Source organism: Crinia signifera, chromosome 5 (assembly GCF_055691185.1).
Source record: "Crinia signifera chromosome 5, ASM5569118v1, whole genome shotgun sequence".
Taxonomy (NCBI): Eukaryota; Metazoa; Chordata; class Amphibia; order Anura; family Myobatrachidae; genus Crinia; species Crinia signifera.
The window spans coordinates 168,121,334-168,265,512 of NC_139221.1; the positions used below are offsets into that span (position 1 = coordinate 168,121,334).

The window sequence follows — 144,179 nt, forward strand, 5'->3', positions numbered from 1 at the left end:
CCTGACAAAGTCTGTGATGAAACACGTTGGGCGTGACTTATTCAAGGTGTTACTTTAGTGTCGTTTATTGACTACATATTCGTATATTCTATAAGAGAGGGATCCCCATGCAACTTCCAATTACCTCAAATGGGCAGTAAGAATGCACAGTCTGAACACGTAAGCAAAGTGACTAAGTAATTAGTATCCTTTTTACACTTTGGGGTAGTTTAGAATATTTTTACATTTTAGAAATTCGTCTTTGTATGGTTGGTATATTTTACTAAACCACTGTAGAAGAGCCTTATGATATATAAATCTTACTTCATATCTGCAGTTTTATGTGATCCAGCTGTAAAGTTGCACCAAGAAAGTTTCAATATTCTAAAAAACACTATATACAGTAGATATTTCCAAATTACATGATTTTTAAGTTCATTTTATAAACTATATTGTTTGCAGTCTTGGCACGTTTAATAATTGCATAATCACCCACTATTCCAACCTGAACCTTCTGCGTATGCAAATCTCAAATCACTACAAGAATAATCTGTTACATGACAAGTGGTGTTCCGCCATAACTTTACAAACATGTTAAGCACAAAAGAGAGCAAAAAATGTCCATATACTGTATTCTCTGTCAAATCCAAAGGCTAGTAATGCAGCCTTATGGCGTTCCCATAAGGAGATAAAAGGTCAATGCAACAATCAGTAAAAGGCAGAAAGGAGAGGAGAATGTTTGATAGGCTGCTGAAGGCATGAAAATATCTTCATATCTGTAAATGCTTACTACATTCTCTGACACTGGAGGTGAGTCAATATCATGTCGCGTTATAGAGCCTGGAAGATGACAAAAAGTACAACATACAATTATAATATGTCTGTACAGCAACAGTAAACTGCGTGAAGTCCATCCAATTATACTGGCATGTACTGTATATTATGTATTCTATAACAATGCAGAAATAAGGTCTGAATTTACTGTATCAAGCAGCAGCTTAAGGATATGGTTTGCAAACCACCATATTTTGAGTGTGGTAGTTAAAAACCCAAACTACAGAATATATAAAGATGTGGTTTTCTTCTGATAAGTGATAGTTAAAAAAAAAAAAACATGCATTTTAATTATAATATATATATATATATATATATATATATATATATATGTAGAAGAAGTAGGTGAATCCGCGCTTGTTTAAAAGTCACCAACCAGAACCAAATTGGAGGCAATAAAAGCCTCAGGATAACAAACACTAAGTCCGTGAAATGAGGACTGCAGCTTTCTCCAAATACCCAGGACTCGTGGGTCAGCAAAGGATCTGTTTCAAAAAGGAATAGAGAAGCGCTCCATAGTGTAAAACTGTATTTATTCAGCACAAACAATGCCACAGTACAAAAAATCAGCTAGGACTCGTACCGTATAGGTAACCGCTGTGGGCTGGTTACCACAAGATATAAGTATAAGCCACTGGCACAACTCCAACCTCCGTCTCAGTCTCAGCAGGGTCACGGAAACACGCTGGGCACACACTGTGTATGGACAGCGCGCCGAAAGCTCCAAGCAGGATAAGACGCGATGGGGTAGCCGGGGCACAGGTAGAGCTGACGTCACCAACCCCGCCCTAACGCGTTTCGTATCAAACTTCGTCAGAGGGCGTGGTTGGTGACCGGCAGCTGACAGGCTAATAAGTGAACAGTGACCAATCGTAATACGAGTTTGCCGGAGGCGTGTTTTAAGCCACGGCATAACCGATACACAAAATGACAGGAGACATTTAGACAATATAACGAATACAAAGCATTGGAAAATTCACATATTACATACAATTTCATAAAAAAATATATAAATATATAAAATGCATAAAAAATGTGTATAAATATTCCACATCGTTTAACATAAAAAAGCTTGTGCCGGAGTGCAATACAAAGACACATATATTGCTGATAGATAAATTTAAGTACATACAAAATTGGAGCAAGACAAAAAAGCGGACATAGCGAAAAAGGGAAGAATACCAAAACAAAAGTATATATCAGCATTCATCAGACATCAAAAAATTCATATATTACAGATATCATATATATCAACTATCAATATCACACAATCATGATGAAAACATCTAAGGGAGCATTTGTAAAAATAATCACCGATTAATGAAAGGTGTGATTTCGTACCCCTCATTGAGGCCGTGCGGTGTAAGACTGCCCAGAGTAAGAATCCAATAGGTCTCGCGTCTCAAGAGTGCGCGATCCCTATCTCCTCCTCTCTTGCCGATGGGGACCAATTCAAGACCCCTGATTTTGGTACCATCGGGATTGCTGTTATGACAGTTTTTATAATGTCGGGGGACACTGTGATTTGTCACACCATGCTTGATGTTCCTTAGGTGTTCCAGCATGCGAACCTTCAATGGGCGCTTAGTTTTTCCTATATAAATAGACCCACAAGGACATGTTAATTGATATATAACATAGGTTGAATTACAATTAATAAAATGGTCCACTTGGAAATTAGTACCATCAAGAGCAGAGAAAGAGGAGCCTTTCTTGACCAAAGGACAAATCTTACATCTGCCACAGGGAAAACAGCCTTTAAGTGTAAGAAAAGAGGATGGAGTATTAGGCGGTGGGGCAGGTACAACTCCTAGTTGACTCTTGGAAGTCCATGCGCTAATGGTTTTAGCCCTGGAAAAGACTATCTTAGGAGTTTCATCTAAATGTTCCCCCAATATAGGATCGCATTTAACAATATGCCAATGTTTATTTAATATATTGGAGATCTGTTTTTCTCCTTCATTATATTTGGTTATAAACAAACATTCATTCTTTTTGTCATCACTGTTTTTGATTTTATACTGGAGGACCTCCTCCCGATCTGACCCCCTAGCCTTCACAAGTGCCGATTCCACAATATTTGTGGGATAACCCCTTTCTCTAAACCTCTGGGTGTAAATAAGTGCCTGCTCATCAAATGTTTGCAAATCAGTACAGTTTCTGCGCAACCGCAGAAACTGTGAGAAGGGTATATTATTCTTCCATGGTTTTGCATGACAGCTCTCGTATTCAAGGTAACTATTGCTGTCTACACTCTTAAAAAATGTGCAGGTCTCCACGTATGGTATTTGTGGGAAGTTCTCCACACTCAGTAGTAAATCGAGAAACTCAATTTTGACACTTTGGAAATTTGATGTAAATTTAAGGTTAAATTCATTAACGTTAATTTCTTGCATACATTGATTGAATTCATTCTCATCCCCCTTCCAAACCATAATAATGTCATCGATATAACGATAAAAAAAAATTATTTTAGATGCCCATGTACCTTTAAGGAGATCACATTCCCATTCCCCCATGTATAAATTAGCGAGGCTTGGGGCGCAAATCGTCCCCATAGCCGTGCCCCACAGCTGTAGGTACCACTCGTCTAGAAATTCAAAATAATTGTGGGTAAGCACAAACCTAAGACAGTCACACACAAAATCTGAAGCAGCCACAGAGATAGACATATCACGAGAAAGGACAGCTCTAACCGCTGCTATTCCTCCCTCATGCGGGATAGCAGTGTAGAGAGACTGGACATCAATAGATGCCCAGTTGAGATCTTTCTCCCAAGATATATTTTTAACCAGTTGGAGCATGTGCGTAGAATCCCTTACATACGTGGTTAGAGCAGGCACATAATGTTTAATTACCGAGTCCACGTATTCAGAGACTCTGGATGTTAAGGAGCCCACACCGGCCACAATCGGACGGCCGGGGGGCTTATCCAGCCCTTTATGTATCTTGGGCAGATGGTAAAAAGTGGCCAGGTTCGGATTAGGGTTAAGAAGATATTTAAATTCATCAACCGACAAAACTTTTTTCTGGATGCCAGTTCTCAACAAGGTCTCCAGCTCTAAAATGAACTGGGAGGTGGGATCGGAGTCCAGTTTACGGTAAGAGATGTTATCATTGAGTAGTCTGTGGGCTTCACCCACATAGTACTCCCGATCCAGGACTACGACTCCACCCCCCTTGTCCGCACTCTTAATAACGATGTCAGTATCGATTGAGAGACTCTTAAGTGCCTCAAATTCATTTCTAGACATATTCTTTTTATTTGAGCTCTTAATTTTAATATTTCCTATGTCTTTCTTAACTAAATCTGAGAACAACTCCAAATGAGCGCCCCTAGATTCCACAGGATAATAAACAGATTTTGGTTTCAACTTAGTAAGTGGCTTAATATTATCAAGGCATTGGGAATTATCCCAATTTCTGAGGGGAGCATCTGATTTTTTAAGAAAATGTCTTTTTAAAGTAAGTTTCCTTATATAAAGATTTAAATCGATATAAAGATCAAATTTGGTAGGGCCCACAGATGGAGCAAATGACAACCCTTTTTGTAGTACACTAGTCTGTATGGGTGTCAAATTTTTTTTAGAAAGGTTAAATACACCATTGGGTACAGTTTGTACTAGAGGGCCCTGATTTTGGGTTCCCTTCCTATTGGCTCCTGATCCTCTTTTTCCCCTCTTTGTCTTTTTAAACTGAGTGGGGTGTAGGGGCGTTTTTGCGGTCTGTGGTCGTTGGGGGCGGGTCCTTGACCTAAAAAATTATTAGTGTCTAAATTATCACTGAAGGAGGCAAGTCTTTCATATCGGTTTTGATGTATAAAACCTCTATTATCTCTATCAGGCTGTTTATAATTATAACGATTGTCTTTCCTATAAGCATTATGTCTGTTTTTATATGGTACTTCTCTCCAATCATTGGATTCATTTCTATATGGGCGCCTAGGGGAATTGAATCTCCTGTGGGCATTAACCCTATCCTGATTAGGCTGACGTCTGTAATTTTGAGAAGGTTCTCTTTTATTATAGTCTTTTCTATCTACATGCCACGTTCTAACTTTGTTAAGCTCGTAATCCATTTTGTCCCTTTGATATTTCTTATGTTTAGTCTCTATTACTTTGGTTTCTATGGGGACGATTTGCGCCCCAAGCCTCGCTAATTTATACATGGGGGAATGGGAATGTGATCTCCTTAAAGGTACATGGGCATCTAAAATAATTTTTTTTTATCGTTATATCGATGACATTATTATGGTTTGGAAGGGGGATGAGAATGAATTCAATCAATTTATGCAAGAAATTAACGTTAATGAATTTAACCTTAAATTTACATCAAATTTCCAAAGTGTCAAAATTGAGTTTCTCGATTTACTACTGAGTGTGGAGAACTTCCCACAAATACCATACGTGGAGACCTGCACATTTTTTAAGAGTGTAGACAGCAATAGTTACCTTGAATACGAGAGCTGTCATGCAAAACCATGGAAGAATAATATACCCTTCTCACAGTTTCTGCGGTTGCGCAGAAACTGTACTGATTTGCAAACATTTGATGAGCAGGCACTTATTTACACCCAGAGGTTTAGAGAAAGGGGTTATCCCACAAATATTGTGGAATCGGCACTTGTGAAGGCTAGGGGGTCAGATCAGGAGGAGGTCCTCCAGTATAAAATCAAAAACAGTGATGACAAAAAGAATGAATGTTTGTTTATAACCAAATATAATGAAGGAGAAAAACAGATCTCCAATATATTAAATAAACATTGGCATATTGTTAAATGCGATCCTATATTGGGGGAACATTTAGATGAAACTCCTAAGATAGTCTTTTCCAGGGCTAAAACCATTAGCGCATGGACTTCCAAGAGTCAACTAGGAGTTGTACCTGCCCCACCGCCTAATACTCCATCCTCTTTTCTTACACTTAAAGGCTGTTTTCCCTGTGGCAGATGTAAGATTTGTCCTTTGGTCAAGAAAGGCTCCTCTTTCTCTGCTCTTGATGGTACTAATTTCCAAGTGGACCATTTTATTAATTGTAATTCAACCTATGTTATATATCAATTAACATGTCCTTGTGGGTCTATTTATATAGGAAAAACTAAGCGCCCATTGAAGGTTCGCATGCTGGAACACCTAAGGAACATCAAGCATGGTGTGACAAATCACAGTGTCCCCCGACATTATAAAAACTGTCATAACAGCAATCCCGATGGTACCAAAATCAGGGGTCTTGAATTGGTCCCCATCGGCAAGAGAGGAGGAGATAGGGATCGCGCACTCTTGAGACGCGAGACCTATTGGATTCTTACTCTGGGCAGTCTTACACCGCACGGCCTCAATGAGGGGTACGAAATCACACCTTTCATTAATCGGTGATTATTTTTACAAATGCTCCCTTAGATGTTTTCATCATGATTGTGTGATATTGATAGTTGATATATATGATATCTGTAATATATGAATTTTTTGATGTCTGATGAATGCTGATATATACTTTTGTTTTGGTATTCTTCCCTTTTTCGCTATGTCCGCTTTTTTGTCTTGCTCCAATTTTGTATGTACTTAAATTTATCTATCAGCAATATATGTGTCTTTGTATTGCACTCCGGCACAAGCTTTTTTATGTTAAACGATGTGGAATATTTATACACATTTTTTATGCATTTTATATATTTATATATTTTTTTATGAAATTGTATGTAATATGTGAATTTTCCAATGCTTTGTATTCGTTATATTGTCTAAATGTCTCCTGTCATTTTGTGTATCGGTTATGCCGTGGCTTAAAACACGCCTCCGGCAAACTCGTATTACGATTGGTCACTGTTCACTTATTAGCCTGTCAGCTGCCGGTCACCAACCACGCCCTCTGACGAAGTTTGATACGAAACGCGTTAGGGCGGGGTTGGTGACGTCAGCTCTACCTGTGCCCCGGCTACCCCATCGCGTCTTATCCTGCTTGGAGCTTTCGGCGCGCTGTCCATACACAGTGTGTGCCCAGCGTGTTTCCGTGACCCTGCTGAGACTGAGACGGAGGTTGGAGTTGTGCCAGTGGCTTATACTTATATCTTGTGGTAACCAGCCCACAGCGGTTACCTATACGGTACGAGTCCTAGCTGATTTTTTGTACTGTGGCATTGTTTGTGCTGAATAAATACAGTTTTACACTATGGAGCGCTTCTCTATTCCTTTTTGAAATATATATATATATATATATATATATATATATATATATATATAGTACAACAAGGGCTCCACAATGCCTAGCAATACATAAATTAGCAAAAAAAACAAGAAAATTAAAATTACAGTACAAGGCAATTTGTGTGGTATAGCTCACAGACATTGGGGGAAATTTACTTACAGCCGAATGGCTACGAATAGGCAAATTCATAGCCGTTACTGGCCATAAATTTGTATTTCCGAATTTACAAACGCCGGTACTGTATATGGCCATTCGTATTCCTATTCAAAAAGAATATGCCATCGAAAGAATATAAATAGGAATCACCATTCATTCGAGCGGTGATTCCAAATTTACTAACCGGCTGAATGTAACATACAGCTGGTATTTGACCCTAAAATATGGCTGGAAAATACTCATTTTCCAGCTGCATTTGGCTGAAGCCTGCATGGATTAGCCAGATCCGTGCAGGCTTCTAAGTGTAAAAATAAACAGGATAAAGTATTAATTTAAAAAACCTGACGTGTGGTACCCCTAGCCGGCAATTACCAACCCCGGACTCAAAGAGCCGATGCTGGTTTTAGAAATTCAGGGGCCAAAAAGAATAAGGTTCCCCCTTATTTCTCAAACCTGCACAGGGCTTAGTCCTGCCCCCCAGCCAATCAGGAGCGGCCTCTGGGAAAACTCTGCTCCTAATTGATTGGGAGGCGGCACTAAGCTCTAGTTCAGGGGAGGAGCTGAGAATGTACAGTAAGCAAAACATTCTTGGTTCCCTCCATTTATGGGTACGCATGTCTCGATTTCTTTTTTTAACTCATCGTTATGCCTACTTCGGAACAAAGAGGACGCAATCTTCACCCAACGCTTCGGTATGTATAACTTCCTTCCACAGATACCCGCACCTGCATCTCTACTGGAAAAGAGGATTGGCCAACGTTGGAAGGCCTAAGTGAGTATAGTTTGATTGATTGTAGAATGTATTAAAGTTTTATTTTTATGTGTGTTTGTGTTTTGTTTAACTTTTTGTTCTGTGGTAGAACTACAAGTCCCAACTGGCATTTTAATGCCCCGCATTCTGACACTTGTGGATCTCCAAGTCCCTGCATGTAGTGCATGTCTTGTAGTCCTATGAGAGAACACAATAGTATTTGATCTATTTTTTACACTTTAAGATCAGCCTGGTTCCCACCGCCCTGAGGCACCGGGGACAGCCTGGGCAAGGGGTATCCTGCAGGGGAGGGACCCCTTTATTTGGGGGTCCCCACTCCCCAGGGTCCCTGCCTGGGCAGAACAGTCAGGGGTATAATGCTTTGGCAGAGGGAACTAGTGTAAATAGGTACCCCTGGCTGTGGCATTACCCTGCTGGCTGTTTGAGCACGGTGCTGGTTGCCAAAATACAGGGGGACCCCTAGTTATTTTGTCCCCTGTATTTTGTGAACTAGGACTGGGCCTTGAGCCTGGTGCTGGTTTCAGAAATAAGGGGGCACCCCATTCTTTTTGGCTACTGAATTTCTAAAACCAGTACCGGCTCTTTGGGCCCGGGGATGGTAATTGCTGGGTGGGGGGAACCGCACGTCGGGTTTTTAAATTATTTATTTTATTTTGACACAGTGAAGCCTGCACGGAGCTGCCCTTTCTTATTTGTATTTGGTGACTGTATATACAGCCGCTGAATATTAATACGAACGGATATCACTGGCTACGCCATCGGAAATTATGAATCCCGTAAATACGGCAGATTAATAAATTTGCCCTATTTACAAGACATATTTTCCCCGAATTATGGCAGATGCCGGTTGTATCCATTCGTATCTGGCATCGCCCGTATTCGTAAATCTTAGTAAACTTCCCCCAATGTCTAGTCAGACAGTCAGTTGGTCGACACCAAAAGTTAAGGCCCCCATACACATGTCCGATTTGGGCTGTTTTCATCCGATTCCGGCGGTTCGGATGAAAACAGGCCAAATCAGATGTGTTTTGACATCGAGGCCCTGTGAGCATCGGATGGGATCTAGAGATCATATGTGCTGTGGACCTGCCTGGTACTTGTGTATTATTACGGTGCCCATGGCCGTGGAGCGCATGCCATATCGCATACGATATTGCATATGATTTGTATACGACTTGCCTACGATGCAATTTAGCACATTACCACTATCCACGTCAACCCTAAGCATGGCCCCAGTATCCATGTCGGCTTGGTGTTGATTGTATAAAGTGTGGCGAGCGCAGCGAGCCACCGTGCCCAAAGCATGGCGAACGGACGCGGATTACTTTACATGTATTCCACGTGCACTCTCCAAGCTTCGGGCTCGTTTTGCGCGTCCCCTTGCGCTCGCCATACTTTATAAAATCAACTCCACGCCGATAGTGGATAGTGGGGGTATGAACGTGTCGGGAGGATGCAATATTTGCATAAAATTTGCATACAATGCGATCCGTGGGTATGGGCGCCGTGATAATACACAAGTACCATCTGCCCCCTCCCGGCGAGGGAGGTCTTCCACCCAAGAAGGTCACAGGTGGCTCAAGTGGGATCAGATGGACATACACTGCAGTGAGACATCGCAGCAGTGTATGGCCACCTTTAAGGCCCCCATACATTAGGCCGACTTGTCCTAAGGACAAGTCGGACCCAATTCTACTCCGAGCCGCCCGGCAGCTCCCCGGGAGGCTCACATACAATTTAGGACTTAATGTGCCATTTTTTACAGGAAGCAGTGTGGCCGCGGTGATAATCAGAACAGTGGGGCGGATGGGCGGCGGTAATCAGAACAGTGGGGCGGCCGGTGGTGATCATCAGTGTCCAGCGCCACAGCGGGCGGGCAGCGGCGGCTATTATAATTTTAAAATAATGTGGCAAATGACTCTCCAGCTTTTGATTGGCTGAGATAGAGCACTCTCAGCCAATCAGCGGCCAAGGAGGGAGGCTGCTGATTGGTTGAGAGTGCTCTATCTCAGCCAATCATTAACCGGGCAATCATTTGACACATTATTTAAAAGTTGTAATTGCCGCTGCTGCTTGCCCTCTGCACACAGTGACAGTACACTGATGATCACCGCCGCGGCCGCACTGCTTCCTCACGGGTACACCCGCTCACTCATTTAAGAGCCGCCGCTGCCCACCTGCTGCAGGAGATCGGACGTGATCGTATATGCTGCATGTCCGACCTCCTGATCTGGTCCGATGCGCACGGGACCGCACATCGGATCAAATGTCAAACATGCGATTTTGGCCCGATTTCACACGATTTATCGGCCCAAGTGCCGAAATCGTGTGGAATCGGTCCAAAATCGCATAGTGTATGGGGGCCTTTAGACATGCTTTAGATAGACATTGAAAAAAGTAAGACATGCATTAGTTAGACAATGACAAAAGTAAGACATGCATTAGTTAGACATTAACAAAATGTAGGCATGCATTAGTTACACATTAAAAAGGTTAGATATGCGTTAGACATAAACAAAAGTTAGAAATGCATTAGTCCGAGAGAGTTACAAAAGTAATACCAGGAAGTTTGTTTACATTCTGTGGCACCTCCCCTCGAATGGCGCTACTGGCGGCCAATAGCTCTATTTGGGGGGAGGAGATGCAGAATTTAAACAAACTATCTGCGGCTTCTCTCAGTGTCTGCTGGCATCACGTACTGGCATTTTCTTTTTTTGGCAAATACGTTGATACCTACAGGGAAAGAAGAGGTTGCAACCCACGCCTAGGAAGTGGTAGGTATGGTTTCCTTCCCCATATACCCACAACTTGGAGAAAGGGACTGATACCTATGTGTCAAGATAGGTAAGTAGGTATATGTGGGCTCTGGATGAAATAACGTTTTATTTTTCTTGTGTGTATGTGTGTTTATTTGCCTATTGGTTCTGCTGTGGAACAAAGAGTCCCATCAAGCCCGTTAATGGTCTGACTTGGGACTTGTGGTTCTCCAAGTCCCAATATGCGGCCCAGGCTTGCTGGGACTCATAGTTCCACAGCAGAACCCAATAGGTTTATCTTACACTAACATCAGTCTGATTCCCAGGGGCACCGGGCTTCAGCCCAGGCGAGGGTTAACTCTGGAGGGGGTACCCCTTCTTTGAGGGGTCCCCAAGGTCCCGGCTGGGGGGATTTATATAAAAAGTCTCCCCCCGGCTGTGGAATTACCCTGTGACTGATGCTGGTTGCCAAAATCCTGGGGACCCCTACTCATTTTGTCCTTGTATTTTGGGGCCCAGGACCGGCCCTTGAGCCTGGTGCTGGTTGTAGAAATTCCAGGGGACCCCTCTTTGAGCCCAGGTCTGTAGATTGGCATCTATCAGTGCCTCAGGCACACAAAGCAGAATCTACAATAAGCAGCTCTGTTTTTTGGACAATAACACAAAAGATTGGGAACTTATACCTGATCCCAGGTGCATACTGTATTATCACCTGATAACGGATCATTTACTGCACCGTAAAAAAAAGGGCTGTAATTGGATAGCCCAATAGTCAGGGTAAAAAGACTAAAAATGTAATATGATGTCCCCCTTTGTATGTTCTGTAAATCACATAAATATCAATTGGATAATTGACCTAATAAGTACCATGTATGCTTTTGTGCAATGTAGTGTTTGGATTACAGTATACTAGGGTTTATTTTTAAAATATTCCATACAGTATAGTGCTCTTCTCTGTATAGTGCTGCGGAATATGGCCCTTATTCTGGTTCACTCGCAAAGGCAAATTCCTTCACTAATCTAATTCTCTCTGCACATGTTACATCTGCCTCCCCACTCCACCTTCTGCAGTGCACATGGTTTTGTCCATTTGAGAAGGAACTTGCTTTTGTGAGTGATCCAGTATGAGGGCCTATGATATAGGAAACTGTTAATAAATAATACTAAATAGATACTAAATGACATTGACAAGAAGTAAAGGTGGATGATACTGTTCAAAAGTCTGTGTTTGTCATGTAATAATCTACAGACAATGATAAAGAGCATATTTAAAACTAAATCAGCTGCAGGAAACAAGAATCATACTGTACTTATATTTTTATATATATATGGTAACTTAGGACCTACATTAAGAGTTGCACACAGGAGCGTGTGTTAGTGGTAGCTCATCTGCTTGTTTATACTGTTGCTGCTACAAATTCCTTCCCTTGTGTACATCCATGTGGCTGAATGTGCATGAACTGAGATGTCCACTTTTAGCGCATATGCATACTGTAATACCGATTGGTTTATCCTTTTACAACACCATCGGTCGCACCATGAAAACTTGAACCAGCCTTCTGCTAGATGCAGTTTCTTGGTCTGACCATGGCTTCCTATGCTAATGGTTGTGCGTATGTGAAGGCAGCCAATTTTTAATGACTTAGCTGCTACACTCCCATAATATGTCCGCTAACTGTTTTGCTTACACTGTTAGCCACCTCCCAGCCCATCACTTTTCTATCACATTTCTGATACCATCTGACCCGATCACAACAGAACCTTTTTACATACAATCTTTGTAATGTACAGTATGTGATGTTAGGATTTTCAGAGCTTGTCATGAATGAGCAGTTGGAAACAATCGCATGCACTACTTGCAGCTCTAAATCAGGCCCTTAGTATATAATACCTTTTACTGTTGGAATAAATATAGCTATATTTCTCACCTTGGATTGCTGGGCCCCAGGCAAATAGGTAATACCAGCTTAAGTGCAAATCCACTATTGTCTCATCTCTTGGAACATATACAGGACGTTTGAACCGGCAAGTTACACGATTGTTTTCAAACACACCTTCCTCATCTCTTGCAGGATTCCGCTGAATCTCTTTGGCCCATTGACCAACATTATAAAAGTGTTGTATGCGTACCCTTCCATTATCATCATGTACGCAGGCCATAACATCATCACCCCCCTGAAACATAACACTTTATTTATTAATATATAACATATAACTGTATATAATGTTCCAACATTTTTAATAGAGATGTTAAAATCTGTGTGTACAGTAACTTGTTAATTATTCCGAAACCTATGTAAGGAACACAGTAGCAGAGGAACGCACAGTGTTTATGCACGTCCCCATAAAAACGTTGGGCATTCCCCTGCAGATGCAGGGGTGGCGAAGCCTGCTTGGGGCGGGCTGCTGATGTCACATGATGTCATCGCCCGCCCTGAATTCGGCGATCTGTCTAGACTGACTTTTATTAATTTTGGACTTACTGAAATATGGGACATCTATTGAATAGTCCTAATCGGAGTTTTGTTTTTGGACGCTGTTGTGTATTTGAAGTGCACAATGGGGGGGGGGGGGGGGGGGGGCGGGGGGCTGTGCTTCGCGCTAAGTGGATTAAATACCAATAATTACAAATACTAAGAATTTTAATGAACAACTAATACCATTAAAATGATTGTTAGTGCATTTAGAATAAAATGTATTTAAATATTTATTCTAAATGCACTAACAATCATTTTAATGGTATTAGTTGTTCATTAAAATTCTATTTTATACAGTGTATCTAAAATATCACATTATAATTTGTAATTATTGGTATTTAATCCACTTAGGGGGGTATTCAATGTCAGGGGCACGGCTGTCGAGCTAGCGTGACAGTCGTGCCCCTGTCCCGTTCTCGATTTGCTCGCCTGGAGCTCAGCAGTCGGGATTCAATGTTCCGGCCGCCGAGCGGCGAGAAGGGGGCGTGGCCGCGAGCTGAGGACGGAAATAGACGAGCTCTGGCCGGGAGCTCGCCTATTTCCGGCTTTTCTCGGCAGAATGAGCCCGACAGCTTGTGATGTCGGGCTCGTTCTGCTGAGAACCCCTGTTCAATGCTGTCAGGGAAGACAGCATTGAATAGGGCCCCGCAGCCATCTCCCCTGTCGGGAGATGGCTGCGGGAGCACGACTACCATTGAATACCCCCCTTAGGGAGGAGCACAAAACCCACCTTTGTATACTTTGTACGGGTGTGACAACTCTTTCAAGTGCACCGCAGCTTGACGAAGCACCACTAAACCAGCGGCCCTTTTTCTGATAACTTGTTATCAGATCCTGTGTATTTTAAGTGCCCTGAGGTATTCATTCTCACTTGTAACCCATCTCATGGGTTATTTGGCAGTTTGAAGCAGCTGAGAGATCACACAAGTCAGTGGTTTGATGCAATTGTCCACAGACATTTTTATTGTGCAGAAACAGAAAATAAATAACAAAATATGGGGCAGATGTTTGAAGGGTCGTTATGGGGGAGAAGGGGTATCAGCACATGTTATGTGCACTGATACTGCTTCTCCCCCATGTATGAAGCAGCCAGCGTGCGGTACAGGACAGAGGCGCTATGCACCCCTGTCCATATCGGCGCTGCTATCTAAATGATAGCAGGCCGAATGTATGAATGGTCAGCATCGCTGACCGTTCCGCCCGCTGCTGGTTTTGGCTTCGCCAGCATCAGGCTGGCGAAGCCCTATCTAAACAGCAGGGACAGCGCTGTCCCTGCTGTCAGCTGTGGGCTGCACTGGGGATCTCGCGTGAGTAGCGAGATCCCGCGCATGCCCAGTGCAGCCGGCCGGGGGACAGGAGACAGCGCATCAGTGTAAACTGATGCGCTATCTCCAGGAGGGGACATCGCCGGAGGGGGGAGTTAGCGCACCCCCGCTTCGGCAGACAAGATGTTAATACATCTTGTCGGTCTCCCCTCCTGCTTCGCCTCGCTAATGAGGCGATGCAGGAAGTATTATAGCGGCGCGATAAGCGTTGCTATAATACATCTGCCCCGATATTCCTTGCCTTCTGTTGCTAACAAAGGGGCAGATGGGTATCGCTATCTCACCACCTAAATCGGCCAACCCACCCCCCCCCCCTCTCCTGATGCAGCAGCGAAGGTGGGCACTTGTAATAGCTGACATGCCGCCATCACTCCTCCACCATGATATGTCAGTGTGCGCTCTCCCTTACACATGAAGCACAGGCTGACCTGTCTCCCCAAGGGCTGTGAATTATGCTAATACAGTGGCTGTGTGTCCTGCTCTCTTCGAGCTCCGGGACCTCCTATCACACACCAGCACAATTCAGCAGGCACACACCTGATACGACCGATCAGCCCCCTGGGTGAATGTAACCCCACACAAGCTACCTATAAATGAGTGTGGCACACCGCACCGGCGCTGAGCTATGTGTGGGATGCTGGGCAGGCTGGGGTGGAGGCGTGCAGGGCCATAACATGGGGTCAGACTGTAAAAGATATGGATAACAAAGTCCTGGTAGTGTGGCAGGTGGTGGGGGGAAGGGGGACCTGGAAGAGCTGATATGTGCCCTCAGTCTGCAGCTAAATATAATGGTGCATACTTCGCTTCTTTCAATAGTGATGATAAGCACAAATTTGCATATAGTTTTAAATATGCTGAAATAAAATTGAGATCTCTGCCAATCTAATCTAGTGTTCCCTGTAAATATTTGGTTCAGGAGAGAAATAGTAAATGTTGTCTTTCTGGTTTTGCCTTATACGGTAGATCAGGGGTTCCCAAAGTTTTTGAATGACGGCACCCCAATGCATCAGAAATGTTTTCGCGGCACCCTTAGGCTAAAAGTTTCTCATTTAGAAAGTCAGAAACAAATATTAAGTTAAATAAATCGTGTTAATATCTCATCCTTAGGATCAGTTATGTGGTAATGGCCAGGATTCCCTTGTGTTTTTCCACAATTTGACTATTATAATGGACATAAGAAAACTTGAATTGCTCCTGGACCACCAATCCAGGGCACCCCTGCAAGTCTCCCAAGGCACCCCAGGGTGCCATGGCACACAGTTTGGGAACCACTGCGGTAGATAGATGATTGCTGCACAAAAGTCCTGCATCTCTGGAGAGATTATTTCATTAAGCCCCTGGTACATATTTGCAGTTGGGTTACAAAGTTACAAAACAAAGTGCTTGCAATGGATTGTATTGTGGATACATAGGGGGAAATTTACTAACAAAAATACGTATAAAATAGGCGTATTCGTATCCAAAAATACGCCTATTTTATACGTACAGTATTCATATTTTCAGGATGAACTATCCCAAAAATATGTAAATTCCTATTCGTATTGATGGCACATTCGTATTTACAAATATGAATGTATACACCATCGAAAGAATACGATTCCTAAAATATGGCCGGTAATTACCGGCAATTAGCGGGATACGGCCACTAATTGACGGTAAAATACTCCTGGAAAATACTGAACACTTAATTTTCCAGGCGTATTTGGCAGAAGCCTGCACAGATCAGTCAGATCCGTGCAGGCTTCAGTGTAAAAAAAAAAAAGAGCTAGTCCTGGTTTAAAAAATTAGGAAACTATTGAAATAGGGGTCCCCTTATTTTTAAAACCAGCATCAGGCCCAAGGGCCAGCTCTGGTTACCAAAATATGGGGGACAATATGAGTAGGGGTCCAATAGCGCTATTGGCCACATAGGGACTCCTGATTGGCTGCTAGGCAGCCAATAGCGCTGTTCCGGGGAGGAACCGCAGGATGTAAACACGTCCTTCGTCTCCTTCTGTCAGTTTGTGCTGGTACCGGGTTTTGCATTTTTTTTGTTTTACCAAGTTCCCTGTATGCCTACTTTGGAACCAATAGGACCGATCTATGCCGGAGGAGCTTTGTAAGTATAATTTTCTTCCATAGGTACCCTATGGATTTCTTCAGGACCACGGACGGATGGACGGAGACCTACCTACGGGGTCAAGATAGGTAAGTATCAATATGAAAGGGCAGTGTATGTAATAAAGTTTTATTTTTCAGGTGTGTGTGTGTTTAATTTAATGGTACTTATGTATTATCTGGGCTCCCATGTTAAATGCATCCCATTTTTTCATACCCCTACTATCCAACTACGCATGGAGTTGATTTTATATAGTGTGGCGAGCGCAGCGAGCCACCGTGCCCGAAGCGTGGCGAGCGCAGCGAGCCCCGCAAGGGGACGCGGTCTCATAAGAAAAACGGGAGCCCAGATATTACATAAGTACCAATTTAATTATTGGTTCTGCTGTGTAACTAGAGTCCCACTTTGAGTTAAACTTTGATGCACATAAGTCCTATAATACATCCTTTGAAGAGTATATGCACAAAAAATTGATTTATGATTGATTCAGATGGTATTACAAAGTTGGCAGAAAATGTATGGGCATTCATGGCCAGTGAATGGGAGGTACCCACAAAAATGGGCCTATAAATGGACATTTCCCTGGCATGTCAAAGCAAGCAACCAGCAGACGCATAGAACTCTATGGCCAGACATAGGAACTGCACCATGGGCTACCGCATTTTTTAACGGTGTGAACAATGATGGGGTATAAGAATGCATCAATTGATATTACTAGAGATGTGCGGCGGCCACTTTTTCGGGTTTTGGTTTTGGATCTGGATCTCCCTTCGTGTTTTGGATCTGGATTGGTTTTGGCAAAACCACCCTTGCGGGTTTTGGTTTTGGTTTTGGATCTGGATTTATTTGGAAAAATGCTAAAAATTGCTAAAATAATAGTTTTCAGGCCTGTTTTTGCCCCTAAAGTGTTATTGAGCTCAATAACATTAGTTTCCACTAATTTCTAGACAATTTTGATCACTTCACAGCTCACAAAATCGTTTTCATTTACTGTAGTAGGGCCATAAGGTTATCCCGATGTAGCTGGATGACTAAGCTAGGCGACAGCAGTGGGCATCACATACATGTGGACCTTACACTTCCAACCTGGCACATGTCGGAAGCAGAGCAGCACTACAGGGGCAGACATTGTGGCAGTTTAATAACCCCCCCCCCCTTGTAGCTGCACTCCTCTTTTAGAACCTCCACACCATTAGCAAGAGAAGAGAACATTTGATTAGTTTAATATCTAACAAGACCCCTATCTGGCGTGAGGTCACGTGGTTTGTGAAGATACCTCCTTATCAAACTTGATCAGACAGGCTAGGCGTACGTTTTCCATTTCCTCCCTCACCACTTCACCACATTACATGTGTTCCTCCCGAAGGCACGCACTTGGTCTAGTACACTGACCATCAGCAGCTGTTGGGACTACTTCTTCCCAAACATTTATCAATCCATCCATACTATCCCAAAAGGAGGATATACTCTGGATGTCACTGATGACATCTATTCTTCCCCAATAGAGAAGGACCGATCTTCGTTCAAAGCTATACTAGTAGCTGCGCTCCTCTGGTAGAAGATCAAGTACCAAAACCCCTGTTTGGCTTGATTGAGCACTCTTCCTCATGTTCAGCCAAGGAGCAGTGGGCGTTTCGTGCAGCACTTATTTAGTCTGCAAGGTAGTATCTGATTATATCAGTTTAATATCTAACAAGACCCCTATCTGGCGTGAGGTCACGTGGTTTGTGAAGATACCTCCTTATCAAACTTGATCAGACAGGCTAGGCGTACGTTTTCCATTTCCTCCCTCACCACTTCACCACATTACATGTGTTCCTCCCGAAGGCACGCACTTGGTCTAGTACACTGACCATCAGCAGCTGTTGGGACTACTTCTTCCCAAACATTTATCAATCCATCCATACTATCCCAAAAGGACGATATACTCTGGATGTCACTGATGACATCTATTCTTCCCCAATAGAGAAGGACCGATCTTCGTTCAAAGCTATACTAGTAGCTGCGCTCCTCTGGTAGAAGATCCAATCAAGTACCAAAACCCCTGTTTGGCTTGATTGAGCACTCTTCCTCATGTTCAGCCAAGGAGCAGTGGGCATTTCGTGCAGCACTTATTTAGTCTGCAAGGTAGTATCTGATTATATCAGTTTAATATCTAACAAGACCCCTATCTGGCGTGAGGTCACGTGGTTTCTGAACGCTGGGAGCATTACCAGTTGCCTCCTCATCCATCACCTAATGGGTGGAGGGGGGTGGGGTAATTGGTGGCAGGGGTGGGGTAATTGGTGGCCTCCACCTCTCTAGGACCCCAGGTTAGGAGATCCCTATATAGGTCTACCCTTATAGACCGCTATCTATGTAGTAGGGTCAATTAGTCTGCTACATCTGTCACCCAATTCACCGCTAAGGTTAATTTGTTTGAGCTGGCTGGCTAGGTGTGTTTTCCCTTACCTCCCTCACCACTTCACCAAATCACGTGTGTTCCTCCCGAAGCCACGCACTCGGTCTAGGAATGAATAAGACCATGGATGTCCCTGAGGACATGTTTTCATCCATTATGGATGGGGTGGAGAGCGAATCACCCATCTCCCCACCATTCATCCATCAAAGATTTAAAAATTTATGACGCTACAAAGAGCCAACAAATGACGCAGAAAGAGGTGCAAGAAAAAGATTTGCTGGGGCCCTGCCACCCAGCCATCCATCCATCCGGGACATCCTATCCAAAAAGTACGATAGGAAGGGATAAGACCATGGATGTCCATGAGGACATATTTTCATCCATAATAGATGATGTGGAGAAAGACACCACCCATCTCCCCACCATTCATCCATCAAAGATTTAAAAATTTAGGACGCTACAAAGAGCCAACAAATGACGCAGAAAGAGGTGCAAGAAAAAGATTTGCTGGGGCCCTGCCACCCAGCCATCCATCCATCCGGGACATCCTATCCAAAAAGAAGTACGATAGGAAGGGATAAGACCATGGATGTCCATGAGGACATATTTTCATCCATAATAGATGATGTGGAGAAAGACACCACCCATCTCCCCACCATTCATCCATCAAAGATTTAAAAATTTAGGACGCTACAAAGAGCCAACAAATGACGCAGAAAGAGGTGCAAGAAAAAGATTTGCTGGGGCCCTGCCACCCAGCCATCCATCCATCACATCCCATCCAAAAAGTATGATAGGAAGGGATAAAACCATGGATGTCCATGAGGACATATTTTCATCCATAATGGATGATGTGGAGAGAGAAACCACCCACCTCCCCACCATTCATCCATCAAAGATTTAAAAATTTAGGACGCTACAAAGAGCCAACAAATGACGCAGAAAGAGGTGCAAGAAAAAGATTTGCTGGGGCCCTGCCACCCACCCAGCCATCCATCCATCCGGGACATCCTATCCAAAAAGAAGTACGATAGGAAGGGATAAGACCATGGATGTCCATGAGGACATATTTTCATCCATAATAGATGATGTGGAGAAAGACACCACCCATCTCCCCACCATTCATCCATCAAAGATTTAAAAATTTACGACGCTACAAAGAGCCAACAAATGACACAGAAAGAGGTGCAAGAAAAAGATTTGCTGGGGCCCTGCCACCCAGCCATCCATCCGGGACATCCCATCCAAAAAAGAAGTACGATAGGAATGGATGAGACCATGGATGTCCATGAGGACATATTTTCATCCATAATAGATGATGTGGAGAGAGAAATCACCCATCTCCCCAACATTCATCCACCAAAGAGGTAAAAAAATTAGGACGCTACAACAGCCAACAAAACGACGCAGAAAGAGGTGCAAGATGACATTGTCCTTGGGCCCTCCCACCCACCCTTATGTTGAATACAGGACATGCACAGTTTAACAAACCAATCATTTCAGCGACAGGGACTGCAGCGGGAGGGACTGTCAACTGTGGCTGAAATGATTGGTTTGTTTGGGCCCCCACGAAAAATAAAAGGCAATGGGCATTGAACAAACTGGCTTTACAAGAGGTCATCCTCAGCGTCAGATTCCTCAGCCTCATCCTCTTCTTGACACACAATTAATTCGTCATCGCTGGAATAAACCAATACAGGAGGACTGTGTGCAGTAGGAGGACGTAAGTGTTGGCGAAGGAGGTCCAGTTCGTGGAATTTGAAATTAATTTTTATGAAGAGCATCTTCTCCACGTTTTGTGGAAGTAACCTCCTACGCCAATCGCTAACAAGGTTCCCAGCTGCGCTGAAGACTCTCTCAGAATAGACACTGGAGGGTGGACAACTTAAATAAAGCAAAGCCAGTTTGTGCAAAGGATGCCACATTGCCTTTTTTTCCTGCCAGTAATGGAATGGACAGTCTGACATACCTATATTGATGCTATCAGCAAAGTAGTCATCCACCATTCTTTCAATGGTGATAGCATCATAGTCTGTGGCAGTCGACGTGTCCATGATGCTAGGAAGCTCCTTCAGTCCGGACCAGATGTCAAATAGATTTCCGGACTGAATAGCAGTCGGTCTTTTAGGAAAATTGAGCTTTTTCCTCGCAACCCCTGTGGTAGAAATTGAAGGAGAAGTTGTGCGCCTGCCACGTTCCGCTTCAGCTGACAATTTTTGGACCAAGAGGTCTTTGCACCTCTGCAGATTTGTTCCCATTGGTAACAAAGACACGATGTAAGACTTAAACCTAGGATCCAGCATTGTCCCCAAAATGTAAAGATCTGATTGTAAGACATCCGCGACCCTTGGATCGTTGCAAAGGGAACTAATGGCGTGATCCACTAGCCCAACATATCTAGCAGAATCAGTGTACTTCAACTCCTCCTTCAATTTCTCCAACTGCTTCTGCAAAAGACCTATCAAGGGAATGACCTGGCTCAAGCTGGCAGTGTCAGAACTAACTTCGCGTGTAGCAGCCTCAAAGGGCTGCAGAATCTTGCACACCACGGAAATTATTCTCCACTGAGCTTGGCTCAGGTGCATTCCCGTTCCTCTCCCTATGTCATAGGTCGAGGTGTAGCTTTGGATGGCCTTTTGCTGCTCCTCCATCCGCTGAAGCATATAGAGGGTGGAATTCCACCTCGTGACCACCTCTTGCTTCAGCTGATGGCAGGGCAAATTTAGCTTTTCTTGCAAGTCTTGCAATCTCCTGCACGCACTTGCAGAATGGCGAAAATGTCCACAAATTTTCCGAACAACGGACAACATCTCTTGAACACCCCTGTCCTTTTTCAAGAAATGGTGCACCTCCAAATTTACTGTGTGAGCAAAACATGGGACATGTTGGAATTCGCCCACATGTAATGCACTCACAATATTGGTGGCATTGTCGGATACCACAAATCCCGAGGAGAGTCCAAGTGGGGTAAGCCATTGCGCAATGACTTCCCGTAGTTTTTCTAGGAGGTTTTCCGCTGTGTGCCTTTTACTGAAACCGGTGATACACAGTGTAGCCTGCCTCTGAATAGCAATGGGAGATGATGTTGCTGCTGCTGCTGTTGGTGCTGCTGCTGAAGGCAATACATCCACCCAGTGAGCAGTCACAGACATGTAGTCTTTTGTTTGCCCTGTTCCGCTTGTCCACATATCCGTGGTTAAGTGGACAGTGGGTACAGAGGCATTTTTAAGGACAGTAACAACGCTTTTTTTAATGTCCGTGTACAGCCTGGGTATTGCCTTCCTGGAGAAGTGGAACCTAGATGGAATTTGGTAACGGGGACACAGGATCTCTAGCAACTGGGTAAAACCCACAGAATTAATTGCGGATACTGGACGCACGTCTATTACCAACATAGTTGTTATGGCGTCAGTAATACGCTGTGCAACGGGGTGACTGCTGGCATACTTCATCCCCCTTTCAAAGGATTGACTTACAGTCAGTTGCTTGGCTAAGTGATCAGGACTAGCATTCCTGGTCCCTTTCCTTGAAGCAGCAGCAGCAGCACCAGCAGCAGCAGAAGCAACAGGTGTACCTGATAAGGATGCTTCTGAGGAATCCAGGATAGGAGAGGATTCAGTCAGGATCATGACATTGGGTGCAGGACTACTTCCCAATCCCATAATCTCTGAGGATGGGGATGATGCAGTTGTTTGAGGAGATTGCAGGACCTTGGATTTAACAGAGAAAGGGGAGCAGGACGGTGACGCTGGGCGGGCTGCTACATGTTTGTTCACAGTTTCTTTTGACAAAAACTTCTGATGGATGCGCTGCAAATGCCGTAACAGTGAGGAGGTCCCAAGGTGCTGCACGTCATTACCTCTACTTACAATAGCTTTGCAAACGCTACACACGGCTTGACAGTTGTTGTCCGGATTTGGGTAGAAATAATTCCATACATACGAGGTGGATTTTTTGGTCTTTTGCCCTGGCATGACAATGGGCTTTTCCACACCCCGGACAACAACTGTCTCCGTCGGTGCCTTAAAACAAACAACATCATCCCCAACATCGTCATCATCCGCATCCCTCTGTGTGCCAGCTTCACCAACAGAATCCACATCCAATTCCTTAGAAGCATCCTCAATAACCAGGTCAAAATCTTGACTGGGGATGCTCTTGCACACACTTGCAGAGGGCATGCAAATGGTGGAATGAACCTCCTCTTCACAAACAGTATTTGAAAGGTCCGGCTCACATATGGCATCCACGGACACACTTAGACTCTCCTCTGGGATTTGTGACATTTGTGAACTCGCCTTTGTCTTAAAAACTTTCATTCTTTTTTTTGTAGTAGCAGAAGGGCTACCATCATTCTTCTGAGACGCTGTACCATTAGTCAGAAACAAAGGCCAAGGCCGTAGCCTTTCCTTCCCACTGCGTGTGGTGAACGGCATATTGCCAATTTTATTTTTCTCCGCACGTGACTTAATTTTTTTTTTATGGACCATTGTAAAATTTGATTTCTGCTTTGCTTTTACATGGCCTCTAGGCCTTTGACCATCGGCCTTGCCATCATGAATCTGACTGGTGGTAGCAGCTTCAGAAGTTCTATCAGGTTGCTAATCTCCCACTATTTCCTCCTCCATCATCCTCCCCCCAAAAAAAATTTTTAATACTTTTTTTTATTTTTCTGATTTTTTACACTGGACACAGCCTGTGACACTGGACACTGCCCCTGGTCACTGGACACTGCAGCACGACACAGCCCGTTACACAGGATATATGTCTTCACACTGGACACAGGATATATGTCGTCACACTGGACACAGGATATATGTCGTCACACTGGACACAGGATATATGTCGTCACACTGGACACTGGATATATGTCGTCACACTGGACACTGGATATATGTCGTCACACTGGACACAGGATATATGTCGTCACACTGGACACAGGATATATGTCGTCACACTGGACACAGGATATATGTCGTCACACTGGACACAGGATATATGTCGTCACACTGGACACAGGATATATGTCGTCACACTGGACACTGGATATATGTCGTCACACTGGACACTGGATATATGTCGTCACACTGGACACAGGATATATGTCGTCACACTGGACACAGGATATATGTCGTCACACTGGACACAGGATATATGTCGTCACACTGGACACAGGATATATGTCGTCACACTGGACACAGGATATATGTCACGCTGGACACAGGATATATGTCGTCACACTGGACACTGGATATATGTCGTCACACTGGATACAGGATATACGTCGTCACACTGGACACAGGATATATGTCGTCACACTGGACACTGGATATATGTCGTCACACTGGACACAGGATATATGTCGTCACACTGGACACAGGATATATGTCGTCACACTGGACAATGGATATATGTCACGCTGGACACAGGATATATGTCGTCACACTGGACACAGGATATATGTCGTCACACTGGACAATGGATATATGTCGTCACAGTGGACACAGGATATATGTTGTCACACTGGACACAGGATATGTCGTCACACTGGACACAGGATATATGTCGTCACACTGGACACAGGATATATGTCGTCACACTGGACACAGGATATATGTCGTCACACTGGACACAGGATATATGTCGTCACACTGGACACAGGATATATGTCACGCTGGACACAGGATATATGTCGTCACACTGGACACTGAAAATATGTCGTCACACTGGATACAGGATATATGTCGTCACACTGGACACAGGATATATGTCGTCACACTGGACACTGGATATATGTCGTCACACTGGACACAGGATATATGTCGTCACACTGGACACAGGATATATGTCGTCACACTGGACAATGGATATATGTCACGCTGGACACAGGATATATGTCGTCACACTGGACACAGGATATATGTCGTCACACTGGACAATGGATATATGTCGTCACAGTGGACACAGGATATATGTTGTCACACTGGACACAGGATATGTCGTCACACTGGACACAGGATATGTCGTCAGTCGTCACACAGGACAGGACACAGGATATATGTCGTTAGTGACTTGTGACACTGGATAAGATATAGGCCGTCACACTGGACACAGCCCCTTGTATTAATGCTGCCCCTGTACACAGTGTACTACTCAGCAGCACTGCAGCCCCTGCGTGTGAGCACTGCAGCACGACACAGGATATATGTCGTCACACTGGACACAGGATATATGTCGTCACACTGGACACTGGATATATGTCGTCACACTGGATACAGGATATATGTCGTCACACTGGACAATGGATATATGTCACGCTGGACACAGGATATATGTCGTCACACTGGACACAGGATATATGTCGTCACACTGGACAATGGATATATGTCACGCTGGACACAGGATATATGTCGTCACACTGGATATATGTCGTCACACTGGATACAGGATATATGTCGTCACACTGGACAATGGATATATGTCACGCTGGACACAGGATATATGTCGTCACACTGGACACAGGATATATGTCGTCACACTGGACAATGGATATATGTCACGCTGGACACAGGATATATGTCGTCACACTGGACACAGGATATATGTCGTCACACTGGACACAGGATATATGTCGTCACACTGGACACAGGATATATGTCGTCACACTGGACAAAGGATATATGTCGTCACACTGGACACTGGATATATGTCGTCACACTGGACACAGGATATATGTCGTCACACTGGACAATGGATATATGTCACGCTGGACACAGGATATATGTCGTCACACTGGACACAGGATATATGTCGTCACACTGGACACAGGATATATGTCGTCACACTGGACACAGGATATATGTCGTCACACTGGACACAGGATATATGTCGTCACACTGGACAATGGATATATGTCACGCTGGACACAGGATATATGTCGTCACACTGGACACAGGATATATGTCGTCACACTGGACAATGGATATATGTCGTCACAGTGGACACAGGATATATGTCGTCACACTGGACACAGGATATGTCGTCACACTGGACACAGGATATGTCGTCAGTCGTCACACAGGACAGGACACAGGATATATGTCGTGAGTGACTTGTGACACTGGATAAGATATAGGCCGTCACACTGGACACAGCCCCTTGTATTAATGCTGCCCCTGTACACAGTGTACTACTCAGCAGCACTGCAGCCCCTGCGTGTAAGCACTGCAGCACGACACAGGATATATGTCGTCACACTGGACACAGGATATGTCGTCAGTCGTCACACAGGACAGGACACAGGATATATGTCGTGAGTGACTTGTGACACTGGACAATGGATAAGATATAGGCCGTCACACTGGACACAGCCCCTTGTATTAATGCTGCCCCTGTACACAGTGTACTACTCAGCAGCACTGCAGCCCCTGTGTGTGAGCACTGCAGCACGACACAGGATATATGTCGTCACACTGGACACAGGATATGTCGTCAGTCGTCACACAGGACAGGACACAGGATATATGTCGTGAGTGACTTGTGACACTGGACAATGGATAAGATATAGGCCGTCACACTGGACACAGCCCCTTGTATTAATGCTGCCCCTGTACACAGTGTACTACTCAGCAGCACTGCAGCCCCTGTGTGTGAGCACTGCAGCACTGAGTTAGTTAGTTAAATCACAAAAAAAAACAAAGGGTTCAGGGCTAAACACAGGGCTTAGGGCTAAATAAATCACATCAGGGCACGGGCCACAGGACAGCCCCTGGACAGTGGACACTGCAGCCCCTGCGTGTGAGCACTGCAGCACGACACAGGATATATGTCTTCACACTGGACACAGGATATATGTCGTCACACTGGACACAGGATATGTCGTCAGTCGTCACACAGGACAGGACACAGGATATATGTCGTGAGTGACTTGTGACACTGGATAAGATATAGGCCGTCACACTGGACACAGCCCCTTGTATTAATGCTGCCCCTGTACACAGTGTACTACTCAGCAGCACTGCAGCCCCTGCGTGTGAGCACTGCAGCACGACACAGGATATATGTCGTCACACTGGACACAGGATATGTCATCAGTCGTCACACAGGACAGGACACAGGATATATGTCGTGAGTGACTTGTGACACTGGACAATGGATAAGATATAGGCCGTCACACTGGACACAGCCCCTTGTATTAATGCTGCCCCTGTACACAGTGTACTACTCAGCAGCACTGCAGCCCCTGTGTGTGAGCACTGCAGCACTGAGTTAGTTAAATCACAAAAAAAAACACAGGGTTCAGGGCTACATAAAATAAATCACAACACAGGGCTTAGGGCTAAATAAATCACATCAGGGCACGGGCCACAGGACAGCCCCTGGACAGTGGACACTGCAGCCCCTGCGTGTGAGCACTGCAGCACCTAGTTAGTTAAATCACACTACAGGGCTCAGGCCACAAGTCTACAACACAGGGCACAGCACAGCACGGAGCACATGGCACGGAGCACAGCACAGGGCAGTGAGGGCAGGTCACGGAGCACAGCACGGAGCACATGGCACGGAGCACAGCACAGGGCAGTGAGGGCACAGGTCAGGTCACGGAGCACATGGCACAGAGCACAGCACGGAGCACACGGAGCTTCCCAACCACCCTCTTCCCTCTCCAAGATTGGAGTGAAGATGGCGGGCGCGCGTGCGTCTTTTATAAGATCCCGCTCCCGCGAGAATCCGACAGCGCGATGATGACGTTCGGCCTCGTTATTGGTCCGGAATTCAGGCGGGAACACCCGAGCCGGCTCGGATCTGGCCCGGATCCCCGATATTCTGATCTGTCGGATCTCGGGGATCCGGACCCGCTCATCTCTAGATATTACATAGACGCCAAAAGTTGGTGTCTTAGTCATTGCACATTTGGAAGCAGGGATTTAAACAAGGGAAGGGGTTTGTATGTCACTTGCAGAAATTTGCAGATGGCTGACTGCTAATACACATTATTGTGCTTGGTTTGCTCTTGAGTGCAAGTCAGAACTAGACCCTAAAACTAGAATTGAGCTACTATGGGTGAAGTATCTTCTCTAGGACCTTTGTATAATATTCTACACCTGTCAAATGTTGAAAACAGATTAAGGATTGAGGACAAAAAAAAACATTTAAGGAACACTAGACTTTTTACATTTCTTACCATTTTCTTGTCAGATGAAAATCCAACAGCTACCCATCCATCAGTGTCAGCACTCAGCTCAAACTCAACATCAGCGCCAATACGACGATAACTTAAAAAGTAATCACAGGTCTCTGCATTACACCCAGGTTTTCCATACCTAAAAATTCAAGAACATTGCTATTGAATGGTATTATAGTTTATATATTGCACAATGGCAGCATGTAAAGAGATGTACATACAATATTCTGATGAAATGTTAGAATGTTCCAAATACTTTCCCACTTTTTCTGGAGGGCAGGGATGTCAATTAAACATTAATAAACATGAGAATAAATAATATATCTTAGGGGTGCCTATTTATCACTAGCTGCAATGTTGTACCATACAAAAATTAGCAGAGTTGAATGAGACCTTGCAGCTCACCCATGGTAGGCACCTTGAGCAGTACGAATAGTGTAATGCTTGAATTACTTCTTCACAACACTGATGTCATGGGTTTGATTCCTATGAGGGGGTATGCGGAGTCTGTAATATCTCTGTGTGCTTGTGTAGTTTTCCTCCAGGTACTCCAGTTTCTTGCCACAATACAGGTGGTGAATTGGGGCCTGACAAACATTAGTATGTGCAGATTGTGTATAAGGCAGACTAAGTGGAGCAAGTGGTTCTGCTGTTGAAATGTAATATAATCTAGCAATAATCTAGCACTGTGCAGCGTGTTGCAACTAAATTGTCACCCTATGAAGTCTCAAGCCTGAGTTGAACCATAATTCATCTCTCTCCATTGGTGAGTTCTGCTTGCGCTGCACTTCGAGCAAGATGAGCGAGGGAACAATGTCCATGCAGTCCCTGCACAGCGAGTTAGTCATGCTGGGGAGGATCCTGTGCTTGACCCTCTGCTCTGTTAATTAATAATAATGAATGCCACAATTCCCTCCAAAACACAAGCAAGGGCGCTGGTGTCAGCCAATCCGGACACTCCTTCTAACCAGCTGACCACAGCTCCCAATCAGCTTCCGTACTGCGTTATCAAAGCGACTTCCTGCTAGTGCCAAGAAGCCAGTACAACTTTGCTACTGTTGTAGTCATTACCTAGTGCTATGCTCCCTTATACTGGATATCCCTATCGGTCTGTTCCGATGCTTCCAATATTATTCTTAACTTTGTCCCAGTACTCTCTAGCCTTCCAGTATACTCAAGTAATTTAAGACTTCATCCTCACTCCATTCTGATTCCAACTGCATACCAGTGCAATTCCAGCTGCATTCCTCTCCTGGGTAAACTGGTCCAGTCTGAATTAAGTTGTATTCTTCTCCAGTACAGATCCAAGTTATATTCCAGGCAAATTGTAATCTGTGTCCAGTCCGGTTTAAGCCTTTGAGTGCCAACATCTCTGTGAGATGTTCAAAAAATCTGCTGAAAATTCCAGTATGGCTCACAATTATTATATACATTTTTTTTACAAATGTGTAAAAAAGATTGAGGGTGAAATGTAATAGTATGAGATATTCAGAAGAGATTTGGTAAGAAATCCTCAGGGTTTTTTTTAAAAGCGGCAATCATCTACACTGGTTTGATTGCCCCTTTAAAAAAACTGGAGATCTCTTACCAAATCTCTCACTTTTTGAATCTCTCATCCCATTTATGCTGCTTTCACACCGCAAAACCTGCTTAGACCAGGTATTTAAAACCTGTTTTAAAATGGTTCAGAGCAAGTTTAACCCATTTCACCTCGCATGTAAATACCTGGTCTAAAGCAGGTTTGCGGTGTGAAAACAGCATGAGACATCCCAGAGATGCGCTGGGCAGTGACCTCTTGGAGGTATAGAGAGAGGGGATCAGGATCAGGCACCAGAGCCCGCACCTAGACTGCCAGCAGGAGCTCCCGCACTGCTGGCAGGGAGGAGAGCTGCAGGACTCTGGAAGGGTAAGGGTAGGTGGTCCACTCTGGGCCAGCGCAGTGCATATTTAATGAGCCCATCACTCATTACAAATGTGCATATGTAATGAGCGGCTAATTACATATGTGCATATGTAATGAGCGGCCGGCTAATTAAATATGAACTGCGTTGGGGACCAATAGTGCTCACTGCTGCCTGGGTACCGTTTCAGACAGCAAATAAAAATAGGGTCTGAAACGGGTAAAAACGTTTTTTTTTTAAACGGTAAAATCACTCTGCACCATTCAGACCGCACATATTACCGTTTTAAAACTGTTAAAACTCGGCAAAATACCGTTTTTTTTTGTGCGGTGTGAAAGGGGCATAAATTCCCCCCATATATTTCCTATATAAAGGTAAACATTACAGATTGTTGTGATGAATAAAAATGTTTGCTTGGCAATTTTAACACCTATTTTGCCAAATTCACTTAGCAGTCAAAGTGTTAAAAAGTGGTAAAAGTTAAAAATGTATTATGATTATTATTTTAAGGCATATATTTCACTATTGTCTAATTTTAAGAAGGCAGTGTTCTTTATTAAATATATTAAAGCTTAAGAATGCCATCATTATAAGTGTATTTCGATATCTCTCCTGATTGGTTACATATAGGCAGAGGTTCTATAGCAGTTTGGGTCACAACCTCAGTTAATGAACACGATAAACCCCCATAAAAAAGAGGAATAGTAAGTATGAATGGTGCTTCAATTTGCAAAGGATTCCAAACTTTAAAACATGTCACTTTTACCACAATTCAACCCTACGCTTGACAATCCATGCCTTCAGGACTCATAGCACTTTTTTTTACACAATTTTTCTCTATTATATTGTATGTGGTGTCAATATGTTCAGTTCAATATGCACACTTCCCAACGCCATCATTGTCCCAATCAGGACTCCTTCAAAAAGGGTGCGTGGCCTTGGCAAATAAGGGCCTGGCTTTGCGTGATGCCACTCCTATTTGCTATCACTGTGGGAGCATGTCCATTTCTTGGTAAGCTGCTGGCATGCTCCAGTCCCTCTGTCTCCCATGAATAGACACAGCATCTATTCACTGCTGCTCTGCTAAGCAGAGTGCAAATGACAGGGGGACTCTTAACTGCCCCCACCACAGGACACTACAGCCCTTGGGTGGGACAGCAGGATAGTCAATCAAAAAAGGCTAAAATAATATTAGGCGCATTTATGAGGCAAAGCAGGATGTGTTATAGCGATGCAATAGGTGCTGCTATTATAAATATACCCCTCAGTAACCAGCCAACTTGCTGCAGCCTTTTGCCCTAAACTGTATGAAAACAATATTGTGAGCTCTGGGGTTGTGAAAATTGGTTGGAAATGACTCCAAAATGAATGTTATTGTAGGATCAAAAAATGATTTTAGTTCTTGGAAAAAAAAAATAAACCACGATGTTGCAAAACCAAACCCAAAAACTCAGACGATAAACTAGAACCAAAACCAGCATGGGCTAATCGCTAATTAAAGATATTTTGGACAAATTTGTTTTTTTCCTGCAAAAAAACAGTTTTTCATAAAATTTGTGTTTCATGAGTTTTAAATAGATGTCCTTAATCTAATTCAATCATATAAGAACAACAATTTCTGTGCAATTTTTGGAAAAAATGATTAGCCAGCTAAGGGGGTTACTCAATTAGTCTATTTTTCTCGGCTAGCCGAAAAATATACTTTAGTATTCAATTGGTCTGGTTTCAGTTCAATGGTTTTTAGTAATTTTTCGCCTAATTTTTTTGCTGTTTCACCTTATTTGAAATCAAAACTGCAACAGCAAAAAATTACTAAAAAAACTGTAAAAAGTCTGGATCAGTGAGTAATTTGCCGATCCACGTGTTTTTCTATCATGCCGGATATTTTGACAACTTGAAAATTTGTTACTTTGAATACATAGACTCTAAATTCGACCTAAAAATGTTGAAAAGTGCAGGTTTTTTTGAGTAGTCAAGAAAATAATACTTAATTGAATAGCTATGGAATTAAGGTTATGGCGTGGAGGGTGTAAAGGTGGTAAATCATTCAATGTAAGTACTGTAGCATAGGACTAAATTGCTAACAGATGTAAAATTCTATTCTGCAAGAGGCATTTCTGTGGGGTGTGTCACGGTCAGCAACTGCGTTGGAGCACACAGTTGCACTAGCACATGCAAAATCTGCTCAATGCTGTGACTATTTGCACATGGAAACAAATTAGAACTGCAGCAGGTGGGTGTCTCAGTATACAGCATTTTGGCTGTGGCACTAGTACAATAATTACAGCGGCAGCTACAGTAACTGTTCAGATCATGCAAGTTTGTATGCCAAAGAATAATTCAATAGAGGGCGATTAAGGTTCAAGTTAGTATGCCATACAGTTTTAGTCTTATCTCTTGACATGGCTCCAAAAGGCTCTCTTGTGGCATGGCGGCCAGAACTAATGATCAGAAACCACAAAAGGGCATATATGTTATAGGGTCGGAGTTTGCTGGAGGTGCGGGTTGCTGACCAATGTCAGGCTTCTTTTTTATTTATTTGCAAGGCAAAACCAGGTGAGTAGTGGGCCCTTGTGAAAAATGCACAGCAGTAGCAGATTGCTTTGAATATTACATTTGCATTTGTCACTTGGTAGAGTACTTAAGCGTTTCTGTTACAGTGCATAATATAACAACCATACAAATGTATGCGGAATGATACATATGATTTAGCTTTATACTTCCAGTTTGTTTCCAAACTATTAATAAAGCAACAGAAGAGTACAATACTATCATACTGACCTAAAGCATCCTTTAGTTTTGCCACAATCATCTACACGTATCCTTGCAAATGGATCAACTGTAGGAGCTGTGGGGAAAGGATACCCTGCAAAATACAAATAATTGTACATTGATATTGTGCACGATTAAGGCTTTCACGTGATGAGAGCAGTATCTCCAACAATTTGTAACTGCTTTCAAGGCCCTTATACACTAGTGCAGGGGTGGCCAAACCTGTCCTCAAGATCTACCAACAGTGCATGTTTTCCAGGCAACCTGTGGATCTATAGTAGGAATGAATGCAGCATGGTTTAAAATGTGACAGTTAGTAATGACTACAGCTGTGCACCAGCTAGGTAACCGGGAAAATGTGGACCGTTGGTAGATCTCGAGGACCGGTTTGGCCACCCCTGCACTAGTGCGATTTGAAGCTTAGAACAGGAATTTGAACAGCGCAATAGCTTTGAGAATCGATATGAAAATTTATTAATCACAATGAATAAAAAGAATAAACAACGGTACAGTTAAAAAATACTGTGATAATGAAAAACAACAATGGAAGACGGGTATAAAATGTGGGGGTCCCCCTGCATAGGGATGGGGTAGGAGAGTCCGTTCCTATAATTCCCTTGGAATGAATGAAAACTGAGTATAGTTACCACCCTAGAAGGGTATAGATTGTCCTCGTCCGAGTGTCCACTTTATCGGTCCAAGATGGCACAAATCACCGATGGTGGGATATGAATTGTTTGCTCGGATGCTCCAAGGGTGGGTATTCAGTAGATGTGTTACCAGCACTGGTCTTTTTGATGGAGACACAATGAGAACAGTGTCCCAGGTGGTATTTTATATATCCAAGGGATGGTTCGGATTGCAATCCAGGGTAGCAGGGGGTGCAGGTGGGTACCCCAGTAGCTCCCTGACGCGTTTCGCCACTCCAGGTGGCTTTATTTGACGTTAGCCGCCCCCCCCCCCCCCCCCCACATCCCAGGTGAATTGCTATGGGAATCCCATGGGCACGACCCCTCGCCACAGCCCCAAGCCCCCCCCACCCCGACCGCACTGCTAGGTGCGAATGGGTTGGCAAATAAGTAATTTGTCACGTCATGCCAAGCGGCTGCACATGCCCACAAATTTTTATGCGCATGTGTAGTCACAAATCAGTGCTCCCCTGTGTGAGCGCAGAGGAGCATGTGATTCAGAATAAGGTCCTACAACCAAGAATTGATTTGCAGACTGAGCATGAAGTGTCTTGGAGAGTTCACACAGAAGGCAGCCTGTCAGAGTGCAGCCTGTCAGCAGCTCTCACTTCCAGACTGTGAATTCAGCACACAGAGAACACGCAGCCTTGCGAGTCCCTCAAACCCTGCCCCCCCTCGCAGCAACGGTTCCTCCACACTGGCTGCGAATGGATGTTTAACACAAAAATCCATTCGCAGGCTAGGAGGAACCACCCCCATCATTTCATGGTCACCGATGGCGAAGGTGCGTATATATCTAAGTGACTCGCAGGTCACTTAGACATGCGTGCATCCTCAGGAAAAAGCTGACGGGCAGCTCACATCCGGTGATGTCAGCTACCCGTACCACCCCTGCCTCACCGGGCGATTTGCATGCTCATGGGAATGCCCATGAAACCCTGCCACCACACGACCCCCTCCCGCAAACCTGGGTGCGTGTTCCCGGCGAACACCCTGTTTGCGCAGATGCAAAACAAGGGACCTGAATAAGGTCCTAAAATTTCAGGATAGATGACAGAGGTAAACCACCAACTGCTATGAATTTATGCAGGATCCTGACAGACAGGCAACCTGGAAGTTGCAGCTCCTGATGGACAATCTCAGACCATGCTAAATATCAGATCTCCTGTACTATGCCACAGTGGACTCCTACTTTGTGGCTGGCAGAGGAGTGTATACTGTGGTTTAGCAACTGACAGACTGCTCCAGAGAAATGGTAAATATACCTCCTACAGTATATATATATATATATATATATATATATATATATATATATATATATATATATATATATATATATATATAGCAGTATAGTCTCGTTTGGATCTCCATGCAGAGAACTATCCTCACTGTTATACTTGTATTCATATACATGTGTAGGTACAGTAAATAAAAATAAAAGGTAATTTTGCATATTTTCAGTTGTTTTTTGCATCAGTGGTTCCAAACTCACACATTACCAAGTATCCTTATCTGTAGCTTTCTTGGGGTGGGGGGGGGGGGCGGCGGAGCTTGACATCTTTAAGCTCTGCCCCATTACAGTAAATGCAGTGATTCATCACTCTTCAGGAAAGGCTAAAGGTGTTATTTGCCGCAGTCTCGCTGCGCCCACTCCCTGAAGAGCTGTGAATGCCGGGATTTTGCTGGCAGAGGGGGGGCCAATGCGGCTTGCCAGGAATGAGGGAAGCTTGCCCACCTTCCAGGGATCCAAGCCGTTCTGGGAGGGTAGGTATGTATGTCTGCAGCTTTATCAGACCAGCTAGGCTGAATGGATAAAAGCACATGCAAGCAGCTAAGTTTCCTCACACATAGGTCCAGCACAAAGAAAAAATCATTGCAAAACTTTATTTATTAATAATAAATGAGTTAAAGAAAAGAGCCTAAAAGTCTATATGCATAATGTCAGAGTTCCTTGAGTATCAAGTGTCTAAGCCTTTTCTCATTGCTTAGTATTGAACAAGTACTAAAATGTTTTAGAGGTCTATTTACTATAGATAATGACATTTCATTAATTATTGCATTATACAGAATGATTATACTGACATTATTTATCATGTCATACTTTTCTGTGAGCCACAGGAAAAAAAAAACATCCTTTGTGATATTTTCCATGTCACTGTCATCCTAATACTGCCAGCGAAAGTAAGGAATGATATGTGCATGCCCAATTAAGGCCTCCACATGAACATAGTTAATTAACCCAGCATTGAACTAGCAAAGTCTCTTCACGGTTGTCCACTAATGGGAAAATATATCTCCCAACTGTCCTGATTTTTGCTGGACACTATCATTTTTGTGGAGCTGACCTGCTGTCCCACCCGCCAGCAACAGTGTCCTATAGTGAGGGGGCCTTTGGGAGCCCCTCTGTCACTCACTCCTCGGCTCAGCAAAGCAGAGGCGAAGGGAAGCTGTATCGATTCACAGGAGAAAGAGGGACTCTGGGCATGGCCAGAGCAGCTCAATGAGCACTGGTCAGATACATAGAGTTAATAATCTTCAAAGTATGACCCTTGAGCATTGATACACCATTGCCAGCATGTCTGTCAAGCTTGGTACGCCTCTTCTTCCTGATCTACATCTGGTAAAATTAATTTAACATTATATTTCTTGATATGTTTCATTATTATATCTTTTCTCTTTCAACACAATACAATTGCCTCTCAGATATATAGATATTATATTTCACCCCTTGCTTTGTGTACCAAGCACAATTTTATTCTTTTTTCTCTAACGCCTCTTGAAAACATTAACCGGAACGTCCTTGAGTGCCCTTGTCCCAGCGGCTTCCACTTTCTCTACGGTCTAAAAATGGTGTCCTTTCAGGCCACATTTGATCTGGAGGAATAAACAAATAAAAGTCAGCTGGGGCCAGATCCAGACTGTAGGGTGGTTGAGACAGCGTTGTCACGTTATGCTTGGCCAAAAACTCTCACTTGCAGCGATGTGTGACTTGGCACATTGTCGTGATGGAAGACCCAGGTAGTGGTAATCTCCTTGCAGACGTGGAGGACCCTGTTTCCCAAGAGATTGAGCACTCCCATATAAAATGCATTGTTGACAGTTTGGTCTGTAGTGCGCCACACCCTTCAAGTCGAAAAAGACAATAAGCATGGATTTGGTCTTTGATTTGCTCATTCTGCCCTCTTTGGGACGAGGCAAAGATGGTGTGCCACTGTATTCTTTGCCTTTTGGTATCCAGATTGTACTCAAAGGTTCAACTTTTGTCACCTTTTATCACTCTGTCAATCTGTGCACACGCTTCAAAAGTTTGCAGGAAATTGCCACACGCTTGTCTTTTTTTGATCATGAGTCAAAACCGTGGAAATCATGCGGGCACACACCTTTGGGATCACTAAATAATTACTCCCAATCTCTTGCATGGTAGTTTTTGGAACTCTCAACCTTTCTGCTACCATTCTAACACTCAACTGATGATCAGTGTTTAACCCCTTACCGCCGCAGCCTGTTTTATCCTTCCTGACAGAGCCCTTTTTTTCAAATCTGACATGTATCACTTTATGTGGGGATAACGTTTTATTGCTTTTACTTATCCCAGTGATTTTGAGATTGTTTTCTCGTGACACATTGTACTTTAAGTTAGTGGTAAATTTTGGTCGATACAGTCTGTTTTTTTTTGTGAAAAATACCAAAATGTCGTAAAAAAATTGAACATTTTGCAATTTGCAAAATGTTAAATTTTCTGCTTGTGAGACAAATAATCATACCACTCAAAATAGTTAATAACTAACATAGACCATATGTATACTTTATGTTTCAATCATTATTTCAACCTCCTTTTATTTTTTTTGGACACTAGGGGGCAGCAGAGTCAAAATTATACACATAACACAGAAAACGCTGCAATTGGCTGTTCACATTTGAACAGCCAATCGCAGTGATCGCCGATGGGGGGGGGCATCGCTGCCCCCCCTGGGCAATGAGGGAAGATGTCTGCTGTCAGGGACAGCAGACATCGTCCCTCTGTCACCGCGTCTATAGACGCGGTGACAGTTTAAAGTCATGACGTACATTTATGCCATGTGTCGGGAAGTACATCCCGACCATGACGTAAATGTACGTCAAATGTCGGGAAGGGGTTAAAACATTGCGTACTTTGTCCACATTTTGCTCATTTCGGCTTGTTAAAGGACATCCAGAGCGTGGTTTGTCCTTGACGTCTTCTCTGTCCTCCTCGATGAATTTAAACCCGCGGTGAACTTGTGTCTTGGAAAATGATTGCTCCTCAAAGGCCTCTTGAAGCATGGGAAGTAAAAAGGGACACTTTATTTGCAGCTCAATCCGTACACTGTAAAGGCTCACAGGCAACTGCCACTGACTGGAATGTGTAGCTGAGACACTCCTCCACCCTTCCCACTCTACAGCGCTACCATGCACCTGTTCTGTGTGGTCAAGTTTTAATGTCTGTTTTATATTAATCTTCATTTACTTGTGTTTTGTTTTTCTCCATAGTAGTTATTTACATAAGCCACTCCCTGGGTACTTAGGGAAGCTGCCTAGTCAGAACAAAAAGTCTCTTGAGCTTACTGCACCTCTGAGGGCTGCCTACTCTAGTGCCTTTGCTATGGGCAGAACACGGCTACCCTGGCAGCTGGCAGCTGACCGAGTTTGACCTGGTCTACTCCAGCTGGTCCAGTCCAGACAATACCTTTCGGGCCCATTACGATTCCTCCAAATCCCATTCAACTTCAGTTTTCTCCCCTCTACCATATTGGATCCAATTGCCCTCTTCTACAGTCACAGTCTCTCCATTTCCCACCGTCAGCTTACTCAAACCCCCACGCAAGAACTTATTGCTTCATATTATTTACCCCACGCAAGAACTTATTGCTTCATATTTAATTTATCCTCACATCTTCCTCAAAGAAATATTTGAGTGCTTTTCAGTTTGTCTCCATTGATGAAAAAGTAATAGATTAAACCTGGCCGTTTTAACCTCACTTCTCGTCTGCTGTTCCTGTAACCCACACGATTCCATCACCTGCTGCGACATGTGGGAAGGAGGTGTCTAGAGTATATATATATATATATATATATATATATATATATATATATATATATATATAGTACTCCAATATGCTGGCACTCAGGTAAATCCAGTGAAATAGGTACCTTCCCAAAAGTATAATACAGATTCCAGCTGGGGGGGGCGGCACTCAAATAAAGAAGTCAATGCAGTCAAATAGACATGAAAAAACAAAGTGGATTAGCGCCCATACACTTTGTTTTTTCATGTCTATTTGACTGCATTGACTTCTTTATTTGAGTGCCGCCCCCCCAGCTGGAATCTATATATATATACATATATATATATATATATATATATATACATATATATATATATATATATATATATATATATATATATATATATATATATATATATAGCAGGGTATTGCCCGGCACAGCCTCCTTCTGGAACAGCTTGTAGGGTGCCCGCACTAAACGTATGTACAGGATCCCAGTGAGAGCGCGGCACTCCAAAATAAATATGATGTCGGTGGGTAGCAATTAAGCACTTTTTAATGCAACGTTTCGATGCTACGCAGGCCTGATGACGATGCCTGCGTTGCATCGAAACGTTGCATTAAAAAGTGCTTAATTGCTACCCACCGACATCATATTTATTACCCACCGCGCTCTCACTGGGATCCTATCTTCTCTATATAATAAGTTGAAGAATCTGTGTGCGTGTGTGTGTGTGTGTGTGTGCGTGTCCGGCGCATTGCGGACACACCGTGGCACTCAGAGACACCAAATTCAGCAACAAGATACCTCTGGACCCGGTGGTGTGCACCTCGAAGCCGTTTTTGGGAAATTTCACTTAGAAATTTAAAAAACACCAAGTTGTAATTTACCTTCATTGATGTTCTGGGGAAAAGATCGATGATCTGGGAAACCGTTTGCAAAGGAACAACTCCACACCTGATTTCATTGCTGTCATTGAGTATGAATGACACATTCTAACATTATGGTGAAGGCTTTTAACAATTAGGAAATAATTGAGGATATACATAGACCACACAACACACACACATACACATTGTACACGCACACACACACACACAGTACCCCACATACGCACACATAGCACACAACACACACATTTATACGTAGAGCACCTTACACACTTACACATTGGACAGATACACACACACACACAACACACCACATGCAGTACAATACAAATCCATACACAGTACAACACAAACACACAGAACACACACACTTAAACATTGCCAGGATACGCAAAGCACACTACACACACATATATACGTAGCACAGATCACAAACTTACACATTCGGCAGATACACACAACACTCACAGTACAACACACACCCACATTCACTACAACACACACCCAAAAACAGTACAATACACAAAACACACACTTAAACATTGCAAAGATACACACAGCACACTACACACACACACAGATTTATACATAGCACACCTTACGCACTTACACATAGGGCAGATACACACAACACACACACATAACATACCTCTAACAGCACAACACACACACACATTCACCACACACACCCAAAAAACAGTACGACACACACTTAAACATTGCACAGATACACAAAGACACAACAAACACATACTGTAGCACGTAGCACACCTCACACACTTACGCATTGGACAGATACATACAATACAACACACACAACCACATACACTACAACACACACACAAAAACAGTACAACACACACAAGCACACAGAACACATAAAAAATAATTTGCCGTTTATTTAACCGTCTGTACCGGCAAATAAAAACTGTACCTAATGTACCGTTTCTACTTTGTTCCCCATATCCGTCTCTCCAGTCCTCCAGCCTGTCACTGCGCTCCCCGGCCAGTTGCACTGAGAAATCTTTGTCCTGGCCAATGCACCCATTGATCAATACAAAGTGGGTACACTGCACTCACCCTGTTAGTCAGTTGGATATCAGGCACAGCTCTGCCTTAAGGGTTTCTCAGACTCTTTTGGTTCATAGATAATGTTTGGTCGATGGGCATGAGCGCTGCATGCATTTGTTTGAATGTTATGAGTGTAAGAAGTTGAAGAATAAGACTGAGATGAAGATTTGTCACGTTATAGTGTACAATTTACTCAATAAATCGTGAAAAAAATATGTGTACATAGAAGTACAGTACAATCAAGAAATGAAAGTAGGATTAAAAAATGAATTCTGATTCAAACTGATAATTATTTGGATGGTAGTGGGTTGCGAAACAAATCTATAGGTGGAGGGGGTATGGAGATTGTGGGCATAATTGGTGTTTGGTACACCTACAGGGGGTCCCCAGTTGATGAGAAATTCTCACTACAGTGTCACCGTAGGGGGATTTCCAATTGGGGTTCAGGTGGTCTTTTAGGGACCCCTTTACAATCCCGTTGGTCTCTTCTCCTGGAGCCTACAGTCTCCCTCAGTGATTGACTATCATTAAGGGAGACTGTAAGCTCAAGGAGAAAAGACCTACAGGATTGTAAAGGGTCCCAAAAGACCACCTGGACCCCAATTGGGAATCCCCCTATGGTGACACTGTGACCGTGACACTGTAGTGAAAATCCCATCAATTGAGGGCCCCCTGTAGGTGTAACAAACACCAATTATGCCCACAATATCCATACCCTCACCTATAGATTTGTTTCACAACCCAACCCATCCAAACAATTATCAGTTTGAATCAGAACTTATTTTTTAATCCTACTTTCATTTCTTGATTGTACTTCTATGTACACTTACATTTTTTTCACGATTTATTGAGTAAATTGTACACTTTGTAACATGGCAATTCTTTTTCTCAGTGTTATTCTTCAACTTCTTAAACTCCAAACCTTATCAATGCATCCATTGATGATTGTGATGGCTGGATCAGTGGATTGGCCCGGTGGGTGTAGGGAAGAATTTTGCCCATTGCACCCATTCCCAGTGGTGCATTACAGTGGTGCGGATAGTGTGCATCGCGTCATGACATCATTTGGCCAGGCCCGCAGACCTGCTCCCACACTCAGGGGCTGCCCCACTGTTTGGTAGAGATGCTCGGTGCATGTGCTTTACAGATCCCCAGACCTCAGAGACTGCTGCAGGCAGGTTCGGTGAGTGGCAGGGAGCAGTGAATTTTTAATTAATTATGGCGCGGTAAGTAACGCCCACCCCGGACCCCACGCACTCAGCGCCTGTAATTACACACCCTAGAAACTGTACCATTGAAAGTATAGAAATTGAGGTGTGGACATGTCCCTTTCTGATTTTGTACCGATTTCTGACCCTCAGAAGGTAGGTGCTAAATCTCAGGAGTGGATGTGGATGTGGGTGCTAAATCTCAGGAGTGGATGTGGAATTCATCAACACATACAAGTTTTCAACTCAGGAGCGTTGTGTTTCAAACAACAACACCACACCTGATTTCATTGCCATCATTGAGTATCAATGCAAACACATTCTAACATTATGGTGGAATCTATAACAAATTACAATCTTAGGTCTTTGTCACAGCATACTGTAAGATGACATTTTTCAGCAATTTTGGAAATAAAGAAACCCCAAGGTTTTCCCGGGCAACGCCGGGCGGGTCAGCTAGTATCTAGTATATATATATATATATATATATATATATATATATATAAAGGGAGTTTTGTAAGAACTTACCGTTCGAATCCCTTTCTCTGATATGGTCCTGGTGACACAGCTCAACACTGGGATGTAGGAGGGTCCGAAGGAGCCAGGCACCTATCCTAAAGCTTTTAGAGGGTAGGCTCCTACCCTACTGCATCCCGGACTCTTCAGTTCAATCTTTCAAAGCCACTGGAATACATTAACTCAGTACAAACGCCTGCACATATTATATGCACATTTTTCAACAATAACTTTTAACCAAATAACATGAAACATCATGAACCTGGCATACTTACTGAGCGTAAGGGAGGGATCGCTGTGTCACCAGGACCATATCAGAGAAAGGGATTCGAACGGTAAGTTCTTACAAAAATCCCTTTTTCTCTTTCAATGGTCCTGGTGACACAGCTCAACACTGGGGCCCTTATTCTGATCGGTGCGGATATTCCCGCATTCTTACGGAGCGGTCCGCACGCCACGGTGTTCTGCCGCGTGCGGCCATCGTCCGTAGAAACGCCCACGTGTCCTCCGCATTCGGACGGACTCACTCTTTAAGAACAGGGCGTGTTTACGGACGACATATAAACCATGCGTGTGCGGGGGAATCACTCCGATTCTGCACGGTATTACAGAGTATTACAGAGTATGCACGGGAATACCGCATCCGAACGGGAGCCAAGCGGTGCTACCGCCCGTAAGCGGAGTATTTACGCCAAACAACCCACTATTATGTATATTCTGCAATACATCACATGACCCACTTATTCAATTACCTATCCTCATAAAAAAATGCTTATTTGGAATTGGAATCAATTAGATGCCAATATATCCTTACAAGCATGCCTAACACATGCATTGCACACATTAACCCTTACAGCAATTGAAGTGCAATGGTTTGTATTAGACCCTGTGTAAAAGATTATAAACAATCTACACATATACTGTTTAATGTGCAAAGAAAACCAACAACTTTGAACTTGCATAAATTATTTATTACGAGGAACAATTAACAATTAAATATCAAAAAAAAAAAAAAAAATTAAAGAAGTAAATCGCGCAGGTCCTGCAGATCCGCGATTAATAATCGTAAATGGTGTTCCGCACGCAGGAGGGCCCCACGAACCCCCTCATCTGCCGGTGTTGTGTCATCTGTGGGCATGTCAAAGGGGCAAAAATTAGTCATGATATTCATGCATACATTTCACATACTGCTACATAAATTGCAGAAATGCTAGGTGACATGTGTATATATATATATATATATATATATATATATATGTAGAGAGATAGAGACACACATAGATAAATAGATATGACACACACATATATACATACATGCAAACTTATTTACTACATACTGTGTTTTTTTCCCTCTACCCTTTACTCTGCAGAAGACATAACAGTCATAGTGTTTCTTCTCATTTACAACCCACCCATGACTAACCAATGACAAGCATGTCATGGCCTCCGTCAATAAGAACTTGTCACAATCTCCTCAGTCTAAGTTCAGTGATGGTTCGTGGCATGGGAGTTATGCAAATGTCAGGAATGCACAGTACACATCCTCAAAATCATAATTCAGTCTAAACCAACCTACAATTCTGTGAGGCCCAAAAAACAATCTGAACTACAGGGGGTGTTTAGGTAGAGGAGGCTCCTGGGACACTGGCAACTTGTGACTCCATTCCAAGGTAGGCCGGCCCATACTCCATTTATAGCATACATCCTATAGTTTATAAATAACATTCAACAACAATATAGATTCCACTATATGATGGGTCAGAATCGAGGCTTGCAGCAGGTGAATTTAATCCACAAATGATCCACTCATCCCTTTACTCCAGGATCCTGTTTAACTGCAACGGTTATGTGGCAGTCAAAATGGAGCTCCAAGCCATCCCACAAACCTGTGTAATTCAGAGGTGTCCTGGATGAAAGGGATGCCTTGGACACCCCATCTAACCCGTCCCAGTATCTGTAGCTACCCACTTTGGGGTCTGTATTAATAGTATTGTACCAAAATTTTTAATCACCAGTGCTACATAACAAATACCAGTCCAACTACTTCATGAATGATGCATTATGTAAACATACCGATCTGATGGGACTCCGGGGCCTCACACGCCTCCTCCCCCTCGGATTCGGACACCTCTGGGGCAACCGTGGCCTCCTCAGCCCCCTCCTCCGCCAGCTCCTCCGTCACCATCACCTCCTCCACCTCCTCCGCCACAACCACCTCCTCCACCACCACCACCTCCTCCACCACCTCCTCCACCACCACCACCTCCTCCACCTCCTCCTCCGCCACCAACACCTCCTCCACCTCCTCCTCTGCCACCAACTCCTCTTCCACCACCTCCTCAGGCACCTCCTCCTCCTCCACCACCTCCTCCACCATCTCCTCCACCTCCTCCACCATCTCCTCCACCATCTCCTCCACCTCCTCCACTTGCTCCTCCACCATTTCCTCCTCCTCCTCCACTTGCTCCTCCTCCACCCTCGCCGCCACCTCCTCATCACGCTCTTGCGCCTGCTCCTCCGCCAGGGCTGCCTCGGCCTGCTCCCGTGCCTGTCGTGCTCGGGCTCGTGCTGTGTGGTAGAAAACAAAATCATGGTCAATGTCGGGTCATTGGGGCACATGTAGTAATCCATAACAAGACATACATGGAAGGGTGATAATGTTGGCAAACGATGCTTGAAAGTAGCTCCTTACTGTTAATGGACTCCAAAATGTGACATTTAAGTTATTATGTGATTGTTAGTAATTTGTTCAATCATTACAACCCAGGCATTTATCAATGTTGAACACATATTAGATCTGGCACATTGTATGCATCTGAATCATGAATGCTATGTCATTACATATAAAAGCCACATGACTGCATGTTAACCAGGAAGAAGCACACATAACAGTCTATGGACTTGTAAACCCATGGACACCCACTTATCATGAGACACATTTTATTGTTTATAGATGGTATGATGTAAGTGCGAAATTTCATAGCTAAAATACTCACAATCAGCTATCTCGCCCCTAATTTGCTGGAGAAGCTGGGGCTGGCGCCTGCGGAGGTCCGACCACCGCCTCTCGAGCTGGCCGATGCTCCTCCGCACCCGGGTGCGGGCGTAAATCCGGCGCCCTGCCGCAGCATATGCCCGCCGCTTCTGCCCGCCGCTTCTGCCCATTTGTGATAAAGGGCCCCGCACGGCCCAGCCTTGTCTCCATGACGGAGACCAGAGCCCTCAGCTCCGCAGGCGAAAATGGCTCTGCCCTGCGTGTCTCCGCCATGTTAACAATGGCATCAATCAACCAATCAGGTGGTGTCATTGGTTTATCACAGTTATTTGTGTTAATAACTTTATTGTTCATCTTTACATGAACAGCGTCTCTGCGCCAACACAAATGGTGACAAATTCGCATGCCTTAAAAACAGTAGTGCTGATGTATGGGAATGAGCAAATCTGATATATATATAAAACACAGTGTGTATGCACTTAGCAAATCCAATAAGGCCTCGCTCCGCCAAGCAACGCGTGCTATAGCTTAGCAACGCATAGCTGTACTTAGCATTACTTACTCTATGCATCTATGTGTATGCGTACATTTATGTTTAAAAGACACATACACATACTTGCAGGCAATGTTCCCTCTAATTTTACGAAGGCTGTGTGCGGCAAAAGATTTTGGCTGTGCAACTTTTGAAGGAAATTTTTATTTTTGTGCGTCACTTAAATATAACTGGAAAATGATGTTCAGCATTTGTGTTAACTTTACTTCAAAATTATATTAAACATTTAAACATTCAAAACACAGCACATGATGTAGTTAATGGGTGAAACACACATTAATTGAGTGCACAACTGCAAAAAGGGTCCACTTCTGCTTTGTGCGCTCTGTTGTCATGTCTGTGCGCACACTCGTCGAGTTGTGTGCGCACGCACGAGCGCACAGCTTAGAGGGAACACTGCTTGCAGGTATCCTGAGTCCAGCATTATACACCAGCGCTGCCTGCCTGGCTGCCTGCCTGGCTGCCTGCCTGGCTGCCTGCCTGCCTGCTCCTTGAAATGTTTAAACATGTTAATAAATTGAAATATCATATATATATATATATATCTGCAAACAAATCATACATCAACACAGGAAAAAATCCCCAACACATTAGAGAATAAATCAATGTACTCACCAGTCATCAGGGATAGTATCAACTACAATAATGAAGATATAACAAACACATAAGATCCCTTGTACAAGGTATAATAATGAGCACCTATATTGTACTTCCCCCAAAACTAAGCACATATGATAAATATCTACTATTTCTTTGCCATTAGGAGGGCAGGCTGGCTAATTGTCATTTTGTAACACTGACAACTACCACACTGTACTTATTTGAAGGGGTGATTTTTACAACAATTGGTGTGTTCTGGTCCACTAGATAAAATGTACCTGAAGTATCTTTGCGCCACAGAGTCCCGCAGCTGGTATCCCCTCCGGCATTCAGGGGCGCGGGATGGGCGCATGGGCGGATCTTGCGGCTCAGATGGTACCTCCCACTCATCAAAGGGTATCTCACGCCGCACAGCAATGTTGTGGAAAAATATACACAGGCCCACGATCCTCGACACCATTTGAGGCGCATACTGTAAGTCACCACCAGTGCGGTGGAGCACTCTAAATCGACCCTTTAAAAGGCCAATTGAGCGCTCCACCACTTGCCTGGTGGCAACATGCGCCCTATTGAATGCCTCCTGTGGGCCCGGTGCTGGGTAGCTGTACGGCGTAAGTAGCCAGGGCGTACATGGGTAACCGGAGTCACCCAGAACCCACGCATCACGGCCTTCCAGCTCTTGTAGTCTTTGCCATATCCCGGTTTGTCGGATGACATGAGAGTCATGGGCACTTCCGGGAAACTTCGAGTTGAAGGCGAGAATCTCCATGGATGGGCCACATACCACCATCACGTTCAGTGAGTGGAACAATTTGCGGTTCCTATATATCTTCTCACTTCGAGATGGAGGCACAAATGGTACATGGGTGCCATCCACAGCCCCTATCACATTAGGGAAGCCAGCAATTTGATGGAAGGCCTGCTGGCTTCTGCGCAGGGTCTCGGTGGCAAATGTCATGGCCATGAAGTGCCCCTTGCGCCTGAACATGGCCGACGTCACACGCCTCAGGATTCGGCAGAAGGCCGGCTGAGATATTCCAGCAAGTACTGCCACTACTTGTTGGAATGATCCTGAGGCGCAGAAATGCAACACCGCCAGCAGCTGTGTGTGAGGCGGAATTGCTGTCGTGATCCCGTGTAGAGGTTCCAGATCACTCTCAATTAACGAGAGCAGATCCAGAATTACATGTGGCGGTAACCGGTACCTAGTAAGTACCTCATCATCGGGCATAGCAAACAGAGTCACCCGTGTGCGATAGATTCTAGCACGTCCTGGCCTCCTTGGGCGACGAGTGGGGAGAGCCGCAAGTGCCCTTAGCCTCCTTTCCATGTCCCGCATCATTGCTTCAGCAACCTATAAAGAAATGAACATAAATACTGATGCACCTATGCACATAATGGCCATATCCCACTAGGCTTCAATACGTACAATAGATGGCCGCCCTGTAAAATCCCGAAGATCCATTTGACTCTATAATGATGTAACAATAATATGAACTCAATACACACCGTCCTAAACACACAGATGCTTACAACATCGAACTACTAAACACTACTTGAGTATCAAACGTGTCTGCATTTGTTGCCGACATCATGTACTATGAGACATTCCAGCTATTGCTGGGACATGTTGTCCTGCAATAGATGAACACACACAGGTTTAAGACCTGTGAGTGAAATAGTGAACATGTGACATGTTGCAATAATGCTACAAAGACTTTGCTGGCCCAACAATCTGTAGTCAGTGAGGCAATGGTGCATACATTCATACACTTACATTGTTAATGGATATCATATCTACAAGGACCATGGAAGAGCTTACCTTAGACCCTGACAAGTCCAGATCTGGAGACAAATGATTCTAGCAGCAACTCACTATTTATAGGCCTGTCACATGTGTGGTCTATAACAGTAGTGATGAGTATTGCATGACTTGTGGCCTGGAATTTCTAAGGGATTGGGCTACTTTTAGCTTGCAATCAAACGCCACAATACCACAGTAGTCATGAACCAAATGTCATGTCATGCTAGCAAATAGCATGTGTATTGTGCGATAGTCACAGGTGTATCAGAAGATTCTATGCAATGTTAGAATTGGTGACCAGTATTTCATGTAGAAGTTTCGCCAGGTTTTACACAATGGAATTTCCGCCACCGTATGCGGCGCGAAAAAACAGCGACGTACGCTCGTGCACGGAACGCAGCTGCCGCTGATGTCCGCCAAACAGGATACACAAACAGTATATAAAGGTGTATTAGAATGTGACAATGTTGTTGCTAACATGTCTGGATCACAACCAGAGGTGGACCAGGAGCTGCAGCAACTATTTGACCAGGTGGACTCCAGCACCACCTATGTGCCACTGCACATGCGGCCAGTGGGAAATGAGGAGGCTGCTGGCCCTTCTACAGCAGGGCAACCTGCACCTGACCATTCTACAGCAGGGCAACCTGCACCTGGCCCTTCTGCAGCAGGGCAACCTGCAGCTGTCTCATATGCACCATCAGAAGAATCTTTTGGAACACAACCGGGGACTTCACAAGATAGTACCATGGCCAGCACTTCAAGTGCAGCGACACGTGCCAGGGGGCGTGGCCATGGACGTGGCAAGGGGAGAAAGAGGGCAACAGAGGAACCAACTACAAGAAATAAGGCATATGAAGCACAGGAGCTTGCCATCCTGGTTCCCCGAGCACGTGATTTGATTGAGTGTCCATCAGAGAGGCTGACACACACACGCAGATGGAAGATTTGGGAAGAGATAACGGCAGAGATTAATGAAGTTGCGCCACAAGTTCGTGAGGCCGACCATGTCAAGAAGAGGCAAGTTGTTTTGTGATACATGTGCCCAGTAATAGACAAGTAATGATTGAATTCATGCTTAGATGGATTTTGCAAATGGCCGGTGAGGTTGTTACCATACACAGACATTATTGACATGTTATTTGGTTGAGAGTTAGAGTAGGGTGATTGTGAATGTGTATTGTAACGGTTGATATCATAGTTGCATGTAATGTTATCTTTTGGACATTAAGCACATGTCGTAATATGTAGCACAGAGCAATGGCAGCAACAGCAAACATCTGGAGTGACATGTATTAATATGTCAACTTACATTGCAGGTGGCAGGACTTCAAAACCAACCTGAAGAGGAAGATGACCAAGCGGTGGGAACACAGCCAGACATCTGGGGCCGGGCCCATGCCATCAGGGCTAGAGTTCACCCCCCTGGAGTTGATGGCCGAGAGCTGTGTATCACTTGAGGAGGTCAGGGGGGTGAGCACGATGGATAGCGAGGCCCCAGCTGAAGTGTTTGCGTCTTTTATTGAAGGTAAATATTTGTCATGCCATAAACTTGTGCAAGTAATTATCTTAGAATGTGTCCTAATTGTGTTTATCATTTTCCACAGACACCCCACTGCTTGGTGACGACTCTGCTCAGGAGGTGGAGGAGTCCGTGCCACCTGGCCCCAGTGGTAGGCCTGTGCAGCAGCAGCCATCGGCCCAAGCCGATTTGGCCAGGTTGGCCCAGATGCTTGGGGACATAAACCAGCAGGGAGAGTTGGCATCAGAACGGATGCATAGGACCGAGGAGATCATGGCGAGCTTGGTCAGCACCCAGCAGGCCATCGCTGGGAGCCTGCAGGCCATGGCTGAGGCGCATCAGGCCATGGCTGCAAGTGCTCAGGTGCTGGCCGAGCAAGCCACCCGCCAAAATGATCTCCTCCTCCACCATAATGAGCTTATGGTGGAGCTAGTTACCAGCAACAGGGTCCTAATGTCATCCGTTTCTGGTGCATTACCACCAGCAACACTCCCTGCTGGCAGGAGGGGTAGACCAGCCAACCCCTCACCAGCATCTGCTCCACCTGCCCCAGCATCTGGCCGTGCCCGAAGAGCTGCTGCACAGGCCAAGGAGCCTACCAAGGCCAAACGTGGTCGAAAATGAACTTGTGGCTGCATTAATCTCCACCGTTATCTCATCCCAAATCTTCCATTGTACTGTGTGTGTCAGCTTCTTGTGTCCAATCACGTGCTGAGGGTAACCAGATGAGCCCTTGCTTCAAATGTCCTTTTTGGTTCCCCTGTTGCCCTCTTTTGCCTGCCATTACTGTCAGCTGCACTTGATGTGATGTTGCTAAGTCCCCGGTTGTGTTCCAAATGATTCTGCTGATGGTGCATATGAGCCAGCTGCAGGTTGGCCTGCTGCAGAAGGGCCAGGTGTAGGTTGCCCTGCTGTAGAATGGTCAGGTGCAGGTTGGCCTGCTGTAGAAGGGCCAGCAGCCTCCTCATTTCCCACTGGCTGCATGTGCAGTGGCACATAGGAGGTGCTGGAGTCCATCTGTGTGCAATTATATTTGTTTTGTATTATAATTTATTTTGGGACATTCCTGCCATGGTTTGTATTTTTTGGTATCTTCATTTTTTTGTCATTGCATCACAGTGGCATTGACTGTGAAATGTATATAAATAAATTTCTTTACTTTACAACAATTGTGTGGTTTAATTAGTACATGTCGCATACACATGTGTATTGCTAGTATTAATATTCAGTCATGTCCATTGTTAGCAGGTTTAAAGTGTGTCCGAAGTACAGCATATGTGGGTGATTAGTAAGGTTTCCTTGAAGCAGCAATGGTTTCAATTAAAGCACTGACAAGCGTCCTATTAGTGAGTAATGAGTAAAGGAGTCGATTTTATTGGGTTCAGGTGTTAATGCTTGTAGTCATTAGGCGGTCCGTTCGCCTCCCGCAGGAACGAGTGGTGTCCGCAAAGCAATAGTGGCCTTTTGGACACCGCACATTTCTTCCCTTTTTGTTCGCGTGCATTCGGAGTGGTATCCGAATGCACGCCCCCCAACATCAGTGTACTCCCCCGTGTCCGCCCATGTTTCCGCCCCGTTTTGCCCACTTTGAAACTACGCCCATGTGTCATTCCGCATGACGCCCATAATACGCCCATATTTCCCGAATGATTGCGGTGACCAGTTTTGTACGGGATTTGCCCGAACAGGTACGGAGTCAAGGCGTGGCACATGCGCGTTGCGTTCTCCACGCATGCGCAGACGCCGTAAAGACGCGATCCGAAAGTATGCGGTAAAGTACGCGTCAATCAGAATAAGGGCCTGGGACGTTCCAGAGCCGGTCCTTTGGGTGGGTACGCTCAGGTCTGCAGTTCTCATTACTGCACGCCCGAATGATGCGTCCTCCGACGCGAACTCATGGAACCTATAGAATTTGGCAAATGTATGAACAGATGACCAAGTGGCAGCCCTGCAAACCTGCTCAGCTGTTGCCCCATGTCGAACCGCCCAAGAGGAAGCAACCAAACTGGTGGTATGCGCATTAATCCTGGCCGGAACAGGCCTACCAACTTTTGTATATGCAAACGCTATAACAGAGCGCAACCACCTAGCAATGGTCTGCTTAGAAGCAGGCCATCCAATTTTGTGTATGTCATACAACACTAACAAGGTATCAGTCTTTCTGACACTCTTAACTCTGTCCACATAAATGCGTAAGGCACGCACAACATCCAAACTCCTCAATTTGTCCCTTTTCCTTGAACCCTCTGGGGGTTGAAACACAGGCAGAACTATCTCCTGATTTATATGAAATGCAGAGACTACTTTCGGTAAAAATTGGGGTACTGTCCGAAGAACAGCCCTATCATCATGAAATATCAGGAAGGGAGACTTGCAGGACAAAGCTCCCAACTCCGATACTCTTTTTGCTGACGCCACTGCCAACAAAAATACCAGCTTCCATGTAAGGAATTTAAGGTCAGCCGACCTTAATGGTTCAAAAGGTGCCTTCTGAAGGCACTCCAAAACCAGCGATAAGTCCCATGGTGCTACTGGTTGTTTGTAGGGAGGTTTCGACCGAGACACCCCCTGTAGGAAGGTCTGTACTTCCGGCAATAATGCAATCCTTTTCTGGAAGTAAATGGACAAGGCCGAGATCTGCACCCTTAGAGACTGAAGGCTTAACCCAGAGGAAAAACCATCCTGCAAGAATTCCAACATTTTTGTCAATTTAAATCGTGACTTATGAGACTTCTGTCTCTCACACCAACGAATATAGGTCTTCCAGACCCTATAATAATTTGCCGAAGACACCGACTTTCTGGCTTTTATCATGGTGTTAACCACTGCCTCTGAGAATCCCTTATTCCTTAAAATGGCGGTTTCAACAGCCAGGCCGTCAAAATTAATCGAGCTGAATCCAGATGATTGAACGGCCTTTGTCTTAGAAGATCTGACCTCAGAGGTAGACGCCACGAGTCCACAGACAATTTCTGAAACCTCGAGTACCAGGACCTCCTTGGCCAATCCGGGGCCACTAAAATCACTGGGATTTCTTGGGCCTGTATTCTCTTCAACACTCTCGCCAGCATTGGGACTGGCGGAAAAACATAAAGAAGATTCCCCTCCCAGGGGATAGTCATGGCATCCACTGCTTCTGCCAGTGGGTCCCTTGTCCTGGCATAAAACCTGGGCACCTGATGGTTGAACCTGGATGCCATCAGGTCCACGTCCGGGGTTCCCCACTTCAAAGTAATTTGATGAAATATCTGAGGATTCAGGCTCCATTCCCCTTCCTTCAGCTCCTCCCTGCTCAGGAAGTCGGCCTCTATATTCTCCACTCCTGGGCCCTTATTCTGATCGGTGCGGCCGGAGCCGCATATGCGGCTCTGACCGCACCAGGCGAATCCCCGCCTTCCATACGGATCGCCACGGCCGTCCGTACGCGGCCATGTGGCGATCCGCATGAATGTGTACGGGGATACGCCTCCTCCATGGTGGGAGCAGCCCCTGCATTCGATGGTCGCCGAACATCGAATGCAGGGCCGCACGCTCCACCAGGTCCCGCAACACAAGACCACACGGACACTTGTCCGTGTGAAATCTTGTATTGGGGCGGGCAGCTGACATCCGGCGATGTCAGATGCCCGCCCTGTACCCACGCGTCATAGCCTCATTAGCATGCGTACGCCCCGCGTTTGCATGGGAACGCCCATGAAACGCGGGGCGTATGCATATGCAAATGAGGCTTCGTAGCCCCTCACGCCCCTATCCACCCCCTTTGCGGCGGACAAAATACGTGTACGGCGATTTCGGCTGCACATGCGCAGAGTGGCCTCTGCACATGCGCAGACCGAAAACATCGGCGGAACGGCCGCATGCGGCCGTTACCGCTTCAATCAGAATAAGGGCCCTGGTATGAATATAGCTGATAAAGCTGGAACATTCTGTTCCGCCCACAAGAGGATTCTGGACACCTCCCACATGGCCAGTTTGCTGCGTGTGCCTCCCTGGTGATTCAGATACGCCACAGCTGTGGCGTTGTCGGTCTGAATCCTTAAAGGGAGCCTCTGTAACCTGTCTCCCGCCAGAGAAATCACTTTCCACACAGCTCTCAGTTCCAAGATGTTGATCGGTAAGGTAGATTCCTCTGGAGTCCACAAGCCCTGCAGACGCAGGTCCAAGACTACTGACCCCCAGCCCCTGAGACTGGCATCGGTAGTGACTACCAGCCAGCTCCAGGACTGCAGTGACCGACCCCACTGAATGGAATCCACATCTGTCCACCATTTCAGGGAGGCTCGATTTTCCGAAGACAGCACAATCTGTTCTGACTTCATGGTCTGTGTGTTTCCTGACCAAGCCGTCAAAATGTTCCACTGGAACCCCCGAGAGTGGAACCTGGCAAATAGCACATTTTTTAGCACATCAATACGACTACGAATTGCCGTATTTTCGGGATAGTAAATGTCAAAAATAAGTGTATGTCTAAATACAAATACACCTATTTTTTTTACAAATTTCCTTTAGTAAATTTCCCCCTTAGTGACTTTAAATTCAGTATTGGTCTGAAAGACCCGTCTGGTTTGGGTACCAGAAACAGAGTGGAATAAAAGCCTTTCTTCCATTCTGCCCTGGGAACCGGGATTACCACCCCCTTCTCTAACAGAGAGTGAGCTGCTCTTAAGAGAGCTGTACGGAGCCGAGCTTCCTTTGGTAAAACTGTGGGAATGAATCTTCTCGGAGGAAGACCTTTGAAGGGAATTCTGTATCCCTGGGCTATAATGTCTAACACCCAGGAATCCTGGTCTAGTAACGCCCAGGCATCCTTGAACAGTGATAGACGACCGCCACCTTTACCACTGCCGGGCAAATCCCCTGACAGTCATGCGGAGGGTTTGTCCTCTCCTTTGGTGACAGGTTTCTTGTGGAAAGAACCAAATTTTGATTTTGGGCCTTACCCCTGGAGGACTGAAACTTTCCCCTAAATGACTGTCCCGCACCACCTCTAGGGGAGGGCCGAAAGGACGGCCTAAAAGCAGAAAATCTTGATGTCTGCTTGGCTGCAGGGGCAGGCAGGAAGGTACTCTTGCCACCCGTGGCCTGCTTAATAATCTCTTCTAATTCAGATCCAAATAATAACTTTCCTTTGAAAGCTAATGTTTCTAATGCCTTCTTAGACTCATTATCTGCCTCCCAGGCCTTAAGCCAGAGTACTCTCCTGGCATTGATAGACACTGTGGAAACTCTGGTCGCCATTTTGAGAGCTTCCTCTTCGGCTTCCAACACATATTCTGCAGCTGCATTAAGCTTCTCCGCTAGCAACAACACACCAGGATCAGCATGTAAAATGGTGCATAAATCATTGGCCCACTCAATCATGGCCTTAGAGACCCAGGCTGAAGCAATAAGGGGACGCACCCCTTCAAATATAGCTTTGAGATTACCCTCCAGCTTTTTGTCCACCGGGTCCTTAAAAGCTGCGCCCCCTTGCACTGGTAATACAGTAGCTTTTGACAGACGTGCCACAGAAGCATCAACTACTGGCACTTTTTCCCAGAGCTCCGCATGAGACTTCGGCATGGGGTACAGACTTAAGAATCTCTTTGGCATCTATCTGCAGCCTTTTATCAGGAGTTTTCCAAGCTCCTTCCAACAATTCTTGTAAACCTTCATCTGAAGGAAAAGTAACAGCTTCCTTACGCTGCCGTTTAAATACACCTTTAGCAGGAGTTTTATCCTCCACTGAAAGTTTTAAAGCCTGTTTAACAGCTATAATCAAATCCTCCACCCCTGCGGCTGAGGAATCTTCAGAATCATCACCCTGCTCCCAGGGAATGTCTGCATATGCTCCCTCCTCTTCATCTACCAATAAAGGCACCGAGTAAGACCTTTTAGGGGTCCCTACAACATCAACATCAATTTTGTCTAGTAAATCACTAAACCTGTTGATCCCCTTTGCAGTATCCTGCATCACCTGTATGAAGGCAGGATCTGCCTGGGTAAGAGGCAAGGAGCCAGAGGACTGCTGAGATGATGACATAGGTCTCTGAGATTCTACCAAGGCATCACTCTGTCTGTCCAGCAATTGCACTAAAGCGTTAACAGACCTGCCCAGGGCACTAGCCCACGCGGGTTCAATTTGCTCTGCCCTCTGGGGTTCACTCCCCATGGGTCTCACAGCAGCGCAAGCAATACACAAACCCCCCTTGGCCTTCTGCTCAGGTACAAATTTTTGTGTGCACACATTACAAGCGCTCATAGTATTAAGGGCTCCCTCCCCCAAAACCACAGCTTGTTGCTCAGACATGATGTAAAGTAACCACACAGTGCATATAATGTACAACAGCGCTTATACAGAGTCAATGCACCCAGCTACTTATCTGTCTGTCGGTTTCAGATGCGGGGAAACGATGCCCAGGAAATCCAAACACTCTGTCAGGATCTGTAAGCCAGCTCAGCTCCGCTGCAAGCGTTCTGAAAGGCGCCAAAACAGAGTAAGGGAAGAGACCAAGTCCCTGCTGCTGCGGGGTCGGTGACTTTTTGGCGCCAACCACCCCCAGTCAGCCGCTCCCTTAGTAGGATCTCCTATTTCCAGTATCTCCCCCTCGACTGGGGACCACTTGGAACATGCCTGTAACACACTGCTGTCCTCTCATAACAGGAGCTCAGTGTGTAAGCTCCGCAGAAAATGGCCGCCGCCATCACGGAGCGCCTGTCCCCTATGATCCCCACCTGCGTGAAGCCGGTTTCAGAGCGCTCCGGAGCCCAGGCAGCTTCTTAAAAGAAGCTGTAAGCGCTGCACAGGGAGGCCAGACAGCGTCTCCCCTGTGCACAGTGAGCTGACAGGACGCGCTTCTGTCAGCTCCTGCTGCGCTAGCAGAGTGAAGATTCACTAATGAGAATCCTCACTCTGTGCCTACCTAGCTAGAGTGAAAGTTAATAAAATAATAAAAATTCCCTAACTACTCTAATTCTTCGGCTGCTCCTGCAGCCCTTTAGAATAGCACCCACTCCAGTGGGCACCTAACACAAACTGAAGAGTCCGGGATGCAGTAGGGGAGGAGCCTACCCTCTAAAAGCTTTAGGATAGGTGCCTGGCTCCTTCAGACCCTCCTACATCCCAGTGTTGAGCTGTGTCACCAGGACCATTGAAAGAGAAATATATATTATATATACACAAACACACACCCAGAGGGATCGGATCAGCACTCACCCCAACTCCATACACTGACCTTCATGTCCTTGTAGAAATAAATGCAGATACTTCAATATCCAATCACCGAAGGAGTTTTTTAATGGATTCTTAATTATGCTCAACATATCCATCATCAGGAGGGAAAAGACATACAAGCATACAACAGCTCACCTTATGTAGGAGACCATCAGGCTGCATCTGCCACACACCACGCCCGAAAGCCGGTCTTTGGATTCATTTACCTCCGGATTGGATATTGAATTCTCTTTCTTTCACATTAACTTTATTCCATTTTCAAACATGTTTTGGGTGAACACACCCTGACAACAAGACATATTGGAAATTACATATTGGAAATGGAATAAAGTTAACCTGCACTGATCGTCTCTAGAGTACCACGTTTTCTGCTTGTTATATTCAGCCATGAGAGGGCTGCTGGCGGGCACTGGAGCACTACACGAAAGGTTTGAAGTGTGACGAGCATCCTGCTTCGAGCAGGCTTACTAGTATATATATATAAAATTGACCACAAGCGGCGGCACTTACATTAAGACAATCTCAGGCAGCAGATGAGTCTTCAACATTTCAAAGCATTCCGAAAGCACCCCCTCAGTGACATCATCGTAAAAAGCAACAGTGTCATATGCGGACGCCCGCATGCATCGAACCACGGCAACATAACCACAGCAATAAAGATAAACCGAGGTGAGTAGCCCCTCAGGTTGATGCAGTACCAAGTTCCCATAGCAACGTACATAACAAAAACAGTTTTTGTCCTATTTTCACATTTTATATAATAATGTGTATCCAGTTACAGTGACAAATTAATCTATTCATATATATTGTCATTATACTATGGAAACACTGATGATTGTTTCTTGTGATATATGTGAAACCTATTCTATTTACAAAATAAAAATAAAGAATGAATTAAAACAAACAAACAGATTAATCGGCAACACAATAAATAACATCATAGTACAATATAATTTATCAAAACTAATGATGCAAATCATAACTCATATAGCAATATGCAGATGTGAGCAGTTATAGAAAGATGATCCATATACGACTGCTCTATAACTTAGTGTATCCTGAAATAAAGATGCAGCCGGCGTGTGCCTGGCCTGTGGTTATTTGTGGGCAAATATAAAAGGGGCAGATGTATTAAACCTTAATAAGAGATAAATGCAAGGTTGATAAAGAGAGATAAACGCCCAGCCAATCACCTGCTAACTGCCATGTTACAGGCTGTGTGTGAAAAAAGTCAGTAAGGAGCTGATTGGCTGGACGTTTATCTCTCACTGGGGCAGATGTATTAAGCCTTAACAAGAGATAGATGCAAGGGTGATAAGGAGAGATAAACGTCCAGCCAATCAGCTCCTTACTGACTTTTTTCAAACACAGGCTGTAACATGGCAGTTAGCAGGTGATTGGCTGGACGTTTATCTCTCCTTATCACCCTTGGATTTATCTCTTGTTAAAGCTTAATACATCTGCCCCTTTATCACCCTTGTATTTATCTCTTGGTAAGGCATCTGCCCCAATATGTGGTACTTTTCATTATGGCCCTTATTCATAAATCTAAATTGCAGTGTAAAATAATGCAGACAGTATTTAGCCTGCACAGAAACAAATCTAACTCTCTCTACACATGTTACATCTGCCCCACCTGCAGTGAACATGGTTTTGCCCATTTTCCAAACAAATCTGTAATGCGATCTGATCTGAATAAAGGCCTATCTGTATGTTGTGTCCTGAAGAAGTCAGAATAAACGCTTCAAAACATGGAAGACTCTGCCTGAGATTGTCTTATTGTGATTGCTGCCACTTGTGGTCTTCATGTGTGATGGCACTCAACCTATTTATTTATTGAGGAGTGCTGCTCCGTTCTGGATGATACATTATCCAAAGCCTTATGCCTAGGAGGAACTCTGCCTATTATTTCAGTCCCATGACCACAAGAAGCATATTACCTGCAACAACGAACATGGTAACTGAGGAGAAATGCAAGGGTGTTCACTCTAGCACAGTACAGTAACTAGAAGCACAAGCAGTTATTATTGGCAGATGAACACATCTTTTAAATGAGCAGTAATCAAGTCCTGTGAAACCATTCAATATTTCAATGTGCTATAAAATGAATAAAGGAGCTTTTATAACACCAAAGTATGTATTCTATATGCCAGTATCAGATTACTATTACAAAATGGCACCTAACACCGATAAGTGCCATTAATGATGGGGCGACAAACCCCATGTGAAAAACCCCATGTCGACCTTTTTACTGTCGACCTATCCCAGGTCGACCTAACGCTAGTGTCAACCTAATGTCATGTCAACCTAGATCCAGGTCGACCTTGACCCATGTCGACCTTAACCCATGTCGACATTGCTGCATGTCGACCTAGTGGTGTCGACCCAATGCTTGTGGACCTAGTTATGGTCGACTAAACGATCCCAACCCTTTAAAATGTAGTATTTATTTTCTGACCTTCTTCTGACAGATATCTTAAGTCATAAAACTCAGATGCAAAGGTGCCGTAAGTGTCTTCATGTTTCTCATCCAGAGCTGAATCTCCTTGATCCTTACGGCTTCCCCTTGCGGCACTTTCATCTGCTGGACTAGCATTCATGGATGATATAAAGAGTAGCCAACCCCCAACATGTAGACACGGTAGAATCATGGCACTAAAGAAAAGAAACTGTATATATGAAAGTGTCCAAAAGAGAGTTAATATGAGCAATTACAACATTAAGAATAACATTTTATCATGACATGTAAACTAATATTGCTACAGTAGTTTATACGACTCATACCAGAATCTGCTTCTACAAGATCTACAAAACCATGACAGCCTTAAGGTGCCCATACACTACTGCTGTGTATTGCAGCAGTGTATTGGCCATCCAACTCCCTGAGCCGCCCGGCAAGATCGCATGCGATACATCACGTGCGCTCCTTTCACATGTGATGTATCACATGCGACCCAGCTTCCTGCCGCCGGGAGGGGGGCAGAATTGGAGGTCAGATGGACAGCAGGAGGGCCTGATGCACACGGGACTGCGGGTCTGATGCACACGGGGCTGAGGGGGACATCAAACACATAGGATTTGGATCGGCTGAAATCAGCCCAAATCGTACTAATCATGTATGGGCTCCATTACATATTTAAGTACACACAATAATTGAATAACAACTTATTGGAAGATAATCATACAATGACATCTATGTTCACCTATTGGACTGGATTGCTCATCTGCAAAGTTGCATATAACTAGGAATAGTTAGCTGCCACCCAGAGAGAAAGAGGAAACGTAATTTGAAAGTCTGTAACTAAATTGCTAATGGATCTATATTCGCTATCCACCAACAATGCCATACACAATTCACAAGCCACCGACTGATTTTTCTTTAAGGTGCATACACACGGAATGATGCCGGAAGTGATCCAACATCATTCACGAGTGTATCAAGTAATTCATTGTGTGTACACATGAAATGATTTGATACATTTCAAAAAAGATTAGTATATGATCTTCCTGCATGCATGGAAGATCATAGACCAATGAAGGTACGCGCATCGTTAACAATGCACGGAACAATTTAAATGATTGGTCTGTTTGATCGATTGGGAATGCCCACATTTTCCTTCAAATCGTTCCATGTGTAGGCACCTTAACCCTACCACTACCCTGTGGCAGAGACAGGCTGATCAAGGCCAAGGCTGAGATCACAGACCCTCCCTTAAAATCCCTGGGCACGAATGCATTTTTTTCTGACACTCACAGAAAACGGCAAGACGACACCCCCAAATGCTGACTTCCTGTCAGTCAAATTGCGAGGGGATTGTGATTAGATCCATACATATTTTTGTCCCTATTTTGGCTAGTGCATGCATTTCTACGATCTCTATGCATGCGCAGTCATTTGATAATCGATTGGATTGCGAATTCGCACAATAGCAATCAACTCTAAATCAGGCTCATTGTCAGATATGCCCTTTGACCAAAAATGTTAAAGGGCAAAGTAAATATACAAACTTCCCTGCCATTCTGACACCATGGCCCTTATTCTGATTGAGTCGGACGGCTCCGTATGTGGTTGAATGTCCAATGTTTGGTATTTGCGCATGTGCGAACGCCTCACAGGTCCGAACAAGGAGTGAGGTCCGTGCAGAAACCGAGCAGGGGGTGGAGAGGGGCGTGAAGGACTGTTTGGGCTCATTACCATATGCGCACGCCCCACGTTTCATGGGCGTTCCCATGAAAACGCTGGCCGTACGTATGGTAATACGGCCGTGACGCACGTGTGGGGGCGGACAACTGACATAGCCGGATGTCAGCTGCCTGCCCATATCCCTGCTTTCATAAAGAAAAATGTCTGAGTGATCTGGAGCACTCGGTGCTGCCTGACCGCTCGGTCCATCATTCGATGGTTGGCGACCATCGGAGGATGGGGGAGGTTCCCACAGATGGAGGAGGTGTTCACATGAAACATCCACTCGCGGTCCGTACGCTCGGCGTCTTACCGCATTCTGGCGGTGTGTGCGATCCGTACGGTAGGCGGGGCTAAGAACACTCAGTTCCTGTCTGAAATACGCATCCGTCCGAATCAACTAGAATAAGGGCCCATGCATAGGTGGGTGCTTGAGGGCCCGAGCACCTACGGAAATTGATGAGCACCCACCCGATCAGCAGCGGCCCACTCGCCCGTGTCCCACTGCACTCCCCCTCCCTCGTCGCTGGCACAGGTACTGTGTGGGTATTTATGTACCTGAACTGTGGGGGCATTTATGTATTTGGCACTGTAGGGGCATTTATTCGCACTGTTGTCATAATTTGAATATTGGAGACAACTGTGCTGCGTAATATAAATCAGTATTATTTTGTGGCCACGCCCCTTTCCCATGAAGCCACTCCCCTATATTTTTGGCTTGAGCACCCACCAGCAATAACATAAATCGGCACCTATGGGCCCAATGGAAAAGGGGATGGGGTGAAGGGGTGCTGCAAGCACCATTTCTAAACCACACAGTGCCACAAATCTACAAGTACAATATGCAAAAATCAATACTTCATAATTTTCTATCTTGTTTATGTGGAATCCAACTAGCAGTAAACAGGAAAAATACAGCTGCACTCAGTAATGAACATTAATCACCGGAAGACCGTTTACAGCTCTTTGCATACACCCTGGCAAATGCTAACCAGAATTGCAATGCAATGTACTGTAGTATTACATTATTGTGTGTAATAAGGGGATATTAAACCACCTCATATTACTATAATGCATGACACCTTGGACCCACGGCCGGAGATGTTTTTGAACAATGAGTTTTTAGGTTTCTCAGTGCATCTCTTATAACACACGTCTCATTTGCTCTGTGCGGATTTCCGTAGCTACGCCGAGATGGTGCTGAAACAGCTCCACCCGCAGCTAATGCTGCCTAGTGCTGCGGCGTGCACTGCCCAGCACGGTGTATAACACAGAGCGCAGGACCGTGCATCCTACCTTCGGGGAGTAACGGGGCTCTCACATCGGGAAACCGGTCTCCGTGCTGGAAGGCCCTTTGTGACCAGGGACGGCCATCCCTTACCTCTGATTACATCACAGCCATGTGACTGGCATTGTGTAGGGGGGTCATGGAGGAGAGAGCTGTGATAGGGAGAGAAGACAGATGCTCACTGATCGCAGCTAGCATTCTAGTATTTAGACGGAATGTTTAATAATATACTTTATTGAGCAAACGCATATTTCCAAAAATGTATTTTATTCGGTAATATCATATGTATTTTGTTCTAGATATTTGTACAATGTAAACAAATGTCAGGGTACTTCCTCATCTTTGCGGCCACGCCACAGCTTACGCTACGGAACTTACGTAGGAATCTTTGCGTACCACACCACCACCCTGGGTACACGCCACACTCCTGTGTCCACTCCACCATCTATTACCTCTAGTAAAGTTGTGGCGAACCGTCCAGCCCGAACAGTGGTGAGCGAAGCTTGACGATCGAAGCGACCCCACGAGGGGCGATGAATGATGCTATTCTGAGAGCAGCTAACGTAACTGGCGTAAGCTGTGGCCGTAAAGATTTAAGCACCACATGATTTCTGAGTTCCTCTACTCAGGCTAATGACTTAAGTCAGTTTTCAAGTTTTGTGTTTAAATGAGAAAAACTATACAGTAGATTATATTTAATTTGCAAACGCCATTTTGATTAAAAAAATTATGAGAGACAACCGTTTTCTTCTGTAGCAATACATACCTTTTTCATGTCTGTCATATGGTATATTGTATAAACACATGAATTGTTGGAATAATTTACTAGTGTTTTCAAACTCTCATGTACCTGGTCACTAGCTATTGTTGCTGCCATCTTGCTCTCCTGGCTTTTCCTATAAATCCCTTGTACACCCGGAGGCAAATTTCAGGCTGAGGTGCGTTGCCTCAATGCACAACAGTAATGGTTGCCCCCCTTGCTTAAATTTTTTTAATAGGTTATATGCAGTGGTGCTACTAGGGGTGTATGGGTGGGCTGCACTTGGGTGTCAACCACCAAGGGGTGACACCAAATTTCCAGCTTCTGCTCAGTGACAGCAGACAATTGTTGCACTGTAAGGTTACTTGCAGCACCTGGCTCCTGTCAGTTTATGTAGGAGCTGGCACCTGCAGCCACAGCACTTCCTGGGGGTAGCCTGCACCTCCTGGACCCTTATAGTCACAATGGTCCCGGAGGCCCTGCGGCAGTTGTGGGAGCCAGTGCTGGCAGAATCTGCAGGCCGCCGGGATGCTGAGGCACCAGTAGGCGGATGAGTGCAGCCAGAGCCCGTGCTAGGGTGTTCGGCGCCCCCCTGCAAACTATAAATTTGCGCCCTCACTCCCATTACTGTTAAATAAACATCATTCATCTAACGCAATAAAAAGGTATGTGGTCTCACAATAGTACCCCCAATTCAAATGACACCACACAGAAACACAATATTTTTCGAATTACATTGTATGTAGCAGAGGCGGAACTACCATTGGTGCAGCAGGTGCATTGCACCGGGGCCCCTGAGGACTAAGGGGCCCACTACTGCCTAGACCAACAGCTTGTACCACTGTCACCCACTGTTGTGGGGCCCAAATTGTACTTTTGCACCTGGGCCCACCACTCACAAGTTCCGCCACTGGTATGTAGTTCCCCAGATTTATATTACACCACATAGTAGTGTCCATTAAGCATTTTATACCACACAGTAGTGCATCTTAAACACTAAGGATCAGATGTATCAAGCTTAAAAAAGTGATAAAATGGAGCCGACAGCCAATCAGCTCCTAACATTCATGCTACAAGTTGGGTTTGAAACATGACTGATTGACTTATCACTCTCCAATTTATCACTTTTTGAAGCTTTATACATCTGGCCCATAATCCCCAAAGTATTGCCAATTACTCACATAATGCTCACAGTAGTAGTGCCCATTGCACCTACAGTACTCCTCATAAAGGTTGCCCTTAATGACCTCTGGCCCCCTCAACTGCAAGTCCATGCTGCCTCCAGTCATTGGCCCACCTTTGTCCTAACCTCATTACAAAAGTTACACTGTGTGAGGTAAGTATATATGGCGTATATGCTCCTACAGATATCACGGCATTTATTACAATTTTTTCTTTAAAATCCTATTGAAGAAAATGGAGAGACAATTCAGGAGGTTGTCTGGGGAGATACAGTGGCCCAAATATATACAATAATAAAGGGTCCAGTCTATAGTTACCTTACAAAGCACTAGAGAAAGTAATTTCAACCGGATTACATACTGTAGCTTTTTTTTTTGCAATTAAGTTTTTATCACATTTAATACATAAAGTATACAACTAGTGCCGACAGTGGCATATCGATTACAATCATGATAAAAGACCAAATAATTTACATGCCATCTAACCAGTGGCGGTTTTTACCTATGGGCTGCAGGGCTGCAGCCACCCCAGGTAAAATCCGCCACTATTCTCTGCCTAAGTGAATCCAGATGCAGTCTGTGAGCCTTTAGAATGTAAGCTCTCAGGAGCAGGGACCTCTTACCTCATGTGCTTATCCTTTCTTACTTCAGTAGTCTTCGACTGCACCAAAGCATGCTGTTTGCTGCCACCTGGATACTTGCAGTAATCAGCTGATGTTCCTATAATCATTTACCCTTGTAAGTCACTGTTTCCTGTTTTGATTATGTGTACTCTGTAATTGGGCGCTGCAGAACCCTTGTGGCGCCATTTAAATAAAGGATAATAATAATTATAGTAAATGTGACTAGCAGTGACTTCCTATTGGAAGTCCGACCTGCCAGTCACTCAAGGCAGTCTCATTGGGAAATGCCTCTCTGTGCGCAAATGTGGGGCAGCCCCAAAAATGGGTTCTGCACCTACGTAGTACCACGGACAATAATACGCATGCAACGGACCCGGGAATCTGAATATGCCTCCGAGGGCTGCTGCAAAGGCAGCCCATGGAGGCTTCGGCCAGCACATATGCACTTTGTATGAAGTTACTGCATGCGCTGGCCCCGTGCAGGGGACCGGCGACTGGGACCGGCGACTGGGAACGTCAGCAGTGGGGAGCACAGCGGCAGCCCCCTCTTCTGCAAGGGTAAGAGCCGCCACTGCATCTAACAGATAATTATATAATTATATAGTATCTAAAATATTTTTTTTGGTACTTGTGTACTTTCACAGCTCCCATCGCATGCCATCGCATGCCATATATAGTGGCATGCGATGGCATGCGATTGGATGTGATTTTTGCAGTTTTTAACCATTTTTTTTTACAAAATTGCATGCGATTTGATCGCATGCGTTTTTTAACAGAAAAGCATCCAAATGCATTGAAATTAGTATCAAACATGTTCAATGGCCCCCAAATGTCATTTTTGAGGCTGTACCACCCCCACTATCAACGCGAACCCGAAGCGTGGCGAGCGCAGCGAGCCCGCGAGGGGCGTCGGTACGCGTCCTACGACCTTTTCATACCCCCACTATCCACGTCGGCGTGGAGTTGAGAATAGAAAGTGTGGCGAGCGCAGCGAGCCACCGAGCCTGAAGCGTGGCGAGCGCACGCGGAAGCCCGCAAGGGGACGCGGATACCTGTGAAGGTATCCGTGTCCCCTCGCGGGCCTCGCTGCGCTCGCCACGCTTCGGGCTCGGTGGCTCGCTGCGCTCGCCACAATTTCTATTCTCAACTCCACGCCGACATGGATAGTGGGGGTATGAAAAGGTTGTAGGACGCTTACCGCCGCCGCTCGCCACGCTTCGGGTTCGCGTTGATAGTGGGGGTGGTACAGCCTCAAAAATGACATTTGGGGGCCATTGAACATGTTTGATACTAATTTCAATGCATTTGGATGCATTTCTGTAAAAAATCGCATGCAATGCATTTCGCTGTGTCTTTCTCTGTAAGAGATACAGTATTCCCAAATCCCTCTCCCAGGATTCAATCCACGAAGGAGTTTAAAAATCATATTTCTGTAATAGAATTTTGTATAGGATTGATATCTTGTAGGAGTAGGGATTGGTTGCAACACACATTTTCTCGAAGCCAGTGAGCTCCCTCTTAGCAAGGGGTAATCTGTCTTCAGACATTGGGCCTTATTCTGATCGGTGCGGATATTCCCGAATTCTTACGGTGCGGGCCGCACGCAACGTTGTGCGGCAGCGTGCGGGCATTGTCCGTAGAAACGCCCACGTGTCCTCCGCATTCGGACGGAGTCACTCTTTAAGAACAGGGCGTGTGTACGGACGACATACAAACCGTGCGTGTGCGGGGGAAACGTACAGATTCTTGCACGGTCTTCCCGCACAAGCACGGTCTTACCGCGTGAGAACGTACGGAAAGCTGTCCGTACGCCCCGATGCGGAGTATTTACGCACAATCCTACACTTTTGTACTGAGTACACACAGCGATCACATGACCCACTTAGGCTATTAGGCAACCTCCTGAAAAAGGCATTGTTAGCAATTGCAATCAATTAAATGCTCAACTATACTGACCCACATTCCTACTACATTCATGACACACATTAACCCTTACAGCATGTGACCCTAACATACATCTAGATACACTATGTACATTTTGCTTATTTTAAACATTTTAAACAACTTACACATATACTTTAGCATGTTAGAAAAAATCACTGACAACTTTCAACTTTAAAGAACAATTTATTCATACAGTAGTAAAAAAAGGGGGGGTGAAAAGTCCCAAGGCGCTATAGTATCCTTGCTGCCACTGGACCAAAAGGGAGACCCACTGTAGTAGTCCCGCTGGTAGATACTTCAGGAAAAAAGAAGGTCTGGTGGCGCTGAATAATTGTGTAGTCCACAGGATATTGTTGTCTCGTGAAGTGGAGAAATAAAAATCAAAATATGAAGATTGTGTTAGAATGGGAAACACAATAAGGGTGTTATGGGTGAAACAACCAAGTAGGGGAAAGGGATCCGTACCCAGACTCACAGATAGAGGTGTGTGTACACGTGTATCAAGGTATCTTTAGGGGACCACCGATGTGTGTGATCTATAGGCAAATACCGAGTGTGATGAGCTGATATCCAACAATTCGTACCGTACTCACTGTATATACAGGAGCTTGACACATATAAAGGTATCTTTCACTAACACAGTAACCGTTAATCCAGGTGAAGTATTTCAAAGGCCAAAGTAGGTGCCTACCATACTCACTGAGGGAGTGGATGAAATATACACGTAGCGGTTTCTTTGTGAATGAGGTCAGGTCCCTCTATTCTCTTTACCTCACAGCGGAGGCGTGTATATGAAAAGAGGAAGAGGACCGGTCTCAGTAAAAAAGCATTTAATAAAGGTAACACCTGAAATGTGGCTTATGGCCAATAACCACATACAGAAGTCCAGATATACAATGCTTGAACAATAATGAATAAAAAAGAACAAAAAAGAACTCACTCTTCTGCCAACATGTTTCGGCGGTCGCAGCCGCCTTTTTCAAGGTAAAGAGTGAGTAACCTGGCAGTGTTTAAATAGCATATGGAGGAAGCACATCCGGGTCAGGTACAATTAAAAAGTGAAGGTGCAAAAACAAGTGAAATGATACCTTAGTAAAGTCCTAATGGACTCGTTTTATACCTAGGTGAAGCTATTAGAATGGTGCCGTTAAAATAGAAGGTTATAATGCAATACAACGCGGGGTAAACTGTAGTGGAACGCTTAATAGCGTTCCTACTTCCGCGTCGTGGAACGCATATTATTAACCCCCATCCTGATAGGCCAGCGTGTGTAACGTGGATCGTACCTGACACGCAAAGCGACGTCACTTCCGCGCTGTGAAACACACAGCCGAGAGGAAGTGTCTGCCTAGATAGATCAGCGCGTCACGTGTCACGTGCGCGTGTGCTGACTGAAATAGATGCTTCCGCGCTGTGGAACGCACAGCCGGAAGCTAATGGTGCTACTAGCTAAATGGTGACACGCAGGGCAAAAAATAGGCGATCGTGTCACCAGCTATGTGGTCCCGCAGTGGGAATGAGTGCATATATAGAGTGACACATGCATATACTATATGCATAGTGTAGTGCAATAGTCCAAATATCAAGATGTGTCAATAAAATGTGTGTGATTCCTCCATTTTACAGAACAGTAATATTACAGAGTATACATAATAAAAAAAGAAAGTGCAAAACAGTGTGTATACATAATATTAATCACGAATTTACAATTTTTAATATTAAAATTAAAGCTGCATAATAAATCCATACAGGCCTATAAAAACATATATAAAAAAATATATAAAAAATAGTTTATATATAGAAAGGATTTGCATAAATTTTGAGGACATATATAAAAAAACCATATACAAATGTATATAAAAAAATGTATATAAAAAAGAGAGACATTAAGAACTGACTAAAATCACAGAAACCATTTAAGCTCAAAATCATGGTTTAGACCTTCAGGGGATAGGGTGGACAAATTAAAAATCCACCTCATTTCTGTTTGTGCAAGGCGGACATCTCTATTATTATGCCGCCAATTACTCTTAACTGCCTCTAATCCCCAGAATCCAGTAATATATTTGGGAGAGCTATTATGTGTTTCTGAAAAATGTAATGAAAAAGGGTGTTCTTTAAAACCTCTTTTAATATTCCTCACATGCTCGGCAAGGCGAACTTTAAGGTTTCTTTTCGTCTTGCCGATATATAATTTATCACATGCGCATCTAATGCAATAAATAACATAGTTAGTGTTACACGTAATGAATTGTTTTGGTTTAATGGTAGAATTTTTAAGGTGGATTTCTGTAAATTTTCTAACCGCTGATGGACATGCTTTACACATAGCGCAGTCTCCACAGCGGTGAAACCCATTATTACGTGTAGAGATAGTGCTCTGTTCCATCAGAGCACTATTAACAAGTTTATCTCTTAAATTTGCAGCGCGCCTATATATAAACTTGGGTTTATTGGGTAAAATACTGACTAAGATGGGGTCCTCAAGTAAAAGTTTCCAATTTTGTTTAAAAATCTGTTCAATAGAACGATGATATGCATTATATTGAGTGCTGAAGGCTATAGTGTAATTCTGGTTTTGAGAGGTATCTCCTGTAGGTTTATCTTGGAGTAATTCATCCCTAGACATAGATCTTGTTTCTTCTAAGGCTCTCTCCAGTGATGTGTTATCATAGCCTTTATTTAAGAACTTATCTTTCATTTTTTTAGCACTGATTTCAAAGTTGGTTGAATTTGAACAATTGCGTTTTAGGCGCACAAATTGTCCTTTGGGGACATTCGATACCCATCTTTTCAGATGGTTACTAGAAGGACAGATATAGGAGTTGGAGTCGGAGGGCTTGTAGTATACTGTGGTTTCAAGTTTGCCATTTTCCACAAAGATTTTTAAATCAAGGAAATTGACTTCCACTTTGCTAATGTTAAACGTGAGCTGGATGTTAAAACAATTTTGGTTAAGATACTCACAGAATTTCTTCAATTCTGCCTCCTGCCCCCTCCATACAAACAAAACATCATCGATGTATCTCCACCACTGGACCAGGCTTGCACCCCAGTCATGCCCATGCCACACCATCAGGTTCTCCCATCTGGCCATGAACAAGTTGGCATAACTGGGGGCAAACCTGGTCCCCATGGGGACCAGGTTTGCCCCCAGTTATGCCAACTTGTTCATGGCCAGATGGGAGAACCTGATGGTGTGGCATGGGCATGACTGGGGTGCAAGCCTGGTCCAGTGGTGGAGATACATCGATGATGTTTTGTTTGTATGGAGGGGGCAGGAGGCAGAATTGAAGAAATTCTGTGAGTATCTTAACCAAAATTGTTTTAACATCCAGCTCACGTTTAACATTAGCAAAGTGGAAGTCAATTTCCTTGATTTAAAAATCTTTGTGGAAAATGGCAAACTTGAAACCACAGTATACTACAAGCCCTCCGACTCCAACTCCTATATCTGTCCTTCTAGTAACCATCTGAAAAGATGGGTATCGAATGTCCCCAAAGGACAATTTGTGCGCCTAAAACGCAATTGTTCAAATTCAACCAACTTTGAAATCAGTGCTAAAAAAATGAAAGATAAGTTCTTAAATAAAGGCTATGATAACACATCACTGGAGAGAGCCTTAGAAGAAACAAGATCTATGTCTAGGGATGAATTACTCCAAGATAAACCTACAGGAGATACCTCTCAAAACCAGAATTACACTATAGCCTTCAGCACTCAATATAATGCATATCATCGTTCTATTGAACAGATTTTTAAACAAAATTGGAAACTTTTACTTGAGGACCCCATCTTAGTCAGTATTTTACCCAATAAACCCAAGTTTATATATAGGCGCGCTGCAAATTTAAGAGATAAACTTGTTAATAGTGCTCTGATGGAACAGAGCACTATCTCTACACGTAATAATGGGTTTCACCGCTGTGGAGACTGCGCTATGTGTAAAGCATGTCCATCAGCGGTTAGAAAATTTACAGAAATCCACCTTAAAAATTCTACCATTAAACCAAAACAATTCATTACGTGTAACACTAACTATGTTATTTATTGCATTAGATGCGCATGTGATAAATTATATATCGGCAAGACGAAAAGAAACCTTAAAGTTCGCCTTGCCGAGCATGTGAGGAATATTAAAAGAGGTTTTAAAGAACACCCTTTTTCATTACATTTTTCAGAAACACATAATAGCTCTCCCAAATATATTACTGGATTCTGGGGATTAGAGGCAGTTAAGAGTAATTGGCGGCATAATAATAGAGATGTCCGCCTTGCACAAACAGAAATGAGGTGGATTTTTAATTTGTCCACCCTATCCCCTGAAGGTCTAAACCATGATTTTGAGCTTAAATGGTTTCTGTGATTTTAGTCAGTTCTTAATGTCTCTCTTTTTTATATACATTTTTTTATATACATTTGTATATGGTTTTTTTATATATGTCCTCAAAATTTATGCAAATCCTTTCTATATATAAACTATTTTTTATATATTTTTTTATATATGTTTTTATAGGCCTGTATGGATTTATTATGCAGCTTTAATTTTAATATTAAAAATTGTAAATTCGTGATTAATATTATGTATACACACTGTTTTGCACTTTCTTTTTTTATTATGTATACTCTGTAATATTACTGTTCTGTAAAATGGAGGAATCACACACATTTTATTGACACATCTTGATATTTGGACTATTGCACTACACTATGCATATAGTATATGCATGTGTCACTCTATATATGCACTCATTCCCACTGCGGGACCACATAGCTGGTGACACGATCGCCTATTTTTTGCCCTGCGTGTCACCATTTAGCTAGTAGCACCATTAGCTTCCGGCTGTGCGTTCCACAGCGCGGAAGCATCTATTTCAGTCAGCACACGCGCACGTGACACGTGACGCGCTGATCTATCTAGGCAGACACTTCCTCTCGGCTGTGTGTTTCACAGCGCGGAAGTGACGTCGCTTTGCGTGTCAGGTACGATCCACGTTACACACGCTGGCCTATCAGGATGGGGGTTAATAATATGCGTTCCACGACGCGGAAGTAGGAACGCTATTAAGCGTTCCACTACAGTTTACCCCGCGTTGTATTGCATTATAACCTTCTATTTTAACGGCACCATTCTAATAGCTTCACCTAGGTATAAAACGAGTCCATTAGGACTTTACTAAGGTATCATTTCACTTGTTTTTGCACCTTCACTTTTTAATTGTACCTGACCCGGATGTGCTTCCTCCATATGCTATTTAAACACTGCCAGGTTACTCACTCTTTACCTTGAAAAAGGCGGCTGCGACCGCCGAAACATGTTGGCAGAAGAGTGAGTTCTTTTTTGTTCTTTTTTATTCATTATTGTTCAAGCATTGTATATCTGGACTTCTGTATGTGGTTATTGGCCATAAGCCACATTTCAGGTGTTACCTTTATTAAATGCTTTTTTACTGAGACCGGTCCTCTTCCTCTTTTCATATACACGCCTCCGCTGTGAGGTAAAGAGAATAGAGGGACCTGACCTCATTCACAAAGAAACCGCTACGTGTATATTTCATCCACTCCCTCAGTGAGTATGGTAGGCACCTACTTTGGCCTTTGAAATACTTCACCTGGATTAACGGTTACTGTGTTAGTGAAAGATACCTTTATATGTGTCAAGCTCCTGTATATACAGTGAGTACGGTACGAATTGTTGGATATCAGCTCATCACACTCGGTATTTGCCTATAGATCACACACATCGGTGGTCCCCTAAAGATACCTTGATACACGTGTACACACACCTCTATCTGTGAGTCTGGGTACGGATCCCTTTCCCCTACTTGGTTGTTTCACCCATAACACCCTTATTGTGTTTCCCATTCTAACACAATCTTCATATTTTGATTTTTATTTCTCCACTTCACGAGACAACAATATCCTGTGGACTACACAATTATTCAGCGCCACCAGACCTTCTTTTTTCCTGAAATTTATTCATACAGAACCGTAACAAAAATAACTTTACATTTCCCCATCAATTATTTCGTCCATTAGGACCAACATTTTCCTCATCAGGCCTCGGAGTCTAAGGAGGGCCCCACGGCGACCCTCCTCTGCTTGGGCAGGCTCATCTGTGGAGGAAATTAAAAATGAAAATTGACTAATGATATTCATGCATACATTTAACATAGTCAAACCTACATTTTAAACATGCATTCTGAGAGGTGTGTGTGTATATATATATATATATATATATATAACTATATATATATATATATACACACATATCTACCTATATATGAGACATACACCTATACATACATGCATACATACTACATGGAAAGCCTGATTTTGGCCCTCTACCCTTTACTCTGTAGAACACCTCACAGTCATACTGCTCCTTCTCCATCCAAACCCACCCATGACTAAGCTCTGAGAAGCATGCCACGCGCTGCACCAATCACAATTGAGCAAATAAAGTTCAGTGTCTGTTATATGATGGAGCCTGGCAGGGGAGTTACACAACTCTCAGGAATGCTCAGTACATTTGTGCAATCAAGCATGGCTTGGCTGCTGATGGTCTGCTCCAGAAATCATTGTCAGAATGCCAGTTAGGTGAAGCTGCAGCACGAACCCACTCCCATGCTCAAAAGCATTACTAAGACCAAATCAACACACAATTATGGTGAAAAACATACATGCAGACCGCAGGGGGTGGTTAGCTAGAGGAGGGCCCAGGGGCACTCACCACTTGTTACTCCAGTCTAAGCCACGCCTGGCCATACTCCATTTATGCCATACTGAATCTAGTTAACAAAGATCATTCGCCAGTAAACTCTACTCACCTATATGAGCCTACAGATTGTATGCAACCAGCAGGGACATGTAACCCTTACATGAGCAACTCATCACTTTCTTCCTGGATACAGATTAACTACACAGGTTCAGTGGCACTTCAATTCGACCTGAAAGCCATCCGCACAACCTGTGTCATTAATATGTGTCCAGGATGAAAGGGATGGTTTGGCCACCCTATCTAACCCCAAAGTGTGTCTGTTGCTACCCAATTTGTTGTTTGCCTTTATAGTATTTTCAAACACATTTGAATCAACAGTGCTACATATCAAATAGTGGATGACAAAAGGAAGAACGAATCTTTATGTATACATACCACTTTCGGCCGCCTGCTCCACCACACAGGCCTCCTCATCCTCCCCCTCTTCCTGGGCCTCCTCGGCCGCCACGACCTCCTCCTCGGCTGCCACCTCTGCCTCCACTGGCCACTCAGCCTCCTCCACTCCTTCACTTTCCTCTTCCACCCCTTCCTCATTCTCTTCCTCCTCGGCCATCGCTGGCTCCGCCTCCTCCTGGGCCTGGGGTGCCTCTGCCTCCTCCCGGGCCTGCCCTGCCTCTGCCTCCTCCCGGGCCTGCCTTGCTCGTGCACGTGCTGTGTTTTGGAAAAATGAAAAAAGTGCCAATTAGTGGTAATTTGTATTAAGCCTTATCAACCTATAAATGCAAAGGTTAGAGGTACTGATACTTGTACATGCAAACAGTTCCTCAGTGGCCTTTACAAAACACAGCCTGTAACATGGCAGGTATGCTGTGACATTTGGGCCATTGTAAGCATCACAAGCATTAATCCTCCCCAATAACATATTTTATGACCATTACAGGGTGTCAAACAGGAAGTAGCACTCATATATTGTATGCCATGTTTAACTCATGATCAGGCTGCTGACCTTAGTGGATTAAATAATGTCAGGTAAGCAATCATGTACAAATCCACATTTACTGTTGAAATACTCACATCTAGCAATACTGGCCCTTATGCTTTGAAGCCTCTCTGGCTCCCTGCGCCGGAGGTCAGACCACCGCCGCTCAAGCTGAGCGATGGTCCGCCGCACATGGGTGCGGGCGTATATCCGCCGGCGGGCCACCGCAAAGGCAGAGCGTTTCTGCCTATTTGTGATGAATGGGCCCGCACGACCCAGCCTGGTCTCCATAACGGAGACCAGTGTCTTCAGCTCGGCTGCAGAGAAGGGTGCTGCTCTGCCATAAGCCGCCATCTTAGCAATGGCACAAATCAAACAATCATGTGCTGTCATTGGTTGATCAGAGTGATATTTGGTATTAACTTTATTGTTCATTTGTACACTAACAGCGTGTATGCGCCCGAACACACGGCTAACCCATTGCATCTCACACCCATCCTAAACAGTGTAAAATAAGATGGAAACACATTATATCTAATCTATAACATTCACCAAACATGGGTCTAAGCAACTGGTGAAATAGTGTGCATCTCTAGACACTTACACCTAACTCCACATGCTGCCATGTGTACACTTACCTTCTACTGGCCCCTACTACAGAGGTGTCATGAAAAGTAGCTAGCATCTAACCTGAATGTGGAGTGCTTTCACATGTGATTTGGATGCTAGCACTGATTACTCTTGACTAAGTGGTGGACTGGATTGACATATGGAATGAGTAGTGGCAGTTGTACTACATAGCAAACAAGTGCACAGTACAGAAGTACTGACCTCAGTTGTATTTGGTCATTGGTGTTGGAATCTGCATTTATCTAATAAATCACACTTACTGAGTTTGCCAGGTTTTTTGGAAATATTTTTCAACACCAAGGGGCGGCCCGTATGCGCCGCACGGTTGACGCTGGCGTACGGGACGCGGCCGTACGGAACGCAGGTTGCAGCTGATTTACGCCAATTACAGAAATAGTATTTAAAGTAGTCCTAGAAAGGCAAACACTTGTTGCAAACATGCCAGGCTCAGAGTCAGAGGAAGACCAGGTGGTGCAGAATCTCTTGGCACGCATGGAGGCCAACACCACCTATGTCCCCCTCAACCCAGAGGACCCAGATGGCCCATCAACATCAGGCCAATCAACAGCTGGGCCATCCTCAGCTTCAGCAGAATCATTGGGAACACAGCAGGTGGCTTCCCAACAGAGTAGCCAGCCCAGCACTTCAGGTACAGCAACCGGTGGACGTGGCCGTGGCAGTGCCCGTGCCCGTGGCCGCAGTGGGGCAATACGGGAACCAACAACACGAAACATGGCATATGAACCGCGGGAGCTTGACATCCTGGTGACCCGGGCACGTGATTTAATTGAGTGTCCAGCGGTGAAGTTGACACACACAAGGAGATGGAAGATCTGGGAGGAGATAACGGCGGAGATTAATGCAGTGGCTCCACAAGTTCGTTAGACAGAGCATGTTAAGAAGAGGCAAGTACATGTGTGTTACATTAGAGTAGTACAAGTCCAGTAATGTTTACATTCAATATTAGATGGAGTTGGCCAATGGGTGTTCACGTTGCTTGGAGGCACAGACATGTTGGCCATGACATTGAATTGATAGTTATTGGAGGGTGACTGTTTTTGTATCTTCTAAGGGTTGGTATGAAAAATGAATATAATGTAAGTTTGGTGTCAGTAGGCACATGTTGTATTATGTTTCAGATTGCAATGGGTGCTACAGCAAACATGAGGAGTTACATGTATTAATATGTACACTTTGATTGCAGGTGGCACGACTTCAAAGGCAACCTCAAGAAGAAATTGACCGAGCGGTGGCAACACAGCCAGACCTCTGGGGCTGGCCCCATGCCATCCAAGCTGGAGCTCACCCCCCTGGAAGAGATGGCCCAGTGCTGTATTGCAGTGGAGGAGGTCCGGGGGGTGAGTACTATAGACAGCGAGTCCCCAGCGGAAGTGATGGCTTCTACTCTTGAAGGTAATTATTTGCCAGGCCATAAGTAGATGTTTTACATTTTGCATGGAATGTGTGGTAATTGGAATTTTCTTGTTCAACAGCATCGCCACCGCTTGGTCAAGATTCTCTTGAGGAGGTTGTGGAGTCTGTGCCACCTTGCCCCAGTAGCAGGCCCGTGCAGCAGCCGCCGGGATTGTCTGCGGCTGAATTGTCCATGTGGGGCCGTGTGCTGGATAGTATTGTGCAGCAGGGAGAGTCGGCATTCGAGCGGGTGCGTAGGGCCGAGGAGGTGCTGCAGGGTTTGACCACCAGCCAGCAGAGTATTGCTGAGAGCCTGCAGGCTATGAGTGCCAGCCAGCAAGCTATGGCTGGCAGCCACCAAGCTATTGCTGGTAGCCTGCAGGTGCTGGCTGATCAAGCCCTGCGGCAAAACGACCTCCTCCTCCGCCTTAATGAACTTATGGTGGAGCTAGTTAACAGCAATAGGGCCCTAATGTCACCCGCTTCGGGTGCATTACCAACCTCATCACTCCCTGCTGCCAGAGGGGGAAGAAGATCCACCCCCTCACCAGCACGTGCTCCACATGAGCCACCATCGGACTCTGGCCGTGGACGAGGCCGAAGAGCTGCTGCACGTGGCAAGGAGCCTGCCAGGGGCAAACGTGCTCGCAAATGAACTTGTGTCCCCATTAATTTCCTCCGTTATGTCTTCCCAAATCTTCCATTGAGCTGTGTGTGTCAGCATCCTGTGTCCAAATCCGTGCCCAGGGTCACCACTTTTGCCCGCGGTTCAAATGTCATGTTTGGTTCACCTGTTGCCCTGTTTCGGCTACCATTACTGTGTGCTGTACTTGAAGTGTTGGTGCTGTACTTTTGTTGTGAAGCCACCTGATGTGTTCCCAATGATTCTGCTGTGGCTATTTATTATATATTATGTCATTTTTGTCCTGGTATGGTACCATTTGTTTTGATATGGTTTTGAAATTTGTACCAAAGTTTGTTTAATAAATTTTATGTTGGCCCCCCCAAATGTCTGTATTAATTGATACATGCAGAAGTGGCATGTGTATTAGTATTATTAATATTAAGTTGTGTTGATTATTTGCAGTGTAAAAGTGTGTGACAAGTGCAGCATGTAATGTTCCCTTTAAGCTGCAATGCTTCCAATTGTAGCAGTGAGAAGCGTGTAATTAACAAGTAATGGGTAAAGTATGTGATTGTATTGTGTTCAGGTGACATTGATTGAGGTGCGTTCGTCCTGATTAGGCGTTCCGATTGCCTAGCGCATGACCGAGTGGTGTCCGCAAAGCAAGAGTAGCCTTTTGTACACCGCACATTTCTTCCCTTTTCGCTCGCGTACATTCGGCGTGCTGTCCGAATGCACGCCTACCAAAATGTGTGTACTCCCCCGTGTCCGCCCATGTTTCCGCCCAGTTTAGCCCACTTTGAAACTACGCCCCTGTGTCATTCCGCATGACGCCCATAACACACCCATATTGGCCGAGTGATTGCGGTGCACATTTCTGTACGGTATTAGTGAGAACAAGTACGGAGACCATGCGTGGCACATGCGCGTAGCGTTCTCCACGCATGCGCAGACGGCTAAAAAACGCCATCCGAAAGAATTCGGAAAAGTCCGCACCGATCAGAATAAGGGCCATTATGAAGTACCTCACCTACAAGAATTTCCCAAAATCCAATTGTGGAATGTCCAAACTTTCACGAAGGTCCTGGAATGACTTAATTATATTAGTAATCACCAACTGGCCGATCCTAAAAAGACCCTCCCGAACCGAAGCCGAGAAATAGGACATATTTAAATTAAAGAAATGATTCACTAGAAAAGAGGTCAAAGGGCCGAATTCGGAGAAAATATTTGGAAATTTCCTAACATTACCCCAGGCTGCAAGGGTAGCTGGAATGGTTGGATGAAATAAATGGGAGTTTATACAGCTTACGGAGCAAGGGCAATATTTAATATTAAATGGGAGCCTGGGAGGGGACGGCAGCCGCAGCAATCACCAATCCTCTCTACGTAGTCTGTGTACAGAGCAGGGCTATGGTTTAGGTCCATCTAATAAGGATTTTGTCAGAAAGATTGAACTAGAATAAGGCCCGTAGTTCTCTTCTCATCAGTATGTTGAGTGGGAGAGCGCCTATCCAGCTCAGTGCCTTCCTGCTTTGCAGAACTTTCTGAGCAGGTAGCACCAGCTCTGATTGCAGGGTCAGGGGTGGTTAAGAAGGTAAATGGAGCAGGTGAAGGGTTAGGAGCAGTGTAGTGTGTGTGTAAAGCAGGTGCTGGGTTATAAGTGGTGTAGTGTATGCAGGGATTTGGTGAAGGGTAGGGAGTGGTGTTGTGGGTGCAGGAAGCAGGTACAGGGTTAGTGGTGGTGTAATGTGTGCGAGGAGTAGGTGAAGGGTTAAAGTTGGTGTAGTGTGTGCAGAAAGTGGATAGTAGTGGTGTCGCGTGTGTGTGAGGAGTGGGTGAAGGTTTAGAGGTTGTGTACTGTGTGCAGGGAGCGGATGCAGGGTTAGGGGTTGTGTACTGTGTGCAGGGAGCAGTTACAGGGTTAAGGATGGTGTAGTGTGTGCGAAGAGAGTGTGAGGGGTTAGGGTGGTGTAGTGTGTGTGGGGAGCAGAAACATAGAAACATTGAAGGTAGATAAGAAAATTTATGGCAGATAAAAACCACTTGGCCCATGTTACCTCAAACCATATTTGATCCTTATTTCTTTGTAAGAATATCAATATCAATATCCAAAGCATGTTTAAATTGCTTAACTGTGGGGATCTGCATCTCTAATACACCGTCCCAGTACGTCTCCCTTAATGTTCAACCTCAACTGGCCTACCTGCACTCTAGGATCGCAGTCTGGGGGAAGCTGCCCCTAACCGTTTCAGGGAGAATAAGCCTTATTAAGATGACGGCCCAGCCTAAGCTCTTATATATATTGCAACACTCCCCGATATATATACCCCTCCAGACATTCAGGAAGATAGAGAGCCTGCTCTCTTCTATTATTTGGGCCAGCAAGAGGGCACGTATTAAGCTTAATATCCTTACAATGACACGCGAATGTGGCGGCATGGCTGTCCCCTCCTTCCGTCTCTACTATATCGCAGCGCAATTGGCGCAGCTGGTGGATTGGGTCGGCGAGGACGTGGCGGACCTGCTGCCCACAGTACTCATTTCAAATAGGTTGCCAGGTATGTCTCCATTGCAGTTGTTGCTAAGCGACAACGTACAGCTAATAAAGATGCCAATAATTAAACAGGCGATCCTGGTGTGGCGACAATCCGGTCGACTCCTGTCAACAAAGGGACATGACCCTGACACCCCCCTGGATGGCACTAGAGCATTCCCGGAATTACAGGGTCTTCAGATTAGGGAGTTCTGGGGCACATGGGGCATCACCTCGATTGGCCAAATTTATTCAAATAACATACTTAAATCTTTCCAACAAATTAAAGACGAACACCAGGTGCCAAATATACACTTTTTCCGCTACCTCCAGCTTCGACATGCCTGTCAGACACAGTTCCCTGGTGGCCCCCCGGCGTTCAGCGGCTCGCCTGTTAGGGGTCTGCTGGCGTCGACGGGGCCCCCTGGGGCTGTCTCCAGATTCTATGCGGCCCTGCTTGCGGCGCACCATGCCCCCGGCCTGCCCTCCATTAAGGAGGCGTGGGAGCAGGATCTGGGCCCCATTACTGATGAAGATTGGGAGACAGCACTGAGCAGCCCGCGCATCTCCACCACATCCTCTAGATACCAGCAGGTACAATTATATGTGATGCATAGGGTTTATTTGACTCCCATTAGGCTGTGCAGGATGGGGGGTAGGACTGACTCCAGATGCCCTAACTGCAGCTCCCCAGGGGGCACGTTTTGGCACCTGCTGTGGAGCTGTCCAATAATCACATCCTTCTGGCAGGAAATAATTTCCTCTATTGTCTCCACGGGTGTTCCCCGTGACATTCTCACCCCACGACTATGTATTCTGGCAATATTGGAGGTGGACGGGCCAGATAAATATATGCTAAGATATGTGACCAACCTATGTGCGCTTGCCAAGGTATGTGTGGCTAGAAAATGGCTCGCATCAGAGGGTCCTACCTTGCGAGAGTGGACGGGTTTGACTAACCTGGTGATCAGACACGAAAAATTTGTATATGCTGCCAGGGGCTCCAAAAACTTATCACAAAATATGGGACCTATGGGCTGACTCGCCCCTCATGCGTCTGTCTGATTAGGCTCTATCGAGCATTGTGAACGTATACTTAGTAAGGTAACACTACATGGGGTATGGGCTGAGTGGGAACATGTAACCACGTGCTTCTAACTAATAATACACAAGTAAACACTCTATAAACACACAAGATGGGTTGTCATGCTTTATTCAGCAATCCAAATCCTATAATACATTACATGGCTCTGGGAAATAAATGCGTTTATTGTTTCTTGATAATATACCTGTTCAATGTATCTCCAGACTAAATGGTAAAAAACCTAAAGAATGTATGTAAATGATGATGGCACCAATGGGTGGGCTGTGCTGCACACTGCCAGATGTTATCTTGCCTTCTGCCTTCTGTTTCTCTTCTTCTCTCTTTTTTCTGATTTTCTTCCCTCTCTCTCATCTCCTATCTTTCCAAATTTTTTCTTTTTTTTGTTTTTGTTATTGCATTGTATAAGTTGTAATATGTAAATATTTTCAATAAAAATTATCGAATTTAAAAAAAAAATTGCTTAACTGTATTTTACTCTACCACCTCTTATGGGAGGCTAGTCCACTTATCCACTACCCTTTCTGTGAAGTAATTCTTCCTCACGTTTCCCCTGAATCTTCCTCCCTCTAGTTTCAGTGCATGTCCTCATGTTCTGTTGCTCCTCTTCCTGTGAAGAATGTCTCCCACCTGTACCTTGTTAAAACCCTTGATATATTTAAAAGTTTCTCTATCATGTCCCATCTTTCCCTTCTCTGCTCTATCTAAACCAGTGGTAGCCAACTCCAGTCCCCGAGAGCTACCAACAGTTCACATTTTCCAGACAACCTAGCTGCTGCACAGGTGCACTCATTACTCGCTGACACATTTTAAATGATCCACAAGTGGAGCTAATTACTTCACTTGTGATTCTGTGAGGAGATCTGGAAAACATTAACTGTTGGTAGCTCTCGAGGACTGGAATTGGCTACCCCAGATCTAAACTATCCAGAACTGAACACAGTACTCTAGGTGAGGTTGTACTAATGGCCTCTACAGTGGCATTAGTACTTCTTTCTTTCTACAGCTGATTCCTCTCCCTATGCAACCAAGCATCTGACTTGCCTTCTTCATTGCTTTGTTACATTGCCTACCTGCCTTTAATTCACCTGAAATAGTGACACATAGACCCTTCTGTTCCTCAGTAGTTTCAGTTATAGTGCCATTTACAGATGGAGCGCCTGTCATTCCGCCAGCTCGCCGTGGTGGAGATTCTGTTGTTCCCATGGCCAGATTAACAATGGGCCTGATGGAGCTATAGCTCTAGGCCCACTCTCCAATAGGCCCATTTTGTAGATGAGGACTGGGGCTTTCCAATGAGTCCAGCCTCGCATCGCTAGCCCCCAGGGAACCGGAGATACCGCCGGGCAAAGCTGGAACGTTTTCCCCATAGGACAACATGGGACCCGCTAATTCCGCCACCCCCCACCCAGTTCCGAAGGCTGCCAGTACCCCCCCCCCCTTGCATCACAGAAGCTCAAAGTTGATCTAATTTGACCCCAAATCACTGGTCCTTCAATCTGATGCCTCTCATGTAAATGGGGCAGTTGGTTCCAAAGACATAGCTGGTTAAACGATATAGCTGGTTAAAGGGGGGCGGGGGGGGGGGGTTCTCTCCCCTTCATACCAGAAAATGCAGGGACTAGGCTGGTGTAAAAGGGTCCAGCATGGGATTTACAATACCAACAAACGTTTCTGAATTGTCCCAAAGCGCTTAGTCCAAGATGAATTCTCTCAATTTTCGTTTAGGATATGTGTGGACCCCAAAACAGAAAACAAAAAACAAAAAATAGTGTAATACTATTTAAAATTTTGTGACAATACACCAGGATTATTTTGAAGTATTTGACCCGTACCAGAATTTTTTGTCTACTGATATTGTAGACTCAAGCATTTTGGTAATATGGGGGCTGTATCCCAAACAGGTCACCTCTCCTTCCTTCTTCCTTTTTCCTCTGAATGTGATGGTAAACACTCGGAGGGATAAAAAGAGGGGAAAGAACTTCTTGGTGCAATAACGTTTTATTAAACAGAAAAAGTGCAGTAAAACATATACAGAGGTAGGATCTCAGGACTCTCACCCTATATCAATGTCCACAATGGAATTTTGCAGACAAAATAAGCATGATGTTATACTCACCAGGCGTCCCTGGATGCTGAATATTGGGATCCGAGTGTCCTGGTAAGCTCCTCTGTATCCACAAGCCGCCGACCGGTTTCGATACCAAAGTATCTTCCTCAGGGCATGTGGAACTGGTGTACTCTGGGCAGTATTTATCCCCCTTCCGGGAGTTCTAACAAACAGGCCTAATTCCAGACACAGATTTCTCTATTGTCTAAATCCTATATACATTGATGGAATACTGTCATCATAAACTCCCATTCCAGACCGTTTTTTGCGTTAAGCATGAAGAGGAACAGCTGCGGGTGATTCATTCATTGAACACGCTGTACACTTCCTGGTTAGCGCCCGCCGGAAGTGACGTTTGCGTGCCACATGCGTTCCATCTCGCGTCCCCGAACTTCCGGTTTCTTTGATTTACTCTCGGACGGGGATCGTCGTCAGGTAGCATGAATGGGAGTCCCTCTCGGAAGGGGATCGTCGTCAGGTAGCATGTATGCTGTTTATGAAGCATATTGTGAATTTTGGCTTAATCTGTGTGGCATTATGTGAATTCTGGCTCAATCCGTGTGGTATTATGTGAATTTTGGCTCAATCCATGTAGCATTATGTGAATTTTGGCTCAATCCATGTGGCATTATGTGAATTTTGGCTCAATCCGTATGGCATTATGTGAATTTTGGCTCAATCCATGTAGCATTATGTGAATTTTGACTCAATCCATTTGGCATTATGTGAATTTTGGCTCAATCCGTGTAGCATTTCAGTATGTGAATTTTGGCTCAATTCGTGTGGCATTATGTGAATTTTGGCTCAATCTATGTGGCATTATGTGAATTTTGGCTCCATCCATTTGGCATTTTATGAAATTCGCTCAATCCGTGTGTTATTATGTAAATTTTGGCTCAATCCGTGCGGCATTATGTGAATTTTGACACAATCCATGTGGCATTATGTGAATTTTGGCTCAATCCATATGGCATTATGTGAATTTTGGCTCAATCCGAGTGGCATTATGTGAATTTTGGCTCATTCCATTTGGCATCATGTGTAAGGGGCAAGTATAATGGGGTCTGTAATGTAATGTATGACATGTTAGAATCTAGTGTTGTGTTGGTCATTTAAACACCCACATAAAGATCAGTTGTTTCCAATCAGATTTGTACTCACTTGCCTGACAACTCATGTAGTATATCTACTCTTTTGTCCCTGTCAACTCCACTATGTCGGCAAAACTATCAGGACCATACGCGAACGTATGGCACTGCACAGATCTGCCATCATTAATGCTTTACAATCCAAAAAGTCGGATCAACCTGTAGCCTGACATTGGCTGGAGTTAAATCACACCATTTCAGACATGAAATTTATCATCATTGATCATGTCCCAGCGGCTATACGTGGTGGGGACAGGGATGGACAGTTGCTGAAATTCGAATCCTCAATGAAAGATTTAGTTGGCAGACTTTTTTCTGATGCTGCGCTCCCTTACAGTGTATCCAGCACAGTTATTGCTCATCTTGTTTCTCTTTATTTGTATTTTTATGTATATTGCGCTATTTGTCATGTTTTCATTTGGTAAGGTGCTTTACCCACTACTGCTGCAATTCCGGCTTGTTTACATAGAAACATAGAAACATAGAATTGACGGCAGATAAGAACCACTTGGCCAATCTAGTCTGCCCCTTTTTTTAAACATGTTACCTCAAACCATATTTGATCCTTATTTTTTTGTAAGGATATCAATATGCTTATCCCAAGCATGTTTAAATTGTACTACTGTATTTGCGTCTACCACCTCTGATGGTGGCTATTCCTCTTATCTACTACTCTTTCTGTGAAGTAATTCTTCATCACATTTCCCCTGAATCTTCCTCCCTCTAGTTTCAGTGCATGTCCTCGTGTTCTGATGCTCCTCTTCCTGTGAAGAATGTCTCCCACCTGTACCTTGTTAAAACCCTTGATATATTTGAAAGTTTCTATCATGTCCCCCCTTTCCCTTCTCTGCTCTAAAGTATACATATTAAGATCTTTTAGTCTTTCCTGGTACGTTTTGTGATATAGGCCATGCACCATTTTAGTTGCTCTTCTTTGTAAAGTCTCTAATGTATTTATATCCTTCTGGAGATATGGCCTCCAGAACTGAACACAATACTCTAGGTGATGTCGTACCAATGACCTATACAGTGGCTTGGATCAAAGCTGCCGCTGGGGACAGTGTCCTGTACTGTTGCCTAGCAACTTAGTTGGGACTTACGTCAGTAGCAAGCGCCGCTCCCGTTGGAGGGGACGCTCGCTACACCCAGCCGTGGTTGAGACCAGGAGCTGGTGAGTATAAGTATCTGTGTGTGCACCGCCGAGCGCTTATATGTCATCTCGCCGTAGTGCGAGTTATTTGCATTTCAGCATGTGTTGTCTTGATAAAAATACTGCAGAGCGTTGAAACCTCGGCTTATTGGACATATGCTTGTTGTGACATCATAAAGATTCATATTATTCTACCTAAGTCCCCTGGAGTGATGCAGATTATTTCTACTTACATCCGGTGTGTAGGCACCCGGGGCAGTTGACCATTCAGACGAGTGCCGGTTCATCCCCTACCTGTATATATATATATATATATATATATATATATATATATATATATATATATATATATATATATATATATATATATATATAGACCAGTCCAATAGGCGGCACCCACGGATTTTTCTTCATCAAGTACTCAGACACACGCCAAGGTAGTGCAAGCTTTCGGGTTTTATTACCCTTCTTCAGGCAGCATACAACATATGGATAGAAACATAGAAACATAGAATTTGACGGCAGATAAGAACCACTTGGCCCATCTAGTCTGCCCCTTTTTTTAAACATGTTACCTCAAACCATAATTGTATCCTTATTTTTTTGTAAGGATATCAATATGCTTATCCCAAGCATGTTTAAATTGTACTACTGTATTTGCGTCTACCACCTCTGTTGGGAGGCTATTCCACTTATCTACTACTCTTTCTGTGAAAAAATTCTTCCTCACTGAATCTTCCTCCCTCTAGTTTCAGTGCATGTCCTCGTGTTCTGTTGCTCCTCTTCCTGTGAAGAATGTCTCCCACCTGTACCTTGTTAAAGCCCTTGATATATTTGAAAGTTTCTATCATGTCCCCCCTTTCCCTTCTCTGCTCTAAAGTATACATATTAAGATCTTTTAGTCTTTCCTGGTACGTTTTGTGATGTAGGCCATGCACCATTTTAGTTGCTCTTCTTTGTACAGTCTCTAATGTATTTATATCCTTCTGGAGATATGGCCTCCAGAACTGAACACAATACTCTAGGTGAGGTCGTACCAATGACCTATACAGTGGCATTATTACTTCTTTCTTTCTACTGCTGATACCTCTCCCTATGCAACCAAGCATCTGACTTGCCTTCTTCATTGCTTTGTTACATTGCCTACCTGCTTTTAAGTCCCCTGAAATAGTGACACCTAGATCCCTCTCTTCCTCAGTAGTTTCCATTATAGTGCAATTTATACTTTATTGAGTCTTTGGATTTCTGAGACCCAAGTGCATGATTTTGCATTTTTTGGCATTAAACTGTAGTTGCCATTCTCTTGACCATTTCTCTAATCTGCTTAGATCCTCAATCATTTGTTTTACCCCTCCTGGTGTGTCTACCCTGTTGCATACCTTTGTGTCATCTGCAAAAAGGCACATTTTACCCTCAATTCCATTTGCAATATCACCAATAAAGATATTAAAAAGCACCGGTCCAAGTACAGATCATATACATATGGATACATATGTTGCATGCTGCCTGAAGAAGGGTAATAAAACCCGAAAGCTTGCACTACCTTGGCGTGTGTCTGAGTACTTGATGAAGAAAAATCCGTGGGTGTCGCCTATTGGACTGGTCTGTATTTATTTACTTTGGCTGGGCACCACGGTGTTTGCTGTTACCCAGTTGGGACAAGGAGGGTGCCGGCCTATTGGACTCTATATATATATATATATATATATATATATATATATATAACAAATTCCGACACTCACAGGATGCAGGGAGATATATTGCCGGGTGCCCTCCAAAGGGAGATGCTAGCGGGTGAGGCGGCATTCCAGTCATAAAAAAAATACTGAAAGCCAAAACTTGGTAGACAACATTTCAGCACCTTATATTTTATACAAATAAGGCAACAATAGTAACCCCCTTATACTGTATTTGCCTCTTACACATAATGCCATATGGAATGAGCCAAAATTCACACTGACTGAGTCAAAATTCACGTTATGCCACACAGATTAAGGTAAAATTCACATTTTGCCACATGGATTGAGCCAAAATACACACTACTGTATACCAAACGGATTGAGACAAAATTCACAATATGCTTCTCAAACAGGGACATTGCATGCCAAAGGCGCGCATTAAAAATTTACACCATAATGCCCATTACATGTTAAGCCACACACCATAATTTCCATTATGTATTATGCCAAACACCATAATGCCAATTTAAAATTATGCTACATAAGTGCTGCTTACCTACGTGCTCATTGCCAGGGGTTCTATGCTCGTTGCCATTTGGGATTACATGCTCATTGCCAAGGGGGATTACATGCTCATTGCCAAGGGGGAATACATGCTCATGCTAAGTGTGAGACAGCCCCACCAGGCAGAAGTGACAGTCATTAACAGCCGGACAGAGAGCGTGGGGGCTGCCCGGCTGTATTTGGAGCACTGCAGGTCCCGGCTATTTGAAATAATACCCCTTTCACACAAGAAAATGCAGGGACTTACTACGGAATATGGTCCCAGGATCATGCAGGGACAATCCCGGGCTGGCCCCTTTTACACCAGCCTAGTCCCTGCATTTTCTGGTGGGAAGGGGAGAGAACCCCTTCGTACCTCCCTTTAACCAGCTACAGTATATCGTTTAACCAGCTATGTCATGTCCCACGAAGTATGTGTCTTCATATGCTGTTCAGTTACGGTCATGTTACTATTGCAAAGCTTTGCATCTTGTGAAAATTGTCCTTCCTGGTTCCTGTAGGGCCTCTGATGTCATAAGCCCTGCCTTCTTCCCATCTCTAGCTCATTGTGTGTCTGCCATTTTAACCTTCAGTTGATTCCTGTTGAGCTCTGGCAAATTATTATCTTTTCACCTGCTGTTTTTGTGCATTATTACAACAATATCAGCTTGAAATAAATCTTTATCTGGATTCTTCACACATGCCTCTTCCGTTGAGTTGACACTGTCTGACAAAGTCTCCTGGTGTAAGTACTGATTCACTACAGACATACACAGATGAACTGTCTTAAAGGTCTTACATTTATAGCCTGGTTGTTGAGTCAGAACAGTGAAAAGATGGTTTATAACAGGGTTGCCTACTTTTGAAAAATCATTTCAGGGAGAAAAGTAAAAGGTAGGGGGCGGGCCTTGCGTCGCCAGGGGGCGGACCTTGTGTCGCCAGGGGGCGGACCTTGCGTCGCCAGGGGGCGGGCCTTGCAATATTTTGTTAAGCATGCAGCCAAATATTTTTGTAGCACAGTGGATGGGCAGAAGCCTGGCAGATTGGACAGGGCTGGGGCAGCGAGAAGCTGTACAGCACTTGCAGAATATGCCATCAATCTGCATGAATGAAATCAAGTGCTGTACAGCTTCTCGCTGCCCCAGCCCTGTCCAATCTGCCAGTTTTATGCCCATCCACTAAAATGATTTTAGTGGATGGGTAGAAGCCTGGCAGATTGGACAGGGCTGGGGCAGCGTGCTGTACAGCACTTGATTACATTTTTCTGTAGCACAGTATCAGATGGGTGGTAGCCTGGCAGATTGATGGCCGGGGCAGCAAGAGGCTGGACGGGTCATCACATGTTGCACTTGATAGGTAGGACAGGTGTAGGGGGAGGAGGGGGCCTTAGCAGTAAAATATGGAGAGAGAACAGGTCACAGATCATACTTATTGCTCGGACCAGTAACCTGTCTCCCGCAGCAGACGTTTTCTCCTGCAGCCATCGCTCCTCTGTCCTCTTTGCGGCTCTGTGTGGCTCAGCCGCGTCTCTCCCTGGATGGCTACTGTGCATGTGCAAGATAACAGCGATGACGGCGCCAACGTGATGACGCTGCGTCATTGCGTTGGCGGCGTCATTGTGGTTATCTCGCGCATGCGCAGTAGACATTGTGGCAGGGGGACGCGATGCTCCGGGAGAAAGGGGGCTCTACCCGGGAGTCCGTGAGATTACCCACAATTCCGGGAGTCTCACGGACATTCCGGGAGAGTCGGCAACACTGGTTTATAAACTGCCAGATATACCAGCAAGCCAGCTGCAGCTTCTGCAGATACAAAGAAAGTAACTAGTTTGCCTGCAGTGTGAGGAGAAATCACCAGTGTTTGCAGCTACACAGACAGCTACATCACACATATTCTTCTAGCAAGCTACAAACTCACTACAGTGTTATTCAGATCCATTCTACCTGTGTGCTATCATGACTGAAGGGAACACTGTGCAGCCTGTTCAAGATGAACACTATCTACAATCAGAAAAAGAAGTTATGGATCTCAACTTACAGTCTAAATGCCCTGCTAAGCCTACATGGAAGGTTAAAGAGAATCTTGAAGGCAGGAAACCTGAACTTTCTTCCAATATCCTAAACTTATGGCAAAAACAACAAAGTCACATGTCCACCATCTCTCAGCATGATTGTGATGTCTCACCACTAGAGGGAGCCCTAGGTCAGCTTTGTTCAGTGTATGAACTTTACACAGTGAAATGCCAAGAATATGTACATGTTTTGAAAACGCTTAATACTCACGATGCATTAAAGGAATTGCAAGGCTTCAATCATCTCAATTTGGATCGAGATAGTTTAGTATGTGAAGTTAAGTCTAAGACAACAGCCAGAATCGCACAATTATTGGAAACATCATCACGCATTTCTGTGTCCACCAGGCATTCAAAGCAATCATCTAAGTCACGAAGTTCAAAATATTCCATGCTTAGTGAACAACTTGTAAAGGCCTGTGCAGAAGTAGAAACTGCTAAAACACAAGCCGACTTTGCAAAAAAAAAGGCAGAAATGCAAGCTGAAATGGAAGCCAGAGCAGCACGTGAAAAGGCAGAAATACAAGCCAGAGCAGCACATGAAAATGCTGAAATGGAAGCGAGAGCAGCACATAAAGGCAGAAATGCAAGCCAGAGCAGCACATAAAAAGGCTGAAATGGAAGCCAGAGCAGCACATGAAAAGGCTGAAATGGAAGCCAGAGCAGCGCGGGAAAAGGCTGAAATAGAAGCTCTGGAGAAACAATGTGAACATGCCACAGCAATGGCACATTTAAAGGTTTTAGAACAAGCTGCCAGTGTAAGTGAAAGAGACAGCATCAATTTAAATGAAGTGGATGCAGAGGATCCTCTTAAGCGCACAAGAGACTACATCCTAAGCCAGGACAGTGAACCCCTGATTGCTGAAAACATTCCCAACAGGGCAGAACAAAGGGACTCAGATAATTATTCAACAAACCATGTCCAAGGTCAGTACAATGCACACACCACATTGCACCAAGGTCCAATGCCTTAAGAAGCTCCATATACAAATGTATGGTCGTAAACCAATATGCCAGTAAGTCACCAGATCCCTGGTAACCACACAGTTTCATATGCAGCGAGACCTATGGACTTTAAACCAGCTCCTAGGCTGAATGCCTATGCACCCCCATATCTCCCTATGTCTCTTACCCAGAACACTACAAACAATACGAACAACCATACTCAGCAGCCAGCATTTTCTTGCCCAAAGTCAGAGAAAACAGACATGTCAGACTTCGCAAGATACATGGTTCACCGTGAACTTATTAAGACCAGCCTCACTAAGTTTGATGATCAGCCTGAGAACTACAGAGGTTGGAAATGTTCCTTCAGGACCGCAATTAGTGACCGTGGCATTACTGCTGCTGAAGAACTAGATCTGCTGGTCACATGGCTTGGCCCACAGTCCACAGAATGTGTCAAGCGACTCAGATCCGTCCACATTGTTAATCCTGCGGCAGGCCTCATTGCTGCTTGGGAAAGGCTAGAAAGGAGCTTTGGAAGTCCTGAAGCCATAGAGAATGCTTTTTTTAAACGGCTGCAGAATTTCCCAAGAATATCCGGCAAGGACAATGACAAATTTCAAGAACTCAGTGGCCTACTCTTTGAACTCCTGCTGGCCAAAGCCGATTCTCACTTACCCGGCCTCAGTTACCTGGTCACAGCTCATGGGGTAAACCCAATAGTTTCCAAGCTGCCATACGGTATACAAGAAAGGTAGACTACACTTGGGTCAAGATACCTACTTCTGTGAGTTTGTCAAGAACATTGCAGAATCCAAGAATGACCAAAGCTTCTCCTATAGTGAGCCAAGTCATCCTGGTTCGCTTTCCCCCAAGTATGATAACCCACGTTCTAAGTACAAGAACCATAGGGTGCCAGTGTCAGTGAAAAATACAGAAATCCTTTCCACACCAACATCAGCTCCTCACAAGAGCAACCAAGGTGAAGTGATTGAAAACCCTAATCGTCTGTGTCCCATACATAAGAAGCCATACCCCCTCAAGAAATGCATTGGTTTCAGAAAGAAATCACTCCAGGAACGCATGGAGCGTCTAAAGACATTTGAGGTATGGGTACTTGTTTCCTAGCACGGCCACAATCGGGAGTGGTCGTGGCTCTAATTTAGTGCACTTTAAGGGCCGCGATCACCCCCGACGGACGCGATTCTCTTGATTTTTGCTAATCTTGTGTATCGTGTACCATGCTTCAATTACCGCGACACGACCGACGCGATAATTGAAGATTTTCCTGAAATCGGGTGGATTACCAGATATCGGTCCCATCGGGAGCACTAAATGACAGGATTTATTGTCCCCGACGCGACCGACGCGATAATTGAAGAATTCAACGATATCGGGTGTTTTACCATATATCGGTCCCATCGGGAGCACTCAATGTCAGTATTCAATGCCCCCGACGCGACCGACGCGATTTTTTTATCAAAAGCACCCATTTTATGGTTTTACATGGCTGCTTCCAATAGAACCCCACATTTACACCCCCATTTACAAGTTGCACCCTATTTTTAACTCCACCTCAACTATCGGTCCCATCGGGAGCACTGAATGTCAGTATTCAATGCCCCTGACGCGAGCGACGAAATGTTTTTTATTGAAAGCACTCATTTTATGGTTTTACATGCCTGCTTCCAATTGAAACCCACATTTACACCCACAATTACAGTTTACACCCTATTTATAACTACACCTGAACTATCGGTCCCATCGGGAGCACTGAATGTCAGTATTCAATGCCCCTGACGCGAGCGACGAAATGTTTTTTATTGCAAGCACCCATTTACAATTTACACACTATTTATAGCTACACCTGAACTATCGGTCCCATCGGGAGCACTGAATGTCATTATTCAATGGCCCTGATGCGAGCGACGCAATATTTTCTATTGCAAGCACCCATCTCATGGTTTCACATGGCTGGTTCAAATTTAACCTCACATTTACACCCAAAATAATAAATAACACGACACATGATAATACATTTCAACACTTTTATTGAAAAGATTTTTTTTTTTTATTTTTTTTTTTTTTAAACGTATTGCAAAAATATTTTTTTTTTTCCTTTATTTTTTTTTTTACGGGAAAAAAATTTAACAGTGTACCAGCACTGGTACATATAACATACAAGAGAATCAATAAATAAAAATATTATTTTTTTTTTCTTTTTTATTTTTTTGTTTTTTTTTGTCTTTTTTAAATTTTTTTTTTTTTATCAATATAAATGTCATTTTTTCACAGTTGACACACAAAATACAATCTCAGAAGAAGTTGATCGATCAGTACAAAGAGAATAGATGCCTGGCTATCACAACCAGGCAAATTGAAATGAGGCGTGGGAAGATCACGGCACACTACAAAACAGTGCCCACTAATGCAAACAATCACATGAATCCGAAATAAGTTACAAATATGCAGAACAGTGGTTAGTGAAGGAGCAAAACTAGTACAGCCATCGCAAAATTCAGGAAGACCGCACTGCAACGTTCACCAACCAAAATTGTAGTACATGACTAAAAACTCATTATTGTAGAGTACTCAGAAAGGAAGAGAAACAAGAACATTGCTGCCAAATTATAAATTAAAAGTCAAATTAGCCGAATTAATAATTTGAATAACGCTCTTCGCCTGGGGTGGGGGGCTGCACATTCCGCAATGCGGAGTACACAGCCCCAGGCAAAGTCGAGGGATCAGTGGGAGGTGGCATAGGGGGTCCCGGCGCATAGTAAGGGGCAGGCGGAGGAGCAACCGGCGCACTGAACATGGGGAGGTGATGTGGGTGTGGGCGTGGTGGCTGTCTGTGCGCATTGCGGCATGACGTTCCGTTGCAGTCAGCACAGATATCATCCTCTGCTGCCTGCAACATCAGGCCATACAGCACACGCTTAAAGTGGTGTTGTGTTGATCCTTTCCACTTTCGCATTTCTGCGCAGACATGATTCGTGAACATTTTGCAGTCATCTGAGGGATTGTTTACTGCTTCCTCCTTGTATGGGCAGCAATATTCCTGGCCGGTAGCAGCAGGTCTTGTCGCCCGTCTCCTTCTACGCCTCCTGGGGGGAGCTGATGAGGTGCTCGCCACCACAGGAGGCGCCACCTCCGACAACGACTCACCCTGCTGCGACGACTCAGAGGGAACTACTACGTCAGCACTCTCCTGTGCACTGGATGAAGAGTCTTCATCCGTAGCAGCTCCCTCTGCTTCCCTCCTTCCTTGCTCCTCCACAATAAAGAGCATACGGTCGTAGTACCACAACTTTGGCTGGTACACATCTGCAGGGTCAGTTCCTGAAGATCGTGACTGCTGGACCCGATTGTGCTCCTTCACCAGCACTGTCCGCATATTAGTGAACTTCTTTCGGACCCACGTGATGTTTGCATTAGGGACACGTCTCATAGCGTAGGCCGAGATCTTCCCAAAGGCCTCATTCCTCTTTGCCTGGTTGTGAAAATCTATGTGATCTTGTCGCCACAGACATCTATTCTCTTTGTAGAGATCGATCAACTTCTTCATGAGGTTCTTATCAACCTGACGGGCCATTCTGTAAAAAAAAAAAAACAATTAGGTTTACACTATTAAAATGAACGCACTGCACTGTTATTCATTAACACACTACAAAAAAACCACTAATATTTAACTCAGTCAGTAGCAGGTGTAAAAAAAATAGAGTTTTAAACTAATTCCCTTAAAGGGCCAAAAAATCACAATCAAACTGAAATAGAATCCACAAAAAAAAAAAGATTTTATCTGAGATATTGATAGCATATGATATAATAAATGCAATTTACACCACATTTGACAACAGAAGTAATTATATATTTGTGTCCCTCCACTATACACACGCACCCGAAGCGTTGCAAGCGCAGCGAGCCCCGCGAGGGGACGCAGATACCTTCACAGGTAAGCGCGTCTCTTCGCGGGCTTCATAGGTGTCCATATCACCACGGACACCTGTGAAGCCCGCGAGAGGACGCGCTTACCTGTGAAGGTATCCGCGTCCCCTCGCGGGGCTCGCTGCGCTCGCCACGCTTCGGGCTCGGTGGCTCGCTGCGCTCGCCACACTATTCTATTCTCAACTCCACGCCGACGTGGATAGTAGGGCATGAAAAGGTCGGAGGACGCGTACCGCCGCCCCTCGCGGGGCTCGCTGCGCTCGCCACGCTTCGGGTTCACGTGGATAGTGGGGCTGGTACACTGTGAAAAAAAGTCATTTTGGGTACATTAACAAATTAATTAGAAGCACAATTTAAGCACAACTTACATTATTCTGTGCAAAAATGGAATTTGATTCCAAATGTTCCGGTTTCTAAATTCACCGATAACCGCAACTGCAATTCCACAAAACAGATAAAAAAAACATCAATAATCAAAATGGAATGACATACAAATCCACCCCCACTATCCACGTGAACCCGAAGCGTGGCGAGCGCAGCGAGCCCCGCGAGGGGCGGCGGTACGCGTCCTCCGACCTTTTCATACCCTACTATCCACGTCGGCGTGGAGTTGAGAATATAATAGTGTGGCGAGCGCAGCGAGCCACCGAGCCCGAAGCGTGGCGAGCGCAGCGAGCCCCGCGAGGGGACGCAGATACCTTCACAGGTAAGCGCGTCTCTTCGCGGGCTTCATAGGTGTCCACATCACCACGGACACCTGTGAAGCCCGCGAGAGGACGCGCTTACCTGTGAAGGTATCCGCGTCCCCTCGCGGGGCTCGCTGCGCTCGCCACGCTTCGGGTTCGGTGGCTCGCTGCGCTCGCCACACTATTCTATTCTCAACTCCACGCCGACGTGGATAGTAGGGCATGAAAAGGTCGGAGGACGCGTACCGCCGCCCCTCGCGGGGCTCGCTGCGCTCGCCACGCTTCGGGTTCACGTGGATAGTGGGGCTGGTACACTGTGAAAAAAAGTCATTTTGGGTACATTAACAAATTAATTAGAAGCACAATTTAAGCACAACTTACATTATTCTGTGCAAAAATGGAATTTGATTCCAAATGTTCCGGTTTCTAAATTCACCGATAACCGCAACTGCAATTCCACAAAACAGATAAAAAAAACATCAATAATCAAAATGGAATGACATACAAATCCACCCCCACTATCCACGTGAACCCGAAGCGTGGCGAGCGCAGCGTGCCCCGCGAGGGGCGGCGGTACGCGTCCTCCGACCTTTTCATACCCTACTATCCACGTCGGCGTGGAGTTGAGAATATAATAGTGTGGCGAGCGCAGCGAGCCACCGAGCCCGAAGCGTGGCGAGCGCAGCGAGCCCCGCGAGGGGACGCAGATACCTTCACAGGTAAGCGCGTCTCTTCGCGGGCTTCATAGGTGTCCACATCACCACGGACACCTGTGAAGCCCGCGAGAGGACGCGCTTACCTGTGAAGGTATCCGCGTCCCCTCGCGGGGCTCGCTGCGCTCGCCACGCTTCGGGCTCGGTGGCTCGCTGCGCTCGCCACACTATTCTATTCTCAACTCCACGCCGACGTGGATAGTAGGGCATGAAAAGGTCGGAGGACGCGTACCGCCGCCCCTCGCGGGGCTCGCTGCGCTCGCCACGCTTCGGGTTCACGTGGATAGTGGGGCTGGTACACTGTGAAAAAAAGTCATTTTGGGTACATTAACAAATTAATTAGAAGCACAATTTAAGCACAACTTACATTATTCTGTGCAAAAATGGAATTTGATTCCAAATGTTCCGGTTTATAATTCACCGATAACCGCAACTGCAATTCCACAAAACAGATAAAAAAAACATCAATAATCAAAATGGAATGACATACAAATCCACCCCCACTATCCACGTGAACCCGAAGCGTGGCGAGCGCAGCGAGCCCCGCGAGGGGCGGCGGTACGCGTCCTCCGACCTTTTCATACCCTACTATCCACGTCGGTGTGGAGTTGAGAATATAATAGTGTGGCGAGCGCAGCGAGCCACCGAGCCCGAAGCGTGGCGAGCGCAGCGAGCCCCGCGAGGGGACGCAGATACCTTCACAGGTAAGCGCGTCTCTTCGCGGGCTTCATAGGTGTCCACATCACCACGGACACCTGTGAAGCCCGCGAGAGGACGCGCTTACCTGTGAAGGTATCCGCGTCCCCTCGCGGGGCTCGCTGCGCTCGCCACGCTTCGGGCTCGGTGGCTCGCTGTGCTCGCCACACTATTCTATTCTCAACTCCACGCCGACGTGGATAGTAGGGCATGAAAAGGTCGGAGGACGCGTACCGCCGCCCCTCGCGGGGCTCGCTGCGCTCGCCACGCTTCGGGTTCACGTGGATAGTGGGGCTGGTGTTAACAATTGTGGGGGCCATTTCACACTTCAATTACCAACCACTTTACATGCACATTACTATAAAGTAGACACAGCATACTGCCTGCTGCACCATTTCAATAACAAGCACAACACACTTCAAACTGCTCTATTTAACAAATATGTACCAAGAAATCATTACAGTCTATGTCACCATGCATTACTATCAGAAACAACAGACTATTCTGTATGAATTATAACACACAGTACATCATTTCCAGGCACATGATATTCTGTGCACATAAACCTGTGTTATCCATATTATCATTATTGCCATGACACTAAAGTCATACACTTCATAAACTACTGCACATAAACACTTTCTAGCTATTTAGATAAGCACTACCCCTTGAACATAAGCATTATCCACTCTATACAGCCAATGATAACCCCCTAATCCTCAAACAAATGATATATGAAGGACACATGTATAACCACAGTAAGCGCCCCTACCCCTCCAAATCCCCCCCCCCCACCCCACCCCCACCCTCCTAAGCCTGTATATATTGTTCACAAACCCAAAGGCCCACCTATGCTCAGTAAGTCTGTAAATCTACTTACTGTTTTGTGCAGGGGCAGGGAGACAGACACAGCTGCTGCGTAGTGCTCACTGATTACCATCAAAATGGCTGCTGATGTCCTTCCCCAGAGTGCTTTTGGCGCGTTTTTTCCGGCAGGCAGAAAAATCGCGTCGGTCGGGCGGTGATGTTACGCTCACGACAATGCATAAGACCGACCGACGCGATATTTCTTTGTATATTGACGGTGTAGCGCGTAATACGGGGAGTTACTTCGCAATTGATCGGTCGCGTCGGTCGGAGTCATTGTAAAATGCTCCCGACGCGACGGACATGTTAAGAACAGTATTAAGCACTGTATAGTGCTTAAACTGATCGGTCGCGTCGGTCGGAGCCATTGTAAAATGCTCACGACGCGACGGACATGTTAAGAACAGTATTAAGGGTACTGTATAGTGCTTATACTGATCGATCGCGTCGGTCGGAGTCGTTGTAAAACGGCCCCGACGCGACGGACATGTTAAGATCAGTATTAAGCACTATATAGTGCTTAATCAAGTACATGTCACGTCGGTCGGCAGCATTGAGCTGTTAAGCTCACAGTACATTGCGGCCGACGCGATATGCTTTTAAACATGTCAACATGAGTATGATGTCGACATGTCGACTAAACATGTCAACTTCAAGTTGATCATGCTTAGTATGCTTAAAAAAAGTGGTTCTCTGTGTCCAAACCATGGTGAGGGCCTCAAGCCCCAGAAGCCTATGAAAATTATAATGTTAATAACCCACACACGCTTCTTGGGGTTTGCTGCGCTTACCACGATTTTGACTTAGTGCTCCACTACACTCACCGCACTCCAAAAATTAATTGGATAGTGATGGTGTGACTCCATAGCATTCATCCATCACAAATCATTCACCTGAGACAAGAAACACAAGTGTTTTAAAAGCATTTTTGAAAATTTACTTTTCAAATGAAAATAGAAAAACTGTATATAATCAATGGCAAACAAAAGATATGACATGTGCATTAATGGGGGAAACAGAAATGGGGGTAAATCTCAAGAGTCCTTGGGCAATAAAGTCAGGGCAATTAGTATGCGGGCAAAAGGATTCTCTTGTCCCAGGCTCTTCCGCCACATGAATTCTTCAAGATAACTCTGGAGCATATGCCTGGCGGTGCCCCTGTGGCGTTTATTCCGCCACTTACATGCCCCCCACATCCGTTCAACATTCTGGGTATGAACCCCTGTTGTAGGGTCTACAAAGTTATAACGGTGATTGACCTGGGCATGTTCATATCCTGCAGCATTCAGCTGGGCTGTACTGTAGGCTCTCCAGCAATCAGTGTACACATGAGAGCCCGGCTCCACAAACTGCAGGATAGCTTGCATGAGGGTGTTGGCGTCCCGAGTGGCAACCTTGGTGGCGAAACATTGGCCAGTTTCTCTGCATATGCCACCAAATACCCATTGCTGAGGCAGTACTCGGCCAACATTGGCTTGCCTTTTGACGAAGAGGGTCTCATCCACCTCGACAATCATGCCGGGACCTCCGATCCGGCGCTGCGGCTGCGCCATGAGGTCCAGCAGGCAGGCCTCCCTCATGTACTTGTTGTACAGGACAGCCGTCTTCTTAGAGAGGGACAAATTCTTCTCGCAGTAGTCAATGCTGGTATATTCCTCCACCCAGGAAAATATGAAGCGGACCAGCGTTGCGAAAGGCAAACGACAGCCAGGAAAGAACAGTCCTGCTCTCAGACTCCTCTTCAAACGGCAGTCCCTCACGTTACAGCGCCACATGGTCTCCTTCAAATTCAGCCGCATCGGATGACCATTGTCGCATATAGCCTCTGATGGCAGCAGATGATGGCGCTGCAGAAACGCCACTGCCTCCTCCTCACTTGTAGGCAGTGAGAACATATTCACCTCAGCCATCTCAGAGGTCTTGAAATCACCCACAGAGCACTCCACAGCAGACCAATCCACAGCTCAGGACTAACGATCAGCACGGCTCAGGGTCAGGATCAGCAGAAATCAATCGCAGAATAATCAGGATCAGCAATAATCCACTGGAACAGCAGCAATCCGCAGCACAAGGCTCACGAACAACAGCAAATAGTATTCAAAGCACAAGATCAATCAGGGAGATATCACCAACAAAGGATCAATCAGCCAAGAAATCACCAGCAACTGAATACACGTCTCACTCCTACCGAGACAAACCCACAAAGGCAGTAGGGGAAAAAAGAACAGAAGGGGCTGTCAAAGTAAGGGGCCGGACTATCACAATAAATATTGACATTGATGCTGTAACTGAGCAGATTACAGAGGGAAGATTTCATATTGACATAGAAACACACACTCCAACACATTAAAACATATGTTACTAGGTAGATTTTATAGGGGTCGGACTATATAGATTAATTGGGCCTATTAAAAAGGGCCTAAACAGCGGGAAAATCGTTGGGCCAATGGGACAGATGAAAATCGTGTGCATCGTGAGCATCGGGGAGTTTTACTTAAACATGCGACGCGACCGACGCGATTTAATAGAGAGATCGTGAGAAAAAAAGTAAATCGGTAGTATCGCGTCGGTCGGGGGTACACAATTAAAAGGGCCACGACTCAATCAACAAGATGCCGATATGAAAACCGACGCGAAAAAAACACATCGTGAGTACATAACTATATCGGGGGTATCTTATCGGTCGGGAGCATCGTTACCATACAAAAAAACCACCGATGCGACGCGATGCTCAAGACTCTCAAGATTGATATCGGTGTGGCCGTGCTAGGAAACAAGTACCGAGGTATGTTTCAGATGTTGTGCTTCCACTGAACAATTTGTTAAGGACTGAAAAACTGCTATTAAATGCACAGAATGTGACTGTGAGGACCACGTGCAGGCACTTCACCCATCTCAACTGAATCCTACACCGCCTGCACATCACCATCCTACACCAAGGCATGGCGGGGAGATTACAGATCAAACGGCAGGTTCTGCTACTATATCTTCTTCATGCACTAAAGTTTGTGGGGAAGGTCTTTGTGACAAGTCGTGTGCAAAGATATGTCTAGTCAATGTATACCCCAAGGGACAGCCAGAGAAGACTTTAAAGGTTTACACCATCTTGGATGACCAGAGCAATAAGTCACTCGCAAGTCCAGAACTCTTTGATCTGTTAAAATTAGAAGGACATATTTCTCCTTACACTTTGGGTACCTGTAGTGGAATTACAGAGGAATCTGGAAGAAGAGCCAGTGGGCTGGGTGTAGCATCTCTCAAGGATAATTTTGAGATACCCTTACCCACACATGTCGAGTGTAACCAAATACCATCCAACAGAGAAGAGATTCCCACACCAGAGGTCGCTCTTCATCACATCCACCTAAGGCCTATATCCAATGAAATACCAAACCTTGATGATAATGCAAAGATCTTACTTCTGCTCGGTAGAGACATTCTCCAAGATCATAAGGTGCACCAACATATAAATGGACCAAATAATGCTCCGTTTGACCAACGCCTTGATCTAGGTTGGGTTATCATAGGCAATGTCTGTATGGACAAGATGAAGACGCCTACCAAGATTTCCTCATTTAAGACAAACCTCTTGCCAAATGGTCACAGCACTCACTTTCAGCCATGCCCACATCATTACTGGGTAAAAGAGAAGCTGGGCAGCAGTAAATTACAGCATGACCATCACAATAATACCAACATAGTCCTGTCTTGAGATGACAATCTTGGATTGACAGTTTTCAATTCAACAAGTGAGGAAAACAAGTTAGCATATGCAAAAAAAAGATAAAGAATTTCTCAAGATAATGGACAAAGATTTCACTCAAGATGATTCCAACAGCTGGGTAGCACCTTTACCCTTCCGCCTGCCAAGAGTGAAACTACCAAACAATCTACAACAAGCAGTTGCAGCTAGATAGTTGCAGCTAGATTTTCCTCTTTAAAACTAACTCTAAAGAGGAAACCAGAAATGGTAAAACATTTTGTGGATTTTATGCAAAACATATTTGACAGAGATCATGCAGAACCTGCACCACCAGTAAAGGAAGGAGAAGAATGCTGGTACCTTCCATCCTTTGGCGTGTATCATCCGCGGAAACCAGACCAAATTAGAGTGGTTTTTGATTCCAGCACTCGTATGATGGTATCTCTCTCAACAACCTGCTCCTTACTGGGCCAAACCTAAACAACAGCCTCATAGGAGTGCTAATTCGCTTTAGACAAGAACCGGTACTTATGTAGTATCTGGGCGTCCGATTTTGTGATTGTATGCCTTACCTTAAGGCATACAATCAGATGCGATGCGATGCAATTCGATGCGATTTTGCATAGGATTCAATGTTAAGAAGGTCCTTAGAGTTGATTTTATATAGCGTGGCGAGCGCAGCGAGCCACCGAGCCCGAAGCGTGGCGAGCGAAGCGAGCCCCGCGAGGCGACGCATATTTCTTAAAAATTATTCTGTGTCCCCTCGCGGGGCTCGCTACGCTCGCCACGCTTCGGGCTCGGTGGCTCGCTACGCTCGCCACAGGTTTATATCCAACTCCATGCCCACTTGGATAGTGGGGAAAGGAAAAGGACCCCTTTTTCCTATTGAATTCTATGTTAAAATGGACTCAGACCATTTTAACATTGAATCCTATGGAAAAATCTTGACCATGGCATCGCATACGATGCGATGCGATGCGATGCGATCCAATCCGATTTCTAAATCGGACGCCCAGATACTACATAAGTACCCAAGAACCTGTGGCAATAGTAGCGGACATCCAACAAATGTTCCATTGATTCATAGTTAAGGGAATACCTGAGGTTCCTATGGTACAAGGACAACGATGTCAACAATGAAGTAATAGATTACCAGATGAAGGTGCATGTATTTGGTAACAGCCCTTCTCCTGCTGTAGCAATCTACGGACTCAGAAGAACAGCCCAGGAAGGTAAGAAGGACTATGGATCTGACGCTCGATGTTTTGTCGAAAGGAACTTCTATGTTGATGACAGATTTAAATCCCTACCCACAAGTGAAGAGGCAATTGATCTCCTCACCAGAACACAAGAAATGCTTTCCTCAGCATACCTCAGGCTCCACAAGATTATCTCCAACAGCCAGAATGATCATGATCATGCCACCAACTTGAAAGATCTTAATCTTGACTCTGACATTCCTCCTATACAACGCAGCCTAGGCCTGCTCTGGGACATCAAACAAGACATATTTACTTTCCAAGTATGACAAACCTTTCACCAAACAAGTAGTTTTATCCATCGTAAACAATATCTATGATCCTCTTGGATATGCAGCCCCGGTCACCATCCGTGGAAAGATGTTGCTGAGACAATTTACCAAGGTGAACTTGGACACCCCTTTACCTATTGAGCAACAACAAAGTTGGGGGATGTGGAAAAAGTGGATGTGGAAACTCCAAATCCCACGTTGTTATACTCCCAGCTCCCTCTCAGCCACTGTCAGGAGAGAAATCCACATTTTCTCAGATGCATTAGTTGAGGCCATACTGTAGCTACAGTAGCCTACCTGAGAATCTCTGAGGCCAACAACAAACTAAACTGTGGATTTGTCCTGGGTAAGGCCAAATTAACCCCAAAACCTGCACTCTCTGTACCAAGACTTGAGCTTTGTGCAGCTGTGCTAGCAGTAGAAATTGCTGAAGTTATAAAAGATTAAATGGATGTTCCAAATGACTCATTTGCATTCTACACAGATAGCAAAGTTGTGCTTGGCTATATACAAAACCAAACAAAACAATTCTACATGTATGTTAGCAACAGAGTTGAGCGCATCAGAAGGTTCTTCCGCTCCTGAGCACTGGCATCACCCTGCCACTAGTCTTAATCCAGCCGATCGTGGAACAAGACCTTCACCAGCATCCAACCTTTGTGACATGTGGTTGTCACCCCCAAGGTTCTTATATGATGATCCTTGCTTACCTCCTACCAATACCAACTATGGGCTAGTCAATCCAGAGTCCGACAAAGAAATCAGGCCCACAAGCTCCACACTCTACACTACCGTGACTACAAAACTGAAGCTGAAGTCATATCGTTTTGAGCGTTTCTCAAGTTGGTCATCTTTAGTACGAATTGTTACTCGTCTAATCCACATTGCTCACTGCTTTTCAAAGGATACATCACCAGAGTGTCATGGTTGGCACATTTGTAAAAAGCACTCAACAGTTGCAGACCTTGAACATGCAGAGGAGTTTCTCATTCAGTGTGTACAACAAGAATTATACTGTCAAGAAATTGATAAGATCACAAAGGGAGTCACCCTATCCAAGAACAGTGTACTCTTTGAACTTAAGAGTGGGCGGTCGTATAGCGAAATTCAATGTAAGTAACAAAGAACACAATCCTATTATCATTCCAGGTCGACATTATATTGCCACTCTGCTGGTTCAACACCATCACGAACGAGTGCAGCATCAAGGCAGAACGTTTACTGAAGGTGCCATCAGGTCGGCTGGTTTGTGGATCATAGGGATGAAGAGATGCGTTTCCTCCATGCTCCATAGATGCGTTAAGTGCCATAAGTTAAGAGGAAGACACCAACAGCAACAAATGGCAGATCTTCCAGCAGATCGCCTAAGTACAGACCCGCCCTTTACTTATGTTGGAGTGGATGTCTTCGGTCCATGGTCAGTCATTACACGAAGGACCCGTGGTGGAGCCGCAAACAGTAAATGGTGGGCTGTGTTGTTTACCTGGCTTAGCATCCGTGCAGTACACATAGAAGTAATTGAATCTATGGATTCTTCTTGTTTCATCAATGCTCTCCGAAGATTCTACTCTATCCTTGGACCCGTCAAACAATTGAGGTCTGACTGTGGCACTAACTTTGTGGGGGCCTGCAAGGAACTGCAATTTCGCAATTTCTTATCAGACAATGGGTGCACTTGGGTTTTTAACCCCCCACATTCATCTCACATGGGAGGGTCGTGGGAACGCATGATTGGAATCGCACGTAAAATCCTCGATTCAATGTTGCTGGACCACAAGTCACTTCTTACCCATGAGGTTTTAGTCACCTTTCTTGCAGAAGTATCTGCCATAATAAATGCAAGACCAATTGTCCCAGTATCTTCAGACTCTGAGTTTCCAACCATTCTTACTCCAGCCACTCTTCTCACCCAGAGGATTGGAGCTGCTTTAATTCCTTCTGAAATCTTGGACCACAATGACATCTATAGGCGTCAGTGGAAACAGGTGCAACACCTGTCCAATGTGTTTTGGTATCGCTGGAAGACGGAGTATCTACAAATGCTTCAAAGTCGTCATAAATGGCAGATGTCAAAACCCAACCTCCAGGTCGGTGACCTCGTTCTCTTAAAGGACAGAGAGGCCCATCACAATGACTGGCCAATGGGACTTATCACCAAGGTTATCCCAAGCAACGATGGAAAGACTTATAAAGTGGAAGTCAAAGTGACCAAAGGAAGTTCTGTCCGAGTTTTCTTCCATCCAATTAGTGAATTAGTGCTTCTTCTTCCAAAGGAAGATGTCACATAAAGATGCACTTGGCTACTAGATTCAGGTAATCATAGGAAGAAATTTACTACAAACTTCCAGCTATCATACCATCGACACCTAATTATTTGGATTACAGTGTAGGTTGGTGGAAGTGAAGATGGGTTTACTACTTGGGACTTCAGACACAAGATTTAGACTAATCATTATCTGTTATTGTTGCAGGTTCTCGTTGTTTTACAGGTCTCAAGATCAATTCTGCACTTCATGAAATGACTTTATTATTATGTTTGAATTATCGTGAAATCGAAATATTTCAGACGGGGAGTGTCATGTCCCACAAAGTATGTGTCTTCATATGCTGTTCAGTTACTGTCATGTTACTATTGCATAGCTTTGCATCTTGTGAAAATTGTCCTTCCTGGTTCATGTAGGGCCTCTGATGTCATTAGCCCTGCCTTCTTCCCATCTCTAGCTCATTGTGTGTCTGCCATTTTAACCTTCAGTTGATTCCTGTTGAGCTCTGGCAAATTATTAGGTACTTGTTTCCTAGAACAGCCACAATCGCGGCCATCGTGTACCTTAAAGTTAAGGTACATGATGCCCGCGATGGACCCGATTTCCTTTGAAATCAGGTCCATTTTGCCGGCAAAGGCAAAATCGGGGGCATCGCGTCGGTCACGTGCATTAACATTGCACCCGACGCGACCGATGCGATGCCCGCGATTTTGCCATAGCCTTCAATGTTAAATTATTTTTAACATTGAAATCAGGACCATCGCGTCGGTCTTGTGCCATTATAATGGCACAAGATGAGATGGACTTGATTAAGTCCATCTCACATAGGAAACAATGTGAAATGGGCCAATATGACCCATTTCACATTGTATATGGGCCCGTCGTCACCCCACGATTGACGCCAATCCGAAGCGTGGTGAGTCGCAATTTTTCCGACACGACCACCCCGATGCAAATCGGTGTGGCCGTGCTAGGAAACAAGTACCAATTATTATCTTTTCACCTGTTTTTGTGCATTATTACAAGAATATCAGCTTGAAATAAACCCTCACCTGGGTTCTTCACACATGCCTCTTCAGTTGAGTTGACACTGTCTGACAAAGTCTCCTGGTGTAAGTACTGGTTCACTACAGACATACACAGATGAACTGTCTTAAAGGCCTTACATTTACAGCCTGGTTATTGAGTCAGAACAAGCTATTTCTTTGGAACCAACTGCCCCATTTACATGAGAGGTATCAGATTGAAGGACCAGCGATTTGGATTTGAATTAGATAAACTTTGAGCTTCTGTGATGCAAGGAGGGGAACTGGCAGCCTTCAGAACTGGGTGGGGGTGGCGGAATTAGCAGGTCCCATGTTGTCCTATGGGGAAACGTTCCAACTTTGCCCGGTGGTATCTTCGGTTCCCAGGGGGCTAGCGATGCGAGAGTGGGCTATTTGGAGAGTGGGTCTGGAGCTGGAGCTCATTCAGGCCCATTGTTAATCCGGCCCTGACTTTAACATAAGTGCCACTGGACTTATGCAGCAGTATCACTGGACTTTAATGGCAGTATTACCGGACTTATGCAGCAGTACCAATTGACTTTAACGCAGTGCCACTGGACTTATGCAGCAATATCAATGGACTTTCACTAGACTGGACTATATACAGTATTATTATTAGCCTTTATTTATATGGCGCCACAAGTGTTCCGCAGAGCCCAATTACAGAGTACACATAATCAAAACAGGAAAACAGTGACTTACAGTTGAAGATAATACAGGACAAATATTTATTTATTTATTAATTAACAGTTTCTTATATAGTGCAGCATATTCCGTTGCGCTTTACAAAAGGAGACAGGGTAAATGATTATAGGAACATCAGCCGATTACTGCAACATAAGTATCCAGGTGGCAGCAAATAGCATGCTTTGGTACAGTCGAAGACTACTGAAGTAAAAAAGGATAAGCACATGAGGTCCCTGCTCGTGAGAGCGTTACATTCTAAAGAATGTACACAATGTATCACTGGACTGAACTACAGTATACACTACAGCACTTTCACACTTTCACTGACTGGAATGGACTATTCAGCAGTATCACTGGCACTGGATACAGCACTTTTAGGGGGGTATTCATACATTGCCGTTGTTTTTTCATTTTCGATATTTATAACTTAACGTTTCATTCGGCATTCGGTTGAGAGGGCGTACATTTTTCGCTTTCCCGCCTTTATTTCGCCTACTGTATATTAGTTTTCTATCTGCATAGTCAGACGCCATTTGCATGTCAGTCTAGGAGCATTTCCTATCGGAAGAACGGCCTAGGAGTACCAAGGACATCGGAGGACACTGGGTATCTTGTGTGAGCCTGTCTCCAGGTGCAGACGTGGTGAGATGTTTTATGTTGATGGAATGTAATTATTATTTAAGCTTTTGTCAAGCTGTTTTATTTGAGTTAATTTGTTTTTAAACGCTAACCTAGTTGTCCTTATAGAAATGTATCTGTGTATTGCACTTCTTTTCCTGGTATTCAGGGGTGTCACTGTGGATTTGGTGATTTTTGCTTGCTTGCAGTGGACACTGGTCAGGGTGTGGCACTTATTTACTCTATTGCAAGTGTCTGCATATGTTTTTTGATGTTATTTAAACTTGTGCTGCAGGTTCATCCTAATGCTATTCAGGGGTGGAGGCTGGAATGTACCTGAAACAAAAAAATTGTAATGCAGCCAGCCAGGGCCGCCGACAGGGGGGTCTATGGGGACAAGTGTCGGGCCCTACCCTCTGGCAGACGGACCCCAATCCCCATCGGCGGGCCGTGCTTTATCTGCAGCCCTGCCGCACAGCACATCAGCCACCCTGGCTGCACCTAAATTATGCACAGTAATGTACACGATTATATAAATGTTTGTGTTTACATTTTAGGAGCGCCCCAGATCACCCTGGCAACCATCCCTGAAACCAGCCAGCGTATCAGATGCTGCAGGAGCGGTGACGCAGGACAGGGGCCGGGCTAGCCAGTGGAGTGAGAGACTATGGGTTCCCCTGGTAACCGCCAGCGTCACGGAGAGGCAGGCCAGTGTGGAGGGCGGAAGCCGTATAGTTCAGAGGGGTGAGAGTCCTCTGGTCGCCCGGACAACGGCAGTAAACAACTGACACACGTCCGCCCTGCAGCGTAGCATACCTGTATGACGGCCGGAAGTACGGGGCAGGACCACGGAGACTCAGGAACACCGGGGGGCGTGGGTGAGTTGTTTGGAGTGTATTTATTGATTTCACTTGCACCATGTATTTGTCCTGATGAAGGGGTGATATCCCCGAAACTGTAGACGAGTAAAGTTTTCACTTTTTTGCACCGTTTGAAGACTCAGAGTGCCGCTGCTTTCTTCCAAAGTGTGTATACTTCTGGCTCTCTAGCCAGCACAGGAGGGCAACTGAGCAAGCTACAGTACCCCTTGGGGGAGTCTGAGTGCCGGGCATACCAGATTGCTATATATATATATATATATATATATATATATATATATATATATATATATATATAGTATTCCAAATAAGGAGGCACTCGGAGACTGTGTAGTCAAACAATCATTCTGTATTGAGGGTTACCCTCAATACAGAATGATTGTTTGACTACACAGTCTCCGAGTGCCTCCTTATTTGGAATACTACATTATACTATGGACTAGGCACCGGGGCAGCTGCTAATTCAGAGTGCCGGCATACAACCAAGAATATATATATATATATATATATATATATATATGGACATAGGCGGCACTTGGGCGTCTTGGAGAAGAAAAAGACCACACACAAGTTCAAGATCTTTCTGATGACGAGATTAAATCTCGAAAGATATTGAACCTGTGCGTGGTCTTTTTCTTCTCCAAGATGCCTAAGTGCCGCCTATGTCCTTCTATACATATGCCAGCCTGGAAACAGCCTGTTGCTGAGGAAGGCACGGGGTGCTATTTTGTCTATTAAGCAGTGGAGTGCTGGCTTTTTCTTCTGTGTGTATATATATATATATATATATATATATATATATATATATATATATATATATATATATATATATATATAGCAGTTCCAGATGGCGAGCACCCACGGATTCTTCAACGGCAATAAATCACTCCACCACGATGAAGTTAAACAAGCTTTCGGGCTTTATTATGCCCTTCGTCAGGCAGCAATAGACAAACAAACATACATAGTGCTCACCTTATATACATTACATGAGGACGTGAAATTCAAGACGCGCGGCGGGAACTCTGGTGTGCGTTCCAGCAGAAGCTTCCGGGTACATCCTTCCCAGCAAGCTCTACTGTTTGGAATGCATCAGCCGTTGCTACAGCAACGCGTCTATACACCGTTACAGAAAAAATAACAAATAAAGACATACAATGTTACAGCAAAGATACAACAAAGTTTACAAACAGGAATGCATCATTATATAGCAGCAGATATTAATGATATATAGGAAATGTGCACTCTGAACAAAAGGCAGGTATTACATAAGAGAAGTCATGGCATATTCTAGATATATTAATTCAAAAATATATTAAGATTAAGATGGCCATTTAACCCTTTCGGGTGTACGGTGTCTAATACATGAATCCATTTGGATTCTAGTCTCAGCAAGCTCTTATGCCGATCACCTCGTCTCATGCTCTCAGGAATGTGATCTATAATAGTATGTTTAAAATTAGCTAAAGTGTGTTTTTGTTCAGCAAAATGCTGGGCAAGAGGTTGGTCAGATGGTTTGCCCGATAAAGCAGCTCTTATAGAAGTGCGATGCATCGCCATTCGCTCCTTAAAGGGGCGAATGGTTTTGCCAATGTAGCACAACCCACACGGGCATTTGACCATATAAACAACGTAAGGGGTACTGCAAGTTACTGCATGTCTAATCACATACTTCTTACCCGTGTGCGGGTGAAAGAAGTATTTAGTGGCTACCATGTGTCGACAGGTCTCACAGCCGACACATTTAAAACAGCCTGGTTCTCTCTTACGAGTTCTGGCATTGATGTTAGTATGTTCGCTGATGTCAGTATGGACTAACCAGTCACGTATACTCTTGCCTCTCTTATAACTAGGCATAATTTTAGTATGTTTTAAACATTTTGAGATCCCTGTCATTCTGCACAATGGGCCACAATTTCCTAGACCAAGAATTAACATCTTTTTGGGCCCGTGAATAATTCTGTACCCAGTGTATGCATTCATTTGAATTAGATTCACCACTTTTGGATGTCCGAGTGAGAGATTGCTGCCTCGTGACTTTATCAAGTTTTGCACGGGCAGTTTGGAGCGTTTGCTCAGAGTAACCTCTTTGTTTAAATCTCTCAGTCATGGCATCCAAAGTAGAGTCCAAAACTACAGGATTGCTGGTGATTCGTTTAGCACGAAGATACTGCGAATATGGCAGTCCACGTATTGTGGCGGGGGGGTGGTAGCTCTCAGCACGGAGGACACTATTTCTGTCCTAACTTTTAGTGTATAGCATTGTAGAAATACAGTCGTCATTTAATGAGATCTTAACATCGAGATATGCAATCTCTTCAAGGCTCATTTGAAAAGTAAATTTTATAGGACAGTCCTGGCCATTAATAGTATTCATCAATTCTACAAATACATCAGAACGTCCACGCCAAAACAGCAGGACGTCATCGATGTATCTGCGATAAAACAATACATTATCTCTCACTTCACGGTTGAAAAATAATTTATGCTCAATGTCGACCATATATGTATTAGCATAAGCGGGGGCCACAGGGGACCCCATGGCACACCCGCTTACCTGTAAGTAATATCTTTTATTAAAAAAGAAATAATTACGTGTCAACACAAGTCTTAAAAGTTTGAGAAAAAAATCTAAATCGGGGCCAACATACAAAGGATTTTCATGCAGTAATTTTCTAACTGCCAATAGCCCCCCCTCGTGGGGGATATTGGTGTATAGGCTGGTGATGTCCATGGTGCATAGCAATGTACCAGTTGGGACATCACCCAGCCTATCAAGCTCCAATAGTAGATCTGTAGTGTCTTTGAGATAGGTATCCCCATCCTGTACACATGGCTGCAAAAAAGCATCAAGATATTCAGCGATATTGCTGAACAGTGAAATCCTGGCGGATATGATAGGCCGACCAGGGGGATCAACCAACCGTTTATGTATCTTAGGCAATGTGTACAGGATGGGTAGCTTAGGCTGCTGTATCTTTAAGAAGTCACCGACCTCACTTGTAATAACATGATCTTTAACGGCTTGGTCTACAATACAAAATACCTCTTTCTTATAGTTATCAGTGGGGTCATGCATCAGTCTCAAATACACATTGGAGTCCGCTAATTGCATATCAATCTCTTTGCAATACTGTTCTACGTCCTGAATAACCACCCCACCCCCTTTATCTGCCGATCGAATGACTATATCTCTATAGCCATTCAGATCCTTTAGAGCTTGCCACTCATCTCTATTCATATTATTTCTAATAACAGAAGATTCTTTTGGGGCAGCCACCACCTGTGCATCTAAAGCTTTAATATATCCTGCAATCGCAGTATTATATGAAACAGGATCAAAAGTGGATTTGTTGCGAAATTTTCTCATAATGGGGACTGGTGTCGACACAACCTCACTAGTACTTTCGGTAGACATTCTAGTACTAAAAAACTCTTTTAATTTAAGCTGGCGGTTTAAGTAATGTAAATCAATTTTCCAATTCAACGAATTAAATGCATTAGTAGGTACAAAACTGAGTCCTTTATTTAAAACACTCAATTCTGATTCAGTCAATGTTCTTTTTGACAAATTGAATACTTGACTTATTTGTTTTGCGCCTTGGTTCTCTTTTGTTTTGCGGAACCGCTTCCCCCCTCTCCTGGGTCGTTTGGTGGACGACCTCTGCCGCGTCGGGTTGTTACCCCTAAAGGGGGTTTGCCACCAGTCTTTGACCTGTTAGAATCATCTCCTGAAGACGGTCCCTCGCTAGAATCATTCATCTCATTATAACGTGAGTTGCGTTGTTTGTAGAAACGGTTCCTGGCTCGGTTGTCTGGTTTTCCAGACAGCCAACGATAGACCAGGTGTTCTGTATAATCTCGATTCACTGTTTCAAGCTTTCTTTTTTTGAAGGCTATCAATTCACGTTTGTAAGTAGTAATTTGAGTGTTTAATTTCTCTAGCCAGTCGGTGGACTTATCATGCAGCAGTATGGGCTTAATTGATTTTTTCATAGTTACTGATTTTATCACGTATGAGTTTTAATTCTCGGGCAGATTCTTCCACCACGAGTGTCATTAAGTCCAGGGAGCATTTGTTAAGCACCGCAATCCACCTGCGACAAAACTCGCCATTATGCCTCCCAATGGTGGGTGCGTTAGACACACGGAAACCCCTCGGAATCTTCCGTTCTCTGACTATCTCTGGTCTATCGTTGGCTGTCTGGAAAACCAGACAACCGAGCCAGGAACCAATTCTACAAACAACGCAACTCACGTTATAATGAGGTGAATGATTCTAGCGAGGGACCGTCTTCAGGAGATGATTCTAACAGGTCAAAGACTGGTGGCAAACCCCCTTTAGGGGTAACAACCCGACGCGGCAGAGGTCGTCCACCAAACGACCCAGGAGAGGGGGGAAGCGGTTCCGCAAAACAAAAGAGAACCAAGGCGCAAAACAAATAAGTCAAGTATTCAATTTGTCAAAAAGAACATTGACTGAATCAGAATTGAGTGTTTTAAATAAAGGACTCAGTTTTGTACCTACTAATGCATTTAATTCGTTGAATTGGAAAATTGATTTACATTACTTAAACCGCCAGTTTAAATTAAAAGAGTTTTTTAGTACTAGAATGTCTACCGCCAGTACTAGTGAGGTTGTGTCGACACCAGTCCCCATTATGAGAAAATTTCGCAACAAATCCACTTTTGATCCTGTTTCATATAATACTGCGATTGCAGGATATATTAAAGCTTTAGATGCACAGGTGGTGGCTGCCCCAAAAGAATCTTCTGTTATTAGAAATAATATGAATAGAGATGAGTGGCAAGCTCTAAAGGATCTGAATGGCTATAGAGATATAGTCATTCGATCGGCAGATAAAGGGGGTGGGGTGGTTATTCAGGACGTAGAACAGTATTGCAAAGAGATTGATATGCAATTAGCGGACTCCAATGTGTATTTGAGACTGATGCATGACCCCACTGATAACTATAAGAAAGAGGTATTTTGTATTGTAGACCAAGCCGTTAAAGATCATGTTATTACAAGTGAGGTCGGTGACTTCTTAAAGATACAGCAGCCTAAGGTACCCATCCTGTACACATTACCTAAGATACATAAACGGTTGGTTGATCCCCCTGGTCGGCCTATCATATCCGCCAGGGGTTCACTGTTCAGCAATATCGCTGAATATCTTGATGCTTTTATGCAGCCATGTGTACAGGATGGGGATACCTATCTCAAAGACACTACAGATCTACTATTGGAGCTTGATAGGCTGGGTGATGTCCCAACTGGTACATGGCTATGCACCATGGACATCACCAGCCTATACACCAATATCCCCCACGAGGGGGGGCTATTGGCAGTTAGAAAATTACTGCATGAAAATCCTTTGTATGTTGGCCCCGATTTAGAATTTTTTCTCAAACTTTTAAGACTTGTGTTGACACGTAATTATTTGTTTTTTAATAAAAGATTTTACTTACAGGTAAGCGGGTGTGCCATGGGGTCCCCTGTGGCCCCCGCTTATGCTAATACATATATGGTCGACATTGAGCATAAATTATTTTTCAACCGTGAAGTGAGAGATAATGTATTATTTTATCGCAGATACATCGATGACGTCCTGCTGTTTTGGCGTTCACGTTCTGATGTATTTGTAGAATTGATGAATACTATTAATGGCCAGGACTGTCCTATAAAATTTACTTTTCAAATGAGCCTTGAAGAGATTGCATATCTCGATGTTAACATCTCATTAAATGACAACTGTATTTCTACAATGCTATACACTAAAAGTACGAACAGGAATAGTGTCCTCCGTGCTGAGAGCTACCACCCCCCTGCCACAATACGTGGACTGCCATATTCACAGTATCTTCGTGCTAAACGAATCACCAGCAATCCTGTAGTTTTGGACTCTACTTTGGATGCCATGACTGAGATTTAAACAAAGAGGTTACTCTGAGCAAACGCTCCAAACTGCCCGTGCAAAACTTGATAAAGTCACGAGGCAGCAATCTCTCACTCGGACATCCAAAAGTGGTGAATCTAATTCAAATGAATGCATACACTGGGTACAGAATTATTCACGGGCCCAAAAAGATGTTAATTCTTGGTCTAGGAAATTGTGGCCCATTGTGCAGAATGACAGGGATCTCAAATGTTTAAAACATACTAAAATTATGCCTAGTTATAAGAGAGGCAAGAGTATACGTGACTGGTTAGTCCATACTGACATCAGCGAACATACTAACATCGATGCCAGAACTCGTAAGAGAGAACCAGGCTGTTTTAAATGTGTCGGCTGTGAGACCTGTCGACACATGGTAGCCACTAAATACTTCTTTCACCCGCACACGGGTAAGAAGTATGTGATTAGACATGCAGTAACTTGCAGTACCCCTTACGTTGTTTATATGGTCAAATGCCCGTGTGGGTTGTGCTACATTGGCAAAACCATTCGCCCCTTTAAGGAGCGAATGGCGATGCATCGCACTTCTATAAGAGCTGCTTTATCGGGCAAACCATCTGACCAACCTCTTGCCCGGCATTTTGCTGAACAAAAACACACTTTAGATAATTTTAAACATACTATTATAGATCACATTCCTGAGAGCATGAGACGAGGTGATCGGCATAAGAGCTTGCTGAGACTAGAATCCAAATGGATTCATGTATTAGACACCGTACGCCCGAAAGGGTTAAATGACCATCTTAATCTTAATATATTTTTGAATTAATATATCTAGAATATGCCATGACTTCTCTTATGTAATACCTGCCTTTTGTTCAGAGTGCACATTTCCTATATATCATTAATATCTGCTGCTATATAATGATGCATTCCTGTTTGTAAACTTTGTTGTATCTTTGCTGTAACATTGTATGTCTTTATTTGTTATTTTTTCTGTAACGGTGTATAGACGCATTGCTGTAGCAACGGCTGATGCATTCCAAACAGTAGAGCTTGCTGGGAAGGATGTACCCGGAAGCTCCTGCTGGAACGCACGCCAGAGTTCCCGCCGCGCGTCTTGAATTTCACATCCTCATGTAATGTATATAAGGTGAGCACTATGTATGTTTGTTTGTCTATTGCTGCCTGACGAAGGGCATAATAAAGCACGAAAGCTTGTTTAACTTCATTGTGGTGGAGTGATTTATTGCCGTTGAAGAATCCGTGGGTGCTCGCCATCTGGAACTGCTGTATTATTACATTAGGCTCGAGCACCACGGTGGATGATTTAAGCTGCAGGAGGGTGCCTGTCATTCTGGACTTGTGTATATATATATATATATATATATATACACCGTATATACTCGAGTATAAGTCGACCCGAATATAAGCCGAGGAACCTAATTTTACCACAAAAAAACTGGGAAAACTTATTGACTCAAGTGGGACCCTCACTCGAGTATAAGCCGAGGGGGGCTTTTTCAGCATAAAAAATGTTCTGAAAAAGTAGGCTTATGCTCGAGTATATATGGTATATATATATATATATATATATATATATATATATATATATATATATATATATATATGTATATAACACAAGCAAGGATTTTTTTTATTGTTTGATTTTTCTTTATTTTTTTTTTGGGGGGGGGGTCTATGTGGGCCATCCTGGGCCTCACAATAACTAGTGGCAGCCCTGCAGCCAGCAGTTTCTGGAAACCACTGACTGCATATTTAGCACGAATCCGAGGCTCAAGGTCTGGCTCCATCAGTTCATACAGTGAATATATTTAATGTGACGATAAGCGAAATGTACAAATCACTTCCGTCTCGGAGAGAGACTCCAGTGCACGCATAATACGGTATTGGCGTGGATGTGGAATTTGTAAATGAAGAACTGACTCACCTTATGATGTCAATCCCTGACCACGACCCTGATGTCTTCGACGACGACACCTTAAGAAAGTTGTCAATATCAATAACATCAAATTCGAGGTAGAGAATGGCTCCATATCTGTTGTTTGTGAAAACAGGGGAATAACCGAGGAAATCCCTAAAAAAAATTGATTCCAAACATCAGCAGACTGCAAGATGCTGTGAACTCCAAACTTGGAAGTGTATAAACTAGGGAAGAACTGCATTCTGAGTGAAAATATGGATCACATGACAGAACAGTGCATCATGGGACAAATATAATAATACTTTAATATAAAAAATAAATTCAAGAACAGAATTAAAGAAACTTGGAAAAATGAAAGGAACACATTTAAAGCAACAAATGAATATAAAAAATATGGAAAAATACGAAGCATTTTTAACATGTGGCATGGTTCCGCGGCAGAAAAAAAGCGCAATCAAAATCGTGAAAGTCATCTGAAGAAAAAGCATAGAAAATAAAAGAGTGAATAAGCGAAATCCTACCAAAGTGAAATTTACACTGAGATTACGAATACGCGAGGCCCCCCAACACTGAACGCGTAATGTTATTACATTGCATATTGAATGTATTTTTTTATTAATATTCACAATGCAATATAATAGGGAAGGGCTGATGGGAGGGCACAGCATTGTGCGTTGTGTGGTTTGGTGTGTTGTGTCATTAATCTCATTAGTACAAGTAGCCAGACGGGTGATTAGGCAGTTATGCTCACAGACCCTGAGTTCCTCAAAGCTTTGGGGCCCCTCAACTGGTCGGGCCCGGTATGAGTGTCCCCTTTGACCCCCCCTGTTGCCTGCCCTGGGTGGTAGGCGAGCGGCATGGCGGGAGGGTGGGCAGATGGGCAGTCAGTCAAGGAAGGTAGGCGACCAGGACTTCCTCACACTTCACTCTCCGTGTCTGGAGTGAAGATGGCGCCTGGCCGCCCGCCCCTTTAAAGGGTTCGGATCTCGCGAGATCCGACGGCGGAGACCTGCACCCAGGCTCGGAGAGGGAGTTCGGATTGGGGGTGTTCGGATTCCCCCAATCCGAACTCGCTCATATCTCCTGATAATGAATATGCATATTTTTCTCATTCTGCATTATAGGGATGGGATTTTGCACATTTCCCTAGCAGAAATAGTGGGGCAGATGTATGACTGGGCGTTATGGGGGAGAAGGGGTATCAGCGCACATTATGTGCACTGATGCCGCTTCTCCCCCATGTATGAAGGAGCCGAGATGCGCCCCTGTCCATATCGGCGCTGCTATTTAAATGATAGCAGGCCGAATGTATGAACGGTAGAAGGGGTGACCTAAGCCACACCAGGTGACTATAGGTCAGGTGCGCCTGTTATGAGCTGTGTTTACCAGCTGCTGCTCTGTGACAGGATAGTTAGTCCTGTGCTGATAGACAAGAAAAAATATTGGGTGTTTGAGCAGCGCTATAGGATAGGTATTTAAAAAATGAATGAAGATTGGTTAGATCTAGTACAAAATAAATTTATTAATCTAAAATGAGAATAACATGTAGCCAGTATGCATGAATAGTTATAAAAACATGAATAAAAAGTTTATGTCTCACCAACCCACCAAGGCAGTGGGGTAGCCTGGATAGTCCCGCAAGTCCACAGGGAGCTGAGATAGTATCCCCAAATCGGGTTAAAGGGAGGGAGGACCAGATGTGATGTTTAGGAGCGGCCCAATTTGGCTCGGATAACCGGCTCCCTCCGCTAGATGGAATAGCGGGCTGGTAACCTCTACCTCTACCTTTTTTTTTTGGGTGGATGTTGATAGAAAGCCAAAATATGGATAATGGGGGAGGTGGTATTAGCGATCTTCAGGGTCTCCAAAGCAGCTGAGAAGGTGTAGTAACCTGGGTGGTCTCGCAGGTTTAGATGAAGCTGTGATGGTGTCCCCAATGTGGCTGGGGGGAGGGAGGATGACCGTTCCGCCTGCTGCTGGTTTTGGCTCCGCCAGCATCAGGCTGGCGAAGCCCTATCTAAACAGCAGGGACAGCGCTGTCCCTGCTGTCAGCTGTGTGCTGCGCTGGGGATCTCGCGTGAGTAGCGTGAGTAGCGTGAGTAGCGAGATCCCGCGCATGCCCAGTGCAGCCGGCCGGGGGACAGGAGACAGCGCATCAGTGTAAACTGATGCGCTATCTCCAGGAGGGGACATCGCCGGAGGGGGGAGTTAGCGCTCCCCCGCTTCGGCAGACAAGATGTTAATACATCTTGTCAATGTCCCTTCCTGCTTCGCCTCGTTAATGAGGCGAAGCAGGAAGTATTATAGTGGCGCGATAAGCGCTGCTATAATACATCTGCCCCAGTGTCCCATTCAGAATTCTCTATTATTTTTTGCCCATTTGAGACTTCTGCATTGTTATATCCCAACCACACAACAGAGCAGAACAAAATTATCCTCACTCTATTTATAGATTATACTTTTCACAAAATGCAGAACTCTAATTTATAATAAAAGTACACTGCTCCACGTTGTGATGCCACAAAAATATAACTTTATTATTGTTTTCCTAGAAATTGTACAGTTGCAATGTGGTTTGTAAGGCGAATTCAGTCAGTGACCACTAGATGTCATGGTTGGACTATAGCAAAGTATGTACATTCCATAGTTCATGAGGCATTATTTAGCTAGGTGGATTTCAGATGATAATAAGTAGTTGCATAACATAATTAATTATACTGTACTAGTATTGTGGTCCTCAGCTTTCTGGAAAATCAGGGCCTGTTGTTGAGGAGATGAGAGTACAATATAAACAGGAAAACCTGTTCTGCCTATAAATATGACGCCAAATACATGAGTCCATTTTGCAAATACTTTCAATAGACCATTATTAACCATTTGTTTAAAGGTATTATACAATACAACATGATACATTAAATGAATGAAGGGGTGCACACTAATCACACAGACTGTTGACAGTATTCTCCCTTCGCTTATTTATGAGAAGGGAGGTGCCGGTTTTACTGGAAGCATTTTATAATGGGATCTGTTTTCTATTTGGTTACTGTGGTTTTGGTCCTGATTTGCCCTTGTGAGCAATGTTAGTTAATAACCATCAGTATAGAACGAGCTTCATGATTGCGGGTGCTATTAATACAGTGAAAGCCTTTCAAATACATGTAATCCAAGAGACACGTTTGCAATCCCAGTAAATGCAGACATTAATAAGTACGCAACCACATGGAAAAATAAAATCCTCACAAATATCTGTAGTAAGCTGTGACATAAAATGCTGTTAAATGATGGATAATATGAAGATACAAGTCAAACTGCAATGTTTGAAAAAGTACCAAATATTGGCAGGCAGGATTTGAACATCCAGAGAGAACGTATACTGTATGTTCATATATGTTCAATTTGCTTATGGATTTGTACTGTAGCTGGAAAATGTATCAGAAAAATTCCAGCATTACTATTAAAATTACTTTGATCACATATATATTTATGTCAATATTCTTTGTTTGCTACATGCAATATCTAATTTTCAAAACCATGTTGGCAACAACTGGCAGCAATGTGTGTGTGTGTGTAGGGGAGGGGGCACACACAGTTGAGAGCCAGTTATCTGCCGGTGATCTCTGAATAGATACAGCTGTGCAGCCTCTGACTTCCCTCCCTGCACTGATAATTATGAAAACGGGGGTCACTGCACTTGGCCCCGATCCCACCACCCAAGGCCATGCCCATGGCTCTGCCACTTTTAGGGCCTGCTGCGTCTCAGACATGGCAGGTCTTGATACTAAGAAGAAAAAAGTTGGAAGATATGAGTTATGGTTAGGGGATAGTGTTTCATTACCTTCAGGAATCCATCAGGATTTTAACTGTCAGGATGCTGCTGTTGGCATGCTGACTGGTGGAATACTGTCTGCTGGGATTTTCTTACCCAGCCCGTTCAGAAACATTTTTAGATTATTTATAAACTTTCATATATGATAAATTATACAATGCATAAATCATATTAAAAGTGCTACATTTTACACTATGGCCAGCATTTAATTAGAGCTGATTTATTAGCAGTCGGGAAAAAAGTCACATTTAAAATAATGTTAAACTGGTTTACTGTAAAACAGTGTAGCAGATACATTCTTTATGCAGATACAGTCACAATTACATACAGAATATAGGCATTTTAATCAGCAGAAGCTGCTTGTTACATAGTAGTTGAGGTTGAAAAAAGACTTGCATCCATCAAGTTCATTTTATACAGGACGTTAGGTTGTATAAACTAGATGTGATATTCCCATTTTAATATTACCATCTGTTCCAACTATGGCTGAATAGTGATTAGTTGTACACCTGAATGTTATGTTTCAGTGGATGTTCCTCCAACCTTATTTTAAATGTGTACAATGTGTCTGCCATCACCACTTTATCTGGAAGAGTGTTACAGACAAATCATCGAACAAGACCACTGGACTGGATTCATTGAGCTGTACCAGTCCCATGAGTGTCTGTGGAAAATAACCTCAAAAGACTATGCAATAAGGAGAAAAAAGCAAATGCATATCAGAAGCTCATTGACTACAGCAAGGTCTGAAATAAAACAAGCTGATTTGCGCTGGGTCAAGAAGAAGTTCCAACATTTCCGGACAGTGGGGCAGATGTATTAAGCCAGGCGAAGAGATAAACTGGAGATACAGTGGAAGGAGATAACACACCAGCCAATCAGCTGTGTTTGAAATATGACAGTTGGGAGTTGATTGGCTGGTGCATTATCTCCTTCCACTTTATCTCCAGTTTATCTCCTCACCAGGCTTAATACATCTGCCCCAATGTTCCTAAAGGAACACAAGAGAGTGAAGGAGTTGCAGCATTCGGGAGCAGGGACTGATGAAGTCCGAAGGCCCACATTGTGGTACTACAGCCTACTCCTGTTCACCCTTGAAGAAGAGCCCAGGACGCAGTCTATGTGGTCAATGATGGGGGACTTGCCCGAGGTAGTTGAGGAGGAGCCAGTGGGCGGTGATGAGCTGGTAAGTACACATACATATGCCAAACACACCCTACACCAGTGATGACTAACCTTGACACTCCAGCTGTAGTTTAACATGCCAATACGCTCTGCTACAGTTTTTCTATGTTCCCATGCTAAAACTGATGCAAGGCATGCTGAAATGTGTAGTTCAACAACTGCTGGAGTGTCAAGGTTAGCCATCACTGTTCTACACCATATATATGGTCTGTATAATTAATTTTTGTATTCCTTTAAAACAGCCTGCACCCTCAGAGAGCGACCTGGAACTCACCATTAGCAAGCCCACAGAGCCCAAAATTGGTCACGTGGAGCCCTCTCCTCCTCCACCGTCTCAGCCACCACCATCTAGAAGATGGGTTGCTGCACAGACTACGAGCTCTGGACCAATGTGTACAGAACAATTTCTGAGGCGCGCAGAGCAGGTTCTTCAGAAGACCCCGGATGAACACGCAAATTTTGGAATGAACATCGCCACTGAACTGCAGGTGATGGATCCGTTCCAACGTCTGCGGTTTAAAAGCATTGTTTACGATGCGCTAATATGTGCTCAAAATGGCAAATTACCTGAAAGCCCCATATTAACATTGCAGACTTTGCATTGGCCATCTCTCCCACCAGCAACAAATAACCCCGCAATACCCGTCGTATCCACCATTACCAAATACTTCTCCACAACACCCAATCCACCAGTCTGCATCGGGGGCCCCCTCCCCACCTTCCTCTGTTCCCTATACAGCCTCAAGTGGTAGCTGCTCTATGCCACTCTACAAGGTGATAAGCAAGAATTTTTGAATTTGTGATTTTCAACTGCTGTTTTTAAGTTGTTTTTACAAAAAGTTATGCACATGCTGTTGCACTTTCTTCCTTGATGTCCAGGAATGGTGCATATTACCACGGCGATGGCTTTGGACTCCATTGTGGCCCTTGTTACTGAACATTGCCAGTTTCCACTTCATGGGTTCTTTTTTTTCCCACTGTTGACCCTGATTGTCTTCTTATTGACATAGTCTTTGCTCAAGAGGACTGTTACGCACAAGAAATCCAGTTAAAAAAATGTTTGCTAAAATATTTCTTTTTCATAAAGTTTAAAAAAAAAATTGTTTTTCATTTATGGTCAGGGATACAGGGTGAGGGAGTAAGGGGATGGGGGAGGGGGGAGGTGAGAGTTGGGTATGTAATGGCAAAACACAATAATAAATGGCAAAACTATTGGTAACATATAATAACAAATGGAAAAAATTTATAACAAACATGGTAAGAGATACAGGGTTAGCGGGTATGTGAGAATTGAGTATCTAATGGGAAAATACAATAACAAATGGCAAAACTTCCATAATAATTATTGGTAACACATAATAAGAAATGGAAAAACTTTATAACAAACAACAATAATTAAAAAAATGGTACCATGGTAACTTGTAATGGTTTAGGCTTTATTATTTTAACATCACACTACATCATCCTGCCAGTGCACTGCCCCCTCCACATTAAAGTATGCTGAATACTGCTCCCTAACTCTTTTGGCCTCAGCAGTGGATACTGCTGTAGCCCCTGTATGTTGCAGTTTTGTAAAGCCCTCCGCAAGTCTTTGGGTTCGTGGCTGAAGGTATTCGGGAGGTTCTGTACAAAATGGGGGGTGGAAAGCCATTGTCTTTGTTCGCAGGAGATTGTGCGGGCAGATCGCGCCAACACCACCCAGTTTATCTTGTCCATTCTTAAATTGATGGCCGTGGGGAAAACCCTGAAACGATTACTGAGGATCCCAAATGCGTTTTCCGCTGTCCTCATAGGCGTGCGCAGCACATTTTATTAGGGGGTGCACCGTCAAAGCACCACCTACTGGGTGTGTCTTACACAGCCAATCAGGCCATCATCTATTTGCTTTTGCTACAAAATAAAACATCTCTCAGCCACACCATAATCTCCTGCCTATTTCAGTTTTAATTTTATAATTACTCTGTGTAACAGTACATGCAAATAAAGTCAAAAACATATAAGGATGACGCAGGCATGTAGTGATATGACAATGGTCTAGTACAAGTAACAATGCAAAACACACATAATGGAATGATGGGCGCTTCTTTTAACGGAATACAGTTCTAAAAAGCAAAATACTTTGGTAAAAGGAATTGCTGGTTGCTAGCGGCAGGGAGGTGTTTATAAGGGTAGGCACAGCATTAGGGGGTGCCAGTGCACACCTAACTCTCAATGTGCGGACACCTATGACTGTCCTGCGTGCTCGCGATAGTCGGTAATTAAAAATCCTTCTTTCATGCGTAAGCCCCCTTTTTGCATATGGCTTAATGACGTGCACTTGTAAGGCAAAGGCCTCGTCAGCCACAAACACAAAGTTCATGTCATTTGTACACTGTGAGGCTGATGGCAGATGGAGGGTATCAGAAATGAGTCTCTTATAAAATAAGGTGTCCTTAAAGGACCCCCCATCAGAGGCACGACCATTCTTCCCCACATCCACGTAGAGGAACCTGTAGTTGGCATCCACGATGGCCATCATCACTATACTGAAGTATGCCTTATAGTTGTAGAATAAGGACCCAGAATTGAGCGGTGGAATAACCACAACATGCTTCCCGTTAATCGCACTGCCACAGTTAGGGTAATTCCACCTGTCCCGAAAATCAGCAGCAACCTTGAGCCACTCTGCCTCTGAGGAGGGTAACTGCAATAGAAGAAGAATTTATTAGAAGTGGGAAAAAATTGCACCAGGTAAATGCACTATAATCTGCACCAGGTAGGCTATACACAGTTGCACCAGGTAAATGCACTAGATTCTGCACCAGGTAGGCTATACACAGTTGCATCAGGTAAACTGCACCAACATGACCCTCTCCAGGAGGGACAGAATGCTCTGTTTCTGGACTTTCCTCTTAATTTATGGATTACCATCACCTCTGCTTAAACACCTTTCCTATCAATTACCCTGTTTAAAACAGGTGATGGCAATCATAAATTAAGATGGAAGTCCAGAAACAGAGCATTCTGTCCCTCCTGGAGAGGTTCATGTTGGGAGGTATGGGTAAATGAAAGAAGCAAATCAGGCGCAATAAGAGTGTCACACAAATAAACTAAGCATAGATGTCCCAGAGTATGGGATCAAGCAAATAGTCTATCTATAAGCAGGGCTGCCATCACAAATTGTGGGGCACGGGACTGACCAAATGTGCTGGGCCCCCCATAGGGGAAAGGCAGGGTGCTTAGGTAGGTGGAGCTGCAGACAATGTAGGTGGAGCTAAAGAGCAAGTGGCACACACACACATATATATATATATATGAAGAAAGGATCAGGGTGCGCTTCCAGACATGAATTAACACATTTAAAAGTAACAATCTTATTTAATGTTAAAAGATGCTCAATGAGTAATAATAAAATACACAATAAAAATGTATTTTGGCACAATTTGTTATCAAAAGAACTGTTGATTGGACTTCCGATCGTCGAAGAGATGCCCAAAGACTTCCTCATGAGCAGTGGAATCAGTATATTATATGAACAGTTCACACTGTAAGTCACAATACATAACAATAAATGTACATATAATGATACAGATAATTATTACAAATCTGTGTATAAGATCATATGGCCAAAAAACAAGGGAGAAAAACGTGCTAACGGAGAAAGAGTTGATATGGAGAGAAGGACAATGGAGAGGGGAAGCAACATGAAATTCAATAGGATCTACAGTGAGTCTCTAGATCATAAGGGCAACAGGTAAGCCACCCATGGGAGAAGAGACCAACAGTTCTTCACCAAACCAAGAGATGTGAACAAAAAAATGGCCTGCACCAAACAAACTCAGTGAATGTATATCATACCGTATTCTGTAACAGGAAAGTACGGAGAAATTTTTTCCCATTTTTAAATCAAGGAATCCTAAAATTGTTCCTCCAGAGTGGAATATTGCCACCATTCAGATATAACTGATGATAGAGGAAAAGAAGACCAATTCCCCTTAATCACAGGCTTATAAGATGTTATACAATTAAATAATGGGTCTAATGACCATAGTTTACATATCATCCAATAAGCATATATAGGGAACACAAGTGGTAAAGATGGCCCAGCGATAGTATAAGGGTTCCACAGACAGTCAATAGAACAATCAGAAACTTTGCCAGAGTGTCTAAGGGGAATCACATTACAGCATATATAATATACATACATGATAGGGTTATGCTACACTGATCAACTGCCAGATAGAGTTTTGAAAGTACTTACAATGGACCACAATAACAGGATGTGCAGTGCAGGAGTTCCAAAGCTGGTATGATGCTCTGGGGATTGAGTGAGCTCTTATAGGGCTCTAAGTCTGACATCACTTCCTGTATTTTCAGACTAAGAACAACCAGGTGGATGAGATATCTTAATTCCACATTGGTTCAAGAAACACAATAATTACATATGCGATGGCCGCTAACACTGGCTACAAAGGGCCTGAATCTGCAATTCTAACGACAGAATAAATAGTATAAATTCACTTAATAAGTGCCCCATTATTGAGGAGCTGATGTGAAGTGATGTAATTATTATATTAACGGGTTCAATTTAGGATGTATTATCAAAAATATATATATATATATATATATATATATATATATATATAAAATAAATAATAAAAAAATGAATAAAAAAAAGATATATATTAATAAATAAAAAAATTAAATTAAATAATAATAAAATAAAAAAAATATAAAATAATGATAATAATAAAAATAATATTAAAAAAATAAATAAAATATAAATAAATAAATAAAAAAAAGGGGAGAGGGGGGGGGGGGGAAGGGGGTAGGTGATCTAACCTGAAAAGTGAATCTTAACACATAAATAGGGTTTTAGACTGCATATGCAGTGTGAGGATATTAATATGTATTGTGAAAAGGGTTTAATATGGCCTATGGATGAATGTGATTACCCAGGAATAATATACCTGGGAATGTTGCTAATTAAAATAAGTGATATTGATAGGGTAACCTACCATTTAAAGAGTGCACCCCTATTAATTGGGGACTGGTGCCAGCAAACTTAAGGTCTGTAAGTTAATCACTGTGGCATTAACAATGAAGTCAGAGTTCAAATACATATATACATCGTCTCGACAAAGAAAAATTAATAGTGAAAGGGTGGACTGGAGGGATTCATTTAAAGAAAGTTTTCAGAAAGAAAATTATACCAAAAGAGGGTACAGAAAAGATCTCTAGTCGGGGACCTATAAAATCCTAAATAAAGGCCACTATGTCCACTCCCTCGTTCAGACCCTTAGGGGTGAGTGTATTTAATGTAAAGATCCAATAACTTTCCTTTTTAATAAGTTCGTGGCCTCTATTACCACCCCTTGGGTTTAGGGGGACATGCTCAAGGATGGTGAACTTGAAATTTTCCTTAGTTACGGAAGAGCTGTGTTTCTCCATGTAATGTCTGGGGAGACTATGGACTTTCACCTTATTCTTGATGTTCCGCATATGTTCCTGGTTTCTTAATTTGGCCTGTCGTATTGTCTTGCCAATGTAGTTTAGTTTACAGCTACAGGTGATCATGTAGACAACATGGTCAGAATTACATGTGACTGCGTGATTGATGCTGTACATCCTTCCATTGGCGAGGGTATGGCTGAATTGTGACTTATCCAGAAATGGACAGCATATGCATTTATTAATGGAAGGATGTACAGCATCAATCACGCAGTCACATGTAATTCTGACCATGTTGTCTACATGTTCACCTGTAGCTGTAAACTCAACTACATTGGCAAGACAATACGACAGGCCAAATTGAGAATCCAGGAACATATGCGGAACATCAAGAATAAGGTGAAAGTCCATAGTCTCCCCAGACATTACATGGAGAAACACAGCTCTTCCGTAACTAAGGAAAATTTCAAGTTCACCATCCTTGAGCATGTCCCCCTAAACCCAAGGGGTGGTAATAGAGGCCAAGAACTTATTAAAAAGGAAAGTTATTGGATCTTTACATTAAATACACTCGCCCCTAAGGGTCTGAACGAGGGAGTGGACATAGTGGCCTTTATTTAGGATTTTATAGGTCCCCGACTAGAGATCTTTTCTGTACCCTCTTTTGGTATAATTTTCTTTCTGAAAACTTTCTTTAAATGAATCCCTCCAGTCCACCCTTTCACTATTAATTTTTCTTTGTCGAGACGATGTATATCTGTATTTGAACTCTGACTTCGTTGTAAATGCCACAGTGATTAACTTACAGACCTTAAGTTTGCTGGCACCAGTCCCCAATTAATAGGGGTGCACTCCTTAAAATGGTAGGTTACCCTATCAATATCACTTATTTTAATTAGCAACATTCCCAGGTATATTATTCCTGGGTAATCACATTCATCCATAGGCCATATTAAACCCTTTTCACAATACATATTAATATCCTCACACTGCATATGCAGTCTAAAACCCTATTTATGTGTTAAGATTCACTTTTCAGGTTAGATCACCTACCCCCTTCCCCCCCCTCCTCTCCCCTTTTTTAATTTTTTTATTTATTTATTTTTTTATTTTTTTATTTTTATATTATTTTTATTATTATCATTATTTTATATATTTTTATTTATTGTATTATTATTTAATTTAATTTTTTTATTTTTTTATTTATTAATATATTTTTTTTTATTCATTTTTTTATTATTATTTATTATTATTTTTTATTTTTTTTGATAATACATCCTAAATTGAACCCGTTAATATAATAATTACATCACTTCACATCAGCTCCTCAATAATGGGGCACTTATTAAGTGAATTTATACTATTTATTCTGTCGTTAGAATTGCAGATTCAGGCCCTTCGTAGCCAGTGTTAGCGGCCATCGCATATGTAATTATTGTGTTTCTTGAACCAATGTGGAATTAAGATATCTCATCCACCTGGTTGTTCTTAGTCTGAAAATACAGGAAGTGATGTCAGACTTAGAGCCCTATAAGAGCTCACTCAATCCCCAGAGCATCATTCCAGCTTTGGAACTCCTGCACTGCACATCCTGTTATTGTGGTCCATTGTAAGTACTTTCAAAACTCTATCTGGCAGTTGATCAGTGTAGCATAACCCTATTATGTATGTATATTATATATGCTGTAATGTGATTCCCCTTAGACACTCTGGCAAAGTTTCTGATTGTTTCTATTGACTGTCTGTGGAACCCTTATACTATCGCTGGGACATCTTTACCACTTGTGTTCCCTATATATGCTTATTGGATGGTATGTAAACTATGGTCATTAGACCCATTATTTAATTGTCTAACATCTTATAAGCCTGTGATTAAGGGGGATTTGTCTTCTTTTCCTCTATCATCAGTTATATCTGAATGGTGGCAATATTCCACTCTGGAGGAACAATTTTAGGATTCCTTGATTTAAAAAGGGGAAAAAATGTCTCCGTACTTTCCTGTTACAGAATACGGTATGATGTACATTCACTGAGTTTGTTTGGTGCAGGCCATTTTTTTGTTCACATCTCTTGGTTTGGTGAAGAACTGTTGGTCTCTTCTCCCATGGGTGGCCCACCTGTTGCCCTTATGATCTAGAGACTCACTGTAGATCCTATTGAATTTCATGTTGCTTCCCCTCTCCATTGTCCTCTCCATATCAACTCTTTCTCCGTTAGCACGTTTTTCTCCCTTGTTTTTTGGCCATATGATCTTATACACAGATTTGTAATAATTATCTGTATCATTATATGTACATTTATTGTTATATATTGTGACTTACAGTGTGAACTGTTCATATAATATGCTGCTTCCACTGCCCCTGAGGAAGTCTTTTTGACGAAACGCGTTGGGCATCTCTTCGACGATCGGAAGTCCAATCAACAGTTCTTTTGATAACATATTGTGCCAAAATACATTTTTATTGTGTATTTTATTATTACTCATTGAGCATCTTTTAACATTAAATAAGATTGTTACTTTTAAATGTGTTAATTCATGTCTGGAAGCGCACCCTGATCTTTTTCCCTTTCTTCATCTCTAAAAATACTGGGTCTTGTCTAACAGGAGAGCTTTCAGTGGTGCTGCTTTTACTTTACCCGGGCGCAGATTGGGGTTTTCCATTCCTATATATACTGTATATAGTAAAAGTCCAAATAAGAGCACTCACCAGACTTCCAGAACTTCTGCAGTTAAAAGTTTTTTTAATACATCACCAAGGGACTAAACAGTCATGTCAACGTTTGGAGCCATACAAGGCCCTTTGTCAAGACCACACTCTCAGATGTCTCCACAGCATCAGAAGATCTTGTGGACTTTTACTATACATGGCTGTACCCCCCGGGACTTCAGCCTGAGATGCTGTGCACCCCAGCGGATGACCAAAGTGGATAGTGAGTGCCAGAGCCTATGTCAATATATATATATAATTATATATATAGAAGTTGTGATGCGCCTTGGCACTCCAGCTCAATACAGCAAATTCCCAGGTGCCCTCAGGTTTCAATAGGTAGCCAGGTTGTAGCGAAGTACATGCAGACAGCGGCACTCAATGGGTTTTCAAAAGGTTGTATTAAAACATTCTCCAACGTTTCGGGGACTAGCCCCTTTGTCAAGGTGCAGGAAACAACAACAAAAAGTGGTCATGCATCAAACTTAAATAGGGTAATATTACTGTGAGACGTGTTCATTCAGACGCCGGGGAGCCCGCTGCCGGAAGCCGCTCTAGCCGGAAGGCGGATGCCGGGATATGAGGTGGTGCTTAATTTGCGTGTCAGCGTCATGGTGCTGGGACGCAAGCTATCTGTGTGTAAGGGCGGTTCACGGAAGCGTCTGTCCGGCGCCGTCTGATCAGCCTGTGAAAAAACAATGATGTGAAGCAGCAATTGTGAATAATGTTACAATGTCTAAAAGCACATCTCATTAACAGGTATCTACAAACCATGGTGCCTAGTTCCTGGTGTGATAGAATGGCTATCTGTCTGATGTGTGGCCGTCAGCATCAGATGGTGTATTGTGCCTTTATTTGGATAAATCACAGCTCTAACTGTCCTGTATGAGTAAATGTGACAGATCGAACTGATCTTTTCAAGCCTAGTGAGGTGCTGACTATGTGTGGGTTGTTTCAGTGGAAGCTATATCTGAGGGGAGTAGCATTGTATACAATGCTGTCGACGCTATGCCATGTCGACCATGCTGCTGTTTTGTGTAGACGTAATGAGGACAGTTCAGGCAGGCAAATATTAACACTCAAATGTGGAAAAGTAAAGGATAGCGAGAAAGAGTCAAGATGAAAGAAAAGCACACTATGATCAGCCTTAATGGGCTGGTTTGTGGAAAACTCTGTGTCCCATCTTGGGGCATGTTAAATATCATGGCACTCAACTATAGGATGATAAGCGAGAAAAAGTCAAAATGAAGACTAAGCATGTTATAATCAGCTTCAGTAAGCTGGTTTGCAAAGGCTCTATGTATATTCGTAGGGCATGTTAAATATAATGACACTCAAATGTGGGAAAGATAAAGCATAGCGAGAAAGGGTTAAGATGAAAAGAAAGCACGCTATGATCAGCCTTAATAGGCTGCTAAGTGTATCATCAGTGTTTGGAACCTATGTCCAATGTTACAACACGCCACAGTAACAGAGGTTAATTAAAAATCAACCCAAATATATATAGATACAGAAGTACCAACACACTCACCATTCCTAGGAATGGGGTGCAAACAGCACCCACATCCCAGGGTGGGGTGCGGTGGCCTGTGACCACACACTCTAGTAAATACAAACACAGGGGGCCCAGCACTCACTACAACAAACTTTGGAGAATGTTTTAATACAACCTTTTGAAAACCCATTGAGTGCCGCTGTCTGCATGTACTTCGCTACAACCTGGCTAATTATATATATATATATATATATATATATATATATATATATATATATATATATATATATATATGTAGAGGTGTAGGCCTGGCACTCCTCCAGCGATACAGGTAACCCAGGTGCCTTCAGGAACAGAAGTACAGGATAGTGCAGAGACAACAGCGGCACTCTGGGGATTTTTTGAAAAAATATATTTTCAGCAAAAAAAGCTTCCAACGTTTCGGGGTATGTGACACCCCTTTGTCAAGGTTATATGTGCAATAAAGTGTATATATATACATAAATATATATACAAACTGTATATACGTATATTATCAATAGTCGGGGAAAAAAAGTGAAATCAGACCTCTAACCTTCAGTGTAGTCCCCACATTGATCTGACAGCAGCATCTTAGCAAGAAGGGGCTATACCGTGTGCTGGGGCAGTGGCACACCTGGACCACAATGGAGAAGTTGGCAAAGGGCATGTGTTCAGCACCGGGTGCCCGTTGGCTGCTTGGCTCACCTGGCTACTAACGTCCTCCAGCAGCCCCCTGGCTCCAGCATCCAGCATGTACCATTGCGGGCTCCCCTCCTTGCCAGGCACCATCCGCTCCTGCCGCCAGCTACCCGGCAGCTCTCCCTCTTTGGTCATCAGGCAGAGCCGGGGTCACGCTCCTCCGTGCACCTTCTTCACCGGGCGGGCCCTGATTGGCTGCCAATCAGAAATCACCTATTGACTAGTGGCTAGTGCTGCTGCTGCATTTGGAATGCGCCGCAGCTCAATGTGCCAGAGCCAGACGGCGGGCGGGCTCAAGCAGCCGAACAGTGAAGGGACGGGTGAGAGACTGGTGGGGAGAGTTTCCCGGGCCCTACCCTCTGACGGGGCCCAGGACTCAAGTACCCCCAGAACCCCCTGTCGGTGGCCCTGCCTATATAATGAAAACTAATATAGTTATATGCATACTTGCCTACCTGACCCTCTCCAGTGAAACACCTTTACCACAGGTGCTGGCAATCATACATTACCAGGGAAGTCCAGAAACAGAGCATTTTCTCACGCATGGAGAGGGTCAGGTAGGCAAGTATGGTTATATGCCTACATAGGAAACAGCAGCTCCCAACTAGTTAACTGGATCACTAGAGAGATAATCAAGTAATAAGCAAAGGAATCGCTTAATGTAAAAAGTGTGTGTATATATATATATATATATATATATATATATATATATATATATATATACCAATTTATTAGATATAAAAAAAAGGAAAAAGAAAAATCTTAATAAACAACACCAACAATTACAGCATAAAAACAATTAATATAGATACTTCTTTTTAACCTGGATACATTAACTAATTAAGAATTTTAATTGATTATCAGTGCCGCCCTGGGCTTAATCATTCCATTTCTCTGGAGAGACACTCCGCTCAGACACAAATATCAAAGCATATATTACAAATGTCTTTAGTCATAGATCTTATTGACGATTTATTGTATACTTGCAATTGAGGTGTATATTTATAGTGGTGAAATAACGGCTTCCAGTTCACTGTCTCCGTATTTAGTGATCTTTATAGACAGGCCATACCGATATATTTGGTCAAAGTTAGCGCATGCACAGTACTTTCACCATACCTCCCAACATGACCCTCTCCAGGAGGGATACAATGCTCTGCTCCTGGACATCACTCTTAATGTATGATTACCCTCACCTGTGTTGAAGCAACTTTCTTTTCAATTAACCTGCTAAACACAAGTGATTGTAATCATACATTAAGAGGGAAGTCCAGGAGCAGAGCATTGTGTCCCTCCTGGAGGGCGTCATGTTGGGAGCTATGCCTTCACTTATGTCCAGATATGGGCACCTAACAGCAGTGGCGTAGCTACTTATTATGCGCCCCCCCGCCGCTAAAAAAAATTCGCCCCCACTCCCCCTCCCCTCGGCAGCCCCCCGCCCCATGCCCATACCTGCCCACCCGCTGCTGTCTGCGGTACCTGCCTGCCGTGCCGTCACGGTCCCGTAGCGCTGGCTCCTGCTGCTAATAATGAAACGTGACTCTTACAAAATGGCTGCCCCCATACTGCAGACAGAAAACTGTCTACAGTATAGGGGCAGCCATTTTCTAAGTGTCCGTTTTCATTATAGAAGCAGGAGCCAGCGCTAGGAGAGACGGGACTGGGACGGCAGTCACAGCACGGCAGGCAGGTACCGCAGACAGCAGCGGGTAACTATAGCCCGGCAGACCCCCGGCGCCCAAACTTGCTCTGCGCCTCCCCGCCACCGCGGGGGCTGCGGAGCTATAGTTACGCCACTGCCTAACAGATGTTTAAATAAAGAAACCTCCAGCCGGAGTATTTACTCACACTGTCCTCTCACAGGATCGAGCGGACAAGCTTTCTCAGTTGTGCCGTTTGCACACAGACGCTACAACTGTTGTCCTGCTAAGCGGCCCGTGAGTACAGTCTCTGTATTTTGCTTCCGCCCGTCAGTGTGGGGAGAGTCGGGAGCACATGGACCAGACACCCACAGAACCTAAGGCCAGTGCCGTAGGAATCAACCTCCCTCTGTGTGCCGCTTACGGACAAGCTGATAGCACACTGGTGATACGGTCTGTGTGGAAGTTACCACCAGGAGGGATCCATATGCTGCCTCGACTTGTGAGCGTTAAAGATGTAGCTCAACCTGTAGAGAATATCGGTGCAATACTTAGCAGTTCTGTGGCCCGTTAGCAGATCAGTATGGTAGTGTCGGAGCGGGTCAAATAGTGTAGTTATCCAGGTAAGAGTGTCCCCTTTATGCGTTTCTTTGCTGCTAGGGACCTGCTTCTGGATGTGAGGCCTCACCAGTCCCAACAACTCCGTGAATGTGGCATTATCCATGTGGAGAAAATTACGGAAGTCATCTGGACAGTCCTCGTGGATCTCAGAAAGCAGCACCATATGAGAGAGTGAATCCCTCTTCTGGAGCCACTTCATTGTCCAGCACGAACGAAACCTTCTCCATCTCTGCGACCTCTCCTTGTCTGCTAACAAGGTGACTCCAACTTATGCTGTCATCACTTTGAAACGATAGGGAGCCATCGCAGAAATAAAGGTTGAAGTAGTAGAATTAAAGCACAACAAAGATAGCACTGCGGGAGCATTCAGCAGGAATAAATCCTCACAGAACTAGCACAGAGCATTAAATGCAGAGAATTCAAAATGGTTGAGCCTATTTATCCCCGGTACATATCCAACCCACTTTCCATTGTTAAGCCAGCCCATTGTTTTTGCCATTTCTATGATTGACAGCTCACTGTTCCATTGACAATAGGACTTCAACGACCACAGATCGTTCATCGTCGCTCTTCGTCCATCGTCCAGCATCGTTCTTCTTTTTTGTTTTTAATTTACACTGGCCGTTCACTTTCCCCTTCAAGGGATAAAATAAACGATGGTCGTTAACGATGTGTCATTAATAACTAGAGATGTGCACCGGCCACTTTTCGGGTTTTGGGTTTTGGGTTCTGATTACCTTGAGGTTTTGGGTTCTAATGGGTTTTGGCAAAACACCTCCTAAGTGTTTTGTGTTTGGATTTTTTTGGGTTTTGGGTTCTGATTTTTTTGTTAAAAAAGCATAAAAACAGCTAAAATCGCAGAATTTGGTGTTTTTTTTTGCTCCTACGCTATATTGACCTTAATAACATTCATTTACACTCAATTCCAGTGTATTCTGAACCCCTGACACCTCACAATATTGTTTTTATTGCCAAAGTTTGCACTGAGGTAGCTGGATAACTATGCTAAGCCACACAAGTGTGCGGCACAAACACGTGGCTCATGTAAGAGTGGCACTGCAGCGGCAGACATGATGGCAGTTTAAAAAAAATAGGCCCATAAAAGATCCCTATCTGGCTTGATCATGCACTGTTTACCATGTGCAGCCAAGGAGCGGTGGGCATTTTGTGCAGCACAGAGTTTGTCTGCAAGTGTGTAACTGTTTTGATCACTTTAACATCCAACAAGACCCCTATCTGGCTTGATTGTGTGATAATGTAATTTGATTGTTTAATTTTGTGATTATTATTCATTTATTATTACCAATCGTCTCTTAAATCATTGCCTAATGGGTGTAGGGGAGTGGGCTAATCAATTTTAAGGTGGCAGATGGAAGATGTAATATAATGTAAACCATCACTAGCATTGGTTGCAGCAGTGGCAGTAACTGATGGACCCGGCTGTGCAGATAAGGATGCTGACAGCGATGATGTCAAAGGGAGAGCCAGCGAACTGTTGCTCCATGCAGCGCTGGAAAACTTTGCTGCCCGTGGTGATGTTATAGGGCATGCGTAACCATCACTAGCATTGGTTGCAGCAGTGGCAGTAACTGATGGACCCGGCTGTGCAGATAAGGAGGATGCTGACAGCGATGATGTCAAAGGGAGAGCCAGCGAACTGTTGCTCCATGCAGCGCTGGAAAACTTCACTGCCCGTGGTTATGCCATAGGGCATGCGTAGGAAGACGTAGCACCCAATAGGGGTCATGAAGGCAGTAAGCATGGAAGAGGCTCTGTCCAGAGGGATCTGCCAAAACCCACACTTGGCATTCAGGGTGCTAAAGACCGTTGCACCTGGCATGTCAGTGATCACCTGCTCGATGGTGCAGAGTGTGCATCTGTTTTGGTCAGTTTAATATTTAACAAGACCCCTATCTGGCTTGATTCTGATTATGATTGATTGATTATTAATTAATTTTATGATGTGATTGATTCATGGTCGAAACCCCATTTAACAACCTGAAGAAGTTTAATTGCAGCCGCCCCCAAAGAAGTTTAATTGCAGTGCCCAAAAAGAAGTGTAATTGCAGCCGCCCCCAAAGAAGTTTAATTGCCTCTCAGCAGTGGGCACCAGACCAGACAAGTAAAAAAAAGTTTAGCCGCCCAGAAAAAGAAGTGTAATTGAGCCTTCCTGCCCCAGCCCTGACTCCCCAAGGTCAGGGAGATCACATTCTCACCCATGAAGGTGCAGCAATCAGTGGAATGCAAAGAGTTATATGCATTTCAAAGACAAATCCCTCATTAAAATGACTCTCAGCAGTGGGCACCAGACCAGACAGGTTAAAAAAAAGTTTATCCGCCCAAAAAAAGAAGTGTAATTGAGCCTTCCTGCCCCAGCCCTGACTCTTTCAGGTCAGGGAGATCACATTCTCACCCATGAAGATGCAGCAATCAGTGGAATGCAAAGAGTTATATGCATTTCAAGACAAGTCCCTCATTAAAAATGAGTCTCAGCAGTGGGCACCAGACCAGACAGGTAAAAAAAAGTTTAGCCGCCCAAAAAAAGAAGTGTAATTGAGCCTTTCTGCCCCAGCCCTGACTCCCCCAGGTCAGGGAGATCACATTCTCACCCATGAAGGTGCAGCAATCAGTGGAATGCAAAGAGTTATATGCATTTCAAGACAAGTCCCTCATTAAAAATGAGTCTCAGCAGTGGGCACCAGACCAGACAGGTAAAAAAAAGTTTTGCCGCCCAAAAAAAGAAGTGTAATTGAGCCTTCCTGCCCCAGCCCTGACTCCCCCAGGTCAGGGAGATCACATTCTCACCCATGAAGGTGCAGCAATCAGTGGAATGCAAAGAGTTATATGCATTTCAAAGACAAGTCCCTCATTAAAAATGAGTCTCAGCAGTAGGAATAATGAATGGTGATGCAAGATGGAATTGTCCTTGGGCCCTCCCACCCACCCTTATGTTGCGAAAATAGGACATGCACACTTTAACAAACCAAACATTTCAGCGACAGGGCCTACAAAACTGTGGCTGAAATGATTGGTTTGTTTGGGCCCCCACAAAAAATAAACCAATTCATAATATCTCCCTGTATAAACTGGCTCTACAGCAACAAGATGTCATCGTCACTCATCATCATCATCATCCTCCTCCTCCTCCTCCTCCTCTGATTCCTCGCCCCCTTCAGTGTGTACTTCCTCATTCTCAGAGATTATCAATTCGTCCCCGCTGGACTCCACAATCACAGGTCCCGTTATAATCTCTGGAGGCAATTCCTGGTCTTCATTGAATAAGTGATAATTCATTTTTATAAACATCATTTTCTCAACATTTTTCGGGAGCAACCTCCTTCGCCGCTCACTGACCAGGTTCCCCGCTGCACTGAATACTCTTTTGGAGTACACACTGGAGGGGGGACAACTCAGGTAAAATAGAGCCAGTTTGTACAGGGGTTTCCAAACTGCCTTTACAGTGCAGGTAAGGACTGTCTGACATGTCTACTTGGATGCTGTCACCAAAGTAATCATCCACCATTTTTTCAATGTTGACAGCATCCAATGCACCGACAGTAGACATGTCAGCAATCGTTGGCAGGTCCTTGAGTCCGGACCAGATGTCCAAACTCCCTCCTGCCAGCCCTGCATCCCCGCCAGCGGGTTGTGTGGGAAATCGCAGCTGTTTCCTCACAGGCACAGGTGTGGGAGAAAATGAAGGAGGAGCTGGGGCCGTGTCACGGTCCCCTTCAGATGACAATCTCCTGACCAGCAGGTCTTTGCACCTTTGTAGACTTGTGTCCGCTGGAAACAGAGACACAACATACGCTTTAAACCGAGGATCGAGCACTGTGGCCAAAATGTATTCCTCTGACTTTAACAGACTGACCACCCTCGTATCCTGGCAAAGCGTATGGAGGGCTTCAACCACAATAGCGACATGCTTTGCGGAATCGCTCCGCTTTAGCTCCTCCTTCACTTTCTCCAGCTGCTTTTGTAACAGCCTGATCAGGGGAATCACCTGACTAATGCAGGCAGTGTCGGAACTGACTTCACGTGTGGCTACTTCAAACGGCTGGAGAACCTTGCACAACATGGAAATCAGCCTCCACTGCGCTTGAGTCAGGTGCAGCCCTGCTCCTCTGCCTATGTCGTAGGTGGCTGTGTAGGCTTGAATGGCCTTTTGCTGCTCCTCCATTCTCTGCAGCATATAGAGGGTGGAGTTCCAGCGTGTCACCACCTCTTGTTTCAGCTGATGGCAGGGCAGGTTGCGGAGTTTTTGCTCCCGCTCCAGCCTTCGGCAGGCTGTGGCAGAATGCCACAAGTGTCCGCAAATTTTGCGTGCCACCGCAAGCATCTCCTGCACACTCCTGTCATTTTTTATGAAATGCTGTACCACCAAATTTATTGTGTGGGCAAAACATGGCACGTGCTGGAAATTGCCCATGTTTAATGCCCGCACAATGTTACTGGCGTTGTCCGACACCACAAATCCCTAGGAGAGTCTAAGGGGGGTAAGCCACAGGGAGATGATTTCCCTCAGTTTCTCTAAGAGGTTGTCGGCGTTGTGCCTCTTCTTGAAACTGGTGATACACAGCGTAGCCTTCCTAAGAAGGAGCTGGCATGCAGGAGATGCTGCTGCTGCGGAAGGCGATGCATCTACCCAGTGGGCTGTCACAGTCATATAGTCCTTAGTTTGCCCTGATCCACTTGTCCACATGTCTGTAGTTAAGTGTACAGTGGGTACAGCCGCATTTTTCAGGGCACTGAGGACACTTTTTCTGACCTCCCTGTACATCGCGGGTATCGCCTGCCTAGTGAAGTGGAATCTAGACGGGATTTGGTACCGGGGACACAATACCTGCATCAACCGTTTAAATCCCACTCCATTGATGGCGGACACCGGACGCACGTCTAACACCAACATAGCTGTCAAGGCCGTAGTTATCCGCTTTGCCATAGGATGACTGCTGTTGTATTTCATCCTCATGGAAAATGACTGTTGGACGGTCAATTGCTTAGTGAAAGACGTAGCGGTATTACGACTTCCCCTCTGGGATGATGACTGACTTCCCCTCTGGGATGATGACTGACTTCCAGGAGCAGCAGCAGCGGCAGTAGTAGTAGGCGTAGTGCTGCAGGATCCTCCGGAGGAATCTATGGAGTCATTCATGCAGGTGAGATGGACTGCAGGACTCCCCCCTATCCGGATCGAGGAGGAATTTGTCGAGGAGGGAGTTGGTGGTGTGCTTTTCAGGCATTTGGCTCCAAAAGGAGGACCAAGTGATTTAGGTGTCGCTGGACTGCTAGCCGCACTTTCTGGACTAAACACTGAACCATGACGCGTCTTTAGGTGACGTTGAAGGGAGGTTGTCCCTAGGTGGGCAAGATCCTTACCCCTGCTTATTGGAGTTTTACATAAGCTACAAATGGCAATACTTTTGTTGTCCGGATAAAAAAAATTCCAGACCGCAGAGGTGGATTTATTGGTCCTTTGTCCAGGCATAACGATGGGTTTTTTCATCCCATGGACAACAACTTTTTCCCCCACAGGTGCCTCATTCCCCCCTGGTGCGTCATTTAAGCAAACCAAGTATCCATCCTCCTCGACAACTTCCTCCTCAGTGCCAGCTACATCAATATCCTCCTCCTGGTGTACAACATCACCTTCACTAATAAAATCTGGAACTAGACTGTGGGTGATCCTTCCAGCATATGCAGAGGGCGTACTGCAAATGGTGGAAGGAGCCACCTCTTCACGTACAGTGATGGGAAGGTCCGGCATCACAACCACCGCCACCCTCGGACTCTCCGTGGGGATTTGGGATATGTCTTTAGAAGGATGAGTTTTTTCCAGATTTATTTTTTAAAAATTTTTATGTTTTTTTTTTCTGAAATTTTTTCAGACTTTTTTGAGTCGGTGTCAGCCTAACTCTCTTTAATTTCCTATTGGGCGGGGAGAGAGGAGGAGGACTTTCCTCGTCATCTGAAGCTGCACCACTAGTCATGAAGTTAGGCCATGGCCTTAGCCGTTCCTTGCCACTCCGTGTCATAAATGGCATTGTCACGGATCACAGAGGAGGACACTACCTGTGTGAGAATTTGACTGTACCTGAGCAGAGGCGCGGAGTCTAACCGTGCCAGGGGTTTTCTGCCAGTGACCCCTCCAAGCGGGATTTGGGCTTTTGCGGCACCTGGCACGTCGGTCGCGGCCCTCTGCCCAGGCTTCTCGTACAGGTGCTGGTTACACTGGAAGTAGCAGTAGTCAGACAAGGGTTTAGCAGGTGCAGGTCACAGGTATAGCCGGGTCGGTAGCAAATAACAGATGGCTGGAGGTACACAGGGATTGAGCAGGTTCTTTGTCACAGGAATAGCCAGGTCAGTACCAGATATCAGGGAGCGTAGTGCAGACAAGGATTTAGCAGTTGCAGGTCACAGGGATGGCCAGGTCAGTACCAGATATCAGGGAGTGTAGTGCAGATAAGGATTTAGCAGTTGCAGGTCACAGGGATAGCCAGGTCGGTAACAGTAAATCAGAAGGCGGGATACACACAGGTATAATGCTGGAATGGTGTGAGTACCTGAGACACTGGACACTGATAATACTATGCAGCACTGGATGACTTCAGGTATGAGCTTGAAACCAACAAGCAGTGAACAGAGACTGAATGAGCAAACTGAGAGTGGATCTCCCCAGGTACTGTGCAGATGGTGATTGCAGTCAGCTGTATAGGCAGGTAACACTGGAGTTTGCAGGATGAGCTTGGTGAACAGGTATTTGCAGGATTGATTACTTGCAGACAAGTACTTAGCTGGAGTGCAGGGAATTACAGCAACTGCAATTCTGGGCCAGATAACAGAATCTTTCACTTGACATGGGAGACAAGGAACAGCATGTAGCTCAGGGAAATAACACCTTGCTTCTGGCACCAGTGGGAATTCTCACAGGGAGTATCACTCAGCTGTAGGGGTGTGATAGGCTGCTGAGATCAGCTGACAAGGTGATGTCAGAGTACCAGGTATTCACACAATATAACAGAGTGTGACAGGCATATTGCCAAGTTTTAGTTTCTCTTCCAACGATTTACATTTCATATTTTTATTCCTTTTACGGAAGTTTGGTTTCGATTGTACATGCCCTCTGCTTTCACACTGGGCATCGGCCGTGGCAGACGACATTGTTGGCATTTCATCGTCTATGTCATGACTAGTGGCAGCAGCTTCAGAACTATGAGGAAGTGCATCTTCATCTTTCCTTTGTTTGTTAACCTCCATATTTTGGATCTCCATTATTTTTGTGGAGTTATGTCACAGAACAGCGCCACTGGAGTGCAATTAATATATGTCAGTGAGTATGCACCAGCAGGCAGTTATACAGATACAGCAGTATTAGGCAGTGAGCCACACACCAGACAGGTACGGCTGTATTAGGCAGAGAGCCCCAGACCAGACAGGTAGATAATGATATACGGCAGTATTTATTAGGCAGTGAGCCCCAGACCAGAGGGTAGATACGGCAGTATTAGGCAGTGAGCCACAGACCAGACAGGTACGGCAGTATTAGGCAGAGAGCCCCAGACCAGTAAGGTACGGCAGTATTAGGCAGTGAGCCCCAGACCACACAGGTAGATATAAGGCAGTATTTATTTATTAGGCAGTGAGCCCCAGACCAGACGGTACATACGGCAGTATAGGCAGTGAGCCCAAGACCACAAAGGTAGAGATATACGGCAGTATTTAATTATTTATTAGGCAGTGAGCCCCAGACCACAAAGGTAGAGCTATACGGCAGTATTTAATTATTTATTAGGCAGGCAGTATTTAATTATTTATTAGGCAGTGAGCCCCAGACCACAAAGGTAGAGATATACGGCAGTATTTAATTATTTATTAGGCAGTGAGCCCCAGACCACAAAGGTAGAGATATACGGCAGTATTTAATTATTTATTAGGCAGTGAGCCCCAGACCACAAAGGTAGAGATATACGGCAGTATTTAATTATTTATTAGGCAGTGAGCCCCAGACAACAAAGGTAGAGATATACGGCAGTATTTAATTATTTATTAGGCAGTGAGCCCCAGACCAGACAGGTATGGCAGTATTAGGCAGTGAGCCCCAGACCACACAGGTAGATATACAGCAGTATTTATTTATTAGGCAGTGAGCCCCAGACCAGATGGTACATACAGCAGTATAGGCAGTGAGCCCCAGACCACAAAGGTAGAGATATACGGCAGTATTTAATTATTTATTAGGCAGTGAGCCCCAGACCACAAAGGTAGAGATATACGGCAGTATTTAATTTTTTATTAGGCAGTGAGCCCCAGACCAGACAGGTATGGCAGTATTAGGCAGTGAGCCCCAGACCACACAGGTAGATATACGGCAGTATTTATTTATTAGGCAGTGAGCCCCAGACCAGATGGTACATACAGCAGTATAGGCAGTGAGTCCCAGACCACAAAGGTAGAGATATACGGCAGTATTTAATTATTTATTAGGCAGTGAGCCCCAGACCACAAAGGTAGAGATATACGGCAGTATTTAATTATTTATTAGGCAGTGAGCCCCAGACCAGACAGGTACGGCAGTATTAGGCAGTGAGCCTCAGACCACACAGGTAGATATACGGCAGTATTTATTTATTAGGCAGTGAGCCCCAGACCAGACGGTACATACGGCAGTATAGGCAGTGAGCCCCAGACCACAAAGGTAGAGATATACGGCAGTATTTAATTATTTATTAGGCAGTGAGCCCCAGACCACACAGGTAGATAATGATAATATGATATACGGCAGTATTTTTATTTTATTAGGCAGTGAGCCCCAGACCAGACGGTAGATACGGCAGTATTAGGCAGTGAGCCCCAGACCACACAGGTAACTAGATATACGGCAGTATTATTTATTAGGCAGTGAGCTCCAGACCACAGACCACCAGACTGTCAGATTCAGTGCATGCAGCACCAGTGGACTATATATATATATTTATTTAATATAATTAATTAATTATTAATATATATAATAAATGGCACAGCACAGCACAGATGGCGGGTACGGCAGCCGCTTATAAAGCCTCGCGAAATCCGACGCCGGGAGATGACGTTCTAATCACGCGGACGGACCGAGTCAGGCGGGAATCTCCGAGCGCTGCTCGGAATCGGGCTCGGAATGATGGGGGGCTCGGATCTCTGAAATCCGAGCCCGCACATCTCTATTAGTAACACACGGGAACCCCACCACGAGGGAAAGAGAACCACGGGACCGGCGCGCCGACAGTTACTAGCAGGCGGCCCCCGCTGACAACACCTCTCACCCGGCAGACGAGATTCTTCTAGAAGGGTAAGAGACAAGGAGTGGGACGCCGCTCCTTGTCCCCAACACACCCTTCTACTACACACCAGGCTACGACGCACACCCGGGATCGGGACCTAGCCGTGGCACAATCACACCCTGACCACACTGCACACAGGGGGAACATAAGGGTTTCAGTTAGACTGTTCTCCTAAGCAGAGAACAGAGTACACAGCAGCACTGAGGGAGACAGTCCCAGCAAATAAAATAATTAATTACAGCACAGCAGCACACCAGAGGTAGACCGCACAGAGGAGACAGTAGTACTACAAGTACACAGTTAGACTACTACACAGCAGCACTGAGAGACAGCACCAGCGATTGCAAAAGCTCAAGGTCAAGCTCAAGTTTAAGCCCCAGCAGCAGCACCAACACACCCTCTTCCAACCCACTACTTGACTGGAGTGAAGATGGCGGGCACGGCAGCCGCTTATAAAGCCTCGCGAAATCCGACGCCGGGAGATGACGTTCTAATCACGCAGACGGACCGAGTCAGGTGGGAATCTCCGAGCGCTGCTCGGAATCGGGCTCGGAATGATGGGGGGCTCGGATCTCTGAAATCCGAGCCCGCACATCTCTATTAGTAACACACGGGAACCCCACCACGAGGGAAAGAGAACCACGGGACCGGCGCGCCGACAGTTACTAGCAGGCGGCCCCCGCTGACAACACCTCTCACCCGGCAGACGAGATTCTTCTAGAAGGGTAAGAGACAAGGAGTGGGACGCCGCTCCTTGTCCCCAACACACCCTTCTACTACACACCAGGCAACGAGGCACACCCGGGATCGGGACCTAGCCGTGGCACAATCACACCCTGACCACACTGCACACAGGGGGAACATAAGGGTTTCACCCTTATGGTACAAGGGGACCTGTTGGTCACCCCCATCCCAGCAAGGGCTCCCTCTGCACACAGTCAGGTCCCACTACTAATTGACTAACCAGGACATTCAAATTGAACCCCGATCCCTCTGCACACGGGAGGAGACATAAGAACGAACACCCCTTATGGTAAAAGGGGGATCTGCTGATCACCCCGATTCCCGCAAGGGCTCCAACCGCACACAGAAGGGTTCAGACACATCCCCTTTGGACCCCAGGACTTTCTTTCTGGTAACAACCTCACACTGAACCTACAGTGAGAGAGGTAGAAAAG

At 44.4% G+C, this 144,179-nt stretch overlaps 1 protein-coding gene across 1 annotated transcript; it reads right to left on the reverse strand.

Annotated features, from left to right (window-relative positions):
* Positions 1–594: 594 nt before the first annotated feature.
* Positions 595–62,563, reverse strand: FRRS1L (ferric chelate reductase 1 like). The gene is made up of 6 exons (XM_083188265.1): positions 62,425–62,563; positions 59,404–59,600; positions 32,869–32,953; positions 28,187–28,325; positions 12,630–12,876; positions 595–819 (listed from the first exon to the last, which is right to left on the reverse strand). The coding sequence occupies exons 2-6, from the start codon at positions 59,594–59,596 to the stop codon at positions 647–649; spliced, it is 837 nt and encodes a 278-aa protein (XP_083044391.1). The 5' UTR covers positions 59,597–59,600; positions 62,425–62,563; the 3' UTR covers positions 595–646.
* Positions 62,564–144,179: the final 81,616 nt, after the last annotated feature.

Coding starts and splice junctions, on each gene's coding strand:
- FRRS1L (XM_083188265.1), bottom strand. CDS start 59,596: ATGATTCTACCGTGTCTACATGTTGGGGGTTGGCTACTCTTTATATCA. Junction 32,954..59,403: donor AAGATATCTGTCAGAAGAAG/GTCAGAAAATAA, acceptor TGTATTTTGCAG/GGTATCCTTTCCCCACAGCT. Junction 820..12,629: donor CTGGGGCCCAGCAATCCAAG/GTGAGAAATATA, acceptor GTCATCTTCCAG/GCTCTATAACGCGACATGAT.